Below are 144179 nucleotides of genomic sequence, written 5' to 3'. Positions count from 1 at the left end.
GAAAATAAAACATCACACTGAAGCACAGAAAAATAAGGAATATACCCATCGTTGAGGGCGCACATTTGATACTAAAGAAGCATCTGCTCTACTATAACCATAATTGACCTCAGTGAGGGAAACCCCATCATTCATTCCTCCCCCTCCCACACCCTTTAAAAAAAACCAAAACAACAAATATGTGGATGAATCCAGTTTTCCATAAAATAGTTGAATTAATCAAAATGACACTGAGCAGAAAGGGTTGTGGAAATCTTGGTATTATTGACTTCTTAAACACAGAGCTGTGAGCCCTCTATGTCAAACTGATACATGGATTCACAAAATTATTTGTTACAGTAAGAAAATTTCACAAATTCCTTTTACTGGTATAGTCTATAGGGCTAAGGCTATGGAATTTTTATCACAAGTCCTTAAATTGACACAAAGTGTTTGAGAAATAACAACAGTCATTGAGAATTCAGTCGTACACATAATTATGCAATATCATCCCCTTGAAATATGGCTTAAATGAAAATTACATTATTACTTGAATATAACTTTGCAAAATAGAGTAATTCAATTCCTATTTTTCATTTTCTTTTTTTTTTTTAGCTTGATTCTATACAAGGAGCACATTTGGCACATTCATAATTGCATTTAATTTCCATCATGAAAAATAGTTTAGAGTAGATACCAAAGCAGATTGGGTAAATACTGTTTTTACTCTGTTATACGGTATGCTAAGGAAACAGATACACATACATTTTATCAAAATAAAGTATATTAAAAAAAATAAACAATTCAACAAAACTATTGTTAACTTTTTAGTGGCAAGATAGAGGGTTTTCTTGGTAACAGTCAGTAAAAATTAAAAAATTGAAATCAGCAAAATCGGTTTTGTTATCACTTTAAACACAGACAATGCCACTTCCACATTTCTTTCCTTGATTGAGAAGCTGAAGCCGAGTTTACGGAGGAACTATGGCCAGAGATGTTGCAAATTAATTAACCCTTTGAGTGTTGTAATTTTTCCCACCTAAATTTTAGTGCAACATTTTACCAATTTTTATGAATTTTTCTTTATTTTGATAATTCTGGACAACAGGGACATAACTTTTTATTGGCTACAGTTTTTCACCAAAATTTTGGGAAAAAAATTATCTGAAACTGAACAAATTTGTCTGCTAATTTTTTATGAAGGTGACAAAAATTGCACTCAAAGGATTAATGGCGAATTGAAAAAATATGTTGGTGCTGACCTTTTCCTTCAAGAAAGCACAGCAGTAGGGTAAATACACAGATTGATACGGAGGGAAAGCTGGTGACATGATGATTTATTCAGTATTCTTAGTGAAATGAGCAAATTTGGTGATTATGATGAGGTTTCAAGTATTTTACATGTAAGACTACCCATATCACTACCAGAGTTTATGTATAAGTGGTTGGACAATGGTCCTGGAGAGACTTTGTCTGGACATGAAAATGTAATGATATGCCTTTTGTTAAATTGTTAATGAGCATTCTGTCTACACAATGACTGTTGATGACGGGGAATTCACGAGTAAATTCAATTAGTAAAGATGAAAATAATATACTTTCTACGGTATATGCACAGTGTATTACCTAATCCATGTTAACAATAGCACAACACTGTAGTTATGGACGAACAGAAAACCCGAGGTAACAAACAAGACCCAACAAACTTTACTTCTATCATTCTTCTGTTAGAGGCGATCATATCTCGTGTTTCTCTTCTTTTGCATTCTTATAATGAATTCCATCTCTATCTTTACTTCATATGACTCTGACTGGGCCACATTTCACACATAATGTATACAGCTGCAAAAACTTGGACAGTTCAAAATGAATTATTCCAAAGTGCATGATAAAATGTATGGCTGATCAGCAGGAAAACAATAGAGGAGATTTTAACAAAATAAAAGAATATTGTCAAGTTGTTTGTTTGTTGATGATGATCAGATTATCTTTTCAAGTTTGCTGGCAAGGTCTTCCCTCAATTGCCATCCATACTCTACCACTTCTTGCGATAGTGCCTGCAGTTTTGCCATGTCATCGCTGTATTCCGCCTTCTTTGTCTCCAGGTAGTCAAACCTGGAATCTGCCTCCGGCACATCTGTGAGAAGAAAGCAGAAGAGAGTTCCAATCCTTCCACCCCTGTCTGTCCTGTAAATGGACCTTACCATACAATTGAAAAAGCCTAGAGACTGTACCATGGAAAGGTAAAGAGCCACATTTTGATACGATGTGGCTGATACAATCCTACTATGAAGTTGAACAGGCAATAATTGGTGACTTGAAACTGGGTTTAAAAATTTGATTTTCACAAAAAGTGAATCACCGATAGGGAATTGCCTATTTTTATATGCAATTAAGGTAATATGCACCTCGAAAGTGAAAGACTTAAACTTTTGCTCAAACTTTCCTCAGTGAAACTTTCAACCATTCTCTTACCAAAGCAAGAATAAAAATCAGGGGTCACCGTGCAAACTTTGGTACTAGAGAGACAAATAACTTGTAATTTCTCGACATTTGAAATCCAAAATGGCCGCCATCCCTGTGTTAACTCTATGAGAAATAATAAAGTTTTCGAGTTTCGAAAAACTAAGACGGTGAAACCTTTTCTTTCGCCAAGAGCTTCAAAATGAGCCCCCACAAGTGGTAGGTCAGAAGAAAATTGATAAAATTTGAAGGCCTGAATTTCTGTCCCCGAGGTGCATTCTCTCACCTTAACCCTTTTCCTGCCAAGTCCATATTTCACCACCAGGTCAAGATGGTTAAAATTAATGAAACACAATGTATTCCATATGATGTATTTTAACATAATACTGTACATTTGAAGGCTGTTGAAAACATAATACTGTAAAGTTGATTTTTTTTGGACAAAAGATGCTATGACATACCAAGCCAAGTGGGTGAAAATACGTCATGTTTTGGCTCAATACTGCTTTTTACTGACTTGGCTGATGGGGAAGTGATACAGTTATTACTGTCTGGCAGGAAAAGGGTTAAACAAACACGGACTTATATCTTATATCTTCATATACAACTCATATATCCATATACAACATACGGGTACCCTGGCTTATATCTTATTTATACTCGAAATGTGACTAAAGAGACTGCTTTTTTATACACTCAATTTGAATCACATCTTTTCTTCTCCATATAAATCTCTTCAAACCTTGGCTACGGGGGGTAAAGCATTCTTGATTTGAAGGAATATTCTATTAAAACTGAAAGTATATCATAAAAAGCATTCATATGATATAAAAGTAGGCTGGTTAGTTCTGAGCCTATGAATGTGAATACACGTGTCAGTATGAAACTATTCTCAGATTCACAAATGTATATAATCACAAAAACACTGACTCCTGATGGTGACATTGCCACCTTTCAAGCATGATAAAATACCACCAAGATGAACAAGACTAAATCATTGTGAATGTGAGAATAGTTTCATGCTGACACATGTATTCACATTCATTCTCAATTAACAGGACAGGACAGCCTAGTCTAGATGTTAAATTTGACATGCATCTCACCTTCATCATAAAGCATATATTCATCCTCCTCTTCTTCTTCCTCGTTTTCCTCTCTCATTTCTTCTTCACTATCATCCTCATCCTCATCATCACTATCGCCCTCACCAATTTCACCCTCTTCGAATTCTTTGTGTACTTGATGCTGCATCTTTGCATCTGCCTTCAAGACATTCAGCACTCTGTCCCTCAGTCTGTCCTCAAAATCATCATCCTGAAAAAAAACAAAAACTTTTAATATACGATTCATCCACAGTTCTTGCCAGATTGACCCTTAAAGTCACCTGTAATCTAAATATGCCAATATATGGTCAAAGGGGCGTTCTTTGGTATTCAAAATGCCCATGTGAGGGCGCTGTTTTTAAAAAGCGGCCACCCGCTTAAAATCTGTATTTGGTTAGATTTTCTTTCCATGGTAACTGTGGCAAAATTGGAACAGGTGACAGTATACCTTTAAACCCTGATCCTCTCAGCTTATACCAACAAATGCAGTTCTCAAAGGATCATAAACAGTAGCAGTACATGCATTGCTTATATCTTGGTAGCATTGCTTGGTTTTGTTTTTCACCAATTTCAGATCCCTGGATAATCAACTGTAATGATCTGAGAGACATCAAAAGATCGCTCAACACTTCTCTGAGAATTTTGTATGTGAATGGACACACAGATGCACAGACACACGTACGGACACAACAAAATATTTAAGTCCCCCAGTCTGTGTCAGTGGGGACTAATTAGTATAGTACCATCGTGCAACAACATTACTAATTTAGAGCAGTACATCTGTCAGTATGGATGTCACTGATTTGGAAAGTTGATGGTTACAATATTGAAAGGGACATAAGCTGTAATTTGTGGCAAGTTTTTCAGTATTCTGCTTCTGTATATCAAGTACCATGCTGACCCTAATCTATTCGTCATGCTGAAATTTCGAGTATTCTTTTTGTCAACACAGCTTGTATGTGTGTAGTGATCATTGTTTATTGTTTACAAATGAATTCTAGTCCGGACTTGAATACAATTTTCAACAATTACTATGTAGATTATACTCATATAGGTTGTGTTGATATGCTAAATACTTGGCATTAAATTACAGTGTAGGGATTCAATGAAGAAAGTGTAGGGAAACCACAAAACAAAAGTTTTGAAAAAAATAGCCAAAAGATACAGCTTATGGAGCTTGAATTGCACTTACTTCAAAATGATTCAGGACGGGAATGGTGGATCTCAACACGCCTTCTTCCTGTCTGTGTTTCTCTAGTATCATTTTGGTTCTTGCTACTTGCTCATTAATAGACATCTTGACGGCAAATGTAAGTCTGTTTGAAGGCAGAAAGGCATGAGAATACTTGTGTGAGACAAAATATCCCAAACTTGTGTGAGAAATCTGATCCCAGGTCCTTGGTGTGTGAGATTCTTTTTCTCACATGACCACAAAATGCATTAAATTCACATTGGACACGTACAACATTATCCAAAATCGTGACAACTCTGTCGTCTGCCACTGTACTCTGACCTGCTTACTTTGTAGATCCGGTCCGTGTGTTTCTCGTCGTGCCATTGGATAACATTTTGCGCGTGGAACGAAACAGACTGCACATCATGGGGTTAAGACTATAAGGAAATACCCTCCCTTGCTGTTTATAACCTCTAAATATAATTCTAGGTGGTCCACACTGAACAATGTCACAAACAGATGTGCTAATAGGAGACTTCAGATGGTTTCTCACCTTGCACCAGGATACAGTGAACTAGGTGGTCTGGCAGAGTGTGGAATAAACCCTTCATGCACGGCGACTCTTCCATAGACAGGTAACACTTCTAAAAGACAAAATGTCATGACCACTCAAAACTACGGCCACTCTATGACCTGAAAACTTCCTCAACCAATCCTTTAGATATGACTTTGAGAGTTCGTAAGTTCAGTGGTGACGCGCACAGATTGTATAACATAGTTGATTTATTGATCACAGGCAAATTAAGTTCATATCAAACCTGTATATGATTTCATTTGGTGACCTATAATCTAAGGACAAGAGTTACAATTGCCTACAGAACAGAAGTTTCAAAATAAACATGTACTTTGGTCAATCTCAGAAGCCATTGTAGGTCAAGATCAGTACACCAAGGGTCAGATACTGTTTTGGGCTAATGTGCAGCATCTCAGAAGCAGTTATCTAATTGGTTGGCTCAATCTTACCATTATAATCGAATTATAAAAATAGACTCCTTAAGTTGCTGTGAATAGCAACAATCGACCAATCAGATTGAGATATAATCTTGCAGGCCAGCTGCACATCAGCAGACTGTTTTGGGCCACTCTACACGGCCTATCAACACTGTATATGTATTTTGCAATGCACCACATCAACTGAAGTTACAAGACAGACTCATTCATTTAGGAAAAATTGATGCTATTTGAGCAAAACGCAAAATGACAAGATTTCTTAAATCTTCAAGTTCTGAAAAATAATACATTTGCTTCAACTTTGGCTCGTTGTTATTCAATTTCCTAGGAAACAATAAGACTTTAGAAATGTCAACAATATCAATTTGAAAGTTAAAATGTTTCATGTTTCACTGTACCTGCAACATACTCAGTGTCATCATCGTTAGTTTCAAAGTAGGCTGTTTCTCCGTAGTAATTTTCCGTCCAGTTCGGATTGAGATATAACAGAAACGTCCACTCCTCTTCCGCCCTGTCGCAATCATGGTGGATGCGGGTGTGGTCAGCGCTTCTGACCAAATTGCAGGACACGTCATATGGGAACCAAGTGTCCTTACCTGAGAGAGGGAAGTGACAGCCACATAGAAATGTTGTCTGTCTGATAAATCTAGAAAGTGTTGCCCTTTGGCAAGGTAAGGGACCGTCTCAGATTGTCGCATAAGTTCAAAAAGCGAAATTCATTCGTTTACGGGGAAAGTGGATTTGACCTCCATTTAATTAATGAACTTCACTTTAGCACTTTTAATTTGTGATCACAAGTTGTCTTTACATTTGTGTAAAAGTAAACAAAATCTGCACACTCGTACCAACAAATTTTGCTGTAATTATTTCCAACTCTTTCGTGTAATGCTGACAGTGGTTAGTGCTCAACTTTGATCGATTACTTGATGATCTAATACGGTCAGGGGAAACATATTCTTCAGTAACTATGGCAGAATGGAACATTATACTCTCAGGCAGAGACATCAACATTTCACACTTGTGAACATTTGTTTAGGGGGAGGGGGTTTCAATCTAAACGAAGGAATTTCGTTTCTTGAACTTATGCAACAATCTGAGATGGTCCGTAACATATGAGGTTTTGCTTACAATGTTATCACTCTGGTTAGGTTACACGTTACTTTGGTATCACCAGGTACTGATGCATTTATCTCTGGCCAGTAGCACAAAGGATCAACATTTGGTCAGCGTACTATGGCTATTGAAGGGCAGGGACCGTGAGGCTGTGGTTAGGGGAGCGTTTAGGTTTAATTCCCTGCATCAAATACCTTGTATGTGTTCACGGAAACATTCAAGAAACATCCACATGTAACTGTATCAAAACATGTCTCAAGAGTGTCAACAATTTTAATTTCCTACTTCTTTTGCATTTTGCAACTTTTTATTATCAAAATGGTTTGCAAAATATGACCAAGGACAGACCATTTTTTCTTGTTCTTGAGAAATATTAATAACCAGGCTAACTTAAATAAATTTTATTTTTTCAGTGTTTTTCATAATACACAACACATGCTGTATAGATTTTTCATGTGTATTTTGGTGTATGAGCAAAATTGTTCTAAATTTCTCAAGCCACTTTTATGTCAAAATGAAATGCATGGCAAATTTTCGAGAGGCTCTCTAGTAATTTACAAGACATAAATTTACAATTTTCAGCGACTACCAAAATGTTGAAGAATCTATACAGCAGCTATATTATTATTAACCGTCTGCTTTCTTTCCCCTCTTTGAGCACAATGGTTTGACCCAAACCAATTGTTATCAATGGTGACTGTGGAACTGTTTACATGGAATTGGGGGATGACAATGTAATAAACTCACCTGTTATATGAGTCATCACCTGTTTAGTGATGTTCCAGAACCTGCTTTTGATGTAACTTTTCACTTCATAGCCAGCTATCCACTGCACGTTGTCAGAGACAGAGTCAAGACTATCATCGTAGTAATACTCCCCTTGAGGACAAAAGCACAGAAGCATTTGTATTAACTATCAATGATGACTATGTTTATCAATGAAAGTTATACATTTCAATTTTTCACCAAGGGTGAAAATTAAAGATCACAAACAAATACTCACAAAACTTACATTTGTTAAAGCCCCTTTAGCTGTAACTCTTTAAATTTGTTCAACTGAAAAAGGCTTTGATTTAAATTCTACCAATTTAAAGAATATAGTCTTTTACTTCCTTAAAAATTTGACAAATTTAAATTTTATCCATTATTGTGACAAGTAAATTTAAATTTTATCCATTATTTTGATTTCCCATCACTTTTAAAGAACTGGCAATATTACAAAGAAAACATAGCACATGGTGTCCCAGTGGAAAACATTCAGCACTATGCATTATATTGGACTACTCTGTTGTTTCTGTGAAGATTCCAATGCATATATGCATGGCATACAGTGTTTTTGCCTTATTTGTATGAGGGCGCCATTTTACGTTTTGGCACACGTTTATTATATATCTTGCTCTAAATTGCTCAGGCAGTCCCAGAGGGGAATTTATTATACTTGTATAAACATCCCTCAATGAGTACCAGTACATTCCCATGAACTTGTTTTAGTTTGGAAGTAAAATCATAAAAATAATGCAAAAAGATACAGCTAGTGGGCCTTTAATGTTCATTAAAAAAATTGTAAAACAGATTCGTTATCTATTTTACATGAACAGAAAATACTGTCCGTCGTACTTATATAGCCACTGATTTTTTTGACATAAGTTTTACAACTACAGTACGTCCAACTGTGACTGCCTAGCTGTAAGTCCAATTGCACTGACAACTCACCATACTTCAAAGTGTACTTCCTCAGATCATCCAGATCTTTTTTGTCAAATAAATCATCAAACACAACAACCCTCCAGCCTTCTGATGACTTGTACTCCTATAAAATAAGAATATATACAATATTTACGTACATAGTTGGACTGATTTGTCACAACAAAAATATCTTGTCAAAAATGATTAGCCTGTCTTGAGGAAAGGACAGTTCAAAATATTTTCTTCATACCAAAACAAATCAGTCTCTAACAGAGTTCAGTTATTGGATAAGTGAAAGACTTACAGGGACATAAGCTGTAACTTGTGGCAAGTTTTGCAGTATTCTGCTTCTGTATATCAACTACCGTGTCTGACCCTAATCCCTTTGTCATGCTGAAATTTCCAGTATTCTTTTTGTCAACAACAGCTTGTATGTGTGTAGTGATCATTGTTTATTGTTTACAAATGAATTCTTGTCCAGACTTGAATACAATTTTCAACAATAACAATGTTGATTATACTCATATAGGTTGTGTTGATATGCTAAATACTTGGTATTAAATTACAGATTAGGGATTCAATGCAGAAAGTGTAGGGAAACCACAAAACAAAAGTTCTGAAAACATAGCCAAAAGTACAGCTTATAGAGCTTTAAAGTTTTGCTCAAGATTTTTCTCCAGCAACCTTTCAACCATTTTCTTTCAAAATCAAGAGTAAAAATCGAGGGTAAGCATGCAAATTTTGGTACTAGAGAAACAAATTACCCAATATTACTGAAATTTAAAATTCAAAATGGCTGCCAGCACTGTGTTATCTCTATGGAGGAAAGTAAAATTCTAGATTTTCACAAAACTACGCTGGTAAAAACTGTATTTACTCCATATACTTCAAAATACGCCCCCGCAAGTGGTAGGCAAAATGGATATTGTAAAAGTTTGAGAGTTTGGATATCTGTCCCCGAGGCGCATTTCTACCTCAACTAATGAACTAGTAACATTACCTAGAACACACAAACAGATTTTATCATCAAGATTCTTCTGTCAGTACCTACCTGTATAAAGTGTTCCTTCACATTGATTTGCTTTTCTACCGGTTCTTCTTTGTGGTCGAATATTTTCTCCGTTGCTTCTCTGATCCTCTTCATCTCGGCCAGCCTCTGTGCTTTGCCAACATCAACTTTGGTCTTGTTTGTAGTGTACTGGAAGTGTAGAAACTTCTGTCCCTGGTTAAAGTTGATACTGGGTGGACGCAACAAATAATCTGGAAAGAGAGCAAGGAATACAAGAATTTAATCTCTTGGCCTTTGAAAGCCAAAAGCTGTAACTTTTGATGGTTTTTCTTTCACCACTTTTGTAATTTCAACCACAATTTCTTATTCTACCTGAAGGCATGTTTAAAAAACTGCTATTGTAGTAAACTACACAGATATAATGTAGGCTGGGATCCTAGTCTGGACCAGAATTCACTTGTCAACAATAACAGTACAGTCTGAGTCAACATATGTACAGGCTGAGTTGACAAATTTAACCGTTTGAATGTTGTATTTTTCCCATCAAAATTTTAGCACAACATTTTACCAATTTTTTTATGAATTTTTCTGACATTTTTTTGATAATTTTGAACCAAATGGATTCATATTTCATCAGCTACAGTTTTTTTATCAAAAGTTTGGCAAACAAATCTGAAAAAAAAACTGACTTAATCGGTATATTTTTACAGGCGACTAAAATTGACTTTTTTTGGCATTCGAAGGGTTAATACCATGCATCTCATCAGTCAATATGTTCAAAATCATCAAGGGTTACAGTTACTGGCCCTTTAAAGGTTTGGAGTCTATGATGCAGCAAGACCACAAGAAAACATACATGTACTGTACAATAGATAAAACAAACTGAAATGCTTTGGCATTTATCTTAAGAAATGCTTGACTTAAAACTTGCTTTCTCAATGGTTCTACTCATTAATAAAAAGGACACACAGCGTCCCGAAGACTCATTACGCCTAAGTGATCATGTGATGCTGGTACAAACAAATCCAATGTTTACAAACATGCATGGAAATACAAATATTTCTACGCGCATTTATGGCTGTTGTTTTGTTTGTACTATTGGTCCGTTCAAATTCCCAGTTTTAACCATAAAGGCTTATCATGCCTTGTCGGTAAAAGGGAATAAGTTCACACAATAATATATGACATACTGCACATTGTCATATATTGCAACAATGTATAGTCCCACACATGTATTCACTTGTATGTATTTCTCATGTTTTGTTAAAAAGACCGGTGGCCTTTTATACTGAATAAATTCTATATATTAATATAATATATGCTATCTGGTCAAATCAGTAAAATTCAGCTTGTTATCCTAGGTCTTGACAAGATAAGGCTTATCTGATAGTGAAACATGGACCTGACACCAGTGGGGGTAAGATTCCTGTACAAAGATATATGATACATGCATACTATCACATATAGTACATGATACAGCATAACAGAAGCATGGACACTGTCACTTGTCAAATGACAACTTACATCAATGGTGATATAGTGATGGTCTACTTAAAATGCATCTTAAATAAACACTATTATTTTACATTTTGCACATTGTTTCATTTTCTTCTAATAATCAATTTCTTCTCTGTAACTTCCCTATTCAGGTTACTGTTACACATTACGGGAAAGCTCCATTAACTTAGGAATACCCTACTTCCCTAGAGGATCAATTTCACAGACCTGCCTTTCCTACAATGGCACTACAATAGCACCAGCTGGATTAGATAAACATAACAATGGAACGTTCACACCTTGGGGGATTAAAAGTCTTCTGTTTGTCACCTGAGTTGGTCAGGCAAGGACTCGGGTTTCAGGTACCATTCAAGTTAATGAAATCTTCCCCTAATGAGCCTTTCCACAAAGTCCCTTGAAAAAGGTACACTTGACTTCAAGTCTTGAAACACAACTTGCGCAAACATTTGCACAATTTGGCTTTTTGTTTCTCTGTTTTTCTGGGATTGCCCAGACCAGAGATGTTCTACCACAATATAACTGTTCTTTAAAACAGACAAGTAATCTTCCCAGGTCCAAGCAGGCTGTGCCTCAATTGTAAGCAAGTTAAGGAGCGAAACTTACCAACAGAGCTTTCCCAGACAACAATGCGTCCATAGTTTGGCTTAACAACTGCAGTGATTTCTTCATCTTGGTCGAAAAACAGCGTTTCACCGTAGTAGTTTTTCTTCCAGATTTCATTCATGTAAATGAGGGCTGAGAACTCAGCTTCCTCCCTGCATGCATCGTGGTGAAGTTTCATCACATCACCTCTGAAAGGAATTGGACAAGCAGGGTCAAGATTAACCACAGATGTAGTTTACTTTACAACTTAACAATTCTGACTCTGTCTTCAAAGCACAATGTGGACAAGGTTATCAAGTATTCTGCATCGATAATTTCTGATGACATTTGCAAACTTACAATAGGAAATGCAAATTTCTGATTCTAAAAATTTTACAAATTCTTTTCTGATCTCTACCACTTTTGGGGGCCTCATTTTTTTCACAGTTTTAGTTTTTTGAAATTAGAAAATTTAATTTTTCCACAGGGATGGCAGCCATTTTGAATTTCAAATATCGGTAAATGTTGTTTTTTTCTCTAGTATTTAACTTTACATGGCGACCCCTGATTGTCATTCTTGATTTTGTGAGATAATGGTTGAAATTTTCAATTAGGAAAGTTTAAGTAAAACTTTAAGTTTTTCTCTTTCGAGGCCCATTCTACCTTAAGTCTAGCATCTGATATCTTCGAACTTTGTTACCTTCTGATTAAATTATCTGTAACTTGATAGAGGTGATATGTTTGTTCGCTGCCACTCATCTCCTGAACTAGCCGTTGTATTGCCTTGCCAGCAACACTGTTGGCGAATGCCTCCGTATCATGATAGGACTTCCAGGGTACGTTATTTGAGTTGCTTGCATCGTTCTCATTGTATGGATCCAGAGTTGTTCCATATCTTGTTTAATAAAAGAAAAGGACAGTTTACACATCTAATAAAATATTACATACATTCTAAACCACTTAAAAAAAATCAGAGGGCTGGCCAAATTACAATTTTCACATGTTAAAGTAGTATAAGAGTAATTGTCATTGAGAAAGATAGATAGATGGATAGATAGATACCAGTAGATAGATAGATAGATAGATAGATAGATAGATAGATAGATAGATAGATAGATGGATGGATGGATGGATGAATAGATAGATAGATAGATAGATAGATAGATTATTGTAGCCAGAACGTGCCCTTGCGACAATGTCCCCCAAAACAGAACCCATTGTCCTGCATTCTTGCATACTGCAGGCCACCTTGGGCACACTCATGAGTCAACTGTGTTGGATGTAGTTCAAAAGTAATATCTGTTACTGAAGATGACCTTTGCTTTGCATGATTGAATATTTTGAGGCTTAACGTACTTTCGGAGCTATGATTAAAATTAGGACGCTGCACTTCAATAACATAACTTGCTTGTAGTCAAACCCAGCTCTGATTGGCGGCAGATACGGTACACTTGCCTGAAATTCAAGCATAAAGCGATGCAGTCTCGATAACTTTACCTTTTTGTGTGAAATTAATTTGTTACAAAATAACATAAAATTTTATTGACAATGTCCTCCAAAAATAACCGATTGTGGGACGCGGTGTTCCCTGATTTAAAATTCCTGGCTGCAACACTGTAGATAGATTGATTGATGAACAATACTTCTCAACAACTTGAAATAATCAGGGTGGCCAATTTACAAATGCATACTTGCATTTTTTTGTAAAAATCATAGCCCCTGGAGAAACTCTCTCTAAGGTCTACGTGAAAATTGCTTGTTTTTGTATGGCTATTGACATATGTATAGATGGACATGCATGAATGCAAAAACTGTTTGGGTTGATCAATCTCAGACTGTCTGGTGTCTATGCTGTGGATTCATATTAAGTTTTGTTGCTTTTGAGCTTGAAATGACCTCAAACCAATAGACCCGTCTGTATATCATCAGTTCTGTTGCGCACTGCTTTTTAGTTTCAAGCTCAAAAGCCTTCTGAAGATTGTTTGGTCTCACATTCCTGGACGCTGGGAGTGTGGGATCGATGGTGTGGGAAAAATCGATCCCACACTCTCAGAAATCGTCCCACACTCTGCAGTAAATATTACAAAATGTTATCCAATAGCATGACGAATAACACACGGACAGGAACTACAAAGTAAGCGGGTCAGAGTACAGTGTCAGATGACAGAGTTGTCACGATTTTGGATAATGTTGAACATGTCCAATGTGAATTTAACGCATTTTGTGGTCATGTGAGGAAAAGAATCTCACACATTAAGAACCTGGGATCAGATTTCTCACACTCGTTGGGGATATTTTGTCTCACACTCGCCGGGGATATTTTGTCTCACACTCGCCTGCGGCTCATGTGAGACAAAATATCCCTAACTCGTGTGAGAAATCTGATGCCAGGTCCTTGGGGGTGTGAGATTCTATCAGTTCTTGTCTTGAGTCGCAAAACTAAGTATGACAGGTCCACAGCATTATATAGCTATCAGACAGTCTAAGATTCATCAACCCTAGCAGTTTTTGCAATCTCAACTTCTCACTCCGACTCTGGCTGTTTCCATCCCGTCAGCACAGGTCATCTCAACCCCTCCACCCTTAAGTCACCTGGACCGCATACCTATGGTACTAAGGTAGCTAGAGTCCTTACAGACACTTTTCAGATTTTAATTTTTTTCTCAGTTAATAGTCCCAAACCCCAATAAAGTACATATTTTCTGAAAGCCCTCATATTTGGAAATCTGACCATGCACAGTACACAGTTATTATTTGGATATAGTAACGTGACAAGCTTTTGCTAAAATCGGTTTTTCCTTCATTTAGTGAACGCAGCATTATTTACGGTTGAAGTTTATGCATTTGACAAGCCTTAGCAATACCCTTCAAATCTGTGTCTGTTGATCTTTTCTTCCAGTCTCCATTTAAATTATATGGCGTGACAATTGCAATTCCTTGAAAAGCACAGTCTAACATTTTTAATAGTGCGTAACAAAAAAACAAAGGCATATAAAAGAAATCCAAGACACGGATTTGAAGGTTATTGCCACTTGGCTTGTCAATGCACTAGTTCAACTGGAAATCTTGCAGCGTGTTCGCGAAAGGGAGAAAAAAACGATTTTTGAAAGGTTCAGGAATATTCTTGTCACATGATAAACGCCGAAGCATTTTTTTTGGTTTATCTATTGTACAGTACATGTGTTTTATTGTGGTCTTGGTGCATTATAGACGCCACTCCACTCCACTCCACTTTATTACATGCTGCAATGTGAATGCAAATCAGTGCATTGATTTGAATAGGAACATCAAGGGAGTTAGTGGGCTGGTGAATGACGTACTGAGCAGTTTCCATGGTTACCCGGTCAAGTGGAGCGCTTCAACATTTTTATCATCAAAGTAGGCGATTAACACCAGACGTAAAATATCCATACACGCACTGCTATTTTGACTTTCGTTAAAATCTGTTTGATATACTGTCGAAAATGGTAAAATTGTTTGAAAATGTCCTGCATGTAACTAAATGTCATATAGCATTAACTGTGAAGAGGCATGTAATAAAAATATTATTGCTTGAAGACACGGGTTTATGTGCCCTCGCAGCAGGAGACAATTTGCCCTCCTGGTGTCGGGCAAATTGTTGCCTGCTCTCCGGCACATAAACCCATGTATTCAGGCAATATTATATACCACTCCACCCCGTCATGGTCCCTCTGCCCAGGTCACCTCTGACATGTATGCGATTAGGTTGTGGTGCCTTCATAATTTGCATATCAGCCAAATCATTAACAGCTAAATCATCATTTCAAAGCAGAAACAATTCTCTCACAGAAATACCACCAATTCTCACGGGCATATGTTTGCATTATATATTCAGTAATTTAGTTTTGTCATATAACGTAAAAAGTGTGATGAGGTAGAAGTGACTTGGGTATCAGGTCGAGGTATAACCACAAGCGGTGTGAATTTAGGTAACTGGTCAACTGGACCCCACGTCAACTAGACCCCGGCTAACTGGACCCTGCACCCAAGTCAACAAGACCCTAAAATGTTTTGTTTTGTTTTTGCCAAAGCACCTTGGCCCTAATCAATGCCAATCTAAAAGTGTATTTTTGAGGTTATGATCCATTAGCAGTGCCATTCTGAGACGTGATGAACGCAAATCAAAATCAAACCCCTTCAAACTCTTGATTTACATCCCACAGGCGAACAGGCTGAATACATGTAAATATGAAAATTCAGTGAAAGTTGTGTAAGTAAACCTTCAAAGAAGGATAGATTGCACTTTGTACTCGAACTAGCGTGATAGTGGGTTCTGATTAAGCAAGCTAGCAGTGCAGTTACATACAATTGTGTTGTAGACTAATATACAGGGGATAATTAACTCTGGTGAATGTGGGTGCATGCATACACATAGTATAAGAAGAAATGGAATGACTCTCAACACAATTGCTAGTGGGTATTAATCACAAATGATTTATACAGATAAAATGTTCAGAAGGTAGAGTTGTTCTGGATATACGGTTTGGGTAGAGTAACCGTGTTCAGGGTGTAGGGTTGAGTTGACTTAGGGTCGAGTTGACTTAGGGTCGAGTTGACTTGGGGTCCAGTTGACTAGGGTCCAGTCAGTTTGGGGTCCAGTTGTCCAGAAACTGGGGTCGAAACGGACACGGGTTGAGGTGACGTGCTCCTCTTCAAATAAGGGGAGAACCATTTGATTTCGGGGGGGGGGGGTATGGAGGATTTTGAGGAAAAAAAAATTGTCACCAGGTGAGATAGAAGAAAGAAAAAAATTGATCTAGTCATGGCCCGAGAAAAAAAAATTGTCATAACAGACAGAAGTGAAAAAAAAAATTGTCACAATGCACCAGAAATTTAACAAAATTTGGAAACTTTGTTCTCATGTATTCTTTGCCAGCGTGCCACCATAGGCGGCGCAAATATTTTTACCACAAGCAATTCTTATGTTTTTTCCCAGCACTTATGATATAAGCATGCACTACAAAGGTCTACTTTACACCTCAGTACACTCAATGTTTTCCTTCCCTTTTCTGACCCAAGAAATCATATTTCAGGATTTCTCTTGCAATATCTCAATGGCATAGGCACTATCTAAAGGGGATTATTTGACTGGTGTCTCGCCATGTATTCCACACAAAATAAATGCAATGATCCTTTTATTCACCATATCGTAATATTGAACAACTTGGTAGAGCCGATGTGTGGAGTTGCCTTCACTTTCTTTATATGAACTGTTTTTCACAAATTGTATTGTCATTTTTGTTGTTGAATATTGTGACTCAAACACTGATCATGCAAAAAATGTAAAACATGTCAGTGTTCAATGTCATTTTCAAACAGTTTAACCGAGTGCAAAATAAACTGAAACTCCTCTCAGATTGCACAATTAAACACATCAATTTCTCAAAATTTCCAATATGAGAGGAGGAACCCCCTCTCGTGCACCCCCTTGGGGTATTCTAACACTTTCACTTAGTAAAAAAATTTAAAAATACCGCAATTTATACGGTTGTCGCTCAAATTTGATCAGAATTGGTACATACCAGTATGGGTACCAAAGATCAACAATAAATGTTTTTTCTATCTGTTCAGTGCAGGAAAATTCTACGCTGATATTATGACAATGATTTCTGCACAGTACAACCAGAAAAACAACAAGAAATATTTAAACCAGAAAAACAAGAATGACAAAAGTAATTAAGGTCTGAAACTTTAGGTACTGGAGGTCTACTTTAGCAACATGCATAGCAGAAAGGCAGCTAGCCCCCCTTAGTTTGATCATAGACGGTCTTCCTCCCCTCTACTGACGGTCTTCCTCCCCTCTACTGTCTATGGTTTGAGCAGGTCTGTTAATATGTAACAGTTCAATGACAATGACAGGAAATGACTCAAGTCAGTGGAGTAAGCCTGTTTCAAGCCTGTTTCAGAATTTCGCTTTTTCTTACCTCATTTGCACATTTTTGACACTGATGTGTTCATTTGAACAAATTCACATCTCAACCCCTACATCTACCTGTACACCAAATACTGAGACGGTAGCTTTGGCGGTATGGGAGCCTTTGTGTGTGACGGACATACATCCGCACATACCCACAAATATACAGACACTTAGACTCATCATATAAGCTCTTTTTGGTATTTATATATAAAACCAAATATGAGCTAAAAACACCTCAGATTGCACCAGACTGCACCATTGCACACATCAATATCTTAAATCGCCCCTTGGGGTATTCTAACAGTTTCACTTAGTAAAAAAATTAAAAAACACCTCTCAGATTGCACCAGACTGCACCATTGCACACATCAATATCTTAAAAATTTCCATGCAAGATAGGGGAAAGCCCCTGTGACACTCCCCCCCCCCCCTAAGCCTCTTGCGTGTTCTCCCCTGTACTTTCAAATTCTGCCCGGTCAGATATCCTAGTGAAAACCCTGTCATAATACCTATCCAAATTAAACAATACTTTATCATGGTTAGATACTGCGTGAGCTTTTATATCTTTATTTTATTGTGACTTTGAATTTCATTTTTTTGGGTTCACCTTTTTTGAACCATCATGAGATAACTGATGATAGTCTAGCAGGGTACATCAGGATTTGAAAGGTCTTTACTGTTGCTGTATTTTGTAAATTTTACAATTACATGTATTGGTATTTAACTTTTCTAAGTGGGGGATCAGTCAAAATTTCAGAGTTAGAGAGGGAGGTTACTCAAATTCATCATGGTTGGCGAGGGGGTCACTCGAAATTTCGGAGTTTCAGGCCGTAAATAATGACGACTCCCTTATATACAACGCATTACAAACTTGATGACCAATGGAAAAAAAATTTCGCTGCTACCCCATTTGGAAAAAAAAATTGATGGAGGTATGACAGTAGAAAAAAAAATATCTGTCACTCTGACAGGAAAAAAAAATTTGCTCCTATACCCACTTCCTCCATAACACCCACCCCCCAAATCAAATGGTTCTCCCCTAACGTCGGAAGCAACGTAGTGGACAGATAGGGACCGACAGATACATGCAGCAAGTCAAGCATGCAGCACACCGTCAACATGTATTTTCTGTGCTCACGACAAAGTGTTGGTGCAAATATCACTTACCTCCAGTAGCTCTTCAAAAACTGGTACATTGACAGAGCAAAAATGTTTTTGTAATTGACGTTGTTTTCGAACACGGCGACGGGTCTTCCGTCTACGTTGTACAGCCATTTTGGTTTCACTGAAAACCTTGATTCCCCGATCTCCTCTGCGACTCCGAATTTGTTTGGGTCTTCAAACGGCCATGATTTCGGATCGTCAAGGGCGACGACGCAACAAGAAATCACGACTAGAATGAATGTACAGCTGAATCCTTGCATTCTTACAATCCAAGGTACTGGACACGACACGGTCCCTTTGGTGGAGGGACTGTGGATACGAAAATCGTAGACAACCAACGGAACCTGTGCTTCTATGCCAATCGCGCAGGTCTGTGTAGACTCTCGCTCTCTAGGCTATGTCCTGACACGGTCACTTCATATTTACGACCGTGAGTTATGAGCCGCGCCTACTCAGAACCATAAACCGTGTCATAACACGAAAGGAATCAGACAGGCAGAGACAAATGCACAAACAGTGGACCGACTTCCGGGTTCGACTTTGTGTCACATGATTTCGTATTCACAGGATGAAGTTCCGGATATAAACAGGTCATGAAATCCGGGTTCAGTGGCACGTTCAGCCGTTTAGGCTTCATACTGACCTCTGGTTCTCTGGTCTCGGGCTAGACTAGGTTCAAGTCTGTGCATTGTGAATGTGTGAGTGGGGTGAACACAGGCAGGACTAGTAGGAGAGTTTGTACCCGAAATCCAAAATCTGGCAGAAACAAACTCACTACTGCGCAGACTCATACGCTAACGCGGTCGATCGCTTGGGAAACCACAGGGGACTCGGGCTCCTTGTTTGTCTGTTTGTTTATGCTTGTTTGTTTATTTGTAATGTATGATTATTTCCATGTACAATAAAGAGTTGTATTTGTGTTCATATTTGTCAATAAAGAACTTTTTTTGTTTGCTTGAAAAAAGACAGTATGTTAATAAAACCATATATAAACTGATAGAAAAAGATAAAGTTGTAACAGAACAACAACACATTTTCAAGACATAAAAATCATATTATGAAGCACTGTATACTAGTAAACGAGGTCGTGAGAACATAACCGACAGTGTGTTTCTGACAGAACATGAAGATATCCCTAAACTTAATGTAGAGCAGAGTCAAAAATTAGAGGGTGCATTGACAATTGAAGAATGTACAAAAGCATTGAAAGGTTACGTATGTCAAATAATAAAAGTCCAGGTTCAGACGGCTTTCCACCAGAGTTTTATAAGATGTTCTGGGTGACAATTGGAAAATTCGTCACGAGGTCATTAAATCAAGCTCTCCATTCAGGTGAATTCTCAATAACACAAAAACAAGGTATAATTACATGTTTGCCAAAACAAAATAAAGACAGGCAACTTTTAAAGAACTGGCGACCAATAACTCTATTGAACACAGATTATAAGATTGCATCAACAGTGTTAGCCAATAGAATGAAAAGTGTGTTATTCGATATATATTATCCATGAAAATCAAAAGGGGTTTTTGAAAGGGCGATTTATTGGGGAAAATACCAGACTCGTCTACGATGTTTTATGCACGGCCAAAGAAAAGAATTTGCCAGGTTTGATGTTGTTGATCGACTTCGAAAAAGCTTTCGATTCAATAGAATGGGACTATATGTTAAAAGTACTGAAATATTCTGTAAATGGGTAGAAATTTGTCATAGAAATATAAACAGTTGTGTAATAAATAATGGGAACTTTTCACAATTTTTCGATCTTCATAGAGGAGTTCGACAGGGTGACCCATTGTCGCCTTACTTGTTCATTACAGCAGTCGTCGTAGTCATAAATACAATATACCACAATCAGAAAGGTTGAAGTTCATAAGTATTATTGATGCTATTCCTAAGCAATTGAAAGCAAAAATAAAAAATAAAACACATAATCGATTAATAAACCAGCGTTTTTCAGAAAAAATATGTAGGAAAGTATATTTAAGTCTTTTTCAAAGTACGGTTATGAACAAAGTTAAAACACAAGTCAGTACGACCAAGTGGATAGAAAGATTTCATGTCGGTGACCTAAAAAAATTCTTTCCATTGACCTTCAAAATTACAGACGATACTGCCCTGCAAAGCTTTCAGTACAAAGTTCTTACACGTACAATAGCTACCAATAAATTTTTAAAAATAAGAAATGTAATAACAAGTGACAAATGTACTTTTTGTAATAAATGTGTGGAAGACATAGTCCATCTTTTTTTGAGTGCAAATATATTCTTCAATTTTGGAGTGATGTAGAATCGCTTTTGCTGAAAAATTGTAATATTCCAATAACACTGATTCCAGAGAATGTTATCTTGGGAATTAAAACGAAAGATGATACATTCATTGTTAATTTTTTAGTAATTTTAGGTAAGAAATACATATATGATTGCAGAAGATTGCACAGAATACCAAAGATTCGACAATTTACAATATGGGTACAAGAAAGAATAACAGTAGAAAAACATAAATATAAATTAAGTTTTTTTGATAAAGATGACTCGGATTCAAAATGGTCAAAATTAAGTCTATTTTGCAAATAGAATATTTTGAGATTTAAAACCGAAGCACTGTCCTGCTTTTTTGCTTTTTCTTTGTTTGGTTTTTCTTTCAGTATTGTTTTGTCTTCTTTTTCTGAAGTCAATAAAGAACGGGGTTTGTTTTTTGGTTTTGCTTGTTTTTTATTTGTTTACAAATATCAATAAATGATCCTTTAAAACGTTTCCAATACAATTCTACATATAGGCCTAAAGCATATAGGCCCTACCCGTCTTTTCCTTGAGGAGTAAGCACTCATGTGTGTCCACCACTCTCACTGAATACTCCCCCTTTGTTCACTCCTGATGTGCAGCGTCTCGGGAGCTGTGAACCACTTGGGTGGCTGAATCTTACCGTTATAATTGAATAATGTAAATCAGATATAACCTTTCGAGCACGCTGCACATCAGCAGTCTGTGTGGGAATCCGGGGTGGGAATATACAAGTTGGTTAGGGGTGGACCATTTGATATGGGAGGGCTTGGAAGATTTTGGAGGAAAAAATTCCGAGGGGGTTGCCTTGAAAAAATCAAGGCAAGGATGCCCAGGCAAGTACAAACAGTCGAATGGTATCTCCGTCGTGATGGGACGAATTATATAATCACACAGTCGTTCTCACGAAATAGGACTGGGTTGAATTATGTTTCCAGAAAGACATTCTACCGAGGGGCTAGTTTGTAGATTGAGGAAATGCCACGCCCCTACGATAATGTTAAATCCGGGGTTAAATCCCACTATTTCGACAATACGAGGGACAGGACGATAAACGATCTGTCTTTCTCCTAAGATACACACCACGGTATTTACATTTGAGAAGCTGTCTCTTGTTCTGTTGCATCTGTCGAGCTTGTCAGGGATCACCTGACTTACATAAGTGCTCACTCCTTATGGCAAAGCATTGGTGGTATACTTTACTTCATATTTGGCATTGTATTGTATTAGTCTTGAAATAAGTGTATCACTTATCGACTAAACTTGAAAACAAACAAACAAACAAAAACGACAAATTAGCAAACAAACTGCACTTCTTTAGTGACAAATTTTAACACAAATACTTCTATTTATTGGTTGTTTATTGTAACAAATAAAAGAAACGAGCATAATAAAACAAGCAAACAAGAAGCCAGTTCTCCCTGTGGATGTATTCAACATGTAACGACAGTCAGGAGTTCACATTTGAACATGGGCTACAAAACTTAAATAACACTTATTTTTGAAACAAGTGAACACACCCAGCGCAAACTTATCTCAAGAGCCATAACAGCAACAAAGACAAGAACAAAACACCCAAAATTAGTTACATGACCCAATACATCCCGTCATCAACACGAGCAACATCAAGAGGGCAGTGCAATCAAACTGGGAACATATCTTGAACAATAGTGTTCCCTCCACCCACTTTCCACAGTGGCCGCAACAATTGCCGAAACTATAATCGGAAGAAGACATTGATTGAAAACAAAATGGATGCAACAAAATACATAAGGAGAGACGAACAAACTGGAAACACTATTACCGCGGGTACAAACGAAGATAGACCACATATCAAAATACAGTAAACGGCTTCTTACGTTTCGTTCTATGTAAAAAAGCCTAAACAATATTAACTAAACCGGAAATTGATTTATTAGAATAACCTGGGTAATAATATTACACCAGAGACCCTAAAAAGTGTCTATGGTAACATTAAATCCAGCGACTGATGAAGAGACCTCACATTCAGCGTCTCAAAGTGACGTGCTCGCTGCAGTAAATGGATTTAACATATACTGAACGAATTTTTACACTACAGACTGTGAGCCGTCTCGCCATGGTAAGGGACTGGTCACTTTCTTCGGCCTGGGGGGGGGGGCGGTGGATTATTTTTGCCGACGTCAAAAAGTGGCTGACCCCCTCTATTCCAAATTTTGAAAACAGGGTGACCCCCCTATTCCAAATTTCTAAAACAGGGTGACCCCCCCCCCCCCGGGCGCGACAAAGGTAAAACAAAAGATGGACATAAATCATATATATATATATATATATATATATATATATATATATATATATATATATATATATATATTATATTTTACATTTTACATATATTTATATTTTAAATAGTCATTCTATGTTTTAGTGAAATTGTTGACATGTCAGTTGTAAGATAGGAATTTCAAAGTGTCAATCTTAAAGTTTAAATACAGTACATTTTGAATGAGCTGTATTTTGAATGAGCTGTGAATGTATTGCACACTTTCTCTGCTTAACCAGATGTCCTGAACTGTTGTACAGAAATGGATGTCAATCATTAATATCAAAGAGGAAAAAGCAGTGAATCAAAAACTTTGATGGGTGTTAAGACTTGCCAACCATCCAATTAAATCTACTGAGGAGCCATAGAGAGCTTTTTTAGCCAAATCTGATGTGTACAGTGTCTGAGAGGACCTTTTCTTGTGTAACATTGAAACCATAAAAGCACAGCTAATAATGACAAAAACTGCCTTTTTTAACTGTTATTTTATTCATAAAAAAGCATCTTTCTACAGAAAACCTATGAAACAAAGGAAAATAATTGCATCAATGAGAAGGAAAGATATCTTGTCATTTTTCTATCTCTAAAATAAGTCACTGTATCAAATATATATTGTGAAATATTTGTGCATGTTGCTTTCTCATACTGAATTCTCACAGAGAGAACAGAAAAGTATCAGGAATTTGTCATCCTTTCATATGAAATGCAGATTTCATAATGGTACACCTTCACTAGCAAACATCAAGATATCTCTGAAAGTATGGCGCCCGAAGGGCGCGCCAAAAATATGAAACATCCTGATATCTCTGATATATATGCCTTGTATATTAAAGTCATGCACCTGAAGGGCATGCTGAAAGATGTATGATATATTTAAGTAATGAGCTTGAAGAGCACGCTGAAAAATATTGAACATACAGATATCTCTGATGTATGTATGCTTGATATGTTAAAGTTGGGCGTGCTGAAAAATATGACTGATTATTAAGGTTACGCGCCCGAAGGGCGCGCCGAAAAATACAACTGAATGATGAATTTTGTGGCTGACACTAGCATTTTAGGCAATGATGAGCCTGTGTCAAAATTCAAAAACACACTGACCCCCCTATTGGGCATTTCAAAAACATGGTGACCCCCCCTATCACCAAAGTCAAAAACAGGGTGACCCCCCCCCCATGAATCCACCGGCCCCCCAGGCTGAAGAAACTGACCAGTCCCTAAATCTCAAGTTGACGAGGCAAAAAAAAAAAAAAAATAAAAAATACCAAATCATTTAAACACAACAGAAAGGCTTCGCTCAAGAATCCACACTGACACAAAATTGTCGGTGTAAGGGGTGGTCTTCTTCTGAATATTTGCATATCTTCATTAGAACGAGGATGTGCAGCCGGGTTTGTAATATGTCGTAATACAACCCCAGACAAGCTTTACCTGTGCTCTGAGACACGTGACACAAAAGTTCAAGTCCGTATATATTTCTTATGTTTCAATGGGATATCCCTTATATTATTTTCAAGGGCCCCTCTACTGTTCTTACGGGAAAATTTGACGACTGAGTCACATGCTATCATTCCATCCCATGGACTTTGGACGTTCAGATTGCTTTTGATTTTCTTTATTCCTCACCAATGGAAAACAATCCCTTCTGACAACCTTGTCATGCACAATTATGTTAATACATCTTATAAGAAACATTAGGCAATTGGTATCCCGAATTGCACTAAATTTAGCGCCAAGTGATATCACAATTACCAATAACATTAACGTGATTGGTTGAAAGTTCGATGACGCAAACAAGCCACGAGCCCGGAAATCCAATAGAATGGCAGACATGGAATAATCGTCTACGTCACAGTCAGGATCTCATGATGCGCTCACTCCGCTGTTGGCTCTGTAGAGGAGAAAGCGTTTTCTGACGTCTGCAAATACTGCCAGCGAATTCGAGCTTTGAAAAACAATAAAACAAAGGATGACTTCGGTATGTGTAACATTTATGACAAATTATTGAATGGATACAGGCGAAGCTGCCGTACCGATGCGAAACGTTCACACCGCTCGCCCTGAAGCCCTGATGTCAAACCAGAAATAATCTGCTTTGACCATGAAAACAAATGATTCAGTGTAACCCCTTCGGCATTTAAAGCTCCTTGAGACATCGTGATCACGTGGCCGAAAGAAAGATTTCTGATTCATCGGACGCATGGTCGGATTTAGAATCATAGACAGCAGAAGCGACTCTCGGCTTCCGTGAATTCTAAACCAAGTACTTCACAAAAAGTCAAGAACTTGATTTTATTCGGGTATAAATTTGATTATTTTACACTCCGTAGGTTAAGAATCTTGCATTGTTGGATTCATCAGTAAATATGTTGGACACGTTGTTTTTCTTAACGTTTCAGGATCAGAAAGTCACGGTCACACACGACGGAAAGGAAAGAGAACATCAATACAAAGAGGCTCTGTGAAGATGGCGAAGTAAGACCAGAGTCTGAAGCTGGTGATCAGAGAGAAATGACCAAAACAGAAAACCACTCTGGTTCAAGGTTAAACTTTCTATTTCCATTTTCTATTCTCTATCATCGACGAATCTTAAGGAAGAGCGTTCATACTTTTTAATTTTATGTTAGAAGGGATCCGACACAATATATTTCGGCATGGAATGTACTCATACCCCTCGTTTAGATTGTTTATGATTGGAGAATAACGTTTATTTATTTACTTTTTTATTTTGGGCTGATTAAAAACAAATTGAATCATCAGGGTAAGGCGCTTTGGTCGGCGTGTTGGAAGGTTCGTCCGCCGTCTGTTCAGAAGACGGCGAAGATCAGGTGAAAATAATGGAAATGCTGAAGAGGTGACGGTAAGCTACTTTCCATTACGGATACCAAACATTAACAGAGACTTTTTTGAAAGACATGTTATTGACAGTCCCATTGAAGTTCTGTACAGCGATGTATTAAATTCATGTCAGGATTTCACATTAGCACACTGCAATTTCACATTTTTAACCACACATGCTTTAAATCTGACCGCGCTAAAGAATATACTGAGATTGTAATTGAAGCTTAACTTAACTGAAACGAAGATTACCTTTGTATAACTTTATCGGAAAAGTTACGCTTAAAACAAAGCTGCGATTTTGTAAGTTAAAATCTGTGGTAGAGATACTGCCCACTGTCGTCAATGTCGTCAATGTCATCAACATAACTTGATTGTGGCAATGGAAAATCCAACACCGACAGTGGTTTGTTTCTCCTATAGTGTTTCATGAACTTCAAATTGATTTGAATTGATTCTTTGAGAACAGCCCAAATCACACATGCGATCAACATGAAGACTGATGTCTGTATTTTGTGTTGAGATTTATTAATGAAAATGATATTGTTTAGGCGACGGAAGATGCCGAAATCACCACAAGTGCCGACAAAGACAAAGTTGACGCAGAGGGCGCACTCAGCACCTATGTCAATGGAGACATCAGTGAAGTAAGTTGTGTCCAGCATGACTATCAAAGTTTTTACAGGGGTAAAACATGCCCTCAAAGACACTATCATCTTAAACATATAGTTTCTGGGAAACAACGTACACAAACGCACGTTGTAAACAGATTGTTAGAACTAGAAGGACTTAGACAGCCTACTATGGCACGTCAACAATAATAAAATAGGTCAATGACGGCGAAAAGTAAGCATTGCCGACCATGTCGTCGAAATTATATGCATTCGTCGTGAAACTGCCACAGTATTTCTGCACTCTCCTACTTGCCTGTAATTTGACTATGAAATGTCAGGATTTCTGTTGCTATCTTTTCTCACCATGGACATAAAGTTGAACAGATCGAGCGACTAAATTTATCAACGTCATAAAAATGCCTACGAAAACTATCAACACTGAAATAATGTTGAAAAATTAGAATTTAGGAAAGAACTTTCAAGAGAGTTGCATTTTGAATGTAGAGTTGCCATCTTATAAAACCATTTCGTTTCAACGGCTTCTGCGTGAACGTATACAATCTTCCATATGAATGAGGACAACGGTATAAAACAGCGAGAGATTAAGAAGCGGAAGTTCTAAATGTTTTTTTTTTCAGTTTTCACAAGACAGTAGAAAAGTCAAGAGTGATGAACAAGCACTCGGTGCCGAAGGTCTTTCCCTCCGTGGCGTCGTAAGCAAACCCATCGATGAAGAGTGCGAAGTAAGTATGATATAGATGGGTTAAAACTCCGCTACACAGAGCGGAGACAGCAATGATTTGTGGCGAAAATTATCACACATTGTACTTAAGCTATTGATACATAGATGAATAGGTCTCGTAGACTGGGTGCAAAATGAAGGGACGATATTAAGATGTTAGTGTTATCGATATTCGAAATCATACGGATAATTTTTTTTTTTTTTTTTATTCAGTCCATCATCCAACAGGCGTTAGCCCAATTACAGGATGAGGTAATAACCCACTAACTCCCCAATGGAGCACTGAGGAGTAAAGTGCCTTGCTCAGGGCACAACACCGTGCTGGAGTCTCGAACTCACCATCCTCCGACAGTGAGTCCGTTACTCTGGACCTACCGGGTCTTGAACCGGGTCTCAATTCGACGTTTCTGCCTATAAGTATTTAAAGCACAAATTAATGGCACATCTTTCATTTCATGAACTCGACGTCGACACTGATACATTTCGACGGTTAGTTATCTTTGAAATCCTTTTGAAGTCCAAATCATTTCAAGTTGTTTGCTACAACGTTATTTCATTCAGATTTTCAGTATATCTCAGTTCACGACCGGAGTGACTGAATTAATCGCAGATGTGTATTTATTTTTCTCTCCCTGCGAAAAGAAGACCGTTGCTGGAGAACTTGCCAAGCTCTTGATCACTGGAGTTAGGTCTAATGCTAAAGAAGACTTTGGTGAAGTAAGTTAGCGTGATCTAATTCATAGGAATCATAGCTGTTCGCTTATGTCTTACACTCAAGAATGACAACAAAGATATTTGGTTTGAAATTAAAGTATAATGCGACTCGAATACTCAAACTTTCCTTAAGGAATATTTCCACCATTGTCTTTTAAATCAAGAATATTAACTGGGGTCATCTTGCAAATTTTGGTACTTGATAAACAAATTACCCGAGATTTACCGATATTTGATTTTCAAAATGCTGCCATGCCTATGTTACCTCTATGGGAAAAAATAAGATTTTCAATTTTCGATAATCTACGACGGTGCAAAGTTTTCTTACACCAAGAGCTTTAAAATAAGCCCCCCCCCCCCCCACAAGTAGCGAATCAGAAACGAATTGTAAAAGTTCTACTTTAAATTAATCGATTATAATTCGGTCTTTTTCCCAGAGTATACATAGGTCTACACGTCTTGGAAAATTTAAATTCAATGACAGCTGTAGGGACATTTCCTTTGTGATTTTCCGTAAAGTCAAAGCACAACTGTAGGCCTCATTTACGCCGAAAATACAACTAATTCTTTTTACGAATTATGGTCACTTATTGTTCCATCACTTTCAGGATATATCAGCCATAAAATCAACATAATTTTGTTTTCAAAATATTTGTTGACTTCTTTGGTCGGAAACTAAGTATGCATTACTATATTAATGTCTTTGTTTACATTTTATTATTATTTGATAGAATTCTGTTGATACTGAGGATCCTGCAGAGCCACAGACATGGGATCTCGTAAGGCTTGTTGCTGACTTGAGACTTCTCAACGGGTTTCTCGACAACAACACAATGGACAGCGTGCTACTCGCTCTGATGAAAAAGCTACAGGTTTGTCAACTATTTTTTTTTTGCAAGAGAACGTCAGAATCAAATACTTTTGTGGTCTTGGGTAATTTGATGGTTTCTATTTGAAAAGAGGATGGTGACATTTCTGTGACAACTTAGGGAGTTTACGGACTTTTAGGATGACGATAATCAGGAAAAGGAAAGGCATAGTAAAAAGTAGCAGAGTAGCAACAAAGCTCCGCCTGTGCGTGTTTGTTGTCTTGGGGTTGGTTCTAGATCTGGGACACACAAATTTGCACCAATTTGGTTGATGTATTTTCTGGTTCACATGATATTTAACAACCAACCAATGGTGTTCTGTATAGAAAAATATCTGATTGCTCTCGATACTCACAAAAAATCAGTCACAAAATTACACCAGATAATACCAATTGACTGGTATTTATTGTTGCTTATTGCCTTAATAGAATAATTTTTGCAGGAAAAATTATAAGATTTTTTCAACAGTGCAGTAAACATGTAAGCAAACAAAATTTCAACTTCCGCTTTCCTACAATACACACGGTAATTGTGAGCGTACTTATGGACTTCGAAGGATCGAAAAAGCATCATACTTACGTTGCTCAACCCTTCCTTCCACATATTCCGATCATATTCCGAAAAAGTTGAGTAACGGTTAACCGATTCGATAAATCACGTATGTGCAATGAATTCTTTCTTTTTTCTGTATTTGTTGCAGTGTAGTGCCAAACTCGACCAGTGAATTAAACTCTCGAAGAAAGACTGAATTTCGACGTGAAGATAAAGGAAAATGTAAAAATATATAAAAATAATGAAAGCCTATAAACACTTGAAAAGGATGAAAACCTAAAAATCAGTGTAATAGATGAACATGTTTTAATTGCTGTGTGTAAATAAAGGAGCTGGACTCTTCTGTCGAATTTATTAGAATGATTATCATTTTAGTTTATTTGTGGGGCGATCTTGCAAATATGACAGAATTTTCAATAATATTTGGATGTATTCCATGGCGAGAAGTTTTTATTATAGTCTCCTGTTGGAATATACAATGAGCGTAGCTAAGGGACAATTTAGCTATTTATTTGCAATGTCGTCATTCAGTGAAATCTAGGACGTATCGACCATCATAGTCACAATGAAAGTATTATTTCCTTGGAAGGTATTGACGTAACGATAACATTGTTAGTTTTTACAGCCTTTCTCATTGGACCAAAAGATTCATCAAATATATGTCCACTGCTCTGTTGTCCATATAATACATACACCAGAAATGAATATATTTTGACCGGTCTGTTTTGATACTCGGTTTTGACGTAGTCGCAATAATATACGTATTCCAATAAATATCACCAGATGTCGACGAATACAAACAATTTCACACATGAATTCCAGTGATACACAATTGTTTCAATATGAGAAGCTGCTGAACTGTTTAATAACGCTGAGTCCATATCTCAGTTTGTTGAAAATGTCTGCTCAAGCCTCGGGTGTAGGGGCGTAGTTTGGGGTTTGGGTGCCTTTACGCTGCACTAATCCATGTATACCATTCAAACTTAACAATCAATAATATGTAATTGAAGCTATTATACTGTGAGGGCGACGATATCGAAGAATGCATATTAGAGGTGCATATGAAGTAGTGTACTTCAGTTCATAGACCTTGGGCATATTGATAAAAACCTGGCTAAGATTAGTTTGAAATTAACTTGATCAAATTCGGTGTTAGACGAATGCTACATCACCATCTTGTTGGGGTCAAAGCACACGAAATATTTGAGATATTATGCTGAATTTGCCAGCCTCATGTATTATGGCAGTCGAAAATGACAGTATACCGATGAGTAAGACAGAAGAAATCCATCATCACTGTTTGATCAAGCGAAAAACAAGCTTACTGAAAGCGCACGGAAAGAGTCACTGTACAGTCGTATCTACTTGTGCTTTCTACTTGAAAACAATTCAGTTTATTTCGTCATTATAGGGGATTGTCTTCACTTGTGACAGGCTATTCAGTTCATATCAATAACATTTGCCTCGAGAATATGTATTTTGAATAGCAACTTGAACGACTATTAAGTGACGACATAATAATCGACTCTGTCGATGCGATTGGTTGAAAGTTTGATGACGTTGCAAGCACGATGGCGATGAAATCCAATGGAAGAACAGATGCAACAATTCTCCACGTCACAATCAAACCTCTCCAATATTCACTCTGTTGTTGTTCGGCGAAGAGACAAGAACATTTTCTCATTGTCTTTGTGTACTGATATTAATCTACAAATTTTAAGGAATCTACATTCGCAATGACATCGGTAAGTGCTATTTAAATGGTTCCGTAGTCCTAACCAGTATATCGGTGGACACGGGTGCAATTGATACGTTCAATAAGATCAGTGTGAAATGGTCACAGCGTCTAAAGGGCCATTATTTGAGGTGACGCGAAATAGTACTTGAAAGCTGACGGTTAAATATCGACTTAATTTATACAGGGGACACATTCAAAGCTAGAATATGTAATTCTATATTTATTCGGCGTAAACTCTGTAGATGTAAAAACATAGGTATCGAAATGCCAAATTTGCATCCTGTTTATGACGTCATGACTATTGGCGTGAAACAGAACTTGCGGTTCGTCGAAAGTTTGGCGAGCAATCATCATACAAACAATGATTCACGCATGCGCACAGAATGCGCCGCGTCACAAACAAAAAGAATCAGGAATTGCATATAAATACCGTAAAAGAAAGAGGGCTTATTTTGACTCGTTCCGGATTCTCACAACTTTTGTCGAGCGAAATGGTTTAAGTTTACTTTCAGACTTATTGCGACAAACTCATTTTGGCTTTGGTACTTTACAGTGTGCTGATTCGGGTTGTTCAATGTACCTTGAGATGCGTATCACGAAACCTTCTCAGCCATTTGCAACTAGTATTTCGGTTTTAGCAGTGACAACCTTATACATTTTGTTTTTATGCATGTTTCAGGAACAGGAAATAAAATCAAACATGAACGAAACGAAAGAGAGTATGGAAGGAAAAATCAGTAGTGATAGGGACGAACAGGCGATAGCCGAAGTCGGAGAGCGGGATGAAGTTATGGCGACAGAACAGGCCAGGTCAAGGTATGCATCTAGATTAACCCTTTCATCACCATGGTTTGACCCAAATCCATTGTTGTCAATGGAAAGTGTGGACCTAATAACAGGAAATTGGGGATGAACAGGTTAAAGTTGTCATTTGTAGCATATCAGCGGTATAGTAGACGACGATGAAAATAAACGTTATACAATGTCTCATGTTAGAAACGTTTCACACTAATTATGTTTAATGTATTTACTTCTTCTTCGTCCAAAACAACCCAAGCGGCAGGTTGAGAAGTTTTGGTCGTCGCGTCGGAAGGTTCTTCCGCCGTCTGTTCAGAAGACGGCAGAGACCAAGGAACAAGGAGGAAACTGCTGAAAAGATAACAGTAAGCAACTTTCGCAATATTCTATCTATTTGCCTTTGGTTTTAATTCCATTATAATTATATTTATGGCCTCTAACAATTCCACGGAGAATATAGGGGAGGACAGACAAATGATTGGGGTGGCATTGATTCTCCTTTTAGCGTTGAATTACTTCAACAACATGAATACACGCACACAGGGTTTTACTTGAGAATGTCCTTCACGTATATCGAAATATGCGAAAGAAGAAAAATCAGAAGACAGCTGCATGATGCCATGTCACCGTATTGCGAAATATTTACCCTAACATAATTTTGAAAATTACATTTACAATGTACATTAGCCGGTAAACCATATTCGCGGCAAATATGTAGACAGTGTTTTGGAAAAAAATCTATCAGTATAGCCTTCACTCGGATTCCTATGGAAAGCACGAGTGTAATTACTGAAAGGAAATTTACCGAAAAGTCAGTGAATTTTCAATTTATCACCTGAAAATTTGCACTATATAAAGATAACGCTGGTAACGCGTATGATAATTATTGAACAAAGTATGGAGATTTTCGCTGGAATGTTTGGAAATTTTTCAATTGTGTCGTTTGTTACTAACAGAAATCAAAGTACTTTGATTTGTCCTTAAACATATATTAATGAAAGAACGTCACAAAATTGTCTAAGAACAAACAGTTTGTGGCATTTTTTAGGTGGAAGGCGATGAAAACACTACCAGTACTGGTACTGAGGAAAACAAAGTTGACGGAGAGGGCGCTGCCAATACGGTTGGCGTTGAAATAGACACCAGAGAACCGAGCGAAGTAAGTATTTTTTAGAATGGCTCTTATTTTATTCATTCTATTCCTTGGATTAGTAAGGTGTAACTTACATTTTTTCTGGGAAATATTGCATTGCTTCTATGTAAAAGTTTGGCGTATGCACGTCAGTAAAGCAGACTGTAAGAGACAGTGTGAATGTGATGTACTCAGCTTTGGCGGAAAAGTCGAATTTGTTTTTAATAACACAATAGATCGTAGACGCAAAATAAATAACAGACTCAACCTCGATATCTGTAATGAAATATTATCTGATGTACTATGTTGACAAAATTACATGACATGAGTTAAACAAAACACATCTGAACGCTCAGTCTTCCTAATTTTGTTCCTTTTTAAATTCAAAAGGGTTTCAGTAATATATTTAGTTCATGTATGAAATTGATACCATTTCATGATGATGATACCAAATTAATCCCATTTTAATTAACATGTCATAAAAGATCTATACACTGATTGCATTCAGGAAACTAAGATAAGCATATTGTCGTCATGGACTGATATTGAAGAGCAGAGTCAAGACAGGACGTTTTCAAATGTTTCAGGATTATAAGTTGAAAGTTTTGTTTTCAGGTTCCAGAAAGTGTGGAAAACGTCACTGAGGAGGAGGTACTTGGTGCCGAAGGTGGTGCCGAAAGTCGGTCAGAGGTGAGCGAAGTAAGTCTGACACAGTGTGATATAGAGACCATTGTTTCTCACCAAGTAGTCTTAAACTACGAACACGGTGGAGGACATATTAAAAAATAGATCCATTCAAAGGAAGACAAAATCATTTTTTCAAATATTAACGTTTGATGTACTTAGAGAAATATTTGCCTGCGTAGATATTTCATCTCACGTGATCATATATGCATTATTTACACATAACACAGAACATTATAACTGATATAATTTTGTCCGTAATCGTACACCCAGTCACGAAAAATATGCCGTGGTGATCTTAAATACGCGTAAGGATATTTATATATTTTCGCCTTTCTGAACGCTTGACAACATTCGTTCGTTTAGCAAAATGAAGGAAAAACAGGAATAATAACACGTCGCTAGTTCATTTCGTTGTGTTTGCGATGACGTAAAAGTCATTGATTATTGTTTTCGTAGCATTCGTTTAAACACAAAATAACCAATTCCACTATCCACTATTCCACTATCTCGATCGGACCACTTACGTGTTATATATTTCTCCACCTTCTTACAGAAAAAGAAGATCTCTGCGGAAGATCTTGTCAATCTCTTGGTCAGAGTAAACGATACCGATGACTTCAGTGAAGTAAGTGTGAAATAATTAAGGAAGGGGAGGAGGGAGACATCCATCTTGGGGTGTCTTCGGGGGAATTATTCTCGCTAGGCAATTAACAAAACAACAACAATTGTGTCTCTAGAAACATTTTCTGACTTGACGGATTGTTAAACATGTTTTTGTGACCCACCGATCCAATTTTGTTCAACAGGATGGTGTTGATACCGAGAAGCCGGCAGATCCACAGACATGGGATCTCGTCAGGCTTGTCGCTGACTTGAGACTAATGAACGGTCTGCTTGATACTGAGACCATGGACAGAGTTGTGCTGGCACTGATGCAAAAGCTGCAGGTTCGTAAATACACTACATTCAAGTCTTTATAGGCGATAGACCTTCAGAATCACTGGAATCAGTGGCTTTGTCCTCCCTAACTATTGCATTAATATAGTCATTGAATAATATTTCTGGGCTGAAATTACTTGTGTGAATTGTTGGAGTCTTAGAAATGAACACAAAGTTGCTAAGTACGTGATTGTGAACAGACAAAGATTCACCTCCAGATCTATTCCACAACCACGTCAAATTTTCTTGTGACTACCAGCAAACGCGTTCGGCAAAAAATTGTGATAACATATTGCTGGTTATAGCCCCCTCCGAAAAAGTAGAAAACTGTACATTTATTATAGGATTTCAGAGTGCCTTCAAATTGTCTTTCACTGCATCGAGACGACGGTTCTTTTCTTGTGATCATCGGCCACGCATATTAAATGCATGTCAACTTGCGGCGGCCAAAACTTTCATGTCCTGTTTCCCACTAAAGAACCTCTGATTCTTACAACCCTGAATGTACATTGGCGTACAGTATTTTGCCTCAGAATCGAGTTATAGTACATTTCTCGTTTTATTCAACGATATACCCACAAGATTCCAATGACAGTTCCTCCCCCCGCCCCCTCCGGACGGAGGCTACACTCTACTTTTCACATTCGAACCAAAACATCCAGGGAAAGAAATGTTTTTGATTTAAGTTTCTTTGAGAGATTGGACAACCATTGGCAGTAGTACGTCACACATTGTAATTCTGTTTTTATACTGTATTTGTTTCAGCTTGGTGCCAGCCTGAGGCTCAGCCAATGAATGAAACTCCTCATGAGTGAAAGGAGGAGTTTTTAAGAGAAGAAAATGAACTATAAAAAATAAAAAAAATGATGAACGCATAACACGGTTCCTCTCAGGACAGAAAAAAAATCAATAAAAATTTGTCAGACGATAACTCCAAAGCATCTATGGAATTGTTCGCTACTAGATTGAGAATAGACTTGGTTCAAGTCTGTGATTTGTGAATGTTTGAGTGGGGTGAACGCGATGATTTGTGTTCAATTTTCATGTGAAACGCGTGAGTGGGTATGAACGCTACACAGGGGAGTTTCTCCCGGAATCAATCCGGCAGAAACTAACTCATTACTGCGCAGACTCAAAGGTTACAAGGAAAACCTGGCCTGGGCCTAGGCTGCTAAATTCCAAATAGGATTGCACGCAAGAGAAACTATTACACATGTGTTTTTTTTTTAGAAATTCACCGACTTGAACCAAGTCAATATTGAGAAGAGTAATTGTCATTTCTATACCCCCTCAAAAAATCAATAAAATAGTGATTGTACGAAAAAAGAAAATGTAGTGAGTCTTTTCGGTGATTAACAAACTAATTAGTTTCGCTTAAAGCCCCTACGATGATGATTTTGTCAATAGAGCATTTCACATGTGTATAGGAAAGGGTGTAAAGGAGTTCGATCTGATCATGGGCGCTACCTGAATAGATTACATGTAATGCAACCGAAGGTCTCAGTACTAGTGGGCGAGCAAAATGATTTGCTAGATGATATTTTCTGCTGATGACGTAAATTTCAGGTTCTATTGACGAGGTCTTCTTGACCATGTGGAATGCGGCGAAGATATTTTTATGTTGTTGTGACGACAATATTGGTTCTGATCAATACAAATGCCATTGTACGGTGTGATCGTGTCAGTCTCTGTAGAACGTTATTACATGTAATATTAACAGTGTCACCTGAGCTCGACTGGTCACTGCATATAGGTATAAAACAGTGTGTTCGGAGGCTTAAATGGTAGACAAGTCCCCCCCCCAATATATATATATATATATATATATATATATATATATATATATATATATAATATATATATATATATATATATATATATATATATATTTCTGGTCACCGCGCACGTTTTTTTTTTTTTTTTGGGGGGGGGGGGTTGGGTACACACTCATCATTACAGCTATCCTTGATATCTCTGTTTGCATGTCCAAATACGCTTAAAAGGAAAACGAAAGTATTATACAGCCAGTGATAAAAGACAATAACTGTTGCATCAATAGTGCCGAACCAGAATTGTTAGGAATTAAAAAAGATTGGATAAAAAAAGAGAAAACCGCGTCGCTGCATCACTTTTGCTGAATGTCAAGAACCAGAAACATTTTTTGCCCCCCCCCCCCTCTCTGTCTCTCTCTCTCTCTCTCTCTCTCTCTCTCTCTCTCTCTCTCTCTCTCTCTCTCTCTCTCTCTCTCTCTCATGAATACCGATTTCGAAGGGGGCTGCTTTAGACGTGCTCCAAGTCTGTGGGAATGTAAATGTAAAAACAGCAGACTCGAATAAGTGGTAAGCGGCTGCGTAGATCGTGGGCTGAACACGATACGTCTCGGCCAACCAGTAACTCTTGCCGAGAAAAGCCAAGCGACTGCGTCATGTCTGAGCCAAGGCAGTCCCTAAGAAATCGTATTAGGCTAGTTGTCCATGAGATGTTTGTGGTTCATAGAATTTCGATTACGTGCAAAGCTTTTGCAATTCCACAAGGCTATTGCAAGCCCCATATAAATATGACACATAACAATGAATTGTGTTACCCTGCTCGATTTCAAGGTAAATAGCGAATGGGCCTAAAGTACGCGTATCTTTCCGTAAAAAACAAAAACAAAAACAAGACTTTTATATAGTCTCGTAGCCTAAATCGGACTGCCAGTGGGCAGTATTGTGATATTTTTGTTCATCCAACGCTCAGGAAACCAACAGACAAATTGTTTTTTTGAAAGATTATATTGTGTCTGAAGAATATTCTGGAACTGTGCTGACGGGAATTTGTAATATTTCAATCTTAGTCATCTTCCTGATTTTGTTTGTTTGTCTTTTGGAGGCTGAAATACTTTTTTTATTTGAATCCCCAGGGCCAAGACCTTCCATCTGCACAGAAGATACTCTTCTCTCCGTTGATATGTAGTATTGTTTCGCACGACGTGATCGTTTCTCCCTCAGGGTTATAGTTATAAAATGAGAGAACAGGTGCCGCACTACGGTACAGCATCAAACACCGGGCATCAAAACATATGACGCAAATGATATTACAACGCATGACTTAGCAACTTTGCAGAGTATATAAATACCGAACAACCACACACGCGAGCCGTAGAACACGGAAGTGAGACGACGCGTGGATTTTGAAACCACACACGCCGGCCATTTCTTTTGATTTTTACTCAGAAATACGACATGAAGGTCACTGTCACAACGTTAACCGGTGAAATTTTCCCACTGGAAGTGAGTGCAGATTTGGAGCTGGAAAATTTCAAGGCCCTGTGTGAATATGAGTGTGGCTTTCCATGCAGCGAGATGATGGTACTGCACAATGGTATTCCTCTCATGGACGACAAAAAGACACTTGAAGGGTACAAGATCGGAGAGAATGACGTCTTGCTTATTCAGAGAATGAGGAATCCAGCCCAGATGTCCCAACCTATGTCCGGTAATGAGAAACTTTGTTGCAGCCGAAAGTGCGGGTTCTTTTCGGAATGTGTTGTGTGGGAAATGAACTCAAATCATTCACGTGACACAAGTTACATGGCTGTGCCCTCTCTACCAAGTACACGTTTCATACACGTTGAATGATACTATCGTTACATGATGCTAGTTTCTAGCTCCATGATACGATGGAGTCACTCCAAGATCAACGCTATGTAAATGTGTGGTGTCGATTGGGGCAAAATTGCCGTTTCTGTGAAAGATTGCCAACACAACAACGCACTCTCCCTGTGTCAGTGAACGCATTTGTTTATGACAAATGGGTGACACACATGCTCACAGTGACACAAGCCACGTTTCTCATGCCAAGGAGGTAAAATTACCTCCATGCTCGTGCACAGTCAGAATTAATATTATCTTTCCTTGACATTCTTGCGTTCACGTGCACAAATCAATGTTCATACATGTATGTACATGTATTGATATGTGGCATGATTACAATGTCGATGGTTTTCTGATAAACGCAATACTATCAACAAAAGCACATGTCTAAATATACCAGTACATGTTGAGTATAGAATACAGAGATCCTGGCCTCTCTGCTATGTCATGACCCCGTACGCACCTTTCCAATGGCAGAGTCACCTTTTGCTTTGATTCCATTGTACACGCTTACATGTAACTCTTGTAATGAACTAATGATACATATTTCGGACTTGAACAACAATTTGCTGAGGACTGATTTTGATGTAGAGGCAATTTGACTGATTATACAGCCCCAGTGTACAACTTAGCGTACTGCCAGGCTTTCTTGAGAGAAGGCCGAGGATTTGCATCAACAATTATACACATGATACAAAAAGATGAAAGAGTCGTCATTGTACATACAGCACAATGAGAGATTCATCAAATGTGTTTAGAGATCCTTAATAAAGTGATCAATACATAAACTTTTAAACATAGCTTGTAGTCAAAAACATTTTGACTGATTGTTTTGGCCTGGCCAATAGCTTTTACACAAAAGAATTGAATTTGCAGTTTATTTAGTAGATTTTTGATCGGATTTGAACTCACAATGTACATGTGTACGCTTCCTTTCCAACTCCCATCATTTGATTTACATGTAATAATACACTGACCATGTACCTGGTGTTATGGATTCCATGTACCCTTGCATTTCAAATATCACCAGGGCTAATATCTAACACCAAATACATGTAGCCGACTCATAACACATGCAATATATATATACAATTCAAAAACAATCACAGAATGGTTATGCAATCAGACCAATTGACCCTCAACTCAGCCATGTCCAGTGTTACTGCAGTGACCAAAATTGGGCAAACCACTGTTGACAGTCTACATCTGACAGACCACAGAGGGACTGTCTACATGTACATGTAGGTTCGGTGTGCAGCTGGCTATAGTTCTGACACAGTTGAGGATGTACATGGAGAGAGACCATGATGTTAATAATATTCTAAATATTTCCAAGTCAGTTTCCTTGAGGAGGACCATAAATTGAAATACATGTTTAAACTCTTCATTTCAAGTATACCTTGCCACAAGTCTGACTGTGTGCATATAAATATGAAAACAGAGTAAATTGAAGCAATATACACTGGCACACTGTTGCATAGATTGTGGGGTGAACATGATTGCCGACAAACTTGTGAACTTTGCAGGGTTTGTAAATCGTTCACAATGATGTCAAGCCTTGTAGATATTCATGAAGGGGCAGGCAGAGGAGTTTGTGATTGCCATTGAATGAAGTGCTGTATTTCTTTATTCACTGTGTGTGGAAATTTTATATACATTCAATGCTAAGGCCAGCCAGGTAGAGGAAAGCCAAAGTGCTTGTGACATGGCCCAGTCTAAGTGTACCAGTAAGTAGGTGAAATAAGGATTATTACATCTATGTACTGACTTTGTTATTGCTCAAAATAATCCATTTCATTCAATTTCAGACCTACCACAGATTGACTTTTCAAACATACAAGTCCCCGGAACGTCATCACAGGCAAGGGGATCGCCAAGATCCCTTGAGGAAGACCCAGCAGCCCTCCGTGCTGCACTTCTAGCAAACCCTCACCACAGGGCACTTCTGAAGGAAAGAAATCCACCGCTATCAGAAGCGCTAGAAAGTGGAGACCTGGGTAAGTATTACTCACACGACAGTTGCAGAAAGTTTTCCTGAATCTCAGAAAGCTCTGGTGCCATATTGAATTAATGTAGCTTGAGAATTCTGGTTAAAATAGTACATGTACAGTACTCATATTATCTTTAGGACATGGTAGGCAAGGGATTAAAATGTAGAACCTGTGTATTGAAATGTTTTACTGTTTAGTTCACCTGGAAGGTGGTTCACATTTCTCTAAAATTCAATTTATGCAACAATGCATTTCAAACATTTCAAGATTAAATAGTCGTGTTTAGAGAATGCTGTACAGAAATGTTAATTTATAGGCTGTACTGATAGAATAAGTCGATGTTTGCTCTTTCCTTCAGAAAAATTTACAAATGTGATGCGATCACAACAGAGAGAGAAAGCCGAGAGAGAAAGAGAAAGGATACGACTGATGAACGCGGATCCCTTTGATGCGGAAGCACAGCAACACATAGCAGAAGACATAAGGTGAATATTCCGCAGCATTACATACTGGCAATGAAAAACTAATTAATCAGAATTAAACCCACAATACATGTACAATACGGTTAAGGTAGTATGAGCCTCTCAGGTGAAGGACTTATCTTTTGTTCAAACTTTTCTCGATGAAACTGTCCACCATAAAAAAGTCATGGGTCACCGTGCAAATTTTGGTACTAGAGAAACAAATTACCTAACATTTACCGATGTATGGAATTAATAATGGCCGCCATCCCCGTGTTAACTCTAAGGGAACAAATAAAATTTTGGTTTTCAAAAAACTAAGACAGTCAAAATTTTTCTTACACCAAGAGCTTTAAAATGAGCATCCACAAGTGGTAGATCAGAAAAGAATTGTAAAAGTTTTGAAGTCCAAATGTCGGTCCTCGAGACGCATTCTGCCTGAATATTTTCCATATTTCTAGATTTCAAGAAGTCGGTACTCAAAGCCACCCTTCCATTCCATTCCCCATGATGTACTTTTTTTTTGCTGTTACTGTGCATAAGGGATTATTTTCAGTTTCACTTGAATATTCAAATTTTCCATTGGTTATGTGAATGTGAGTGATGTATCTACACGTGTATGGAAACAACAGGTGCTGAGGATATATTTCCTTCCAAAATATTTCCTTCCAGATATGCATGTAGTGACACACAAGTGTACTGCTCGTCAAAGAAGGTAACAGCGGTACGACAGTCTTTACATGCAAGAGAAATCTGTGGAGTTTAAGGGACCAGCAGGAACGAGTGTTCCACCTGTTTGGTATAATAAACTCCATACAGAAATTATGAAAACCAAACTATGATACAAAACTATAGCTATTTGACGACTGTTTATAACTACATGTATGGCTCCAATAGCTTCAACTGTAGGGGCTTTCTGTTATATTTGTGTTCTGTGTAATATCAGCAGTTTTTTTACCAGGTCCTGTAAAGTATGACAAAAATGTTTGGTATTTAAGCTATCCTTATATGTAGTTTGTATTTTTACAGGGATGTTTATAACTTTTGTAAAGTGAACTTAAGTTTGCATTTGAATCAATTTGCCACAACTAACAATGCTATTTTCATTTTTGAAAGATGGATATTTCATTATGTGGATGAATAATTCATATATTTTCATCTTATCAAACAGACTGAAAAATGTGGAAGCTAATATGGAGTCTGCCATGGAATGGAATCCAGAGAGTTTTGGTCAAGTTGTGATGTTGTACATAGATTGTAAAGTAAATGGCCATGACGTCAAAGCATTTGTTGATTCAGGTAAAGATAGAATCTTTTTCATTTTTACTGAAGTTTGTCAAAGTTGTACATCATCTCCACATAAAATCTGTTCAACATTTGTTGATCTCTAAGAAAAAATTAAATGGTTGTTGTGGTTCAAGAGAAAAATATCTATTTTGTAGTCATTTCTCATCAGTATACTGTGGTCTCAATTTATGTGATGTCACTAGTGTCAACCTCTTAGTTTCAGTGCTATCATACTCCGGATCAAGCCAAATCTCAAGTGACTGTACATAAATACTATGTAATTTCTAAGCAGAAGTGTAAGTGTAACGCTCAGTAAAGGAATTTTATTGGTAGCATAAGTAGGCTTTGCTAAGGTACTTGAAAGACCAGTGCATTGTAGGGCCGTGTTATGTTTACACTACAGACACAGGTGTCACAGGAATTACACTTTTACATCACAGTCAAGTTGTGACAGCAGTATCTCTAACAGATTCTTTTGTTGAGGACCTACTTTACACTTACATCAGCGTAGTGTACTTACATCCATTAAAACTCCTTACACACAAAGGAAACCTCACAAAATTCCTTGTCATCCTCATGCATGTAGTGACTGTCAGGATGCAAAGATCATCTGACTGTCACATGGCAAAAGCTGACTGCTCCCTTAGACAAGGCATTCATAGCAGTATGGCAGCCTTTACATGCGAGATTAATCAATGAAGTATCAGGGCCCGCAGGTATGAAGTAAGAGCCTGCACGGTAGTATAAACTTCATACAATTGTCATCATGACAGATGAACACCTTAAAATCAGCATACTGTACATATTTGCTCAACTGGCAGTCGATGGCGTCTGTATGTATGTGTGTGTGTATGTATGTATGTATGTATGTATGTATGTATGTATGTACGTACAGTATGTCCGTCAACATCAAAAACATGCAAACCGCTGCACGTTTCAGCTTGGTATTTGGTGTGTGGATGCATCCTGGGCTATAGATGGGATTTTGTTCAAATGAAGTCTGCATTGCCAAAATTATGCAAATGAGCTTACAAAATGTGAAAATGGTTAAGAATTAATAACTCAAGAACCGCTTTTTTGATTGCTTTGAAAATTTGTGTGCAAGTACCTTAGGTGAACCTTATACAGTTTTATGAATATTGTGAAGATATCCTTAATTTTGTATTTTTGCTGAATTTTTTTGTGATTTTTCTCATTTTCAGTAAAAATTCTTCTTCTCTGAAACCGCCAGCCCAATCGCTCTCAAATTTTGGTTGACTCTTTGCAAGGGTGTTACTCTTCTAATTTGTTGAAATTATGACAAAATTGGGAAAATTACTATTTTGTAGCAATTTTGTCATTTTTGGTCAAAAAATCCTAACAGTATTTCCTTTATAAAACCCCTGGTTATCAGAAAGTTCAACTTTTTTTGACAGTTCATAGTGAAATGCTTACCATCTTGGAGGATTAAAACAACTTTCCTGAATCCCAACTTTGACATATTCTGAACCGTCATTTATTGTGCCCTGTATGGTATCTAAAAGAAATTGCTCATAATAGTTTGTCATGATAGGGTGGTCAAATAAATAGAGATAGAGAAAGTTCTAATTTCCATTTATGGTTGACTTGGTAAGGATAAAATAAAATTACTTTTTGAGGAAAAAAAATAGAGTGGTCAATTAAAAGAGTGGTCAAAGTGATAGGGTTTTTATGGTAAAGCTGGGCTGTAAGATCCTCATGTGCTATTTATAGCAATTATGCAATCTGTGTAAACAGTGCAATGAAAGTGTTACATGATGCTTTTGATGACCTTGAACTTCTCAAGTTTCAAACATTTGGTCTCTTCAATGTGCTTTCTCTGAGTACCTACAGTCGCAACTTATTCAATAGAACTTACTTGCAATGTTAATTTGAAAGTTAAAATGTGCTTGGTTAATAGGATGAAAATACTGATAAAATAACTAGCTTAAGATTCTTTATAACCTGACAGATATGTTGTTTTTTTATGACGAAAATCTTGATTTAAGCAAGTCTTGTTTACTTTAATTAGAATGTAATTAACTCTCGTTTATTAGCTACTATAGACTAATATAGTCTATAGAAGCTATTGGGATGGGTATCTGTCCGGCGTGCACTGTCAGTATGTATGTATGTATTTATGTATGTATGTATGTATGTATTATGTATGTCCGTTTGTGAGGCGTCCGTCCAGTGAAATATATAGAGAGCCGCAGTACTTACTGATTTGATATTTGTTGTGTGGATAAAATATATGATTTTGAGAAACTCTTTTTATTAATTTTTTGATATTGTTGAAAATATGCAAATTAGCGCCAAAAAAGGCGTTTTTGGTAAAAAATCTTTTTCTTCATAAGTTCATACCCACTGGTCAGACAGCTTTGTTATTTGGTTTACAGGTCCCTAAGGATAACCCAACTTAGATATGTTAAAATTGTGATGAAATATGCAAATCTGTATTTTTACGGAATTTTTTTTTCCATCCTGAAATGAGCTATCAAAGATATCCACCTTCTTCATCAATACAGGTGTCACAAAAAGTTATTCTCTACATAACACAGCAGAGCTCTGTCAACTGTTGAGTCGCTTGTTTTTTCAAAACCGCTGGTCAGACAGCTTTAATATTTGGTTTACAGGTCCCTAGGATGACCTTAGTGAGATAATTTCATACAGTCAGGAAATACTTAATTTTGTATCCATGTCTATAGTAGCTTCAGGGACTTTGGCCCTATGTTTACCAGATCCCTTGTACATTTTTTTCCCACTCCCACCTTTGTTTTAATCAAGCCTTCTCTGTTTTTTTGTTGTTGACATTTGCTTGTATATTTAGGATCTGCTTCTCCCATTGCTATAGAAGTTGATATGCATGTTCCTAAAGATGACCTCCAGTACATGTACCTAAGTTGGAGACCTTATTTGCTTTTGTCATTCTTGTATTTCCGGGTTTAAATATTTCTCAAATGGACCAATTCAAACCGAATGTGAGCACATAGTGTCCTTGACGGTATTTTTGCTATTATTACAGTTCTGTTTTTTTTTTCTGACTTTTAAGTTTGCCTGTTTCTTGTTTTGCCCGTTGTTGACATGTAATCATGCATATGCATTTCTCTTTCAATCATTGAAATGCAGACTCTGTCTGTGTTGCCATTTGAATAAGGTCTGATAGAAAATACCACAATTTTATATCCCATTCATTGATCAACATACTGCATGCATTCATTACATATATCTTCAAGCCTACAAAAGAAGTACCTGCATTTTCGTGTCTGCCTGCATACATGTATGTACATGTATATGGATTTTCTTGCATTATTTATTTAGATACAAAGATAGACACATGCAGATATGTTCACAGATACATATACATGTACCTCGTGGTAAAGACACACACACACATTTACAGTCAGTGTGACATACAACCGTGCAGTCATATGATGTAAACTATATACAGACAATCAGACATACAGCCAGTCACCTGTATCTTTCTGTCATTTCCACATGATTTACAATTTCCTTCTCGTACTTCTAGGTGCCCAGATGACAATAATGAGTGCAGCATGTGCTGAGCGGTGCAATATAATGAGACTTGTAGACAGACGATGGGCTGGTATTGCCAAGGGTGTTGGTACTCAGAAGATAATTGGTAGAGTTCACATGGGTGAGTGAGAATAATCCACATTGTGTTTCCTTTCTCTAAGCCTCATAGTGCCATTATATATGTATACAATGTGCTGAATACAAGTATGTTCAGAAACAATACTAGTATATAACTCATATGGGCGGCTGTATTCGGATTATTTCACAAAAGCAGGACATTGAAGGTGACTGGCTTACACAGTGGTTCATACTTTACATGATGGTTCCTTGTGAACTAACATTGTGAATGGAAAAATTTAATCCTGTACCCTTTGCCTCCAATTTGTTGTGAAAATTCATCTGTTCGGTTGTGAACATTTCTGTAATTGGGTGAATTCAGTGTTTTTGCTAAGGGCAGTAAGCAGGTAAATGTTACGGGGGTTCCCCAGTCATTTTATTGGGTTCCCCTTGGTATATCAATGCAATCAGATTAGGGGACTGCAGAAACGTTACTGGGGTTCCCAAACCATTTAGGCCAAAGTAATTAAATTCTTTGTTTTGCATCCACTCTAAATGGGAAAAGGTACGTGTCTAAGCGGCTGAAAAACACACACGAGAAAATTAACACAATGCAATTTGAATGCAGCAAATAAAAAATTGTAACAAAATTTTAGTTCAGAAAAGCTAAGCGGTCATGTCTTAAAATTTCCTATTCAAATACATTGTGCGTGTTTTTCATGAAAACCTTAAAACCTATGCGGTGGGGACGCAAAACAAAGAATTTAATTACTTTGGCCTTACCAATATTCCCCAACCTTGCTAATAGCAAAAAACACTGGAATTAACAATGACGTTTCATGTAGATGGAGGAAACACCAGTTGTATCATCCATGATCCATAGTGACATCCTGCTTTTAAATAGCTGAATAGAAATTTACCTGGTACATGTACATTATATCATCAAAATCAAGACAGTTGCATCTTACTTTACATTGTTCATATCTACCCAAATGCTAAAAACCTTCAATTTTTTTCCTGCGTGTCATAGGTCAAATACAAATAGGTCCAGACTATCTACAGTCGTCATTTTCCATTTTAGAAGACCAGCCTATGGACATGTTACTTGGTTTAGATATGCTAAAAAGACACCAGGTAGGTGTGAAATGTAACTGCCCACTTTCACCATACAGCGTATGATGAAAGTAACACGTATTGCAGTTGTACACAGGTTAGTTACAGTAACCTGGACTGCACTTTTTTTATTTTATTTTTATTTTATTAATCTCGAACCAACAGGTGCCCCAATAACAGGTTCGTTTGAAAATAAAAATATAATACAAAACGAAAATATATAACAGTTACAACGTAAACAAAAGACAGGAGAATTCACATAAGAAATAACCAAAAAACAGCAACACAGCGAAAGACACACAGAAAAACATCCAGATAAAAGTAATCATTCAGAAAAAAGGATCTTACATAATCCATGACGAAAATTACTTAAGTTATTAAAAATATCTAAATTTTGCTTGTTACAGATAGAATTAAAATATGTCTGAGATCGTGATAAAAATGAGTGTTTCAAGATATTCGTACGTGCTGACACTGGTCTAAAAAGAACAGCACGACGCAATGTAAAAGCAGGAACGTTAAAATGAATCTGTGCAAGGACATCTGGAACGCTATAAACTGAGTGAAGGATTTTATAAAGAAAAAGAGTGTCTAAAAATTTTCGCCTGTTCTCCAATGTGGGAGGCGAAATTCATAACATAGGTTACTATACAGAGCCCTTGAGTAAGCCATCGATTTTCGGAAACAAAGATACTTGATAAATTTTATTTGGACTCTTTCTAATTTCCTTATTAAATATAATTGATGAGGGGACCAGATGGGTGAGCAGTATTCAACGTGGCTTCTGACGTAGGAGACATACAATGTTTTTAAAACTTTGATGCTATTAAAATATTTACAAGAACGCTTGATAAATCCAAGCATTTTAAAAGCCTTTGAAACAACATGGTTAATGTGCATACTCCAGTTAAGTTTACTTGTTAAAAATACACCAAGGTCTTTTACAAAGTTGGTGCGAGTCAAGATAGTTTGCTTAGCACATCTGTAAGGAAATATTTTGACGTTTTTTTTCAAAGTGAATGAAATACATGAACATTTTTTAACATTTAATGACAACTTCCATTTGCTCGTCCACTTCACAACCTGGTTGATATCTTGTTGTAGTTTGATGCAATCGGACATATCAGTAATGGCCATAAATAACTTGGAATCGTCAGCATACAAAGATAAATTGCATGGTTCATGCATTCAGACGTGTCATTGATATAAAGTACAAAGAGGAGCGGACCCAAAATAGACCCTTGGGGTACACCTGATGTGACATGTCCCCATGATGACAGTTCCCCGTCAAAGCTACCCTTTGTAAACGACATTGAAGATATGTGGAAAGCCAGGTTAACAAATTACCACCTATACCATATGACTGAAGTTTATGAATTAATAAAGTGTGGTCGACCGAGTCAAAAGCTTTGAAAAATCCAAGTAAATAGAGTCAACTTGCCCTCCTTTGTCCATCACTGTGCTGATATAATTAATATAAGATATCAGATTTGTCGTGGTCGAACGGCCGCTGACAAACCCATGTTGGCTTTCACATATGACAGATTTAACATGATTAACAAGATTATTGTACACTACTTTCTCAAAAATCTTACTGAATAAGGGCAAAAGTGAGATTGGTCTGTAATTTCCAACCTCAGTTCGGTCCCCAGCTTTAAAATAGGGACAACGTTTGCACGCTTGAAAATAGCTGGAAAAACACCTTGTTGCAAAGACCTATTAAATATAATTGTAAGAGGAACAGACAGCTCTTCAGCGCAGTTCTTTAAAATAATTCCTGAAATGCCATCAGGACCACACGCTTTCGTCGGCTCGATCTCTTTCAATGCAGCTAGTAATTGATCAGCTGATATGTCGAAAGTGTTAAGAACATTGCAAGAGTACTGATTACATTCTGGTAAATCTGTCACATTATCTTTAGTAAAAATGGATTGAAAATAATGGTTAAAAAGTTCAGAAATATCTTTTGAATTTTCAGCCAAAGTCCCCTTATAATTAACAGTAGAGGGTGATGACCTAGTATTATGCTTACTATTAACGAAAGACCGTTTACTATTTGTGCTGATTGAATTTAGCAGTTCGAGTAAGTGGTCTTCGTAAATAGAATTACGTAGTAATTTAAAATCAGCACGCTTACGCGAGAAACGAGAATAGTCTGCAGGATTCAATGAAGCCCGGTATTTTTGCGAGCTTGCTCTTTTTCCTTGAGTAAACAAATCAAGTCCTGCGTATACCACGTTGGGAATTTTCTTTTCTTGATTCGTACCTTAGGAACACTGTTCATTTATAGCTGCAAACAAGATGTCGTAGAAAAGTTCAGTGCATTCATCAATGGTATCAGCAGAGTCGAGAATACTCCAGGGTGTTAAATTGAGCTGAGTTTTTAGATGTTGAAAATCAGCCCTTTTGAAGTTGTATACAAAGCGCTCATGTGTTTTCACACCTCCAATGCTCCGATGTGATAATGAGCATTCCAGTGCACTGTGATCGGATAGCACAGCTGGGTCGGTTGGGCTAACTGATACTCCTGCATCATTGCTACATACCAAGTCTAGAATGTGTGAGTTACATGTGTTATGGGGGTTGAATTGAAGAAGCCCATGCTCAGAAATAATTTCGATGAAACGATCAGACTTGCCAGTGTTCCAGGTGCTTGGTTCCAATGCATTGTCAGCTGTACGATTCCATGCAATGTCAGATAAATTAAAATCTCCGAGAATCAAATAACATCATCGGTGTTGGCATTATTTACAACGCGGTCTAAAGATTCGTCCAGTTCCAGCATGATTGCTTCTGGTGAATCTGGTGGGATATACACAGTCGCCAAAAAGATTTTAAACTTATCCACAGCAATCTGTACCCACACAATCTCCATGTTTGTTTCAAGGTCTGTTCTACGTATTGCGTTTAAATCGTCCCTCGTTGCAATCAATACACCACCACCCTTTCTTTTACTCTTCCCTGTCGTGTCTTGCCTATCTCTGCGAAATAATCTGTAATTACCTGTGAGAATTTCAGAGTCAAATATCGTCGGATTGAGCCAAGTTTCGGTCAGAGTTATTATATTCCATGTGTTATCACTAAAGTGCAGGTTCAGGTCATTGAGTTTAGAGCAGATGCTACGCGCATTCTGATGGTAAATTTAAGGCCACAATGACGATTAGAAAATTGTTCATTTGGTGGGGGACTATCAGGGGACATCAACGGTTCTGTCTGAGTTGTAGCTAGTTGTTCATGACGGAAGAAGGAGTCAGATAGATTGGGTAATGAGCATTTTGAACATGTCCACGTTTCAGTCGGAGAGTTCCAAGACGAATATATTCACTATCAGGCATTCGTTGGCATTTTGTGTGAAGCCACAAGTTGCACTCTGAACAGAGGAGCCCGTATTGGTTATTTCTCACAGGCCGGGAGCAATATCCGCAAGGATATCTAGTTGGCCCTGGATTAACGTGTATATCACCACTGAGAAGCAGAAATAATACGTACACACGTTTGACTGCAGAAACCTCTACGTACGCCATTGTTGATTTGCGTGTCGTGTCCCTGTTGTTTGCTGGGGTTTTCATCAAAAACAGTCTCCAGAGTGCCTCATTGCTGCATTTCGACCAGAAAGGTGAAATAGTTGATTGACTTTGGCGTCCCATTTCAGTGCTATCGTTGAGTAAATCCGTTTTGGGGTTTAAAGCGGAGATAAGGACAAAACAGAGGAGAGCGATGACAACACCACGCTCCACCGTTGACGCCATGACGTCGAAGGGGAATCTTATTTGGCTGACCTGCACAGTCTAGGGAAGTCCAATTCAAAGATGTCTGAGATAGACTGTGAAATAATGAAAAGATCAATGCATCCTGGGAGCAACTGATCTATGTGGTAATTAGAATGTTTTGAGACAAATTCATGCAAATATAGCTTCAAGTTTATTTTGCAGTCAAATTTATTCTCAGTAATGAGTGGAATCTGTGACTTAAAGGTATACTGTCACCTGTTCCAATTTTGCTACAGTTACCATGGAAAGAGAAAATCTAATCAATCACCGATTTTAAGCGGGTGGCCGCTTTTTAAAAACAGCACCCTCACATTGGCATTTTGAATACCAAGGAACACCTCTTTGACCATATATGGGCATATTTAGATTACAGGTGACAGTATACCTTTAAGGTAGTACGCTACCATTCTATATAGGAGAGCGCCCTCTTTTGTCCAGAAGATGTACATGTTCCTTTTAGACTACCTAACCTGGTGAGCGTGAATAACAGGTCAAAATGACAAAAAATCATGCTAGTGACCTTATAATATTTCTTTCAGAAGTTTTTATGAATCAAAAGAACCGAAATTATGTTTTTGCACTGAAAAATCGACAGTTATTTTTATTTTGAAAGATCAGTAGAGAATAATTAACGATTGTAGCTCTGACATAATATCAGTAAGCTAGAGGGTCAAATCTCAGGTCTAACAAAATTCACCTTTTTTCGTCACTTTTTGCTGTTTAGTAAGAAAATTTGTGTGGTGACCCAACTTTTTTTGCTTCTAAATCAAAGAACACTGTCTGTTTGATAGATATTGCTGTACTTTTTAACATTTTGAAAATTATTTTGTGCATTTATATGAAGTTTATATTTTTAAAAAAGTCTAATTTTACAGTTAAAAGATAAATTTAGGGTCTAATATTTAATTTTTAAGACAAGACATCACAAATTTTAGTTGATTGTCCTAATTCAGCTGTCCTGGCGATGCAAAAATGTGGTATGCACACTGGGATCTGTTAATTGTTTGCAATAAATAAAGATTCTGCTGGTAAGTGCAAATTTCGCAAAATGGGAGATTTAGTGGTTTTCTGTCAATTTTGGCATGTGTTTTTTCAAAAAATTTGCATGGGTACCCCATATTTTTTTCATATCTTTGCAATGTACACATAAAGATTATTTCAGAAAAGTCAACTTAAAGAATGTCCCAACATTTTTTGGAATGGTATTTGTTACGTGCAGAGAAACGAACAAAAGGGTGAACTCAGCAGTTAACGTTTAAACAAAATTTATTACAAAAATAAAACTAATTGCTAAGTTAGGGATAGAGTACAAGCTTTAAAAGTGTACAGACTACTTATCTCAGCTGGGACGGCAAAGCTCCAGTCTCAGAGTTGTAAAAGTCAGTTGGATGAATGAACAGTCCTTGCAGGCTTGAAGCTGCACAAAGTCCACAGTATAAATCCAGCGTTGGCAGTGAAGGTCTTGAAAAGTCTAGAGAATGACTACTGCTGGAGTTTAGTAACACACAAGAGACACGATCCCAAAAGTCTGACTGGAAGCTGTGCACGTCCCTTTTATAAAGGCATGTAAGAACAATCTAGAACTTTTATTGACATGCTAATTACTGTTCTAAAATTATCTCCCTTACACAACTAATCAACTTTCCAGAACATTCCAACATGACTAATTGATTCAAGGTTGTGAGGTCATCAAGGGCAGTGACCTTGAGAATGTTCTAGACTAATGACTCAGGTCATGATGAGTGTGGGGGAAATGACCTACATAACATAGTGGTCATGTATGATACAATTGATCCAAGACACATCTGTCTTAGTTCACACTAATTGCTGAGGAAGGACGTCAAAAGCCAGTCTGCGATTAATCTTGGTTACCCAGACAGCTCTGTGAGGCTCTCTTCCGACTGCCCCCACACAGTCACTCAGGGAAAATCCCATTCAAAAATCTTAGAGCAAGATGGCACGGCGCAAACAAGAGCGATGCATCCTTGGAACAACTGAACTATGATGTAATTATTATGTTTTGAGACAAAGTCATGGAAAATATAACTTCAGTTCAACATGTTCAAAGTTATGTAGAAGTGGCTTTCACAAGTCCCGCCTTAGTAATGAGTGTGAACAATGACCTTTATATCCTGGGTCAATCATATTGTACTTGTCCATAGACTGGTCAAAGACATAAATAAAAGTCACAGTTCACACCCATTACTAAAGAGGGTCTTCGGAAGCCACTTCCACATAACCTTGCAGCTATAGATTAGTTGCTCCCAGGATGCATCGCTCTTGTCTGTGTCATGCCATCTTGCTCTGAGGGATTTCCACAGACTGTGTAGGGGCAGCTGAATAGCGAAAAAACATAAGATTTAAGTCTAAATATATGTTGGCTGTGGTGGCATCTGCCTAAAATCAATGGTTGAAATAAAGAAATGTCCCTCTCCCATTTCAACTTGCAGTGTTCAATAGACCTGAAGAGGAACATGCTGACCATAGGCACCACAGGAACAGAAACGACATTTCTCAGTGAGGGTGATTTGCCACCATGTGCCAGGCTCAATAGGGCGCCCTCTGTCACTGAAGATGAAGATAAACAACTAGCGGAAGCAATGCAGAGGTCTGCAGAGGAAGCTAGTGCAGGTGAATATTATATTCTGTGTGTATGCATATATTGACTGGTCATGTTTTGGTAACAGCATAGGCTTGTTGCCCAATGGTCTTAGAGTCACCGCCAAAACAGTGTGTTTCATGAGGCTGTATGCAGAAGGAAACAGACCATTTTAAGTGACTTTCAAGCATGGGGAAAGCAAACATATAATTGCACCCAAATATGGCCTATCATACAAGTTCTGTAAGACACTTAGAGGTTTATTACCCAATATCGCCTGTTCCTGTGTCGTATCAGCATGAGTGTCATTTGTGCTGCGTCAGACACGAGACGAAGTCGAGTGTCTGACGCAGCACAAATGACACGACTGCTGATACGACACAAGGAACATGCGATATGGGTAATAACCGATTTATCATATACCCATGCCCATAATTTTAGGGAATTTTTACTAACAGAACGAAAAACCTTTAATTTTGAGGCTTTACTTTATTACGCCTTGCGAATAAATATCAGAATGTTTATGTGAACAGGCTTCATTCATAAAGTATACGACGAAGATGTCAACATCATGCGCGACATCGCTGCAAGTTGTCCATATCTCAATGAAACCCAAAAGAAAGACACCGGGATACAAAAATCGTCATACAGAAGGAACATTTTAAGGTGCAATATGTTATTACAACTGTAACCGATCAAAAACTGCTCAGCTTTAAATCTATCCTGATTTCGATCGTCGTACGGCACGGAGCTCGCGCAGAGAGGGGACGCCATTTTGTTAGTTTACCTTTAGAGTTGCCATGTCAACAGTCGTCGTGCGCGCGACATCGCTGTCACGCCACGCGCTCACTATCTGTTCGGAGGAGACCGTGCACAGTGCTGGCGCCGTGCGAAAGGCAGAATGTTTGCTGGAACTTGACCAAAAAATACCATGGGAAAACATTTCAAGACTCAACGTGATATTTCCGTATTTTGCAACCAGAAATACCCGTGTTCCTCGAAGCCCTTCAAGCTTCTACGTCGGCGACATCGCTTCGCAGACGGGGAGAGGCAGCCATTTTGTTGTTTACGTTGTTTACCAACAAACAGTTAATGTAGTTCGGGAAAACTCTAAAACTGATGACATTCATTGTGCATATCTCGACGTTTACCGTGAAATATCACGGCTGATATTATACGTTGAACGTCACTAGGATGTAGCAATATGGGCATGGGTATATGATAATTAATAAAATCTCTCTCTGAAATGTAAGTTTGTCTGCTATCACTGGTCTTGGTCGTACACAAAAACTCAAGAATGTTCCAGAATGTGCATATGGATAGATGTAGACTTTCAAAGTTACTCAGTCAACATTTCTTCCTGACTGATCAACAGTAAAGGTTTTAAACCTGTTAAACTATATCTGGCTCTCATCATTGATCATTACCAAAACAATGCATACTAACGGACCATGAATGAAGGAGTCAAGACTCAGAATTTGTATAAGTTGTGTAACAACATTTCATAAAACACAAACTGGCTTCATTTCAAGATTGATGTATTTTGTCCATTTTCACAAGTCACGTAATGAGTATAAAAAAGCTAAATGTTAGGATTCTGAATGGACAAACACAATCTCTGTACAAAGAATCTTAGCAGTGTTTCCTCTTTTTAACCTGTTCACCCCAGTTCTCTGTGAACAGGTCCACAATCACCATTGATAACAATTGGTTTGGGCCAGACCATGGTGCTGAAAGGGTTAAACAGTGGCAGTTCAAGCTCCTTAAAATGAAACCTGTCCGATTATCATGTAGTTTTTTTTGCAAACATTTATTGATATCTCTATATTCATGTCACAGGTCCGAGTAGTGTGCCAGACATTCCAGAAGAAAAAGTCAATCAAATTGTGCAAATGGGATTTCCCCGGGAGCTGGCAATTAAGGAATTACGGAAGTCTAACGGCGATGTCAACCAGGCCGCAGCAGCGATTCTAGCAAAATCATTACAGGGACCATAATCAAGTATTTTGCCAAGAGTTTGAAGTATTCCAGTTACCATTGTTGACCTGATTCAAATGCACTGAATTTGAACTTTTAAAGATTTAAACTTTTACAGATTTATCTGAACCAAAACCTTCAAAAAGGAAAAATTTTGAAGTTTCACCACTTCTATGAAAGTCTATGTCCAAACTGAGGTTTAATATGTAACTTGTTAGTTGATACAAATTTTTAGCTACTATAGACTATAGTCTATAGAAGCTATTGGGATGGGTATCCGTCCGGCGTCCGTCGTCAGTCTGTATGTATGTATGTATGTATGTATGTATGTATGTATGTATGTATGTCCGTTTGTGAGGCGTCCGTCCACTCAAATATCTTGAGAACCGCAGTACTTACTGATTTGATATTTGTTGTGTAGATGAAAAATACGATTTTGAGAAACTATTTTTTTTAATTTTTTGATATTGTTGAAAATAGGCAAATTAATGCCAAAAAAGGTGTTTTTGGTAAAAAATCTTCTTCTTCATAACCGCTGGTCAGACAGCTTTGTTATTTGGTATACAGGTCCCTAGGGGTAACCCAACTTAGATTTGTTCAAATTGTGATGAAATATGCAAATCTGTATTTTTAAGGAATTTTTTTGTCATTTTGGTCAAAATTTGACTTACATTGTATGTAATTCTTGTACTGTATAAACCCTATCAATTCACCCAGAAAAAATAATTAATATGATTTTAAATAATTGAATTAATTAGGAAGTCATCAAAGCCAAAATAATTTTAGTGTAGAATTATCAGAAAGTTCAACTTTTTTTGACAGTTCATAGTGAAATGCTTACCATCTTGGAGGATTAAAACATGTAAAGGCAACTTTCCTGAATCCCAACTTTGACATACATTGTATTCTGAACCGTCATTTATTGTGCCCTGTATGTTATCTAAAAGAAATTGCTCAAAATAGTCAATAGAGATAGAGATAGAGATAGAGATAGAGAAAGTTCTAATTTCCATTTATGGTTGACTTGGTTAGCATAAAATAAAATTACTTTTTGAGGAAAAAAATAGAGTGGTCAATTAAAAGAGTGGTCAAAGTGATAGGGTTTTTATGGTAAAGCTGGGCTGTATAAAGATTCCTCATGTGCTATTTATAGCAATTATGCAATCTGTGTAAACAGTGCAATGAAAGTGTAACATGATTCCTTATAATGCTTTTGATGACCTTGAACTTCTTAAGTTTCAAACCTTTGTCTCTTCAGTGTGCTTTCTCTGAGTATGTACAGTCTCAACTTATTAAACAGAACTCACAATGTTAATCAAAGATATCCACCTTCTTCATCAATACATGTGTCACAAAAGGTTATTCTCTACATAACTCAACAGAGCTCTGTCAACTGTTGAGTTGCTTGTTCTTTCAAAACCGCTGGTCAGACAGCTTTAATATTTAGTTTACTTGTCCGTAGGATGACCTCAGTGAGATAATTTCATACAGTCAGGAAATACTTAATTTTGTATCCATGTCTATAGTAGCTTCAGGGACTTTGGCCCTATGTTTTTTGTCTGTTACTCAAATCCTCTGTGATGGAACTACTGCCAGTATTTTTACAAAACTTGAACACCGAGGGCATCACACTTTTAGTTTTTAGGATTTTACTTCCCAGTAGCAACGTGCACATGTATGTACCTGCAGAGTGGCACCACCCGATGATGTCTGGGCCACGCACCTCTCACAGTAGAAATAAGTGCTTGCCTGGGGGTGCTATTAATGGTGACTAAATATTACCCCCTAAGATAATGGTCAGTTATACTACAGCCTAGCTGGGCCCACTACTCTACAGTCTTGCCTGTACAGCAGTTCACAGGTATTGTGATCATATTCTGTGTACTCCACTGGTTTTTCAAAACTTTATTTTGACCTTGACCTTTGCAGGGTAATAGTATGGAGTCAAAGTCTTCAATCAAGACTGATGAAGAATTCTATTATTTATAAATATCATTTTCCAGTTACTGAAAGGAGACGTACTTGCTATACATGTATATCTTTCTTCTGTTAAACTTCCTGGATCAATATCAATTATATTTTTACTATGCTATTGTACAATTTACCTGTCATGAAAATAAAATTCACCATCGTTTCTATATTGACAAAGTGGACATACTTCAACGGATCAGACTCCATCAGTACATGCAGTATGGTCAGTTTATTTTTGTCAATTTTGCAGTCATTGATAAGCCAATGAAAAACCAGTATTCTCAAACCAATCCAGTCTGATTCTACCGGAAACTTACCAGAACTACTCCTATGTGTATGGTACAGCGGGCTTTAGTCCTGAAAGGTATTAATGTCATCAGCTGACTGCCTGGTACTGTGCTCATGATCTAATGTTCTTTGATAATTCATTTTTCATAGCCATATTAATGTTGTGTTGTACATGTATTATAGTTTTAACCTCTGAGCCAGTAGTGTACGCCACTGTCACACACACGTCTTTCTTTGCAACAAGACAATTTTTGATTCTGCGTGTACTCATACAGGGCTGATTCTGAGGAAAGGTCGAAAGCATTGAAAAACAAAAGGCTTACAGATGTATTATATGAGAGGGCTTTACATGGATCAGTGTCGCTGTAGACTTCCCATAGGAAATGAGATCAGAGTAAATAATGTAAAGTACAGAGTGATATATCACCAAATTTATCAGTGCTAGGGACATAGTTAAATTTAAGATATATTACATTTTAAGCTCAGGAAAGTGTTCACTCCTAAAGACAAAAGCAGCATCGATAACAGTGTAACTAAAGCTGGGGCAACTCAGGTAGTTGGTGTCTTTTGGCATTGCATTGTGTTCTGAGGAATCAACCTTGAAGCTGATTTTAGCAGAATTTAGAAGTGTTTCCAAGTATGTTTGCATTCAATGATTTTGTTTGGCTTCCTTCATTTTTTTAAAAATTTTCTTGTATACCATGACGTTATGAATTTTGGTGAGTGCGAAGTCTTATTCACTTTTGTAGACCAATGATCACTTAGTATTGTCATAATCAACATCTCACAAACTTTCAGATTTGGTGCCATCACTGACGAGACTCAGTGACACAGCATCTTCTTTGAGTCCATTATCAAATCCCTTCCAGAAATGTACCGATATAGTTGGCAAAACAGATGTAGTTTCCATCGACTTGTGACTCTTCGGAGTGATTTCAGAACAGAGTTTCCGAAAAGTAATTTACAACTCATAGAAACATATTTGTAAACCTTTCACTGTGGCATTAATATGGTCATATAATGAATACATTCACTTTGCTTTTGATTCACAGCTTCCAGCTCTTCAGATCATATATTTTTTATTTATCATTTAAAACATTAGAAACACTGAGATAAGTCTCTGTACTGTCTTTGTACTGTTGAACTGTTGGCATACTCAAATAACATGTATTCACGTATTCACGTGTAAAATCCTTTGACTTTGTTATTTTACTTCGTATATCTCAGATAATAGCTTCTTTCTATTACATGTGGTAGTGCCAATACGTATCTGAAATGTCCTGCTGTACGTAACTGATCTATACTTAGAAAATGTTCTGGAAAAAAACCCCCCAGGATAACGTTTAATTGTCTTTATTTGGAAATGATTTTGACGCCCCCCCCCAAAAAAAAATACCAGGTGCCATCATTGAGAGAGTTACATCCCAAATAGCTATGAATTTTATGCTTTATTTTAATGATTTTATTTGTAACCAAAGTTGTTTGTGTAAATGATTGTGCTAACTGAAGGACTTGTATAGAAGTATCGCTGCTCGCTGATTTGGACCATATCTATGCGTTTTAACAGGTTAAATACACCGGTACCACACTCATGACATGGCGCCCCACGGAAAAGTAAAAAAAACGGTATTTCCTGCACGCACACTTGGTGATCATAAAGGAAACAAGCATGATGCAATTTACTTGAATGCACAACACACTATGGCCTCTATTTTGTTTTTGTACTCTTTATTATCTGTGTCATGTGATTAGTTTTTGAAAATGGCAGGGAATCAAAAATAATGTTAAAACGTTTGAATTACCGCCACTTTCGACACTTATGACAGTGTTATACATATTTTTCAGCCTCTAATGAGTTAGAAAACTCTTGGAAAACAGGATATTTTGAGATCGGTTTATTACATATTCCCAGCTATTGGGGTTCTAAGGTACTTCATGGTGGAAGCTTCCTCTTCGTTCCACATGTCCAAAACCGCCAACAGTCAAATATCACTTCTTACAGATTTGAATGAAACTTGACCTATTCAACCCTGATTCCGTATAGACAAATCTACAATCACCATTGATAACATTGTATTTTTGTCATTTGCACACCTTTTTACCATATAAGCTCTTTTGGCCTATATTTTGTAGGAAATGTAGGCTTGACCTAGGTATTGTTGTCAAAGATGTAGACTCGTGATATTTCATTGAACAAAATATGGTTTATAAACTGCGTTGTATTTTGAACTCAGTGCCCAAATCGGGTAGGCGTAACCCGCCCACAGAAAGTGTACTGTTATCGATATCGTTGCTCTTCTCACCGACAGGCGTAAGTCTACATTCTACCTTTGAGTTTCCTAAACAGCTTTACCGGGATGTCGAAAACATACTTTAAAATTCTTGCGAAAAATAGTTGTTGCTACTGCAAGTTTGATCATAGTTTTATTGTCTCTGCATTTTCACCCACAACATCTTACAAAAACATGAAAAATGAAACACTTATAGGAAGATTTTATCACTTTGTGCTGCAATATGGAGTGAGAGACCTGCAAAATATGTATCAGACGAAATAGGTAAGAGCTACTGAAAAGACGTTAAGTTGAAGTGAGAACTGACAATTTAGCATTTTTTCGCCGTTGAAAACTTGAGAAATATATTTAAAAAGCTCTCACCATAATAGGGAATTCATCGTGATTTTAGTTTCAATAATGTGTAGTTTCGGTATTTCTTGACAATATTTGAACTCGTACCGTATCGGCACTCTGTAGCAGTATGTGCGCGTGTCCGAGTCAGTAAAGCTGTCTCGCTGACGTCATAGATTTAAACTTCGCAGAAAATGGTCTGTTTTAAGTGGCCGGGGGCTCAACTGAAACGAACGGATTACATTGGTCGCGCTGTCGTTCGAAAGAGTAGTAATGCAATAATTCTGCAAGTACAATCTGGAAAGTAGCTGATTTATTCAAAATATCCTTGATACGTCTCAGCTAGAATCTTTCTGATCGGAGAATTAAGTTGCACACATATAATTACTTCCTCTACATGTACCGTTGCTTTTAGTTGTCGTTTAAAAACTCGACCTGCAACTTTTTAATGAATGAAAGACAATGTGCAAGATGGTGTTATGAAACAGGATACGGGCAAGCATTTCTTATTCAGATTTTTAGGAATATATAACTTGTTGGCTTCATTAATATACTATACACATTATATACATGTCTTCTTAGCTTGCCCCGTACTATTTGAGCAAGACAGCTGAAAAGAATAAACAACTTGAACAGTAACTGCCTTGCACCGTAGATCGTAAAATAAGCTTATTTTTTAATTTTTAAATTTCAAGAATACAGTTCTCGCATTAAAAAGATCCGTATTGAAAAACATAATTTGTATGTCCGGTATTACAACATCCACCATTCAAGAGTCAGTATAGACGTTGTAAATGTCTATGTAAGATGGCAATGTTCAGTGCCAGGATGTTCTGCAACAACCTTTCAGAAAGATGTCGATGATCTCCATAACAGTCAGTATACTTCCACCAAGCCATAAACCAAGGGAGCCACCTATGTCACCTGAATAAGGGGGAAAAAATGCGCAAGGGATATTTAATGAGATATACATGTGTCTGTCCTAAATCAAAGTAGGGTGGCTAAGGTATGAGTTCTTAGAGATCATCTATCTGCAGGTAAGGGTGGTTAAACACGGCAAAAAAGGAAATTGGAAACGAATTTATTTTTTACCGAGGAACAATCCGTGACAGGTTGCGTCCATCCCCGTTGATGCTGTGATAAAAAAATGTTCTAAAACATGTTTCTTCACATTTTAAATTTGTAGTTTCGATTATTTTAATCGTAAAAATCCGCTACCATTTAGTCCGTTTATCTTGAATAATACAAAAGAGAGATGCAAGATATCCCACTTTTCGTAGAATTTAAGACAACGGCATCGAGGTTTAAATTCAATAAGTCAAGTCGTCATTTTGGCGGGAACAATTTCGTCCAGGTAATGTAACATCTGAATTTTTTTGATTTTGGTTGCATCCCCATTCCGTTTTATTCAAGATAAACGATTAAAGGCTTGCGAATTATTACGAATAAAATAATCGAAATTACAAATTAAAAATATCAAGACACGTGTTTTAGAATATGGTTTATCAAGTATCACAGAATCAGAAGAGGTGGACGCAACTTGTCACGGTTTGAAACATACCATCAGTGTCAGTATCCGATTGACGTATGACAATAAAGCCTTACATCTATCGCATATATAACTAAAATTTCAGATACTTACAAAGTAGAGCGAATAAACCGTACGCCTTCTCTTGTGTGATTTCAGTCACTGATAGTTCTTGAAAGTATATATCAACCTTTGCCATGTTGGACCTGTCATGACACAATATTTCAACATCAAACATAACTTACACGCTGTACATACGTTATTTATTCAGGATGATATCATTTTGATGATTAACATGAAGGCGCGTTAAGGATTCACATATTTTACGGATCGTCGCATGGTAACTTGAAATACCTTGGTACAGTTGCACGATTTCGATTCAACGATAACACCAATTTTTAAAGTCATAATTTTTATGCGACAACAGAACACTGTTTTTACCTTAACAAGTAATCCGGCAATGAGGATTTTTCATATTTTAGTATTTTAAATAAGCAAATCGCACAGGTACACTTATATCGAACAAATTACCAGTCTTTTAGATAAGTAACTGACACTGTAAGAACACTCAATAAATTCACTTTGACCTAATTGTGTTGTGATTTTGAATACATCTTAAAATAGAGTACACGTTGCGTTTCCTGTTCACGTTATAATCCCATCGAACTCGCTTTTCAAAATATCGAATGAACAAATACAGTTATCCCTAAGGTAGAATGCTCCACAAGAACATTTTCGGACTCTCAATTTTTTAAAATCTTTCATATATCATACACCACGTATTATTTTATCGAAATTCGTATACAAAACGTAATTTCCAGCATAGAGCTAATATAGGTATGGCGGCCATTTTAAATTAATTATTTGTACATTTCAGGTAATTTGTTTCTCCGGTACCAAAAGTTGCTCAACGAAGAAAATGGTTCGAAGTTCGCCGAGAATATATTGTTTGGGCAAATGTTAAAGTCTTTTACTTTTGTGGTGAATATGACCTTAAGGGATTTTTTATTGTGAGTTGTTAGTTCTATTTGCGATTATTCGACATTCAACGTCTTGGAAACAAGCGATTTCGAGGGCGAGGGACATTCAACGATTAGAGACAAAAGGGTCCGAAACACTCGAACTCACGTGAAAACTTCAGTGGGGTATCCAGTAACATTGCCCAAGTATGTTGCATAGGCGTCCGATGGAAACTTGGCATGAGAAAGGCTTGGTCTATAAATCACTTGAGTGCACGGAACAGGGCAATCACAAGTTAAATTCGTAAAGGCAACTGAAAGAGACGACGCAAGTTCAAGTGTAACACTTAAGGCAGGGTGTGGATCAAGTAGCAAACTTGCGTTTAACTGAAACATGAGTGTCTGCGAGACCTAGTTTTATATGAATCAAACCGACTCATATCTTATGTCCTCTGCAGGTAAATTCAATAATGCCACACATTTCCTCATTGTATTTAGTGTGTTGTGTTTTGCTCAGATCATCCCGTCCGCTCGTGGCAGTGTCATACTGTAAGAGATATTTGAAACATTCCTGATCACACATCAGCTGTCCTCGAACCTACTGCAGGCCTTAATCTAATTACACATGTAAATTGCAGAGATTTAGATGATATGAATTTTGCGTTGCAAAATGCTATCGATAATCCATCTTACATAAACTGCAAAGAAATTTGTAAAAATGTTTCACTACGAATAACAATATTGACGAAAATATATAGATTACGTCATTTGAATCGGCACCCTGGTCGGTTACCCTGACACATGATACTCCTAATTAGCACAGCCTCTCAATGACGTTCCTGAAAAGCGCTTTTAAACTTACACTCTGCGTCCTGGCCACAAGTGAAATATTGTTCAAAGTCGCATACCGTTGCATTCCCTGTTGAAGATAAATATATTCATTAAATGAAATTCAAAGATAGACATTGTAATGTGAAAACGGTAAATTGAAGACATGATGAAATGGAGAAACAGATCTCAAAGACAGAATATGTCCGGAAAAATCCCTAACAACATGAGATTCATGATTGGTGTTGTTTTATGAATGACTGCGCAGCTACTTACACTTACGGGTTGTAGCGAAGATTTATTCATTTCTACAATGGATTTCACACGAGATGGAAAACTCCATAAGGTAAACAGATACCTTTTGAACTATGAACTCAAATTGGTACTGATAGGGTCCACCAAGTAAGTCGATCAAGTCTGCCTTGCTAGCATGGTACCACTAAATATCCAACGAAGCCGTAAAACAAATATTCAAATTACACTCATAGTTTTAATATTGTCTTTGTGAAGCGAAACGTGTGTTTATTTATATTTAAATTAATTCATATCGAAATTCTCTTCAAATTTGTGCCATTGTTAATTTACTGAAATCAGGCATATCATTCGTGCTACCTAAATGGCTAAACGAGCTTTCTCAATTTTTGGATTGTTGAATCTAATAAGTTCTGCCATACGTAAATGTGGAGTTTGTATTGCAGGTACAACTTGTCTCTGTAATAAAGCGTTTGTCCAGCTTATGTGCGATGCATAGGTGGAGTTTCACCAAGCTACTTATATGTGTCTTTAGGTATTGTATCTGATCAGGTTGTCTCATTGCATACTTGGGAAGCATGTCTTGAAGCGATCTTCAAATTATGTGAAGACGTACCAAGGCGTTACATTTGTTATGCAATTAGCTACCACATCAAGTTTGCTCAACTTTCTCAACTGTTGTAAACTTGAATCAAACTTGTAGCCAACATCCTTCAAATAGCACTTTTGATTGGCCTTCATAAGTGTCAGCAAATATTCCAACGGGACATATTCATCCTGCCTCCCTTATACCTACCAACTGACCCACCATCTTACATGTATACTACTGTACCTGACATATAGAAAGCCCTGCATCCGCATTTTTCAACCATGTAGTCTGTCAGACACTCCAGTTGACAAGCAGTTACTGAATATCGGCTGTAATACTTAAGTGACTTCTCTGCACATATACCGTGTGGGGGCGGTAGATTTATTACCTAAAGGGGAAAGTGATGAGTATTGCATAGAATAATCAAAATTATTACTTTGGATCCACAAAGAAAACTATTGGGCCCTGATTGGTTGTTTATCAGTAGAAGGTATCGAACAAGAAAAATGAGTGCGGTACTTACCTTTGTCACTTCAATGCCGACCCGGACATCTTCACCTGGGGCTACTGAGAAGCCTAAGTCACTGACAATCGGCACATCTCCCTGTTCATACAGCATCAGCTGAAATCCGGCTCCGACTTGAGGACCGATGTTGTAGTCCCACTGATTTACATCCAAATAAAAGCTCAACCCGTGTGAAGTGCCTGTTCATAAATAAAAATGAAAAACTATATCACCACCATCGTCGTTGTCACAATGTTACGTTACAGCAATGGTAATAGTTTTGGTAGAATAGTAATTATAAAAACCATTGTCATCACTGTCAATACGAGGTAATTCATATAAATCTTAAATTGGGCTTTACCTTTGCTTGTGACATTCCGTATACCATATTTGTCTTCCCCTGTGTTGAATGCATAGCAGGCGCCGAAGTCTGTGAGAATTGATTGTACAGCATCTAGCTCCATTGGTCTCCATTGCCAGGTTGCTCTAAAGTAACGACACAATATTAGTCGTCTTGAAATATAAGACATGTAATACGCAACTTGTAAAGGGCCAGATCATTTTTTCACTATCATTGTTTTGTATGTCGATTGTAAGTTCATGTGCGCTTCCACAAAATACTTCAAACACCAACTTTTCAGCTTGTAAACACAGCGTCTGTACGTGTACATTGCATTGTTTTCAGTCATAGTTGAGTCTCAGTCAGGCGAAGAATCGATTTCTCAGCAATAACAATGCAGTTTATGAAGGTATGGACTGAGTATGAACGAGCTCAACACTGTGAACTTCGACACATTTCGGGGGAGTAGAATAAAAAACTTTGTGTTGACTTTAAAAACAAATTCAGTGAAAAAACACATCGCAAGTCAAGTCGATATAAATGTGAATGTTATGCAACATGATCTTTTGGATAATTGATTCGTTACGTTAACTTGTAAGGGAAGTAAATGCTTCTGCACCGAGACTTCAGTCAGAGTCTATACTAAGAGGCATAGACAATTGATGTGAAAATGGTTTGTTGTGTGCAGCCTTATCTAATGACAAGTGAGATGTCGTACAGTAATAGTCCATGACCGTCTTCGAGACGACTTGCCTGTAAAACATGGAGATAGGTTGTTGGGCGGCGTCTCTATAGAACTGCTCCGATGCCGTCATTTCTATGTCGTAATTGGTAAAGTTTGGATTCTGAGTACCATACATCTCATACAGAAGGCCGGTTAAGTTGGCTGCGTTCGTATACATCATTCTGTGGCAAAAAACGATACAGATGTAACCCTTATCTTTATATGTTGTTGTATTTTAATGGAATTAGCTGAACGATAATATACAAAATTAGAGAATTTGGCATTGAAATACATTTACTTAAAGAGATTTTAAGAGTTAACTATAATTAAAATATTGATTAATATGCAAAGCGATTGATATTAATGTAAGATTGTGTGCACAACCCTGTATAGACTGACTGATTGACTGTAAAGATCTGTCGTTTGAGGGCGCTCTCTACGCTGCCTCCTAGAGAGCGTCCACGAGTGACTGATTCATCAGTCTACAACCTGTATTACTCGTTCAACGGGATGTTCGGTTTCGTAGAAAATCGTGAGAATGTTGAAACGTGTAGCAAAATGGACGCAAACATGAAGAAGATAGAAGACAAAATGTCACCAGGTTAATTTGCATAATTCTTACGCGTCCACGAAATAATTTATTCTAGCCGTAACACACTGTTCTCTTACTAGTATAGTCGACCTGCTAACTGATGAAAGTAACCGTATGGTCTTTAGTATTGATATTATAAACCATAATACTAAAAATTGATTGTTTTGATTAAATTTTCCACTGCATTGACAAATATAAAAGTAATTTCTGTAGAGAAAGTTGTCGGGCACATGGATATTATATGGTGATGTTTTCGACTCTTGATATGTATGATGTCGTTATGTTTTATCGATAACAATATAAACCCTGTAAAATTATGCTGATACTTTGAAGTTTCTTGTTTCAGATAATGTGACGTCTGCGCAAAATGAAGGATGTTTGTCAGTGCCATGTCCGTAAATTGATGATTTGGTCATTCTGGCAGTAAAAGCATGTTGTTTGCATTGTGTAAACTAGCTGTAATGATGTCACTGGATTAAACTTGCACATTAATTATTCGATGAAGACTGGTACAGATATTGATCAGAGGAGAAAACAGTATGCAGGATGTTGTCGAAAATTTATTCCAAACGTCATGTCATTAAATTGATAATTATTGACACATACATACGTGCCATGATGTTATGAACTAGCTAAAAAAGCTTATGATACGTACTAGTTTGATCTCGTGTGATCTCGTGCTTCTAAACCATTCTTTCTTGGTAATAAGATAGAAGCATCCGGTCAACGGCATTGTTTTTATGTCAAAAGATAACCGTAGGATAAAACTTTAATTTACTTTCTAGTGACGTCATGAGATTATAAATTTTGTAATGATTTTCGATTTTCGTTTATTTCGTCCGACATGAACAACCGATGTGCCTTGAACGGTGGCGCAATTTTCCTCGTTGTCGTTTAAAATTCACGTCACACTAGACTATAGTTTTGTTCGTTAGGTTTTGGTTTTTTAAATTGTGCATTGAGAACTTTGCTAGAATTACGGCCAAACAACTAACCAACTCACGCCCCGCACCGTGCAAGTATCTCTTTTATCAAGCTGTCCTCTGCTTCAAAACAACAGTGTGACATTAACATGTCACGTGCATATGCAGCTGGAAGGCTAAAGCCCATAAGATTACATTGAAATGTGCACAAGTGTACCATAAATACATAATAATATAATTCCTTGGTGGAAGAAAGGCCAATAGTCTATATTTTAAAACAAGCCAAATTACAGGTAGTCAAACGTTTAACATAGAATTAAATGCTCGCCCGTTGACTCAAAATGAAAGTTCACATAAATTTTCTGCTTGATTATCAAACATTATCTCTTCTATCCACGAACTCGGTTTGTCGGATACAAACTGTTTTGGATAAACCCCCGTCAAAAAAACCTTGCAGGAGTCCGACATCGGTCTTTGGCGTCGCCCCTCAATGAAGTATCGGATAGATCAGCAAGTGAGTATAATATGGGATAATGATTGTATGCTCCATGTTGACTTCATCAGCAGATGACGTCACAGGTTAGGCAACTAGCAGGTCAATAATTTGTTACGGAACTACAGTAGTTCTCAAGAGCAGTTCAAAACTGTAATGATTGTTAGTAAATCGATATCTGGCGTATTTTGTGTTTCGCTGTCTTGTAATGTTAATTAATTGATTTGTAATTTTGATTTCAGTGCATTGGTTTCTAGATGTGTGTGTGAATATTGATGTATTTACAGAGACACCGAGACAAACAAATAGTGTATCATGGCGCAAATACAGCGATCTGATTGGTCGAGACTCGAAAAGAACCGTGGTATATTCGCGATATACCACGGTTGGCATACGCACAAGCTCTCAGCTTGAGCAAAAATCCGTTGTTGACGTTCAACGCCAGCAGTTCAATATATTATTGTGATATAATAGCAATAAATAATACCCATGCAGCGATGGCATACCTCTCGATTTTGACCAGCTCACTTCATATATGTACTCGCTACCACTCGTGCATATATGTTGCGAACTGGTCAAAATCTCGTGCTATACCGTCGCTGGGTGTGCTTCTGTGGGGTTAGTTGTTCCTGACGTGATGAGCAGAGAAGCAGCGATTGTCCTCTTATTTGGGTATCTCTGCCGATTATAAATCCACTGGCTTTTTTATAATACGTAACCACTTTAACTTTATCATTTCACATATAGTGTGTATGAATCAGTAAACATACATACGAAAACATGTTGAAGTTACAAATAGCAACGACCGGAAACGTCAGTTCTTCGACATAATTCAGCTTGACATTGACATTCAGTGGGTAGTCGACGAAATATGACACTCTGTCCCATATTTGATATGAGAGAAGGCCAAGTCCAGCCAGTAACACCAATAGCCACACAATCCTACGGGAAGACAATAAAAGCATGAAATTCAGCTGACATTTTCATTGTGTTCTCCGTAACGGTTATGGTAATGAACTCACTATCAGAGCGTAGTGGGTTCGAGACCCGGTTAAGGTACTATGCGCCTCGAAAGTGAAAGACTTAAACTTTTGCTCAAACTTTCCTTGAGGAATCTTTCATTTATTCTCTTTCAAAATCATGAATAAAAATCGGGGGTCACCGTGCAAATTTTGGTACTAGAGAAACAAATGACCCAAGATTTACCGATATTAGAAATTAAAATGACCGCCATCCCTGTGTTTACTCTATGGGGGAAAAACAAAAAAATTCGAATTTCGAAAAACTAAGCCAATTAAAAGTTTTCTTACACCAAGAGCTTGAAAATGAACCCCAACAAGTGGTATATCAGAAGAGAATCGTAAAAGTTTGAGAGTCCGAATGTCTGTCCCCGAGGTGCGGGTAGGTCCAGAGTAATGGACTCACTGTCGGAGGACGGTAAGTTTGAGACTCTAGCACGGTGTTGTGCCCCTGAGCAAGGCACTCTGCTTCTCAGTTCTGTGGAAACAGGTATGTCAATGCGATGCATACATGCGAACGTCATTGGGGTGAGTGGGTTATGTGTACCTCATCCTGTAATGGGGCTACCACCAGTTGGATGATAGACTTATGGAGTGATAAAAAATAAATAAAATTAGGGTTATAAATGATAATATTGAAAACCTAATAAGCAAACAGTAATTCAATACTATGGAGGGAGGATGGCTCTTAAATAAACACATTTTTTGAGGGAGTACGTAATGTGTTTGCAGAGTTTGGCTGCGAGTTTTGAGGTATGAAATCTAGACTAACGAATATAATTACTGAAAGGTGAAGACGTAATCTTTAATTTAGGATGACCTGAAGGTTAAAGTGCTACGTGGCTGACGTAATCAGCGTTTTGTGACTGACGTAATCGACTTTCTGTGTAGACTGTGGAAACATGTATGTCAATGCCATGCAAACATGCAGAAGTCATCAGATATCATTCAATCGCTGATGCTTCTGTTGCGATCATACTTTTTCAGTCAACCAGCTCACTGGCATGTCGGTATAACTGACAGAAAAATGAAAATTGTGGATGTCTGATTTGGTATCTGGCGCTAAGCCGCATAACCACAATTTATAATAGGAACGTGATTTTATATTCATGTTGGAACGGAAAGAAACACAAGCTGTTTGAGCTTTCTCCGCTAAACATGTATAGGCTAATGGAAGACTCTTCTCTTACGCAAACCAATCAACACTTTGTCATGCTAATACCGTAAGCGAATGGAGATGTTTACACTCAGCAAAGTTACAACGATAATAAGTTCATGACATGCAGAATACATGTGTAAAATGTTTGTTAAAACCGTGTAATTCTGATTTTCTCTGTTGTCTGCTTTATGGGCTGACAAGTAGCCTCACTTGTCTCACTCTCAAGTATGTGTGGTGACAAGCGAAGACCAAGTGAAATACTTATTAACATACCATTCGACATGGCGGGGCGAATGTATATTCTTTACAACCCAAACTTTCAGTGCATGATAATTTTATCCCTCTCGTACTTTACGGAGATAATTGTTGCTAATTGTTATGACGACCGGCAAAAAGATTGTGGTGGATAGTGTAAGATTGATGTTCTGGAAACGGTAATAATAATGTTTGCCGTTGCTATTCTTATTGACAGTGCAAGGTGATATTCTCTATAAAATCTGGTAATGAGTACTGTTCAATAACAATGTCCTCGAAAACAATGACGAATTTTACGGCCTGGAGGATACAAATGTCACGAGTTTGTTAATACCATGTAATTTCTTTCTGTTGTTTGCTTCATGAACTGACTGTGTACCTATTAATAGATCACCTTATGCTGATGACAAGCGATGGCCGACTGAAATGTTTTAACAGACCATTAAACGTAGCAGGGTGAATTTACACTGTCTTAACTTTGCAACCCAAATACTGTGTAATAATTTCATCCCTTTCGTACGCCATAATGGAAGACCGGTCACGACATGCGACATGCGAGTTTTTTAAACTAAGATCTGCGGTTAGGGTTAGTGTTAGGGTTAGTGTTAGGGTTAGGGTTAGGCCGCGTTCAAAAAAAATGTTGAGGGGGCGGGGGAGCTGGAGGAGTCGCGATTGAAATAATATTTTTTTTCAGATCCCCCCCTCAATACACTCAAAAATTTTCAAGTCCTCCCAACAAATTACCATATAGCCGCATATTTATTAGGAATGCACGCAGAGTAAAAACAAACATGTAATGTGTCGTTCTGCACGCAGATGTTCAACACTACCTCTTATCAGCAGGTTGTAGAGCCATATACCTAGGGCAAGTTCTTAAATTATTTCATTTTTAAATGCATCCGTGGACTTTCGGATTTCTCAGTCTAAGCCGACTTGAGTTTATCCAACTCTGGCAAGTTCAATGGCACCAGTTGAAAAGCGCACAAAATGACAATCATGACAGAGTATGAAAATTGTTTTCCGAGCTACGTTCAACCAAATTTTTAAAAAATAAGCACAGTGACCTTCCCAATTTTTTTTTTCAAAAGCACAAGACACATATAACTTAGATGCCACTTATAAATGTTTTACAAAATGACAACACTGGACGGTTATAATATTCCATGAAAATGTTTTAATCTCAGAAATATTGGGTGTAATAATGGCAAATTTGATAACAAATAAATGATTCCATTTAGTCACACATTTTTCCATTTGAATTAGAGTCTTTACTGTTCAAAGTTTTACTTTTGTGTTATTGGTACAATGAGATGTGAAAATTTCATTCACTGCATGAACTTGAATTGAATGGTTTTACATATTGAATTTAAGTGATTTTAGAAAAAACTGACTTTTCATCGTACATTTGTATAAGATCAAGTATGGTGACCCCATCTTTTTTTGCTAATATTTGATTGTTCTCATATGCCAGAATTCAAAAATCCATGGTAACTGTTAGTCCCCCAGTCTTCTATGTGTTGGTCTCTGGCTGGATCTTGTGTACAAGTAGCTGATGTATGTTTCACTGTCAATTGAGTGTATGACCGAAACTCTTCTTAAACTACATCAGAGTCAGCGCTACATGTATCACTGTCACTGCCAGTATTTAGTAGCAGGGCAGTAATTGTATTAACTTTTTATTTTGACAATATTTTTGTTCAGTTTATACAATTGCGTTCTTGTTGCAAACACAGCCTACGTGTACTGTGCATTTGTATCATTCAATTATCACCAATATTTAGACAAACGGGCTTTGTTGACAAACTGAATATTGTGTTTTTCAGCATGCTGTAGACAGACACCAAGAAACTGTGTTTGATACATTGCATAGAAATATTGAAAAATTATCAACAGTTGCAGCTCCTGCCCCATTACAAGGCCAACTTGTTTTACGAAAATTTAATGGCATTCATACATTTTTAGATTTTTTCGAGATTAAAGACATAAAATGTGACAAAACGGTTCTAGATTTTTGTTTAATTATTACTAACATTAGAACCATTGAACGACATCAAAATGTTTGGAGTCAAAATATTTTCAGGTCCCCCATAGGCAGAGTAAAACTTTCAAGTCCCCCCTCGACTATCCCAAAATTTTTCGAATTCCCCATGAATTCCTCCAGCCCCCCTAACCATTTTTTGAACGCGGCCTTAGGGTTAGGGGTAGGGTTGGGGGTTAGGGTTAGGGTAGGGTTAGGGTTAGGGTTAGGTCGCAGATCACAGTTTAAAGACGCAGGTAACCCTAACCCTAACACTAACCCTAACCGCAGATCGCAGTTTGCCGTTAATTTCATGACGACCGATAAAAATTCTTCAGGGAGGTGATTGTTTGGAAATGGCGATAGCGTCGGCAATCGCTGTTTTTATGGGCATGGGTAATATAATATTCACTGTTCGGGAATTGTAAAGTGTGTAAGAATTAACCATAGGTATTATTGTCACAGACAAGAGCCCTAAAGACGGATAGGGGAACTAGTAGTGTAAACACCATGGCGTTGAAAAATACAGCTAAATTTCCAGTTTACCGCAGCGTACTCCAAATTTCAAAATACTTGCCCTGTGAGTCGATGTGGGGAGATTTCTTTCAATACTGGCATGATCTTTTGAAATTACATTTAACATCGTTTCCATATTTTGACAATTGCTAAGTGCTTTCTCATCAATGTCCATGTCGCTAATGAATAAAAATGGTACCCACGTAAATCGTTGCACGTGAAAAATTCAGACGCTGGAATACTTTACAAAATTACTTTACGAGTCGCATGTTGTAAACGCGGAGTTCACAGCCAGATGGATACAGTGCTATGAAATTTACATTTTACACTGACCTCGACATCTAGACTACAGCTTTTCTTGACTTTCATAATCATAACAGCGCGAACATTATTTAAACGTTTATAAGAAGAGAAGAATAAAGTCAAGGCCATTTCAGAATCAAAATACACACATCAGAGCATTTTCGACCGTCAATATTTGTTCTCAGAATATATCAAGCGTGATGGATAATTAACACATTTCCGCACAACCATGTGGTTATGGCCTCCCGGCTTGTAAATCATTTGGAATAGTAAGCATCCTGATATTTGAATATGAAAGAGCACTCTGGACGTCGACTTTGTTCCTGACATTAGTGACAAAGGTTTTGAGTTTCAATGCTCCTTGGAGATACACACTTGAGCCGTGTCGCAATGAAAGAACGGAAAAAATACATGTTACACAATGAATGAAACTCGGGATTGTAGGGCTGAGTTGTTGTGAAGACAAATATACTTGCCTTCTGAGTGGAACCACCGATTTGCCGGCTAAAAACTTCATACCCGAGATACCGCAGTCATCTGCGAAACCAGAAAGTAGAATTCCCATGCATCCTGGCCTTTTACCAGGAGCGCCGTAGTCCATTTTCGCAGGTTCTCTGGTTAATGTAAGGTTCGACCCAATGTCGGATAGTTCTGTCCCGTTTAAGTTCTTCTCCATGGTCGTATCCCTTCTTTCTCTCGTCGGTCCTACAGAGTTTCCAGATGTCCACATGCTACTTACGCTGGTCCGTAACGGAGGAAAGCTTTCAGAGTTGAGAATGGCGTTTCAACATTATTGTTCTTCCTGCACTGATTTGATCCGAAATTCCGCTACCAAGGTAGAGTCCAACACCTACACAGATGGTCGTCACACAAAGAGAAGTACAGTACCGTATGTTCAATGACGTAATTCTTTAAGTCAGACACGAAGACCCTTAAACCAAAACTCCCACCTTATTGCAACGCGAATACGATACCCATATGCGTAGTTTAATCCAAATTTTGAAATTGTTGATTGTCTCATGGAATTCAATAAAAAAGATACGATTTCCTTCTTTAATCTGGAATTTCACTATTTGTTACCGTTCTGTCTATTTTCGGAATTAATAACTCAAACTTTAGAGATTTTTAACGCTAACAGTAAGCGGTAGAAAGAAATTTGTTGAAATTCATGGGCTCGTAATGTCCTTTAAGATGCTTTTGTAATCTTTCAGTAATCTACAGAGCAGTACTTTTTCACTTTATGGCGGGATTTCTCGATTTTTGTACTCGCAGTAGGAACAGCTACCGTGTGCAAACTCATACACACATAAACATAAAAAACATTGATTTTGGTTGGTTACTGATAAATGAAATTATTAAGAGTTATCATGTATATAAATTCTTCAACTTCATTCTGAAGAGAACAACATCTAGAGACCTATATCGGCAACTGTTATCGGCAAGTCGAGCTCTTTCTGTGAAGAGAAGGTCTCGCGACTCACAGTGTCACTGTGTGCTTAAAGCAGTTACCAGCAGACGACATGAATTTCTATACTTGACAAAAACATCACACTATCTCAACGGTTAAACTAAAACTTGGTGGTTGTCGTTGGCGACTAAAATCCAGCTGACCGAAGGCTAATGCCGAAGCCATTAACGATTGCCGTACCAGGGTGTTCTTTAAATACAAAATTGATGATATTGCGTTACTGAATGTACAGTTCATTTGTCTATTCTTTAGAAGCTATTCTGCTTCTGTTTAAAGGCTTTGCTGCGCATTCACAACAATTCATCTGAAGTGATACAGCTACCTGCAAAACGTATTCCCTCCTCTTTTGGTTACGTCACAATGTAAGGAACTCAAAGGAGATAAAAAACTGAAATGTTCAACCTCCAGGTAAACATACCCGCAACAATATGCATGTTAATTATATGTTGTCACAAATCTCTTTATTACCTGTCCAACAATCTTTTCGCACACATATCATTGTATGTAAATTGTTCCATTACGTGTTATTCTACGTAGCTACGTGAATGTCTTTTAGTAAATCATAGTCAGTCCAGCCATGCAAACACCATGATAAAATCGATCTTACCAGACCTGTGAAAAAATTTAAGTACAAAGCTAGAAAATAATCCGCTTGCTATGATTTCAACATTAACGGTTTCATATTCTGACAAGGTATGAATTAATATTTCTGGAAAGGTGATTGAAAATTACTTATTCATACAAAAAATCACGTTAGGATCTATGTAATATTATTTTGTGAAGATTTACAGCTGTTGATGAAACGAATTTGGAAAATAACATAATTTCTAATGATCTATAAAAATTCAGAATTTTTATTCCTGTGGAATGATGTCAAAAGGACAATGTCGACATATTGCGTCATTGGTATATTGTAATGCTGTAGAAGCAGCTAAAGGCGATAAACGGTGTAAAGAAGTTGTTCATAAATTTTACTCCATGCAATGAAACAGAAATGCTTTTGACGTGTAAAGTTTTGGATCAGATAATAGATAAGCGGATAAGGAACGCATCAGATTTCGAAGAAAATCATTGCTAAGTACTGGATTAAACGGCAGAGGAAGATCATGTCGAAATATGCTTATGTGCAAAAGCATTCTCTTCGCCAAATCCATTTGCGTAAACAGGGTAGGAACACAGTGTGAATACTGGGAAGGGCTAGCTGTCACCTGACTTAAGTGCAAGTTACAGTGACAACACAGCTCGAAGACAGGTATAGGGAGATAAATTCCCAGTAATAAACTATAGTGTTTGTGAATAAAGGCCGGGTGAAGTTAATCGTTTAAACAAGTTGAGGATATCAAACACTGTGTCAAGAGGCTGGCCGATGGTATTATAATTGCCACAATAATCCACAAAATCCTTTAAGGCGGAAATAAACGATTTCCTTTACAGTCGGTGTATGCCATAGCCACCTATGTCATCTGGATGAGAGGATGAAATCTAATTAGATTGTCATCTTCACATCCCTTCGTTACCATAACATTTCGAACGCATATTTGACTTTCTGACATGTAATATATTTTACAATTTGAATCCGTGACTGCAAACGATCCTGCATACTCGGATTGATTTATTTAGACAATTGATTTTCAACACGTCTAGACATTAAAGTGTCATTCATCACCAACTGAATTTTCCTTTGTGAACAACTTTGTTTTTACGTGTTCTCTCTCTCTCTCTCTCTCTCTCTCTCTCTCTCTCTCTCTGTACGTTTTTTGTGATATGTACATATGTGTGTGCGTGTGTGAGTGCTTGCGCGCATGTATTTTTATGTATTTTTATGTATGTATGTATGTATGTATGTATGTATGTATGTATGTATGTATGTATGTATGTATGTATGTATGTATGTATGTATGTTTTTTATTCTAATCGCGCTTGATTTTTCCTGTGTTTTTATAGTATGATTTATTGAAATGTGCAAATATAGCATTTAGTTTATTCCAACCATATCTGATACGATACCATAAAGCGTTTTTTTTTTCATATTTGTTAGGATGCAAGGTAGGGAATTTTGAACCCATATTATTATTTGAGATTTCTCCATATCTCTATGCTCTTACTTTATATTCGTCGTCTTGTTTGTTGCCGCTCAAATCCTTTGGCGACTTCGAAGCAATTTAAATGTTTGTATTTGATACATTCAGAGTGTGTAGGTTTTGCTGGTGTCAAGAATATTTACATTATTTTCATAGCTCATCAACGTACGTATTTTGGGCAAGACAGCTGAAAGCAATGATAAGAACAGCCTTATACTATAGATTATTACGGATTGTATAAAATACGAAATAGAATTATAAAGTATATACTTCTGGAACTAAATCGTTCCTCATTTGAAAATCTATACTGCCGGTGATACAATATCCGCGATTGAACATTCAGTACGGATACTTTAAATGTCCACGTGTGAGTTGGAAATGTTCAGTGCCAGGATGTTCTGCAACAACCTTTCAGAAAGATGTCGATAATTTCCATAACAGTCAGTATACTTCCACCAAGCCATAGACCAAGGGAGCCACCTATGTCACCTGAATAAGGGGAAAAAAGAAATGCATATTAGATTATTAATCAAAGAGGGTAGTAGCTATCAAGGTAATACTTCTTAACGATAGGAATACACGTACGCGGGCTTCTTCCTGCTAAAAATGGCCAATAATAATGACGAAACCAGGATTTTTAAAATAGGCATGATATTTTCCCAGAAATCTATCAAAAATTTCAAAATCTAATTAGTATATGACAATATGTAGTTATTCTTAAACCTTAAATCTGTTACAAACTCAATACTTACAAAGCAAAGCGAATACACCGTAGGCCTTCTCTTGTGTGATTTCAGTCACTGATAGTTCTTGGAAGTACACATCAACCTTTGCCATGTTCGCCCTGTTGTAACACAATATGTCAACATCACACATAAATTATAAGCTGTACATACGATGTTTACACAGGAATATTAATTTTCGATGATTAACATGAAGGCACATAAAGGAGTCACGTATTTTACGAAACAGCTCCTTATAAACTTGGGCTACCCTGATGTAGTGGAAAGATCGCAATGCAACATAAAATGCCAATTCTTCAAGTCTAAATGTTTGTGACAACGCACCATCGTTTTGTTTCCTGTCGAGCTCACACCTCGACAACTACGGACTTTGCACTTTTGAATAAGTATTGTATATAGTGATCTTGCTAGTACATCTCCATATGATGAATTACTTGTAGTTGAACTGACAGTGTAAACCATTAAATAAAATCATCTTAAGGAATCTTAAATTCGCTCTGTAAAATTGTTACAATACTGTTATGATAACTTATTTTATGAGTTTATTTTAGCTCTGTGAGAAAATAAAATCTCCACTGCGTCTTTACATTGTGAAATTAATCTTTCTCATGGAGTTGACACGGAGATGGCTTGGCGGCCACTGTAAATTTCAAATATCAGTAAATTCGGTTAAAAAATGGTTGAAATTTCTTTTAAAGTTTTAAGTTGTTGATTGTTAGTTGCATTTGCGATTAATATCCGGCAAGTAACTTCAACAGAAAGAGCTTTAGCCGATCTTCGTGTTCGTGACCGCGGGCGTAAGGGGCAACCAGAAGTCAGGGACAAAATTGTGAGATGACTACTCACGTGAACACCTCTCTGGGATAGCCATAAGCGCTTTCCAAATATGTTGCATAGGCGTCCGATGGATACTTGGCATGAGAAAGGCTTGGTTTATAAATCACTTGAGTACAAGGAACGGGGCAATCACAAGTTTTATTCGTGAACGAAACTGAAAGAAAACCGCATAAAATTAGTATAACACTCAAGCCAATTGCGCTGACAGGGGTAGGCTTTAGTAGCAAGTTTATGTCTCATTGAAATTTTAGTGTCTTCCAGGCTGAAATTTTGAGTTGATCAAAATGACTCTGTTCTTTCTCCGTCCTTGTTGTACTACTGTCTATTAAGTTCAGTTGTGTTTTGCCGATATGACTATCTCATTTAAATCGGCACCTGTCTCCAAGTTGCCGTGACTCAATACTCATAATTAACATCAACTCCAGTGGATTTCCATATATAAGCGGTTTTAAACTTACACTCGGCATACTGCAAACAGTTGTAATATTGTTTGACGTCGCATACGTTTGCATTTCCTGTTGTTAAATTGAAAGAAAATTCAAATGATTAAATAAAAATGAACGCCCAACTTTGCCATATGAACTGAAAATAAACAGATCGCCAGGATAAAAGGTAAGTGCCAACATACCATCTATAACAGCAATTGTCTTGTATATGACCGCGCGTATATTATACGTACCCGTTGCCAATTTTGTCACTACGGCGGATGTCTGACAATCTTGAAAAACTCCCGAAATTACACAAGTAGCTTCGTGTGTACAATATGAACGATGAACTTAAATTGGTACTGCAACACGTTAAAGCAGTGTGCGATCCATCTAGCACGTTTGTCTTTTCCAAAGAGCTAGCCATGAAATAGTGTTTAAAACTATGCCAACCGTGATTTTGTTCTTGGCACACCCTAAACTGAAGCGAAGTGAATTTAGTTCATACTGCAAGCCGATCAAATTTGCGCTGTTTTAAATGTGACTAAACGAGCTAGCTTATTCTTGAAATCAAATTGTAGGATTTATAACCAGGAAAACATATTATATGCTATATTTTATTGCTGTAAATGTATAGGTCGGTCATTAAATAATATAGAGTAACCGGTCTATTATGTGTGCTGCTATAACCAAGCTTATTGTTTATATTACAGATGCAATGAGTTTGTCTTGTACTGCATCGGCCTGGCTTATTGCAATACAGTACGGCTTTTACACAGCTATTGACACGTGGCTATACTTCTAGCTTTAGGTAATATAACATATGTGTACAATGTTGAAATAAAACTATCAGACATTATGTTTTTGTAATTAAGACGCGGGGATTACTGTCGTTGTTCGCTAATTTGCATATCAGCTTATAAAAATACTGGTTTTATTTTTCAACATGCAACATAGAAGACGGCAATACATATGTAAATAATGGCAGAGACTTTTTTTAGCCAAGGCGTTACTTTATTGTGCCATCAGCTACAACATGAAGTTTGCTCAACTTGACCACAAAGTGTAACCGTTAAAATTGTTGTCTCTCTCTTTCAGAGAGCTTTTCTGATTGATCAATTATTTAGTGAGAACAAATATTTAAGACGAGCATTTCTCGACCTATATCCATGCTGTCTGCTCACTGACATACCATCTTACTTGAACCCTACTGTACTGTACCTGGCATAAAGAACGCCTTGCATCCGCAATGTTCGACCACATGGTCTGTCTTACACTCCATTTGACACGCATTTACTGAATATCGGTTGTAATACTTCAGAGACTTCTCTCCACAGATACCATGTGGGGGCGGTAGATTTACGACCTAAGGGAAAACAAAAAGCAATCAACAGATAATTGCATAAAATTATCAACACGCCATTTTGGACATATCAACTCAAATATAGGTCACCAAAGGGTTGTTTAAAGGTATACAGTCACCTGTAATCTAAATATGCCCATATATGGTCAAAGGGGCGTTCCTTGGTGTTCAAAATGCCCATGTGAGGGCGCTGTTTTTAAAAAGCGGCCACCCTCTTAAAATTTGTGATTGGTTAGATTTTCTTTTTCCATGGTAACTGTGGCAAAATTGGAACAGGTGACAGTATACCTTTAACAGCAAAAGGTAGTGCACAAACAAGGAAACAATCGGCGTACATGTACTTACCTTTGTCACTTCAATGCCGACCCGGACATCTTCCCCTGGGGCTACTGCAAAGCCTAAGTCGCTGATTAAAGGAACGTCTCCTTGTTCATATAGCATCAGCTGAAAACCGGCCCCGACTCGAGGACCGACATTGTAGTCCCACTGATTTACATCCAAATTCACACTTAACCCGTGGGAAGTGCCTAGCCAAAAATGGCAGATGAGAAAATGATGAATGTCATTGCCGTCGTCACCATAATCATGAGGTATTACCTATTGGGTAGTGTTATTAAAGATGCAATGACTAAGAATAACTTCCTTTTCATCAATGTTTTACATAATTATTGTCTTCACCGTAAATATGACTTCAGATAGAATGCGCCTAGGGGACATATATTCGGACGCTCAAACTTTATCAATACTTCTCTGATCTACTACAGTTAAACTTGAGGGGGAGCTGGCTCATTTTAAAGTTCCCTGAATAAGAAAACTTTTTACCGTCCTAGCTTTTTGAATATCAAAAATTTACTTTTCCCCGAGAAATCTCAAGTAATTTGTCCTTTCTAGTACCAAATCTTGTAAGGCGACCTCTGATTTTTATTTTTGATTAGTAAGAGAATAGTTGAACGCTTTGAGCAAGAGTTTAATTCTTTCTCATTCGATGTGCATACTACCTCAATTGACACGATTTTTGAACAAAATTTTACCTTTACTTCTGACCTTTCGAACACCATACTTGTCATTCCCTGTATTGAAGGCATAGCAGGCGCCGAAGTCTGTAAGAATTGATTGAACAGCATCTAACTCCATTGGCCTCCATTGCCATGTGGCTCTAAAGTAACGACAGAATACGAGTCGATATTTAGAGATTATTACCCAATATCGCCTGTTCCTATGTCGTATCAGCATGAGTGTCATTTGTGCTGCGTCAGACACGAGACGAAGTCGAGTGTATGACGCAGCACAAATCGCACGAATGCTGATACGACAAAAGGAACAGGCGATATTGGGTAATAACCGATTTATCATATACCCATGCCCATTACTTTACTAATAGTATGAAAAACATTAAATTTTGAGGCTTTACTTTATTACGCCTCGCGCATAAATATCAGAATATTTATGTGAACAGGCTTCATTCATAAAGTATATGACGAAGACAACATGACGCGCGACATCCCCTGCAAGTCCTTTATATCTCAATAAACCCCAAGAAGAAAGACACCGGATTCAAAAACAGTAATACATGAGGAACCTTTTATAAAATGGAATATGCTATTACAATTGTAACCGATCAAAAACTGTCCTCAGCTTTAAATCTATCATGATTTCGATCGCGCTCGATCGTCGTACGGCACGGAGCTCGCGCGGAGAGGGCCACCATTTTGTTCTCAAACAGAAGCATTTTGAGGAATATGCTTACCGTTTAATAACACTCACACTGTAAAAGATGCACAATTTTATTATTTATATTTGATTTTCAGTGCAGACGCACAAGCCGAGTAGAAAAGCTGTATATTTCAACATGCTTTGTGCAGAACAAGAGCCTTATTTGACATCAACCAGTAACCAGTTGACCTTACATATTGCTAATATATTGATTCCCAAAGTTCAATCTTGGAAAAAATTAGGGGGGGGGGGAACTCTTAATGAAACTTTGTGTAAGAAATTAAGTATGCAAATAGGTCTTTTACGTAGATTGCGATCATATATCCCCTATGAGTATCGTATGGTATGCTATACATTTTGCTCTGTTCCAGAGCGCTCTTGACTATTTGCTGCATGCATAGTATAGGGTAATGCAACAGAAAATAAGAACATTGATATCAGAAGATTTATTTTCATCTCTTAATATTATGTCAAGAAGGGATCGTCTCAGATTGTCGCATAAGTTCAAGAAAAAAATTTCTTCGCTTAGAGCAAAACCCCCTCTCCGTAAACGAAAGTTCGAAAGTGAGAAATGTTGATGTCTACCTGAGAGTACAATGTTGCATTTTGCTATAGCTACTGGAGAATATGTATCCCCGACCACATTGCATCGTCAAGTAATATAATCAACCATAGCTAGCTTGACACGATTGAGTTGGAAAGCGTTACAGCAAAATTTGTTGTTACGAGTGTGCAGTTTTTGTTTATTTTTACGCACAATGTAAAGAGAACTCGTGATATCACAACATTAAAGTGCGAAAATGAAGTTCTCTGATTGAGTGGAGGTAAAACCCCCTCTCCTCGTAAACGAATGAATTTTGCTTTTTGAACAAATGCGACAATCTGAGACGGTCCCTAAGACAGCGTATTTTTTACTTTACGGCAATTTTAATGTTTAAATATATGAATGGAATTTGTCCGCAATATTTATTCAGCTTTTGTTGAATGCACATACATTACTTACGTGTAGAACATGGAGCTAGGTTGTTGAGCAGCGTCTCTGTAGAATTGCTCTGACGTTGTGATTTCTATGTCGTAATTGTCAAAGTTTGGATTGAAAGTACCATACATCTCATAAAGAATGCCGGTTAAATTGACTTCGTTTGTGTACGTCAATCTATGGTAAGAAAATGAACAACAAGTTGACATGATCCGTCGCATTACCTTTTAACTATTGTTTTTTGACCGTTTTTGCTGAATACCACTTTTCACGAACTATTTTTGCATCGAATTTATGATTATCTATAGTTGAAATACGCATCTTTGATGCTGATACTCTTTATCTAGTCCATTTGCAGGATATATACTTCAAAATAAATTTTTATTTCTAAATCTTCACCATTTTATACACACGACAGTAAGTATGAAAAGTAAGTACATAAATAAATAAATACACATAAAAACAGAGCATAGAAGAATATAAATCGAGATATAAATGGTGGGGACGAGGGAGGTAGTTCTAACAGAACTAATTTAGTCTTTAGCCCAAATGTCAAGCTAAACATGAGGATTGAGAGCCCTTGTCAATAGTAAAAAATTAAATACAAACAGACATTTACAAAAAGAAATATAAATATTCACAGTAAAAAGTACTTAAAGTCTCATACAAAAAAAGAAACATACAAAAAAAAAATCTAAAAGGTGGGTACATAAAACATTCATTTTTCATTCATGATATAGTTTTTCAAAGCCTTCTTAAACCTCATTCTTGATTTAATCGATTTAATTGAAGTAGGAATGTCATTCCAATGTTTTACTAATGCAAAGAAAAAATCATTTTGAGTACTACTCAAATTAACTTTCGGAAATAAAAAATCATTACGTAAAACCGATCTAGTAGGGTATACGTAGGAATGTGACACAAAGGACGCATAATGATATATTGTGTGAGCGTAGTGGTTATTTCTCAAATCGAAGATAACGGTACATGTGTGATATTTACAAAGTTTACGAATATCGAGGATACCTAGCTGTTTAAATAATGGTGCAGAATGTGAGCGAGGGTCAGAGAAAGAAATCAAACGAACAAGTTTCTTTTGAAGTTTGAAAATTTGGTTGATGTAGGTTATATGTGTGTTGCCCCATATTTCAATGCAGTAATTTATATGCGGAAGAATTAGGGAATTATACAACATCAGAATGGTTGATTTGGGTAGAAAATGACGCAGATAAGATAAAATACCTACTTCGGGATAATCTTATGACTACATTTTTTACGTGAGATTTCTCTAAGGGAAAACCATCAATAGACTGATTCCCATTCAGGGAGATTTACTTTTGCGGTGTTTTAAAGATCACATAGTTAGTTTTTTCAGTGTTGATTGTAAGCTTGTTTGCTTTACACCATCCTGACACCTTGTCCAAGTCTGTGTTTAAACTGCTAAGATCGACATTGTTGGTTCTCGTTGACCTAAACAGGTTTGTATCGTCAGCATAAGGCCTGAATTTAAAAGTATCAAAATGCTGTAAACAAATGATATTTCTACAACTCGTAATATAGTATAACCGAGTGCTAGACATGGAATACTAAAGGGGGTGCTATTAATTAATGTGACGCCAAGGAAATCAAGATGAAGCATTGACGATGCGATGTTTGCATAATTCGAAAACTTTATATGCGGTATTTATTTCTAATATACATCATTTGCCAGCACTTTCAAACTTATTGAAAAAGTATAAGCAGCGTTCAGTGACTGGCATACTACTTTCCTTTGTGTAAATTTGAAGGACTTGTATTGCATAGAGGCGGGACGTTGGCATTTCATTTAAAGGGGCAATTTTCAATCCCAGATTCTGGCATTAGTGGTTGTTGAAATTGACTGTTTATGTGATTTAATCCTTTGTTCTTCTTTGAAAGTTGTGCACAGTTCGTCAATTTGCTCAGAGATAAAGATGATAAAAAACCTGCCCCTTTAACGGAAGATTTTATAAAAAGTTATCTAAGTTAGAGCATGCCAGAAGTATGAGAAGGGGCACAATGACATAGCTGAATGAATTATCAAACGTATTAGTTTTTACTTGGGAGATTAGACAGTCCTTTTACGTAAAACTTGAGCATAATATATGTTTTCAGGCATCATACTCATGACGTCATGTCACTAGTAAGGTACCAGAGATATGACGTAAGAACTGCGCGTCATAATGTTATGAATAAATAAAAGACGTTCTCGATGCATAACAAGTTAGGTCTAGCGATTATAAATATGGACCCGTCGTGGAGCAGAAAGAAACATAAAGACATGTTATAATGAAATCAGTGTCAGGTACACAAGTGTTGACTTCATCGATTTAATGTGCCGATGGTATCCTGCACTTCAGTCAGTTATCAGGTATATCTTCATTATATAAAGGTTTCATTCTAGAGCTGTGCTCAAATCTATCTATCAAAAAGCGTTGCTCTTTTCATGTTTTCTATTTTTTTAAGTATTTGCTTCAATGTTTTAACTTCCGGTGTTTTTGCTTGATGATGTGCGTACGTAGTTTTGTATTGTACATCTACAGCAACGCTGAGGCAGATTCTTCTTGATATTTATCAATATATCTTAATTATTATTATTGTTGTCATTATGATGATGATGATGATGATGATGATGATGATGGTGATTGCTGTTTTTGTTGTTGTTGTTATTGTTTTGTTGTGGTGGTTATTGTTTCTATGCCATGCTGAGGTATATGCAAAATAAATATTATCTCGTGGGGATTGTAATTCCCGGTGTGATGGGCAGACGAATGGAAATTTCCTCTTTCTGGCTCATCCCTGCCAAATATGAATCCAACCATTTTAAGGTAGAACGCACCTCGGGGACAGACATTGGGACTCTCAAACTTTTACAATTCTCTTCTGATATACCACATGTGGGGGTTCATTTTAAAGCTCTTGGTGAAAGAAAACTTTTCACCGGCTTAGTTTTTCAAAAATCGAAAGTTCTATTTTTCTCCATTGAGGTAAAGCAGGATTGGCGGCCATTTTGAATTTCAAATATTGGTAAATCGATATCTTGGGGAATTTGTTTCTCTAGTACAAAATTTGCCCGGTGACCCCCTATTTTTATTCTTGATTTTGAAAGAGAATGACTGAAAGATTCCTTGAGGAAAGTTAGAGCAAAAGTTTAAGTCTTTCACTTTCGAGGTGCATATTACCTTAATGTGTAACAACATGTTGGCTCTGAATGACGGTAAGACAGAGGTTATTAGATTTTCTTCAAAGTTTTAATAGCAATTGGGGACGACCACGAACTTGTAAGATACAGGTTGGTGAAATCAGCATCAATTCCTCTCCTGTAACCTTGGTGTAATTCTAGATGCATCAGCATCCATGTCAGCCCATGTTAACAATATTTGTAAATCCGCTGCATTTGCTCTATGGAAAATTGGTAAAATACGCAAACTTCTAGATAGTAATTCCACTGAAAAATTAGTTCATGCATTCATAACATCCAGGCTTGATTATTGTAACAGTTTACTTTTTGGCTTACCAAATTATCAACTCAAGAAATTACAATTGGTTCAAAATTCTGCTGCACGTTTGGTCACACTGACAAAGAAAGCAGATCATATTCAACCTGTTCTGTATAGTTTACACTGGCTTCCGGTTCATAAGCGTATTGAGTTTAAACTTTTATGTTTAACTTACAAAGTTTTACATGACATTGCTCCTCTGTATTTGAAAGAACTTTTAAATATCCGTGTTCCTGGTCGCACCCTTCGGTCGACTGCTGAGGGTGCACTAAGTTTGCATCAGCCTTATTTATAATTTCAATTGAATTATTAGCAATAGGTGTAAGAAAGTCAACTGACATTACAGGCTTATCTCTTCCAAATAACTATGAGAAAAAGATTTCTGGTTTCGCCGATGATACTACTCTACTGCTAGGAAATCTACGATCCATCCAGAATAGTATAAGTTTAATAAATGCATTCACACAAATTTCCGGCTTAGACATAAATTTGAATAAAACAGAACTGCTATTTCTTGGCTCTTCCAAACGGCTCTGGAAATTCTCAGGTGACCTACCACCTCTCCTCAAAGAAACCAAAACCCCAATTAAATTTTTAGGAATTTATATAGGAAGAAATAAAAGTGAATGTGATAAATTAAATTTTTGGAATAATTTACGAAACCTTAAGGATAAACTTGATATATGGAAATCAAGAAATTTGACCATAAGAGGGCGAGTCACCTTAACAAAATGTTTTGGTATTTCCAAGTTTATTCATATTATGAAATCCATTTCAGTCCCTAAGTGTATGGTTCAAGAACTGAGTGCAATCCTTTTTAACTTTTTATGGAACAAAAAGAGACACCACATTCGAAATAGTACATTAATTGGAGAACTTGATATGGGAGGCCAGAAAATGATAGATGCAACCTTGATGAACAAAGCCCTTAAGTTGTCACACCTACAGCAATTACTACAAAGTAAATCCTCATGGACCCTCATACCGGCCTTTTATTTCAAAAAGGCTGGAGGTTTAGAATTTCTTTTAAAATGTAATTTTGATGTAAACAAACTCCATGTACAACTTCCACCCTTTTACTGCAATATGCTTCAATATTTCAATGAATTCCGTTCAAGTCCAGAAATCCTGAAGAAGTTGCGTCAGAAATAATTTGGAACAATCGAAATATATTGAGTAATAGAAAATCCTTGTATAATGAAAAGTGGCTCCAAAAACACGTGAAATATGTAGGTGATTTCTTTAACGAAAAAGGAGAACTACTTTCTTGGCAAAACTTTAAAGAAAAATATGATGTTGGGCAAGATTTTTTATTGTACTATAGAATTCTATCTGCAATACCTTCGAAGTGGAAAAATTTATTGAAAAGCGAAGGAAACGTAAAGACAATAGAGGAAAACTCACATAGACATGTACAACATATGCTTCAAGGAAAACAGACGACGCGACAATTTTATAATTTTTTCAGAGATCAAGTTGCCCAACCCCCGAGATCACATATATATTTTTCAAATCAAGATTATGCACACAACATTGATATGAAACCCTATTGGAATTTAATTTATAAAACGACAGTAGAAGAGAAGCTAAGAACATTCCAGTTTAAAATACTTCACAGAATCTTGGCAACAAACGTTTTCCTAAAACAACTCCGTGTAAAAACGGATTCATCATGTCAACACTGCGGAGTAGAGGAAACCTTGGAGCATATGTTCTGGGAGTGTAAAGAGGTAAAGACTTTTTGGCTTGATTTTCAAAAGTATTTGAAAGATAAAAATATCGAAGTGAAAAATTATTCATGCAAACATATCATCTTGGGCTTTTTACCAAAAGGAAACAACATAGTTTTAAATCATATAGTGTTGATAGCAAAATACCACATTTATACAGTAAGATTCTCCAATTTGAAGCCATCCATTCATGTCTTCCAGGAGTGTATTAAAAAGACAATGTTATCCGAAAAAATTATCGCTACAAGACTTCACCGTATAGAATCATTTGAACTAAAATGGAAACATTTTCTGACAGATTGAAGTTCACCAAGTGTATAAATGCTTCTTTATTTCTTTCTTTTTCCACCGATTACCTTCAACTTTTGTTGACTTTAGTTATTGTGCCTCGCTGTTGTCTCCCTTCTGTGTGCTTTTTTGTTTTCTATGTTAATGTAGATTTTCAATCATTTTGTAATGAAACAATATTGTAAAGGAAGGCTGTGTTTGGCCATTTAATTTGGTAATAAAATCTACATTAAAAAAAAAAAAAAAAAAAAAAAAAAAGTTTGCATCAGCCAATCGGTAAAACCACTTTTTATGGCTATAGATCATTAGCTATTTCAGCTCCACGGTTGTAGAATAAGCTTCCATCTGAGTTCCGCTGTTTTAACGACTATGATGTTTTTGAATCTCATGTTAAAACTAACCTTTTTAAAGATTGTTTTTACTAGTATTTTAATCTGTAACTTTAGCTTGGTATGTTCTGCGCCTTGAGGTGTTGTTTTTACATGGAAGGCGTTTTTTAAAGAAATAAATATTATTATTATTATTATTATTATTATTATTAATAGGCTGCAATCATTTACACTTTTACAATGGTGTAATATGGTTTATAACTTCACCGTACAATAGTGTGCATGAAATCAGTAAAACATACATACGTAAACATGTTGAAGTTGCAAATTGCAATGGCTGGAAACGTCAGTTCCTCGACATAATTCAGCTTGACATTGACATTCAGTGGGTAGTCGACGAAATAGGACACTCTGTCCCATATTTGATATGAGAGAAGGCCAAGTCCAGCCAGTAACACCAATAGCCACACAATCCTATGGGAAGAATACGAACACACGAAGGTTAGCTAATATTTTGGTGTTATGCTTCGTGGACCGGGTAAAGTCGATTATCATGGTACTGAAAACTTAAGAAACATACCACAGCTTAGGTATACTTAAGGCAGTTCACAACTGAAAGTTCATAAAAGTTCAAAAATTGAGTTTTTTGTGAAGTCACGAATAATCAATAATTACAAGTTGACAACCCAATCTGATACGTCGTTCACTTTTTGACCTTTAGAACTGATAGCTCATGGTCACGAAGGAACTCACAACCAATGGAGTGGCTTCAAATAACGGTATACTTTGAGGGGGTATGGCATGTTCTGTGTTTGCGGACGTCAGTTACGGATATCAAGAGGGTGTTCCTGAAAGTGAGTGTTTTATTCTGTTTTCACTTAAATTTACGGACTCGTGAGTGTAGTATATTAAAGGTGAGGATATTATTTCAGACGTAGTTTGTTCCAAAGATCAAAGTGCATGGTTCATTGTCAACGTGATCGTCTGCTGAAAAAAACTGGTATGTCATTACGTTACGAACATACAGAAGGCAATACAGCTCATTCAGTTATAACGTCCATGCTTCATTGGCCATCATACATACTCTGCAGCCAAGACACTAGCATTGCTGTATAACTAAAAGAAAAATGTTTAAGCATGTCTAATTTGTTATCTATCGTTAACCCGAATAATCACACTTTGTAAAGGAACCAAATTCACGTCTGCACGGAAACGACTGATACAAAACACAAACAGTGTTTGGATTTTCTTCTCTCACACGTACAATGGGAGAACCCTTCCTTATGCAAACGACAGACAATGAAGCGGAAAACCCTGTATGCGAACCAATCCCAATATTGTTATGCTAATGGAGTTTGCGAATGGCGAACGGCTAGCAAACAATAATAAGGAATTGAAAGATGGCTTGAAGGTTACACATGTCAAATGATGGTTACTTAATACTGATACCATGGATGTAAAAGTTTATTTTTTACATCCATGACGATACTGAGCAATTTTCTTCTTTAAAGTCTGCTTTATGGACTGACTAGGCACCTCACTAAGTTTCACGTGACGGTAGTGACAAACGAAGATAGAGTGAAATACTTCAGAAGACCATGCGACGAGGCGGAGTTACCCAAACTATGTGTGGCAATTTTGTCCCTCTCATTGGCCAGAGGGATACTAATTGCCGCCAATTATATGGCGATCAACAAATTCTCAAGAAGGGTTTGTGAAATCGATTGTTTGGAAACGGCGATAGCGTCTGCTCTTGCTGTTCTTTGGAAAGGGGTAATATTCTCCTTAAAAGAATAGTAAAATGTGTGTAAAAATAGGGCTACTGAGGTGTCCTTGAAAGGGCCTCTAAAATTCACCATCTGTTGCGCCATACTCCAACTTTTGAAAAAACGAGTCTCGTTTTCAAACGTGGGGAGATTTCTTTCAAGAACAGAAGGCTCTTTTCAATCAAAACGGCACTTGATCACGATGTACTGTAACATTTAATGTATTTTCCATATTTTGTCAATTATGTACGTTTTTCTTTGAAATATATTTCTTGTACTAATTAGAGACACTGCAGCTTTGTATATGCTGGCATAATTCAAGCTACTGTGTTGTTTCAGTGGCCTCGTTACTTAACGATTTCATTTTGCGAGTCAAATGTTTACAATTACATGAACAAACTGCCTTGAAAGCATTGCATACAACAAACCTTCATTAAATACCCTAATCCTAAAAGCTCAGACATTATTTATTATGAGAAGGACAATATAATGTCAAGGCCATTTCCAAATTATGCAAAATATGCCACTGCAATTAAAACAATCCAAATAGCGCGAGTTTAAGATAAGGTAATTTTTCGTTGCCGATACTATTGAAGAGTAAATGCAGTAAATTAATATATCTGTGCTTGCTCGTGATAAACTAATTAATTCAATTAATAAATAAATAAATTAATTCAATTGATTTTGCATTTCCGAAAGCCGTCATTTCGGCCAAGAATTTTCACAGTATACAAATCCTTACAATGACCACTATTTGGAATCATTTGGAACAGTAAGCACCCTGAAATTTAAATATCAAAGAGCACTCTGGACGTTGACTTTGTTCCTCACAAAGGTTTGATTCCTGCCTCCTTGGAGGTACACATTCAAGTTGTGTCGTAATAAGAGAACGGTGAATATCCATGTCACACAATGAAGGATGCTTAGAATTAAACCTCAGCTGTTATGTAGACAGTGTACTCGCCTTCTCAGTGGAACTACCGATTTACCGACTAAATACTTCATACCAGAGATACCGCAGTCGTCAGCGAAACCGGCACACAGAATTTCCTTGTATCCAGGCCTTTTAGCCACAGATCTATGGTCCATTTTGATAGGTTCTCTCGTTAATGTAAGGCTTGATCCTACGTCGAAGAGTTCTGTCCCGTTCATTTTCTTCTCCATGGTCGTTTGCTGGTACAAGTTTGTTGTTTGCACCAAGGTCCCTCTATGAGTTGTCCGATGCCCGAGTTTTCTAGGTCAGGACGGTCAGTAGGAACGGAGCAAGTCTCAGTGTTGACAAACGAGATTTCACGTTGTCGTTTCTTTTTGTCACTGATTTGATCCGAAGTTCAAGCACCACGATACAGTTCAAGCCCACACTGTTTGACGGTCATAGAAAAGAATTAGAGTTCTCTGACGTAATTCGTTTACTTAGGTATGCAGCCCTTTATGACTGCTTTCAGCCGTCGTCTCTTACGATCACGGCTAGCCGTGGGCGTATCTATAACAATAAAATTCAAAAGTAATGAATGTCCCGTGAATTTCTGGGCAAAAATGCACGGCAACATCTCGAATCTCGAAGTTCATCACAGTCTGTTTGGGAAGTTTGTTGGGAGATTTGCAACGCTAATATCGGAGAAAGAGTGAAATTCCTTCGAGCATTGCTCTGAATAAATAAAAGCGTCCGTAATATTGTAAAATTACGATCGCAATTTTTCACGCAGCTTCAGCGCCGTGCATTCTTGCTTAATCACCCTCTTTCTCTAATTTTCTATTCGCAGCTTGTCACTAAGTAACATCTGCTCTCTGAATCCTTGAAGCATTTTTGCTTTACAGAATAAAAACAATTTGTTGCCATAGTCGCTGTATGAAATTATTATCATATATACAAATTTAACATCGTCTTTATTATGAATAGAATGAAGACGATGTAAAGTTACAGTAATCTCTCTCTCTCTCTCTCTCTCTCTCTCTCTCCTCTCTCTCTCTCTCTCTCTCTCTCTCTCTCTCTCTCTCTCTGAGAAAAGTCTCGCGACTCACCATGCAAGACAAGCTGCAAGCAGGTGACATAAACTTGCATTTGTACAAAAGGCTTGAGAACCTACCCACGGTTATATGTAAACTGGGTGGGTATGGTCGTTGACAACTGGAATCCAGACCTCAAGCTGCATGCTGCTAATCCAACAAGCCTCCGCGGTACAAAGGTACTCTTTACATACCAAAACTTGGTAAAGCTGGTATTACGTTGTCAAATATATTTCACTGTTTCTACTTTGTTTTCAGAATCTACACTCATGTGACCCCCATTGTGCGTCCTAAAGAGTACTTCTATCATGATAGATTCTGCTGCCTGCAAACTAGCGAAACCTACATGCGGATGAAAGCTGTGGTGCTCGTATCGACTGCCTAATATCACAACGCCGATGAAAGTTGTTCTTGTTGTACTAACCATGTTATTTAATCTATGTTGTATGATCATGATAATTTAGCGTTACGAAAAATAAATTAGAGTTTTTTACACTTAAAGTTTTAGACTTATCATTCTTTTTCTCTGTTGCTTGAGACTAAACTATATACGGCACGATCGATCAGTTCAAAGTTCATAGTTTTGTAGTTGTTTTATTTTAAGCAACCAGAGGAAAATTGACGAGTATAGAGGAATAATTTTAGGTGTGTTTTTATATCTTCGACGGTATAGTGAAGACTCTTAATGAGTCTATATTATATATTATTGCCTGAATACATGGGTTTAGGTGTCCGAGAGCAGGTGACAATTTGTCCGACGCCAGGAGGGCACATAAACTCACGTATTCAGACAATAGTATTTTATTACATGCCTCTTCACAGTTAATGCTATATGACATTTAGTTACATGCAGGGCATTTTCAAACAATTTTACCATTATCGACCAGCATCAAACAGTTTTTAACGAAAGTCGAAATAGCAGTGCGCGCATGGATATTTTACATCTAGCGTTAAGTGTCTACTTTGACGTCGAAAACGTCGAAAGGCTTCACTGGACCGGGTAACCATGGAAACCGGTCAGTACATCGTTCACCGGCCCGCTAACATCCCGGATGTTCCTATTCAAATCAATGCACTGATTTGCATTCACCTCGAGGCATGTGATAACATCGTTTGAGACCTCTGTGAATCTATCTTCTCTTCTTTACGTTCCGTGATTTTGTTTGATGTCTCACATGTATTTGTAAATGACAAGAAAAAACTATTACCCTTTTTAGTATCAAATGAATAGTGATTTCAAAAGCACTAAGTATTTAGGATTTTCATTTTTTGCCGTTATGTCGGATCAAGTCCCAGGACGAGGCGACCTCGGCATGTGGGCACAGCCTCGGGTTAGTGATCCCTCAACGATGACAGTCTCTGGTAACTACTCATGGTACATCGTTGAGGCGAGGCTGTTGAGAAGTCAAAACTGTTCACTCTAAACCTTGGGTGCACCTCTATGCCTAGATCGCCCTGTATTGAGGTCCGGACTCGATGAAACGTAAAATCATGATTAATAATCCATTGTTACCAAAATAAGCAATTGATCTTTTCCTGGCCATTTACGAATCCCTGAGGTTTTGTTTGCTAGTAACTCCCTGTGACTTATTCAACATTTGATGACATGAAGAACAACGAACAAAAACGTACGTATCATGACGCTTGACAAGAGTAAGCAATTTTTCAAGTTTTATTAATTAAATGCGTCTAGAATATATGACTTTTGGTGTGAATAATATATATATATATATATATATATATATATATATATATATATATATATATATATATATATATATATGTATATACACTGAGTTCTTAGTTCATGATATACAGTTTCAGCAAACTTAGCAGAAAAGAATGATCATAACTGCCTTGCTAGCTGGCAGTGAATTCCATTATGGAATTTGTTCCGAAAGAAGTATGCAATATTGTCATGACAATGAACTCAAACAACAACAGTACTGCTAAACATCTAAATACCCGCAACATAGCTTGTGTAAAGTTCAAAAATAGAATTGATAAAACATACACTGCTCGAGACATGTTTTGTATTTAAATAATTCATACAGTGGTAATAAAATATCCACCATTCAAGAGTCAGTACAGATGGATTAAATATTCATATAGATGGCAACGTTCAGTGCCAGGATGTTCTGCAACAACCTTTCAGAAAGATGTCAATGATCTCCATAACAGTCAGTATACTTCCACCAAGCCATAAACCAAGGGAGCCACCTATGTCACCTGGATAAGTGGAAAAGGAAAGATGTATATCTGTTTTAATCAAACAAGTGTACTTATTAAGTTATTACTTCTTAATGATAAAAAGGCTAGAATTTCTTCCTGCTGGAAATGAGTAAATGAGTATTTATATATGGCGAAACAGGGATATTTAAAATGAGAATGACTTTTTCTTCAGAAAGCTACCAAAGTTTTCAGAATCTGACTAATATATGACAGTATGTAGTTACTCTTACATGTTAAACCCTATATCTGTTGCAAACTATTATTTTGATACTTACAAAGTAAAGCGAAGGCATTGTAAGCTTTCTCTTGTGTGATTTCAGTCACTGATAGTTCTTGGAAGTAGATATCAACCTTGGCCAAGTTCGACCTGTGGCAACACAACATGTCAAAATCATAAATTACAGCTGTAGATTATATTATACAATGCAACGCTAATACCAATACTGCAACTCGTTCTATTTTTCCAATCGTGCTGAACTAATAAGTCGACAAAATAAACTAAAGTATAAGACGACTTCATTAAAATCACCCATGCCTCACTAATTAGTGACTTTGTGTATAAATGTTGAATTAGACTACAATGTATTTTCTGTGATAATCTTGTAAAAAGTAAACATCAAGACATCAAATGAACAAATACATGTTCAGTAACATAGAATGCTTATATGGAACAGATACTGTCAGAATCTATCATTTGATTTTTTAATTATAAAGCTAAAACGATTAATTATTCACCGCATTTTCTTTAGTGAAATTCGAAACTTAAAAATAGGAATGATTCTAACTGTAAATTCAAATATAGGTATAATCAAGGTTATTGTTCCTCAGGTAGCCAAACGTGCTCAGTGAAAGAAAATGATTTAAACATTTTTTATAAAAATTTGAACTAAAGGTCAAGTATTTCGCTTTTGATCCGCATACAACCTTAATGTTTCAAACTATATGGTTTCTATGTTTTTAATTGTAGTCAAATTCAAATTTACAGGTAACTTAAATAGTAACAGACTATTTAGGCAAATTGCCAGTTAATGCTTTTTGGCATAAGGGGCAACAAGCGATTATTGACAAAATCATGAGACAATTGACAAAATCATGAGACAACTACTTACGAGAAGACGTCCTTTGGGAATCCATAAGTGTTTTCTAAATACGTTGCATAGGCGTCCGATGGATACTTGGCATGAGAAAGGCTTGGTTTATACATCACTTGAGTACAAGGAACGGGGCAATCACAAGTTTGATTCATGTACCCTATGAAGACATTATATAAGTTAGTATTACACTAAAGGCAATAGCATTGACAGGGAAAATATTAAATTGACCATATTAATATTTGAATGTGTGTAAGACTCGGTTTTAAACGGAATGAAATGACACTTTGTTTGTGTCACCTTCATCTCTTTATTAAAGGGACATTAGCTGTAACTTTTGACTAATTTTTCACTACTCTGTTTCAATGTATCAACTACAGAATTTTACTTAATCCGATCATTATGACCAATGCCCGGTGTCCTGCTTGCCAACACAACCTGTGTATATGAAACTACCATTGTTATTGTTGATAATGTATTCTAGTCTTGACCTAAATACAAATTTAAACAATAACAATGCAGATTATACTCATATAGGGTATATTTATGAGCTAAATATTAGTATAGGAATTTCTCCATGGTTCAGGGATTCGAACCAGAAACTGCAGATGATATACACAGAACAAAAAAAATAAAAAAATGACCAAAGTTACAGCTAATGGATCTTTAAACATTCCTTGTTATGCTTAGTCTGTTGTTTTGCCTGGAAAATCTCCTCCGTTGGGTATAACATCCTTATGCTGTATGTTAAATGCTGATACTGAGATGACATAAAATCTTGTTTGCACCAGAATGGTGTTTTAACTGTTATGCACGTAACAAATATTTGCAACCGACAACCAATCCTATATTATTGCGAAGCAATTAACAAAAGATGTCATTATGAATAAAAAACGTTGCTGAACATGTCGACTAGACTGTTTTTTTTTTGAAATTGTACGTATCGTTCAATTAATGTATTGCCATGACTCACAATACCAATTAGTCCTGTAATGTTTTTTTAACTTACACAATGTTGTCTGTACACAAAAGGAAAATTGCTGCAAGTCGCATACTGTTGCATTCCCTGTAAAAATTAAAAGATAAATCAATTTTATGAAAGATCATTCAACCCTCGACATGGCTAACTGAACTATGAAAACAGATCCCGAAGACCGTGCACAAAATAGGATGGTGGTCAGTGCCAATATGCGATCATCATCAGTCGTTGTATTGTGAATGCAGCTAACACGCACGAGTTATATCTTTTGTTAAACCAATTGATATTTTAAAAGTTACAGTAAAACTCTTGGAGTTAAACACAACATAAACGATGAAGTTTAATTTGTACTACGACGGTCAAAAATTATACAATAATGGGGTGTATGTAGCCAATTGGTTTGGTCGACCCATCTAACATGAAAAGTCACATTATTAACGATCATGCTTTAATGTTAAACGTTATTCAAGTGTCCGTGCCTTATTTGTGCTGTCAATATTATGAAGCGAAATCTATTTTATGTGTATTCAGCTAATTCTGCAAATCTTTCAAATGGGTGTAGTAGTTAACGTACGACAGCTAAATCGTTCACACAATCGACTTATAAGTTCTATATCTAGACGGACTGACTCCATTCTAGTTTACTACAAACAGTCTCTGAGATGTGAATCTGATCGACTTGTCAGCCTAACATTGTGCTCAGTGTATCGCAGATGAAAGGCGTATTTTTCATATAGTAGTTGCCAATCTTGTATGAGGGAGTTACAGACAGCTACATTCATGTGCTAATACTTTTTTGTCCAGTCGTTTTGTTATCATACCAGGCTTTCGCTTAGCAGCTGCGACATAAGTTTGTTCAACTTGCATCATATATTTTTCCTCTTAAATCGAATTTCGTGACCTACCCCTTTCAAACAGCATTTCTGACTGACTTTCATTGGTAACAGCAAATACTCAATGCAGGCAGATGGGCATTTCTCGACCTACCCTATCACCTGCCTTCCGATCTGCCAGTCTACTTGGATACTACTATACCTGGCATATAGTACATCCTACATCCACAACGTTCCACCACGTAATCTGTCTTGCACTCCAGCTGACAAGCATTTACTGAGTATCGGTCGTAATACTGAAGTGACTTCTCTGCACAGACACCGTGTGGGGGCGGTAGATTTGTCACCTGAATTGAAAAGACGGTCGACATAAACTTGCATAGAACTATAGAACACACACTGGGGATACATCAACTAAAATATGTGGCACTGGAGGATTGTTTATCAACAGAAGGAAAACAACGAAAAAGAGTTCCTCTTTTACGAAAACCAAGCGAAAATCAGGTTTTTCCTTGGAAATATTCCAAACTAAAAATTGGGAAAACAAAAATCAAGAAACTTATAAGAAAAAAACGGATTGGAAAGAAAGTAATTTTGAAGTGATATATTTTCAGGAAAAAAGTGTAAAAAAAGGAAACCATGAATTTAGTTCCAATTATTTTCATGAAAAAATCTGATTTTAAGGGATGGTCATTTTGGTTTGGCTTTTTAATCAGCAAAACCTGGATTTGTCAATATTGCTATTCAAAATATTGATTTTTGAAACACTTTTCTTTATATCAGGATAATGCGAATGACATTTGCCAGTTTGTTAAGGTTTCAGCTGTACTGGATATCTTGCCAAATGGCGAGATTCTAGCACTGTGCTAGAATCTCGCCAATTTGGCGAGATTACGGCACTGCTTGAAATCCCTGCATTGGCAGTGCCAGAATCTCGCCAAATTGGCGAGATGTTCAGTGCATCTTTAACCTGCCAATTGGCAGGGATTTAAAGCTGTGCAAGACTCTTGCCAAACTGGTGAGATATTCAGCGCAGCCTCCTGTTAGCCTGCCAATCCACAGGGGGTCTGGTACTGCTTGAAATACCTGTGTGGTAGGATTTCAAGCAGTATCCGACTTTCTGCAACACAAGGGACAAGGAAGTTATGGATTCAGGTCCTTCGGAAAATTAAAACACCATGCCAAATATCTTTTTCGCACTTCTTAATGATAACATTGAAAACTTCAATTAGTCCATATGGCTAAATGCTTACTGGTAATGATCCAAAATACTATGATGTTCAAAAGAAACTCTTCAAAATTGTTTGATGTCAATGGAAAGTAAATAAAAAATAAGAAGTCATTTCAAATACAATCAACCATTAGTCTGCAAAAAAATTGGAATAGCTAATATTACTACACAAAAAAATTTAAAAAATGCTTTGAATATAAATATCCTTGCCGTAAATATGGATTATGAGCATCTCTTTACTCAGAAAAATTACAAGTCGTTAAATGCTCACTAACTTAAACAATGATCAAGCAACAGATGTAGTCAACATGATCACACAAGCCTATTTTGCAACAATCAAAGAGAACATAGTGAGGGACAGGGAGGAAGGGGTATGGCTCTGTTGGCAGTGTTGCTGCCAGGAATTTTAAATCAAGAGACACTCTGACCTACCATTTACTTTTAGGGAACAAGAAGAATGAGTGGCGTACTGACCTTTGTCACTTCAATGCCGACCCGGACATCTTCACCTGGGGCTACTGAAAAGCCTAAGTCGCTGACCATCGGTACATCTCCCTGTTCATATAGCATCAGCTGAAAACCGGCCCCGACTCGAGGACCGATGTTGTAGTCCCACTGATTTACATCCAAATACACACTTAACCCATGTGAAGTGCCTAAGTATCAAAATTATTGGAAATGAAAGAATGCTGATGGTCATTGCCATCCCCGCGCGTCGTTGTCGCAGTCATCAGGTAGGCAGCCATGGCGTAGTTTTAGTAGTGGATTTAAGGTGGCATTGCACATGGCACAGCGTATTTTGTTCTTGCAAAGATTATTATAATTTTCATTAATTTATTCACGCAAGATCAAAATATTGAAAGGTTTCACCTGTCATTATAGCAGGCAGTGGTAAGTTGGGTGAGATAGAAGTGTTAACTCATACAAATGTTGCAAATGTATGCAAATCACCCGATTTCTGGCTCCTTTTTTCTCAAGAGTTCAACATTTCAAAACTTTTCACTGGCCTGGTCAAATTTTGTGAAAGTTTCACATTATGTACTTAAATACAATATAACAAAGCGGCAATTTTGTTTTGCAATAAAGTTCTTACATTTTGAATGCGAGTCATTTAGAATATGCTAATCATGAACTTTTTCGAATGTCAGTCTTTAAACCCTTGCCATTCTAAAATGAAGAAAGATAAAGCAAAACGAAAACGAAACTATCTCTTTTTCTGCATAAATTTAATTTCAAATGGGGTATTACATTTCAAAAAGTAGTATCACGTTTATCATTTATACCAAAACAGAGATTTTCTACCCCAAATATGCACCACTTCCATCCTCCGATTATACCATTGATACCATATTTAACTTTAGACTCTTATCTCCGCTTTTAGAAAATATACAGAATGAGATGGTTTTCACGTCATCATTGATAATATTGCTTTTAAACAAGTGTGTTACTTATGTGCCACCCTACCTCAATGATAAAATTATTTCCTTACTTATCATTATCATTACCATATATCGCTGCCATCAACGTCAACATCAAGATTAAGTAATTCACACAAATTTTGAATCATACTTTACCTTTATTTCTGACCTTTCGAATGCCATACTTGTCATTCCCTGTGTTGAATGCATAGCAGGCGCCGAAGTCCGTGAGAATTGATTGAACAGCATCTATCTCCATTGGCCTCCATTGCCATGTGGCTCTTAAGTGACAAGGCAATACAAGTATATATGGAATGTCATGTAACTAGCAAGTAACAACTAAATAGCCATAGCTGTTGCCTTTTATGATGTTTTACTGTTTGTTTTGCATGTTTATTGCAGGTCCTTGCTTTACCCCTAAAGCATTTTAAATGAGTGAAAAATCCTCAAAAGATGTCAGACATATTCAGTCAGATATAAGCTTATTACCATGAATAAATTACAAATTATTTCGGTGTGTAGTCCAATCTGAATGCAAGGAGAAGCACGGCATAGTATCACTCACCAAAGCATTAAGCTGATACAAAAACCTGTGGCGAAAATGTTTCTAATTCCATGTGGAAAGGAATGCGTTGCCCATGACCGGAGTTGCAATAACTCACCTGTAAAACATCGCGCTGGGCTGTTGGGCAGCGTCTCTATAGAACTGCTCTGATGCTGTTAATTCGATGTCGTAGTTGGTAAAGTTTGGATTGTAAGTACTATACATCTCATAGAAAAGGCCAGTCAAGTTGAGTTCGTTTGTATATTGCAACCTAAGGTAAAAGCACAAAACAAGACACAACAAAACACAAAAGGTTAATCCTCTGAATCAATGGGACAGGCTGAACGAAAATATGATTGCAAATTTGTGTCTAGAATTGTTAATTACAGCTGAAAAAATTAATAATGCATGGCGAGTAACATCAATTCAAGATAGCGTGAAGCAGGTTGTACTAATCTCTAAACGAAATATTCGGTTTGGTAGTGTGTTGCAATGGTGTTGAAAAATGTAGCACAGAAGAAGTCAGGATGAACGAGACAGAAGACAAAATCTTACCGGATTGGATAATTGCAAAATGATAATCGAACGGCAAAGTGATGAAAGCAGCCATAATGTGAATACAAATCTTGGCTTGCTTTGAATCCTTTTGCAAAAGACAAATACGAAATTATTTTTCTCGGAAAAAGTTTAACCTTATCATTAATATGCATAGCGGTGTTTTGGACTCATAATTAGGAGCAGTTTCCTGACATCATTATTTCTAAAGATAATAATATAACTTTAGTGAAAGTACATGAACTGTTGAAGCTTCTGTGTGTCATACAATATGTCAGTCTTTCAACGCCCACCATTAAAGAGTGAGAATACATGACACAAAAGGAATTTGCAGTTTTTCCCTACATATACTTGAGTTTTAAATGATCTCTATAATTAATAAAAGTAGTATCAAGTTTTTTATCTAAATTAATTAAACCAAGATTGAGGTTTTTTACCCATAATGTGCACCCCTTCATCATTCGAGTAAACGTGCTACTACACATAAGTATAGATTCTAGACTATGCTGATGGAATATGTAAAGTATTAGGGGGTTTCTTTGTCATCTTTGACAAAAACTATTGCTTTGAAAAGGGTAATTAATTGAGTGCAACGCCACCTTAAATCCCTAAGTGATCCTATGAACCTTTCACGCCTCACCCTTAGAAACGCAATCGGCTTGTATTTATCCTATTGCCTGAGCTGTTCATGTCATTTGAATGAAATGATGGCTAACTCAGCAGTCGAATTGAATAGATCACATATCACACTAATGGTCACAAAATGACACATTTTACCCGCGTGTTTAAAACAATGTAAACACGACGACAACAAAGCGGGACTTTCAAAATCGATGTAAATATGGGCAAATGAGCAACAATGTCCAATTTCCTCCCTGTCGGATGTTGCCAGCAAAGACAAAAACTACCTTAAGTAATCCCTTTTGAAAACGAAATTCCTTCAGTGATCATTCCGTACTGTGCTTTGACTACGGGATGGCCTCATTAATTGACGACAATGTCGCGGCTAATCTTCAACAGGTAAGATTATTGTGCAGTGCTATGAACGTCATTCGAAAAGAGAAGTACCCATGTACAAAAAACACAGCAGACATGTTAGCCTGAGGATATTGAACAAAGTAGAGCTCAGACAAGACAGTGTCAGGCTTTGGAAGGCTTGTAACGTAATGCAAACATATCACGTGTGATTGCTGTCGAATTTCTAACACATCCTCTCTCTCGGAGCCGTACTGAATTGTGCATGTGCGTATTTGTCAGATCACAATCTCAAACTTTTGCTGAGATGAGAATTCGACTTTTTACCCACAAATCTTTTCAACATCATACAATTTGATCCCTTAGCACAAGACAAGCTATTCAAGGTAGCGGAACTTTGTTGTGTCCTGCAAATTTCTTTGATTAAGATTTATTTCCATAAGCTTCTCCCTCGGTTTCGAAATTATTCGAAGGGATTTATGCTTAGTGTATTGTTCACGTTGCTAGAATTACACCAGAAATCTCACAAATTAAGTATCACCACTACCAAAATATGATTTTCAAAAAGAAATTGCAGTGAAAAATTAAAATTTCACGCAAATTAGCGGTCCCTAGGCTGTCAGATAACGTTAAAATATGGACAGGTGCATCAGAAAAGTATCAGAATATAAAACGTCCTTAAGATATCCACTAATCCCGGAACAATCGCAAACATGTTGCTATGTACCATTTAACTAGCGGGACTATGTGTTTTATTCGACATCGCTCTTTTGACGGCGTTTTTTTATGAAGTCAACATCAGCTACTATAGGTAAGCGGACGAGTAGGAGGCGGTTTACGGAATTTAACGGTACAGTTTGACAGTAAAACTCCGAGGCCGCAGGGCCGAGGAGTTTTATGGCAAACTGTACCGTTAAATTCCGTAAACCGCCGACTACGAGTTCGCTTACCGTGTTATACCACGAATTTGCCGAGTTTTAGAGCCTTGTTTGCACGCCGAAAGTTTTTATTTGTAATTTTAGTGCAGTGCACATTGAAACTTTGGCAGGAAAACATTGACGCGTTTTGACACCTTGTTGAACGAAAGTATAAAAAAACAACCCATGATTGGATAAAACAAAGCTGACATGTGTTGCTATTGTAGTGCGATGACGTGGTTGAGCACCTGGTTTTATTTGAATTGTATGAATTTGCTTGATTGGTTGGTTGGTTGAATGAAGTGAAAAGGTGTTTGCAGATCGACGTTAGAGTCACGCTTTGCTCATTTGGGTCGAAAACTTTGAGCAGCATACATGCAATTGCCGAGTCGCTCTACGTAGTTCGATATGGCGGATGAAGTACAAATGAAAGCTGTATCCGGTGCACTTCAACTACCAAAGCCAAAGATGGAAAAGAAAAGTCCCCTGTCACGCCAGTGCTAACGGCCACAATCGGAAGACCAAGCTACACAGCCACGTCAGAGAAAGGCGCAACAGAAACTGCAAGTACAAAAAAAACAATATGTCTAGATCCACAATGACTGTGGTACTGCGTGTGTTTCCTATAGCTAGATTTAACTTTACCAAAGGCGACTGAAATCTCCACATTCAGTGTTTGACAACTGACTTTGAAGTCTTAAATTTCAGATTCGAATGATCATGATAACAATGACCCTAACACAGAAGTGATATTTGCAATCAATACGTCATTTCACGGTGAACTGTAATTGATTTTGAGATGTACAGTCACGCAAAATTAATTCAGTCCGGTGATTCTTTTAAAGTGTCTTTACTCTGTACTTGATGGTGAAATAAATTCCTCTGGTTAATGTCTCGCATTTGTTTTTTTTACTCGTCGCCACGTGATTTCTTTTGTTTAAAAAGTGTCCATTTACAAGTTCTTTTGTTTAAAAGTGTCCGATTTACTAGTAAATCGGACAGTTTTTAACAAAAGAACTGTCCGATTTACTAGTAAATCGGACACTTTTAAACAAAAGAACTTGTAAATCGGACACTTTTTAAACAAAAGAAAGCCAGGTGGTAAAAATAAAATATTCGGTTATGGAAATTAGAAAGCATGGTTAGAACAATGGGCACGAGGCGGAGAGTGGTATAACACCAGTCAATGCGTGCTAGAGAATACTGTTGCACTCGCTGTTGACGTCATCTACTTTGATAATCCACTAATGCTGTCAGCAGATTAGTCAATTAGCAGATCAATAGCTTAACTACAGTTATAATTCTGTTTTTGGCCTTGTAGTTTTCACGGCTTTGTTATGACTGTCTGTGCTGCTTTGATTTCAAGAAGTGCGCTGTCTTGCATGTCATTATTTACAGCATTGCTAAAACACATTTCTCTCAATTTTCTTTCGATCTGACCGATAAAATTATGACTATTATAAGTAAGGTGCAAGGTTTACATCGAATAAATACTGTCTCGTATGGGTAGTATTTCCTGGCGTAGTGCATACAAAGACAATTTTTCTCTTAAATGGTCATTTCTGCCGATTATAAATCTTGGCGTTTCCACGGGACAAAATCGTTTTCACTTTTACAATGGCACAGTATACCGGCAGAGAATGACCTTACATGAGTACTCATGAAATCAATAAACATACATACGAATACATGTTGAAGTTGCAAATAGCAATGGCTGGAAACGTCACTTCTTCGACATAATTCAACTGGACATTGACATTCAGAGGGTAGATGGCGAAATAGGACACTCTGTCCAATATTTGATATGACAGAAGGCCAATTCCAGTCAGTAACACCAATAGCCACACAATCCTGCAGAAAGATTACGGAAAGATATAAAAGTTAGGAAATATTTTCGTTGTTATCCGCAATAATTGGTTATCATACTTGAATATTGCAAACCAAAATAAATATAACATTAATTTTTGTCTACTCGAGTGTGAAAATATAACTTCTGTCAGGTCGGGAATGTTTACAACATGAGCAGACAGGCACTTCTCGATCCTTTTAAATGACATCCAGCGAACAGAAACTCACTACCACTTGGGGCGGTTATGTAGCGACACTTTAAAAAGTGTACAGAAAGTGACTATTTAGGTTGGCTAACGATACCATGGGATTATACCTGAAAATGAGTTGTTTTTTGACTGTGTGAGTGAAGACATTAACTCAACCTCACATGCAGGATGACCCTGAGGTTATGAAACTGATATGGCAATGCAATATTAACATGTCAGAAGCCATTATATCTCACTCAAACATGACGTGCATGCTTCGTTGGCCATCATTCATACTCAGTCAACCTTCTCACTTGCATTGAAGCGTAACTTGAACAACATTATTTAAGGATGCCGAATTTGGTCTTTAATCCGAATTATCACAATAATCACAAAGGAAAATGATTTTACATTCATCTAGATACTAAAACTATAGGTACAAAACATGAAAGATGACTGAGCTTTCTCCGCTAACACGCACTATGGGAGAACCTCATCATAACAAACACGATGTTATGCAAACACAGTTCGCGAATGCCACTTTTACAATCGACAAACCGTGGTGCAAAATTGCAAGGCTCGGAGTACATTCATGCCAATGTTGGTTTAAACCAAGTAATTTTCTCCTACGTTATCTGCTTTCTGGACTGACTGGGCACCGCACCGTGTCTCAAGTTATGGTGTTGACAAGCAGAATACCTAATGACATGCCTTGACATACCATTCGACCTGGCGGGGTGAATGTCCACGACCGATACGCGAGCCAAGCTGAGAGTGGAAATTTTGCACTGCCCGTACGTTATAGAGATACAAATTGGTCTCTTCTATGACTGTCGGTAAAATATGAGGGTACTGTGAAATTGTGTTGAAACGATGATAATGTTGTTCTAATGGACAATGGAAATATTGTTCCTATAAGAATTCGTACACTACATGTACATAAAGTAGCTGTCCTCGCTGATCAGTGACCTGAAGATGGACTGGGAAACCGCAGTGACTACTGTTAAAGGACAGTATCTGTGAAATCTCCGCTATGGTTTGCCATCTTATGCGCCTTACTCCAATTTGAAATACAGGCCACATGTCTTCATGTGGAGAGGTATCTTTCATCCAAAAATGGAATGAAATTCTGCAGGGAAATTGCTCCCTACTTGATAGTACAAGTTGTAGTATAGCATTTAACATATCTACGCGATGGCCTTAATTTTGCTATGAAATATTTTCGTGTACTGAACAGAAATACTTAGCATTGTATGCACTAGCATTAGTTATAGCAACATATTTGTGCGTGAAAATTCGGTGCCTGGCTTACTTTTACTTTGAGAGTTAAACGTTGTAAAGGCGGAAATTACAGTCAATTACAAGACACACTGCCCTGAAGTTTTAAACTGACAGCGACTTTGAATGCAAAAATACCATCGGCTTTCACGACCTAGTAGATCGAATATTGTTCAATATTTGTTATATGTAAAATTCAAGGTCATTTAAGAATTGAAAAACATACATCAGGGCCATTTACACTGTTAAAAACTGTCAGTTTACAACAGGTAAATGTTTGTTGTGCAATATCACACAAGAGTGGACGAAGTAATACCCCGGGGCACATGATCTACTAAAAATTTCAATCGATATTGCATTTCCGAAGTCCACATTTCGTTAAGAATCTTAGCAGTATAACGGATGTTTAAGACAGTTTCTCACAACCAGTGGTTGTGACCTCCGCTTCTGACGCATTGGATAGACAGGGTATGCGTGAAATTTGAATATGAAAGAGCTTTCGTGACGTTCGTTTTTGTTCGTAACAAAAGCGTTTGAGTTCCTATCTCCTTGGAGTTAAACAGTCTAGCTGTTTCGCTGTGAAAGAGCGGGGAAAATATATGTCACACTCAAAGAATGGCACTCACGGTCGCGTTTGCGTTGGTATGAAGGAAGACAGCATACTTGCCTTCTGAGTGGGACCACCGATTTGCCGGCCAAAAACTTCATACCCGAGATACCGCAGTCGTCAGCAAAACCAGAAAGCAGAATCCCCATGCATCCTGGCCTTTTACCAGCAGCACCATGGTCCATTCTGCCAGGTTCCCTTGTTAATCTCAGGTTTGACCCAAAGTCGGTTAGTTCTGTGCCATTCTTCTCTCCAGTCGTATCCTTGAATAGGCCATTCGGTTGTACAGTGTTGTTCGATGACCACATACTTGATCTTAACCTTGCCTAAGAGGCGACTCTCAGTGTTGGCAATCGCGGTTTAACATTTATTTCTTCACAAATTTCACCAAAAGTCCAGCCACCACGGTTCAGTCTAAATCCCACACTGATTGTCGTCACACGACGAGAAGACAGGTCTATGACGTCATTCCTTTTCGTAGCTCTATATATGTAGCCTCTCAAACAAAACTTTCTTAGGCTGCCATCTGCGAACAATACCGCCACAGACTGTAGCTGTGCGCGCATTATGCACATTGTCCAACCTCTTTGTTATGGTATGAAGTCCTATGAAAGAACACCTACTGATTTCATATTTAATGATGACATTCGCAATTTTACTCCTTTCTCTCTGTTGTCAGCGTTTGTATGTCAATTGTTGAGATGCTTTCAAACGTCAACGTCACCACAAGAGTGAAATTTGTTCAACCATTGCTGGAAATAAATACAGAGGTCGTAACGTATTGTCAAGAATTGTGAACGCAATGTTTAGGCAGCTACAGGGGGGGGGGGCGGTCTCAAATTTTGTATTCACAGTATGTCATTTACGGACGAATATGATTATTAAACTCGTCATCTATTTGAAGAGACTCGAGGCGGTCGTCGGAACTGCGCTCAAAGGTCGCTAGGGACCCCTACGACAGATGTAAACACCGTATCCAAGGTACGTTGGTGATTGATGAAAGTTAAAACATGTTTGTCATAATGTTCATCGTAAAATTTTAATGCTGCAGCTATGTTGATGTGATGAATCTATGTAGAGCATGAAATACATCGTTTGTAAACGGGAACGTTGCACATGCGCAGTTCCGACGACCGCTTGCTTTATATCGGCATTCTGAGTAAAACGTAGAACAAAGTGTTCGAGGCATATCATCAATCACTGAGGAGAAAAAGTCTCGCGACTCACCCTGTCAAAGTGTTGAAACGAGAACCCGAACTTTACAGAACTTGACAACAGAAATTTAAAGGGGAAGTTCACCAAGGCTGATTTTTACATATGTGCTAGCTTTTGGGTCATTTATTCCAGAAAAGCTGTTCTCGCCACTTAAAAATACGGATATGCCCCTGCCATATCACGTAATGAAAGCGCCAGGCTAGGCGCTTTTTTCCCATGATTCAAAATACAGTGAGTTGATGAAGCCCTAAAATGCAACTTCCGCCATAATTTCTATCCGTTTTTTCTAAAAAATTTATAAGTGGCGAAAACGGCTTTTCCGGAATAAGTGACCTAAAAAGCTAGCACATGTGTAAAGATCAGCCTTGGTTGACTTCCCCTTGAATGTCTTGGGTTTGAACGTGTGCCTTATTGTGATTCATGGTCTTCCACAACCGGGGTCCGAACCAAATTACTGTCAAGCCCAAACCGTTAACGTCTCTGCTGCATCATAATAATACTTTCTAGTACAGGTCATCGTCTACCATCGGGGGGGGGGGGGGGGGGATTACAGTGAATTTCAAAAAAGCTTGGAATTACATCCTGCAAGGTTGATTAGAAAAACGTTTCCGGCGATATAAAATAAAAACAACTGCATCCATTGCAAACGTTCTCCTCTGAAAGATTTTGCAACAATTTAACCAAATACGACGTCCACTTTTCTCACTCACAGAACACGTTGAGTGTGGGAAACACCAATCGTTGTACCGACCCGTACACACTGTACCGAGGAAAAAAAACTATAGTTAGCGTTCTGTGCAGTTTCGTCGACCGGAAATGTGATAAAGGCAATATGAGTATATTAAAGCAGTCAGTGTATGGCTGAGTTTTTCAATGGGAGCGCGGCACTACTGACGATGTTGAGTGTGGTACAGTGAACGTCGTATTGGGTTAAATTGTTGCAAACTTCGTCGAAGTAGAACGTTTGTAATGAATGCAGATGGCGTCATTTTCTATCACCGGGAACTTTTTTCTTATCACCAAAGCACTTTGTAATTCCAAGCTATTTTGAAATTTACTGTAAGAGTGAGAGGTCATCGGTATACAGAAACAGAGTAGAGGCTCTCTGTTTTCAAAGTTAATAAGGTTTTATTTCTTATGTGAAGAAGTTACAAGTCGTCAGAGACAGGTAGCACATACTACCTCTTCCTCCCAAATGCTCCTGTAATATTAGGCCAAAAAAAGAAATATTTCTGGTCAAACCTTTCTTTAGAAAATGGTGCGGCGACGCGAATTTTTTCAATTTTTTATTGTTTCCCTCCAGGGAGGGAGGAGGGTCAGTTTTATAGTTTTATCAATATAATCACATATATACTGTTCATGCAGTCACTGATCATGCGCCCGGAATTTTCTTACACCACCAGTGTCCAGTGACCCTTAAACTTGATTTATAGCTACTGTAGCTGTATAGTAGTACGAAGGTTGCCGCGGCCGCCGGCCATAAAACAGGAAAAAAAGGGTGACGCCCTTTTTCAAGTGACGCGCGCGCTGACCAGAAACATTTCTTTCTTTTGTTTGGCCTTATCGAAATATTGAGTTTATGTATACAATATCAAAATGCATGCCATATGAATTATAACATAAATAAAACAATACATCTAATCGTAAACATCAATACAGCTCCTGATCTTCAACTTACATCATATCATATTTTCATGTTCCTTCATTGAGTGTAGGCAACAAATAAAGTCCAAAAATTCCACTCATGCCGGTGAAATCCAAGCTGTTTGTCTGTATAGTATCTATTTGCTATGTATAATTTTATAACTGATACCCTGTCGCTTCAATTAATAATATCAGTGCCTAAGCGCGTTAATCTTTGTGTGAGATAAATTGCCTTCGAAACTCTCCCCGTCTTTAAAGCAATGCGTCCCGCATTGCAATGCATAATCCACGAACCTATTAAAAGTGTAAGGAAAGCGAAAAAACCTACTTTTACGACAATGTATAAAGTATTGGGAAAAAAAATGAAAAATCACATTCCGAAATGAATTCCTTGTTTAGATACAGTTTAGAATGGCATATACTTAAATGGCCGTCCGCGCAAGCTCAGAAGAAAATAAGTACACTTTTTTGGTGTCGTTTTCTTTATTTTGTCATTATTACATTTCGTATTACAGTAATTTTGATTGCTGTCTGCAAAATTACATATTTATTTCCATTTTAACCCCTCTGCGCATATTCGGCACTATAAGAGGCAGAGTAGTTAGTCTGAGCTGCAGAGATTATATAACTGCTCAAATGTCCCCAGCCTTGTCATCGTGTGGTTTCCTTTTTTGGGGTGTAAACATAATAGAATCCCATTACATTTGTTTCTCTGTTTTCTACTGTTGAACTAATGAGTACATTAATTGTGGAAGATCATCTCAAATCTGTTTCGTGACCTTAGATATGAGAAACGAACGGGTTACCTTCAGTATGCATCCATTTTATGTACAAACAACGCCAAAATCAAGAATATCTGATTTTCAGCTTCGTTCAGCCATCGTTCCTCTTCCTGGTTACGGCATTAAGTGGTGCCCAAACAGGGTCAAGCGCTGAAATATTCTACCTTCAGGTAAACATATCCTGAGCAATAAGTACTTTATTTCTCTGTCATCATCATCTAGACTTCTAAACTCCGTAAAAAAACCTTGACGCACACACATCACTGTATGTAGGCTAAATTATTGTACATATATAAGTATTTCTTCTGGTAAATAATTATCAAGCTATTTATAATTATGTAAAAGCTATAAAAAAGTTTATTCTACTAGAATCGAAGGGGAAAAGTTAAATACAAAACCGCTGCATACTGAGCTACTTCCGAATAAATAGTTACATATTCTGGTAAGATTGTCTTTTCTCGGAAACGTATTGATTAAGAAATCATTGAATTACAAATAATTTCTCATAATCTACGTGACAGCATTTTACATAAAAATTACATTTTGTCGATATAATATATCTAGAAGATGGTATAATAAATATCGCTAATACATGAGTAGGATAAAATGCAAATGGGCCAGACTCATATTAAGACAAACCATGTCAAAACATTCAGTCAGTTGTATCTATAACAACCATCGGAGGATTAAACTTGAATAGCGAAGGGACAAATTGCGCCGCCAAATCTGTTTGGGGTTTCTGCCATCGAGTGGTAAATTTGACCGACACGCTTCCTTTATCATAACTCTCCACAGTCTAATCATATGGGCAACGACTTCATGTATGGACTCTGACTGGCACCCTAATTTTCCAATGACCGTCCCGATTTATAAATGCCGAAGCTCGTATCACTGTTCCAGCCTGTGCGCACTAGCCCTGTCACTGAAAATGCATTGTAGGGACAATCTTGACATTTATGACGTCATCATGCGACACTCTCAGGTCAGTATATGCTGTACAATGGTAAAAATTCGAATCAGAAAGTAGTTTAGCAGATATCGACTTATTGATTTCGAACAAAAATAAACAGGGTTAAAAGACGGTGAACGGACTTGTCCAAATATGTTTGTCTGTCCAAACAAGGTTATCAAGTTATTCCATTTACAGTGGCAGGCTGAACCGAAGACAAATCCCTGTGAAACTGCTCCACAAGAGACACGTCTTGCATGCTGCCTTTTTCAAAATTTCAAACCTGATTTCGTTATTAATTAGACTGATGAAGTGAATAAAAATGCTTGAATTTCAAGCAAAGGATCTGTACATTGTAAATGATGCCATTGTTTTTATTGTAATAGCGTGTCTTCACATTATATAATGTCGACTTTAGTCAGTAAACGCCATTGGAACTAACTTTGGAGAAGTGGATCTTCATATTATTCAAATTAAGTGTTAGATGCCCTACAGGTGAATGTTGCAATGTTACAAATTAATCATAACAACAAGTGTATATCTTAAAAAGAAAAGCAGATTAGCTTATATTTGCAGATTAAACCGACATAACTTCACAATCCAATTATCCCGAATCAGTTCCAATCGTGTTCACCATAACTTCTATAAATAGCCAGTTGCTTTTGCTGTAGGTTATTACAGATCAAGGAATACGAAAAGAATATGAAAAATGCCTTAGCGGAGTTTATCATTCAAGTAAGAACATCAAACGGGTGTCCGGGCCAGGTTATGACATGGTTAATGCCACGCAGAGCCACAACATCCTTTGAAGCAGATATCAAGGATCTCTATCACAGTCAGTATACTTCCGCCAAGCCATAAACCAAGGGAGCCACCTATGTCACCTGAATGAGAGGATTAAAAAAACACATTAGACTGTTTATATAGTTTATCACCGTTGAGTTTCTGATTGTTAAATGCTCTGCTGTATCCATATGAATTATTTCACTCCAAGCCTTACTTCAGACAATAGGAATGGTGTACCTGGAATGTTGATCTTTGAGCCCTGTTTCGAATTAATTTTGTCGTTGGCTGCTTTTTAAGAATGAATGGCAATTCGAAAGGGCGCCAATTAATTCCTGAGTTTGTTGTTAAAACAGTTACGAACCTTAAATCCTGTAGGTTGTAGTGCATATATATGACACGTACATGCATCAATATGCGAAATCAAAGATTGAGCACAAACTGGTCTGTTTAAGGAATCGACAATCAAGAAATCAGTCGAATAAAAAGCGTAATTAGAGAATGGGACAATAGCACTGCAAATATCAACAGATCACATATTAAGAAAATATCACCTACATAGTAACCCAAAGATGTTGTAAGCTACTTCTTCTTGAACTTCATGGATAGCCAATTCTTGGAAGAATATGTGGAGCTTTACGAGATTGCTCCTATTTGTGTAACATAATAATCCAGAAGTATTAATCATACAATGTTCAAAAGAACAAGCACTGGCTAATTTCGAACATGACATGAAGTGACACTTGCAAAAATCATCATCATAATGTAAGTTTGAGACTCTTCCATATATATATATATATATATATATATATATATATATATATATATATATATATATATATTATATATATATATATATATATATATATATATATATATGGTACGGCAGTAGGTGTATTCTATATATATATATATATATATATATATATATTATATATATATATATATTTTTTTATATATAATATTTTTTTTTTCGTGCTCCGTGCCAAAGTAAAGCAGTAAATAATACCACAGTTTACTTCAAGTACAAGTAATGGAATAGGATCCATGAAACCTTAGTGAGAAGGTATAGGGTATTTGGGGCCAGCTGGAAGAATCTTTTTGTCTCATTGCCCCTATATCACTCTAGAATCTACGTTGTGTTATTTTTGCTGCTAACATAGAATATTCGTTGAATGTGTGACGAATCCTGTCTGCAGAATAGACATGATAGATCGTAAATGCTTGCGACAAGTATACACAAGGAGATGTAGAGTTAGAAGGATTGAACATCATTCACAAATCTCAAACGATCTGTATTGCAGGGCTGTTCATGCCATCATTTTACAAGTGGGATAGCCACAAACTGATAAAGTCAAATCGTCGTACACAAAACACAGAAGCTTTGTAATTATGGCACTGTGTATTGTGTAGGGCGATTTGACGTCATCAGTTTGTGGCTGTACCACTTGTAAAATGATGCCTTGTTCAGACTGGTCGCATGACGTTTTGAATCTCTCTCTTTGCATAAAAAGAGACGGAGACACAAAGTAATGCTAACGACAAGTACTTACTCAAAATATTCGGGGGGCACTCCAAAGTACTCTGCCTGGAAATTTGCGAAGGCCTGGTATGTGTACTTGGCATGAGACAAGTTTGGTTTGTAGATGACTTGAGTACAAGGTAGAGGACATTCGCATCGTGACTCCTCGTTCATAAGCTCAGCTGCGAAAAATAATGCATTCATCGGGAGATTAAGGCAACGCTGAGCAGAAAGTGTAACATTCATATTTAAAAACCATTACAATGACGTAGTTCTTAAAAGTTTTTCATCTAAGTTATTAGAGCAATAAGAGACTCAACCAAATGGGCTGAATCGTTTTCTGTACCAATTATTTTAGCTATTTTTGTTTTATATTAGCAATCATGTTGTTCCCCTGACTGTAACTTGTTAAATCGTCAGTCGTTAGATCTCCATTCTCTCTGTAATGGTAAATATAAGAATTCATACTTTTATGTCACAGTGTATGGTACTTTGACTAAATTAAACTGTGTGTTTCAGATGACAGGCGTCCGAAAGTGAGGGAAGGTAGGTCGGAAGAAATGACTTTGACTAGCTCAGAACGCTTGCTTAACATGCTTTATTATTCACGGAAGAATACGGTGTTGGAATTCGCACTCTTACTGAGTTATTGTTTGAACCACGTGATTGTACGCTGTCTATTTCTTTTTCTTTTCCTCGGCAGGTCAATGTGTTCGTATTTCAACTGTCATTTTGTCTCGGGCCAGTACGTGTTTCACTTTACCTCTCTCTGCAGGCCTGGTTGAGGAAGCCTTCATCACATTATTTTGACAGATGAGCTCGGGGACGTGTTTAATAATTGAAAGTGGGCGCTGCTGTGTGAGAGGGCGCTGCTGTATGAGACTTTTGATTAGCTTTTGATTTGCATGTCTCGGCTATTAGATTTTTACCTGGTCTAGCTTTTGTGCCCTCTAGTGTGGACGCAGATGGCAGTTGTTATCTACTAGATTTCTACAAACGCTATGGAAAGCACGAAATACAAGCAACATTCTATATCACAGCAATCGAGGCCACAGCACTACAACTGTCCTTTAGCAGAGGGGTAAACACTGATACTCATGATTCAGGTAATTGACTTAATTAGAAGGACGAAAACATTTTCCAAATCGCAGGCCAATGATGTCAACACTGATTCTGAAACATAATTAAAAATGTTTATGAGAAAACATAAGCTAATAAAATTAATATACTCACCTAATGCAACTTGTCCACATACATACATCACTCGAAAATCACACACGGTTGCATTTCCTAGGTACGAAACATAATTTTATTGAGTATGGTCAATCCTTCTCCGTACTGAAAGTTAGATATCGAACGAGTTTCATACGTAATTGGTTGGTTGCAGTTTAACATGGAACACATTTTATCTACCAATTTAGAGAGCTCTGATACTTCAAATTTAAAAGTGTCAAGTATAAATTTTAACCCAGTGATTACTGGTACTATGTTTGTGAATGTATTGTCTACCTCGCAACGGGCGCTGATGCGAAATTCAAGGGCGAAATTTCATTATCGAAGCTGACTTTACATATCAATAATATATACCTGGCATGTAAAACATTCTGCATCCACAATAATCCACCATGTAATCCGTCTTACACTCCATCCGACAGGCATTCCTCGAGTATTCATCGTAGTACTTCAAATGCTTCTTCCCACAGCTGCCGTGAGGGGGCGGGAGATTCTGTATCTGGGACAGTAGGGCAAGTTTTCAAAGACGATGTTACGGTATACCTCGGATGGTCCCTTAAACAGGCTGGTAAGTATGGGCTTTTATGATTCACACTATGCCTGTATTGCCATTCCCCTAGTACTGATATGAGGTATATGTTAAAGCCCCAATAGCTGCGAATTTTATACATTAAGTTGTTGTAAATGTTCTAACTGAAGGACGTGTATATAAAAGTATCACTCCTCGCTTATTTGGACTATGCCTACAAGTTTTAACACTCATAAAATGGCGCCCTCACGGAAAAGTACAAATGGCAATATTTCCTGCTCATACTTATCGTGATCATACCAGAAACAAGCATGATGCCATTTATTTAAATGCACAACACACGATGGCTAACATTTTGAAATTTTTACTATCTCTGTCATATGATTGGTTTTTGAAATTGGCGGGAAATCTAATATGATGTTAAGACGTTTGAATTACATGTCACTGACGACACTTATGACAGTGTAATACACTTTTTCAGGCTTTAATGGGTTTCATTCTGAGAAAACTCTTGGAAAATTGGGGATATTATGAGATCAGTTTAATACACATTCACAGCCATTGGGGCTTTAACATGTTAAAATATGAATCATATCACCAGAACTACCTATAGAGCTAGGAGCATGTGCTGTTGGTATGTTCATATATATAAAACAACTGAGCGAACAGAACTTGCGACATTCCAAAACATCATGTATAATTTGCCATCTTCTTGGATACTCCATGTGAAGTTGAAACTGCGTATTGCACACGATTTTGCTATTTGCTCTTTCTCGCTAATATCACCATACTTCGACCAAATTAAAGCAAATCGTGTAAAAAGACCATCCTTTGTAGTCGCTAAAAATCAATCCTAATCTATGCCGCATCTTATACCTCTTTGGTAATTGGAGCCGATTTTGAATGTTACTGCAGTGTACGACCTTTTGGTATTTTCGTACATGACCTCCACAGTTTTACCATTACAAATTGCCGAGTTTGACGTATATGATGTGAAGGACCAGATCAATATTTCGCAGTTCTCTTGTGATATAGCAAACCCATTTGTCAGGTTAAGGCAAGGATAACGCTGCAAAATATTTACCAACTGCAAATTAGGCGGTATCAATATATATACCTAATGGGTGACGACAAAGAAATCTATTCGATATACTCTATACCAGTGTGAGGCCATCACACATTAGTAAATGGTGAAAAAAGTTCTCTTTCTTATCATACAGAGATTGACAGACTTACGCTGGTGACGTCCACGCCTACAAGAACTTCCTCACCAACTGACACTGCAAAGCCAAGGTCAGCAACCAGTGGAATGTCACCCTGTTGGTACAGCATTACCTGAAAGCCTAGTCCCTGTCTTGGACCGATATTGTAGTCAAACTCAACGGCGTTTAAATATACAGAAAAGCCAAATGATCTACCTGATTAATAAAGAAAATGTTTTCCGTTAAATGTTTACCCTAAATGTATAGAGGGTAAAGCATAAACATCTATACTTTATCATCAACACCAGCAACACCACCACCATAATCAATAATATTAACAACAACAACAACAACAACAACAACAACAACAACAACAACAAACAAAAAACAAAACGTATCATTATCATTGTCAACATTGTTACCACCATAATAAACACCACCACCGCCGTCATCATAATCGTCATTACTATCATCATCATTATCGTCGTCGTCGTCGTCGTCGTCGTCTATGTCATCAACATCATCATCAACAGCAACGAAAGCAACAACAGCATCGTATCATCATGAGAGCCTTCCCTTTTAAGTTTATCATGAAATTCCTATAAACGACGTTATGCCCGAACATTTGTGGCTTCAACGTACAGAAAAGCGCAACTCGGACCAACCTGTGTTTTTGACTTTATGTGTGTCGTTGCCATCTCCAGCATTGAAGGTGTAGCAAACGCCAAAGTCAGTGAGAATTGGTGTGAAGTCATCCTTTGACAGGAAGTTTCCCTGCCATGTCGGTCTGTTTACAGAGAGAAAAGTTTTAAATTCAGTCAAATAACAAAATTCAGCTGAGAACACTTATAGGTACTGCTTTTTCATCACATTGCCCTGTTACCACAGGAGGCCATTTATGCTAATTAATGCATTTGACTTATTTCCCTGGGCAACAGAAGGCGATAATGTATGGGCATGTTGGGCATAAAAATTGAAACAATAAAGTGGAAAACGATGTCCGTCCTTTCAAACGTAGGCGTGGACAACTTGCCATTGGTATGTTAGTGCAAATTGTATTCTTGTATACCTCCAAAACGTAGTCTAACGATGGTCGAGAGAGTTCTTCTAAATGGTAAATGCAAAATTAAAAATGCAAAATGCAAAATGCAAAATGCCAAATTAAAAATGCAAAATGCAAAATTCAATACTGCAATACTTTTGCATTTGCATCTTGAATTTGATTTTGCATTTGGAAGAACTATCGGCCATCGTACTGAAACAGGACGCTTTACACTACAACCAATATAAGTGATACCCTAATTTAGATCAGTCATTGAAACACTTTGGCTTACGCGTAGAACGTATACTCAAAAAGGTGAGCTGTGTCTCTGTAGAATTGTTCCGAAGCTGTCACATCAATATCATACTTGTCAAAGTCTGGATTGTATGTCGTATACATTTCTTCCAAAAGATCACTTATTCCGTTATGGATGGTGGCTGAACGACTAAAAAAATAAATAGCAATTAAAAGATTTATCCCACGCAAAAATCTGTACACTCTAATACATGTATGCATTCATAACCAACCAGCGCAAATCGAACACAATTATTACAACAATGCAGTTATGCAACTGATGAAGTTTCTAGTAGCAACGGAGGATGGTTTTGGTGCCGAACTTTTTAACTTGTTTCCTTAACCTTTTGCTTTCAGATCAGATCGTTTGGCTCGAATCGTCTCCTGAAATTTCGCAAATATTGCATCCCGGCATATGGAAAATTTGTACCCGTTCTCCGATAAATACCTATCGATGCCCCGTTGATAAGTTGTCAAATTAACATTTAAAGTGAGTTATAGCTGTAAGAAGAATATGGCAAGTTCAAGTATAATCAAACCGCATAATAAGACGATAATTACCGGGGTTCAGCGTAAGGATCAACCACCTGATTGTAATTGCCGGATTGCCGGGACAAGTATACATGCCCCTTGAAGGGTAACTGCCAAGTCAAAGGTGTGGTTTCCAAGGCCAAAGTATTGACGGAGCACGGAAAAAGTTTGCATCGGCCTCACAGATAACACTGACGGGCTTTACTAACCACATGCAATCGTTCCGTAACGATAAATAGAGAAATAGAGCAGAATTGTCAAAGTTTTTAAAAAGCAAGGAGCAAATCTTTGACATTTTGTCATCAATTATTGACAAAGCACCGAGTTACTCTAACATAAGCAAGCGATGCAATCTTTGTAACAAGTTTTTGGTTCTGACATTTTGAATCCAACTCAGGGCGTTTGTTTAAGACCGTATAGATTTGTTATTATAATATGCAGCTTTTCTGATTCACAAAGAATGCATCGCTTATAAAACACCTATTGCTTGGTCTTTATTCGGGCTACAGCGCCCGTCTATTACCCCGCTATACCCCTCTGCCTACGGCCTAGGGGAATAGCAATGTGTTTCTGGTAACACATGACCCCTTGAGGTAATAGACGGGCGCTGTAGCCCTCATGACAAGGCAATAGGTGTTTTATACACACACACACACACTCACACACACACATATATATATATATATATATATATATATATATATATATATATATAAACACATACATATATACAGTGAGATAGATAGATAGATATCTCAAAGTTAACATATCCTCTTTAAAATTACAATGGTTGACGCTAAAAGCAGAGCGTTATCAATAAAGCCGCTACAAGGAAGAATTAACATACATCAACTAAATCACCAACAATGTAAAGAAAAGAAAAAACCCAGTAGCGCATCGTCATTAGGTTCTGCCCCTACCCTTTCAGAAAGAAAACCCGAACAAACGTCGACAAAATCTTCCTGAGATCAAGAGAGAGAAAAACACTCCCCTAACGAGAAAAAGGTTTATAAAATACGCTATGGAAGAAATTTTAAAACCCGTTACAGGCACATGTCCTGCGTTATTAAATCACACAGTAGGAAAAATATCTAAAACCAAGCAGATATGTACTATGAGTACGATGAGATACATACCTATGCAAGTTGAAGTTACAAATGGCTACGGCAGGAAACGTCAGCTCGTCCACGTATTTCATTCTGACGTTGACATTGACAGGGAAGCTAGCGAAATAAGCTATTCTGTCAAGGATCTGGAATGTAACCAATCCCAACCCCGCTGACAACACAAGTAGCCATAGGACTCTAAAAAATATTATTCACAGGGAAGGTTAAATAACTCAAGTTGGTTCATGAGCGGATTATTTAGTTACTTGCAATTATTTAATAGATGTTGGAAAGTGTCCAACTTAAGCAGTATTCGTCGAGGGGACCAATATGCACTGATATAGATTTGTGTTTTATAAATTCATAATGTCTTATATTTTTTACATTGAAATTAAGCTGGTGAACGCCACCTGGCAAAAGTTCTTGCATACAGTACATGAAGTATAGGCTCTTCCATGTACTGAGGTCAAGTTGAACTTTTGAAGCAAAATCTAATCTTAGATATACTTCGAGGCATTGTAAATGGTAAATGGGTTTAATATGAGAACTTATTAACACAGAAAATATGAGTAACAGCAACATTCTCTAATTTTGGTGATCTTACACCTCGCAATGTTACTAAAATATGCCAACATTTAGCCACATTAGCTGTAACTTTTTGCAATCTTAAGACGGTTTGAAATCAGAAGGCAACTTTTGTAAAACACTGACCGAAGTGTGACCACATAAGTGTTTCAAATATTAGTAACGAACCTACGACTTAGTAAAACTAAACGATTCACGACTTGCAAGTCATCTGTGGCCGGTGAGGGTAAGTATACAAAAAGTGCAAACATCAAGCAAAATCCACTGCCAAAGGAAAGGAATACTGGCGTTTTCAAAGACGTCATGTTTCAATGTCGCAAATCCAAAATATCTCTGAGAAGATAATTTTTGGTGACAGAAAATGCTAAAAAAAGAATGGTGCTGTAAAGTTTTTATTTGTTTTGTTAATGTGGTCTTGAAAGCGAAGTGTCTAAAGGAAGTGTCGTCATTCCAAAGTAAGTCTGGCCATTAACTTTACATGATAAATATAATAAACAGCATAGAAATATTATATTTGTTGATATCCACTAAGAGTATTGAATGGCGAAATCATGGGTATTAAAGAATGAAGGGAAAAGTTTTTCTTCATGTTTTAACGTAAATTCAACAGATGTAGATCATCAATCAGTACACACTGTTGTATTATCTCAAACCAGCGGCAAATGCTTTTAACGTGTGACGATATTTGATCCCGCTCTGTCACAAAATATTCCTACGTCACTATCGTTTTAATAGCCCGGCGAACAAAGAAGTAATCAATATCAATTAGTTAATACTATCGAGATAGCTGAAAGCTTCTTCCGTTTTTTTTTCTGCAACAATATTATTGGCCGTCTTATATTTGGAACCGGGATTACATCGTAGAGGAAATAAACATATTGAATATTGCATAACGCATTTATCGTTTTGCCGGCATTTGATTTAAAACAAATTTGAATCTCAATAATCAGTTCAAGCCCTATTAGCTGTAATATTTTACATTACACTTTAACAAATATATCACCCTATCTTCGAAGAGATATCTCATTATTTAGTTATCTTGTTGTCATCAAAACTGTTACTATTTCAATCCCCTATTGATTTGGTTGATTGAATTCACACGTGAATTTACTCGTGTATTTGTGATGATCATATTTGAGTTGCGACTCGAAGAAATTAGTTCTTGAAATCTAGGTTGTGCTTTCGTCGCAAATGTTCGAAGCGTTTCTCGTCACACTTCGGTATGCATTTTTACTTTAGCTGCATTTGATTTCAAGTTATACTATGGTAACAAAATGCAAAAAGATACAGCTATTGGAGCGTTAATTCTTTCTTCTGAGGAAAACGTCACTCTGGTTCCCATGTTGGCTTTTTCCAGATCAGATAACCGGTTGACCACTTTTCATTTTTGCTTATCAGAGAACGAAATTCTAAGAGTTCTTCTGTAAATATATTTTTACAAAAAATATAATCTTTAAGTACAGAGTATAGTATAGAACAACTGCACGTTCAATGTTGCATAAAATTCTGCATCAGAGAAAAAATTTGGCGAGAAGGAATTTCATTCTCTGACATTCCAGGTTATTTTTATACAGTCACAAGAAAGGTGGAGCTCGTGGGAAAATTTCTTACGATAAAACTATGGGCCGTATTACTGAATGTATTTGAAATAATACGAGATAAAGGTCTTGAACAACGTAAGTAGATGTGCACTTGCCTTCTTAGCAGAACGACTGACTTTCCAGCAACGATTTGAACTCCAGCAATGCTAATGTCATCAGCAACTCTAGATAGAAGAAATTTAAGACGCTGCTTCTCTTTCTTAACATCTTTAGTATTTTTGCCAAGACCCTCTTTTTCTCCAGCAGTCTCGAGGTCAAGACTTTGTTCCAGTGACGCTACGTTCTCCGACGAGATATTTTCTCCACCGACATTAATTACATGTACATTGATCTTGTTCTTCTTTGCCCACATCTTTGACTATGAACCGCTTTTTGCAGTGATGAGGCCAAATCATGATCTGGATCTCAAATGATTCGTCAAACTAGCGTTGGTGATAAACGCTTGCACGAATCGATTGATTTCATCTTCTGTAAATAAATTAGAGTGCTTCTTGCCCTTTGTGTTTACATAAGGTTGTAATGACGTGACGATGGTTGGCGTCTTTGTTACTCATCCCCACCAGGCAATGTCGATTCGTTAGTCTGCAACTTACGTTGGAAATTTCCATGTTGCGTATTTTGGCAACTGGAGTTTATATAGACATCCTTTGGACGCACATATGCTGCCTGGTTACTTTTGAAAGACGACCTGACTAATCAAATTTAGGAGAATGTTCGTTTGCAATTCAGTTTCATTATTTTCAAATTCAACTAAGTTTGTCAAATGCGAGTTTGCAATTTTTACTTCAATTAGTACTTAACTAACTTTGTTAATAAGAGGGAGACAGAACAGTTCATCTTATATTTCATTGAATGTTGTCTATCGATCACTTCTCTTTATATACTCTCCACCGTGCTTCACAAAAAGACAACATGGCGAGCACTTTGTCATGACCGATGGTAGTCGTATCAGCAACTTTACAATATGTGCATTTATTTGGCAAAACTGAGCCGGTACATGAATGACAGTAGGTTAGATTTACTACACTCAACATTTTTACGTAAAGTTCAGTAAAATTCAATAGGTACAACCGAATAACAAAACCTGTAGAATTGTTTTAGGCTAAAAGGAAATCAATTATGGCGTATACCAATTATGGCCTATTCAATTATGGCGCAAATTGCGAACTCCAGTGATCATTGTATACTTTTCGGTGTGAACGTTCATAAATCAGTGAAACTTTATGACAATTTCGCCAGTTTGCTCTGAAAGATGCCTCTAATGTACCTTGAATCATAATGGAAATAGTGTACTCTATTAGTCGGTTGACGATGATATGTACCCCCCAAGGGATATGCGACATCGTTCCCAAGGCTTGTGAGTTTGTAACTATTTGCAGAAGAAACTTTTAAGGTGGCAAAAGTTCAACATAAACAGGAGGGGCTTATGTGAGACTAACGACATGTTTATGCCAACAGAATTAGGTATTGCGGACACATTTCTCACCGTAAGATGGGGTGTGTTTACACATTACGAGACCATATCAAGTAACTCAAAACAGACTCGTCCAAACCCTATTTAAAGCAATTGTGAATAACAAAAATTTACATTTTACACGATTGGAACTTATTTAATATAATTAGATGGTGAAGTAATGTCGATTTAATCTACAAATGTGATCTCATCTACTTTTCTTTTTTACATTACACAATTGTTGTTAAGAGTAATTTGCGATATTGGAACATCCAGCTATACGGCACCTAACATTTTTGAGAAATTTGCAAGATATGAAAATTTAATTATCACAAATTAGTTCAAATCGTGTTATTCTGGTCACACAAATGCATATCTCGATGATTGACACCCAGTACTGTCCGCATTGAATGTGTCACTGCATTATGGTTAAACTGTCCCCAACTGTCCTTTGATAGTGTCCATTTCGATTTATTTACTCGCAAGTGCACATTATCATTGTTTATGTTTAATGGCATTATCTTCAATCGATCAATTGACTTTCGCTGTGTGTGCAATTACGATCAATACGATTAGATACCTATTATGAATCTCAAGAGCTTATTTTGTTAATTATCTACACATAAATAGTGAAAGTCAAGGTTAACCGAGATCAAATACAAACTAAACAATCTTTATTTTGATACTTTTACGAGGCAAAAGGGGCCTCTTGCAGAGTAAACTATCTGTTGAATTTTGATATAATGAAAGTTTCGGTTGTCAATATTGCAAGATCCCGACTGCTGAAATTCTTTTTGACCAAAACACTGTTCACTTAGGCCAAAAAAAAGTTGTTTCTCATCCTGGGTATCTTGCAAAAATGATGCGGTGACGCGGGTTTTTCTTTTGCTGCTACTTTTTTTTTATTCAACCATCAATAACAACGCGCTTACAACATGAGAACATAGGAATGCATGCAGAGATAAATGCACAGCAAATTTTTAGCATATCAACAGTGCTGGTTTTTGACTATCAGTGCAGAATGCAGTTTTGATAGCTTTCAATGACACAGTGTACAGTTCTGAATGGAATATTACAACACTGTGTGATATTCAATGTTCTGTCTAGTTCAGTTTTGTATATCATAAAATATTTGTGTTGTTTTGGTATGATCTGAACGGTTTAATTTGTTCTTTTAGTGAAAACTTTTCTTTTTCGTTTAAGATATCGTGGATTTTATCCATAACAAGTATCACAAGTTGGATAAACATCAACGGCTGCTAGTTAAGTTTACATACGCAGCCGTGTGTGGCGCACTATCGTCGCGTATTTTTGCGTTAGTTTTTTTTCATTTTTTTTCGTTCCCTCTTGAGATGCAAAAAAAAAGGTTGGCGCGGCGGGTCTACATTGACGCGCGCGGGGATGAGAAACAAACTATTTTTTTTTTGGCCTTATGGGAATTTCACATCGTAATGTCAGATGTTAACCCTTGGAGAGCAGTAATGTTCTCCCGCCAAAAGTTTAGTGCAAAATTTTACCAATTTTTATGAATTTTTCTATAATTTTTCGATAATTTGAGACCAAATGGACATCACATTTCATTGGCTACAGTTTGTTTCTCAAAATTTTGACAGAAATCTTAGAAGAATTGACAGGGGTTTATTTCATCTGGGGGACAAAAATAGACTTTGGCGCTCAAAGGGTTAATCATGTCATGTCAAACATGTCTCGGTGGAGTCTTTAATATGAAGCAGCATCAACGCACTTATTCAGAGGTTAATACATTACTGAGTAAAAATCGGTTACAAAGGAAGCTTCCTTTGATCTGCAGGACACAGTAACACATGTACAATGTTAAACAGTTTAGTTCTATTAGTTATCAATTTTCATGAGGGAAATCATTTATCAAAGGGCTGCATGTTTACATAAAAATGGAAAATTGAAAAATAAATTACTTTGGTCGGTAAATGGAAAAGGAATATATTTTTCTTACTAAGTAAATGGTATCATTGGCGATTGATGTAAATATCCCAAAGGCCAAAAAATTATCTTTGTCACTATACTTCCTGTTCACAACTTGAACGTCTGTACAATAGTTTCTGGGTAGGGTTTAATTTGGGGTCAAACTTTTCGACAGCGTCACCTTATGGTCTATTAAACAAGAAACGATAATTTCTTTAAAGTCAGAACACTACAACCAAGCCGTAAGCTAATAGAACCATCATATTCATATAAGGAGGAGAGGAAAGTTGTGTAGCTAAGAATAAAACTGAAAGAAGTTATCGCTGATGACAACGTGCTAACGCACTGGAAAATCGATACTTGGCCTTAAAATTTCAACTGAAAAGCAACTTCACTTAAAACTATGCCAAGTACAAAAAATATAAAAGTTCAAACCTAAAGGCAGTACTTTCGTCCAGAGATGCTTGTTTAAAGAGGCGTGATGTCCAACGAAATGAACCGCTTTCCTGTTGTAAGGGTGACAAACGACTGAAAAGTTATGAATGGCTTGTTTAAAAATGCTAAAAGAATCGAGGGCTTGAAAATTTTCAGCGTATCATCAGTTCAGAGATCCTCATTAGAAAGTGGAGATGCCCCTCTGTTCCTGTTGATGGATATTGTGTGGTGTGAACTCATAGTAGAATTGTTCCGAGGCCGTTATTTCGAGGTTGTGTTTTGTAAAACTCGGATTGCACCATGCTTACATATCTTCAGAGAGTCCATCGAAGTCGGCTTGTTTGAGAACCGAACGCAGGTAATCGTTACAATGACGGCTGTATTGTTATGAACACTACAGTAGTTTGTTGGTTTCTGCGTGAAATTAAACACACGAACTATTGCATTGCCAACTTGCAAATACTTAAACACTTACAAGTGTACCGATCAATTGTAAATCAACAACAATTGCGAGGGTATAATAGGTTAAGATTTTAATGCAGTATCAGTTGACGATGTTACTACACTAATAAAGCGGTCGTCCTCAAAATCATGTGACCTTGACGTGTTGCCATCAAAGTTCGTTCAAGATTCTATCTATCTGCTCGCACCATTCTTTACTCAACTTTTCAACGCATCACTTTCGTCTGGCATCGTTCCAAGTCACTTCAAATCAGCTATTATTCGGCCACTGTTGAAAAAATCACATCTTGACCAGAATATCTTGAAGAACTACAGACCAGTGTCCAACTTACCACTTTTTCTACTTATTAGTTTATTAAACTAAGAGGACAAAGTTACGCTGTTTTTCAGGGATTTGTTTTGATATGATAAGTCGTTGGTGTTGTTAGACCTCTTAAAACATGCTTAAATTCTCGTAAAATGTGCACAACCCCAATTTTGCTTCCAGTTAGAAAAGATTAAACATTCAGAGAAACCTTTTACGATGAGTACCGAAAAATCAAGGTAAGTGAACAATTCTCACTATGTATGAATGAACGTACATTGTTACAATAATGTTAGATCTCGTGCTTGGTTTTGTAATAAAATCTTATCCTGAATTGGCTGGGCCTTTCACACAGAAAAGGATATCAGTTTCCCCTATATTGTGGCAATGTTTATTTGTAGCAGAAAAGCAAACCGGAATAAGAAAAATCAATCCTATCTAGCGGTCATAAAGGAAATAAATCATTTTGGACTTAGAAAAGTGCTAATTTTTGACACTTTTGCAGGTATGTACCATCGTCATTTATTAGACTAGACGACTTTATGTTGGTACTCTATGTTTTCTTCGTAACTCAACAAGTCACCTTTTTAAAACAATAAACATTATGAGCCGTATTACGTGTCATTTGTGTTGAAAACTGTACATGAGAGTTAAAGAGATCGGGCCGTAATATCGAGAACAGTCAATTTCACTTCTTTCAAGACCGATGATAAGCGACACGAGATCAAGAAGGAAGAAACAAATGAAGGTTAAAAAAATACCTTTCGTCGCTCTTGGTCGATATACATTACCATTAATACAAATGAACTACACTTATGTACACCCACACTACAGAATAGGCGAATTGTGTCAATCTACATTTAATTTCTTTATGCCATGCAATCGTTTACAATCGATGTCCATTAACGGATATCGCTGACTGCACAAAGAGCTGTCTTTTCTTTAAAGTGACCATGGTCCGGCTATAATGACCTTGTAGTCATTAAATGTTGCAAGTTTCATTGTTCACATTGTTTTAACACAAAGCCGACTTCCAATTCATGGACTGTTTGTTCGTTATGTATTTATCAAAGCTAAACGGTCATATCTGTACGGGTCAAAAGCTATGACGCGCACTTTATCTTCTGTCAGTGTTTGCGTAAATAGAACACTGGGCAAAATGCTTGATATACAACAATATATACACACATATTGATTATGTACATGTGTCAAATACGCTAAGTATACACGTACGTATACTAATAAAATGCAAAACTACAGTGTACACTTAGAGTGCAGATATCTGCATTAATATATTCATATAGTCTGCATAGATATACACTACGCATATCAACGTAGATATAAGTTGCCTAATATTGTGTTTCATATACGTCAATATACGTAAATACACAGAACGCATTTTGTCCTGTGAAAATGCTGACAACCGTTGTACTCTTCCGTTGATATACGTCCTCGTTAATAAAGATAACTTAAATATATATTTTTGTGTTTTAGGTTTTCTCTGTTATATACACTAGCACAACTATACTTAACTTAAAATATGCACAGGTGAAAAGTCGAAATTGAAGTTAAATTACAAAAAAAGGAAATTTGCACAGTATTGGCAATTTGACAAACACACACTTTAAGCTTGTTTACACCAAACAAGTTTTGAATGACAGGTATCTTACAATATTCGTACGGAATGTTATACTGTTCACAAAACACAATTTTGATGTGGTTTTGGATTCAATTCGTGAAATTCCGAGAGTAAAGAGATACTTGCCCTCTTAGAAGGACGACTGTCGTTCCGACGACTACCCCTATACCAGAGATCCTGATATCGTCAGAAACAAAGGACAAAATGGTTCTTCCAGGCTTTATCTCGTCCTTTATGGCTTTTGAATTTTTTTCGAACTCGTATGCCACTGTTCAAACACAGAGTTATGGATGGGTGTAGGCAAATCGTCATTTTCCTTCGAGTCGCCCTCCTCACTTGCATTAATTACATGTATCTTGGTCGTTTGTACCCATATCTTGAATCGTGTTCAAGACTCTGATGTTCATAGTAAATGCTAAAATAGCATTATTCTTCAATACAGTATTTGAAGAGATAAACTACTGTTGGAAGCCCTTCACTAAATTTGCTGGCATTGACACTGGTCGTTGCAATATTATTCACAGAGAAGATTACTCCTGCTGGACGTCATATGGTGACCTGTCAGTTTTTTCCCGAACCATGCCTCCGGCGTGCTTTTTCAAAGACATTCACAGACTGCCACATGCGTAGTCCTTAAATGAACCACCCACGAGCAAGCGATATCACATAACGCTGTCGTTTTGAGTTGCCATGCGAATGCATAAATATATCAAATTGGTTAAAACTAAGTGGTATACCCATCACAGACAGACACACATTTATGTTTATGATAACAGTACATGGAAAGTTATGCACGAAATGTGTAAATTCAGTTTTTCTCCACTAAAGCTATAATTTCAACAACGATTCCGTGCGATGTGGGCTTCAACATACGGTCATTCTATATTCGGCAACTTCTGTAACATTGAATGTTACAGTGCAGTAGTCGGTGTGTAAGAGAATGACCACAATCAAAGACATAGATGCTGAAAAATTTAATAATATTTGCGATCAGATTGAGATAAAACTGAAAAGGTTTTACGAAATCGATTGGTCCTTTCTGATTATTGATATAATAGCTTACTTTAGTTAATTATCACGATGGCGTTCCGTTGTACAAAAGGCCACCGAACAGTCGACAATGCAAAAAATACATGCATAACATACATTCTAAATTGTCTAAATACACGCAATTACCTTAATAGCAGAGACATCAATTTGCATAAAGTCTAATCTAATTTTCACGTGGTTAACAATCTTTTAACACTTATCCACTAAATCTATTGACATTTTCTGTTGACTTCTATTGTATATCAGTAAGATACAATCGCACAAAACATTATCTTCATCGTTTTACGTAATGTAACCGTAATTGCTATAGGAGACATTATTTTACCGTTCTGTCAATATTGTCATAAAGTGACAGTTTGGCAGTTTTAAAATTCCTGCAATTGGTTCTTTTGCTTCTTAAATGATGGAGAGTACAAATAACCTGCCAGGCAAATCCTTGTATTTGCTGCAACGTTATATACTGCACAAGACCAATATTTATTGCTTCCAGGTCTAAGACAAGCTCATTCGAAATTGTTTTCTGTTATACTGGTGTTGTGTCAAGTCCTGAAGATGCTTGTCAAGAAAGTGGCCTGGCCACCACTCATAATTTAAGAGGCAGCATTATGTTTGACGACATGTATATTGAAATTTTGGTTCTAAAGATTAATGGATTTTAAGATAGCATTTTTCCGAAGCGAATTGTTCTCATGAGCATAACAAAAAACACTCACATACGTGCGCATACTTACACAAACCTACGATGAACGTGTTCTTGAATTAATGTTTCTGTTTCATCAATTTGTGTTTGAGCATCGGCATTGAAATTAAATCATTTGATTATAATAAGAAAACGGCACAGTTTGCTAACTCGCAGCTCTCTCACAAGTACCCGTTCCATAGTTGCTACAAACCTTCTGTTATTTGATGAGCACGGCCATACGATTGAGTCAAAACATCTATGCAACTTTAGCATGTACAGCTCATTAAACACAGTAGCTTTAACTTCAAGTGTACTGATCATCAACGTCCTGGTTTTTGTCACAATTCAACTCCATCTGTCAATATGTGCAATCCGACATACGTTTCACTTTTCACTGTTAAGTGATACATTTCAATTGATCTGATTTAGAAATATACTATAATACGGTTGTTAATTCAACTTATATTAGGAGTGAGCCACAAACAAAGTGTACCAAGTAATGGTGATTATTAAATGGGGTTGGAAAGAACAATACTGATTACAGAAAGCTAGGATGACATTAAATTTGATAAAATTATGCACGTGACATAAGGTTTTGTCATACTTTGCACAGTTGTTGTTCAATAAGAAACATCGCAACTATCTAATGCTTTTTTTACATCCACACAAAATACATTAAAGGATACATTGTCTACATGACATGTATTGATAAGAATGTGAAAGTGAATTGTTACAGTTTAAGAAGACGGATAACTTAAAACCTCATTAACGTCACCTATTGATCTCGGTTAATTGTCACTACATTCAAGCAAATAGATCTATATCGTAAATTTGATAACTTTGGACATCTTTTTAAAGTTCAATTAAGTTTTTGACACTCCCTACATAATCACTTGTTTATTACACCTGACAACAAGATCTATCTATCCTTTCTTTCATATGGGTAATATAAAGACTGATTTGCCCTGTAGTTATATCTCCCTGTCTTCAATGAAGTGGTTCAGGTACCAGACGACAGTATTCTTGCCCTTCTGGTTGTATTGGTAGCCTACACTGAATCAAGTGCGGCTGCATAACTTTTTCCGTGAAAACAAAAACAACCCTAGTATCCATCATGTCATTGCGTTGAACAGCTCAAGTTGAAATCTTTGGAGTATTGATGTTTTCTGCCAGGTTGACTATCATTCTGGTTACTGTACACAACTATCTCATGGAATACGGAAGTGCTAGGGAAAACGATAACGTCGAGAAATGTCGATGTAAATGGTTTAAATACTGCCAAAGTTACTGATGATTGCGAACAGTGCTGACACAAACATACGACACATGTGGCGCTTTTTATCATTATTATCAATCAAGTATCCATAATTATAAAAGGAGTTTGCTAAAGTGATCCATACAAGTAGACACTCTTTATAAAAGGCTTATATGACTTCAGCTTGTAGCGGTGTCACAGTGGCAGCGTTGTGTAAATAATTAGGTCCTGGGAGCAATAACCCTGTCAGTTAACAGCAAATGACACTATAAAGTCGTCAAGCATCGTTAATATGCGTCTTTCACCAGGGAAATGTTGAAGTCTTAAATGCCAAAACCAGTATTTATATCAGTAGGTCACAGTCGGTGCTGTTAATAAACATTGGAGATGATGACATTCTTAGCGCCATGCTGAACTGCAACATCCTTTGAAGCAGATATCAAGGATCTCTATGACAGTCAGAATACTTCCACCAAGCCATAAACCAAGGGAGCCACCTATGTCACCTGGATAAGTGAAATTATGTAGATTAATAAACTATGTATTTGATCGCAGAATGCTGATAACATATTGTAGCTTGTAATAGATGTAACAACTTTGATCTACTTTTTTACGAGAGTTAACAAGGTTGAACGAACGCCAATATATTGACAACAGCTAGATTATTCTTGCCCACGCCATGAACATGTATTACTCTTCGATACAACTAAATAAATCAAAATAAAGTACTCAAAATCATTGCTGGTGCTAAAACAATGTGGAGTTGTAACATGTAAAATAATGTGGAGTTGTGACATGTGTGTATTGCACAAAGGATACGCAAATGTACCGACAAGGCAAAAATAGATCAAGACCCTGTGTCAGACGTATTCCGCTTTTGATATTATACGATAAACTTGTCCAATTTACATATTTTGATATACCTACATTCACGTGCCTGTGAACCTATAGGAGAAAGCGCCCTCAGATCCGTGCATTTTTTTTTAAGTATCACGCCCCGGCCGGTGCCCAAATATGGGCAATCGCGTGCATTTCTGAACTATCTCGATTCTGGTTACTACGCGCGTTGTTATCCGCAAACGTTCCATTCGTACACAAAGCCAGCGCGAGATTTGGAAAACGTCTGCTCGCTCAGATCGTAGTTGCGCGTGGCGACAGTGGAGCTGCGCCGGTGACATCGGCTTTTATTTCTAAATTCTATTGAAATCCTGTGTATACTAAGGTGCGTGCCTGTTCAGTATAAATTACACTGAAGAAGAAATGACATCACGCTTTTATCCTTCTTACACCTCGATTTCAGCCTTGATCTCTGTTGGTCACGTACAGTACGGATGTTGCTTTGCGCGTTCTGGAATTCTGCAGGTAAACAAATGACGTCATTATGTATGTCAATCCGCGACGGGAAGCGGCCATCGTATTTATGAAAAACTGACACAAATGGCGATGAATTTTTGATATCGCACGCATTTTTATCTCCTAAACAATGTTGAATATTATGTAAACTACATATTTATCATTCCATAAGGTATATGATAAAACCTTTATGGCCCTGATACGGCTTTTGCGGCCCTTGGTCGTACGGCGTACGGGCCCTCGCACGCTCGGCCCTTTCGCCGTACGACCTCGGGCCGCAAAAGCCGTATCAGGGCCGTAAAGATTATTTTGAAGTGTTATAAATAAAGTTTGCCCAACTCGCATGGCCTATAATGACGGAATTAGAATTCTTGTATAAATATTTAACATCGAATGAGTATCAAAAGCAATTTAGATATATGTCGTGCATGCACATTTAAGGCGTGTCATTTTCTTTGTGAAATTAATCTGTGTTATTCTGTCTGTTTTGCATTGTCCATTTATCATATCCAAATTCACTTTTTGTTGAACTGATCATCAACTCATCATCATTAACATGCACTTGTTGTCGGATAAAAGTTTCATGGCGAAACAATAACTACCACACTAGCAACAACAATAACATCTGAAGAAGAAGAGGACGAATAGACGCAGAGCTTTTGAATTAATCTGGTGTTAATTTCAAAGGGACAAGAAGATGACAAGTAATACGTCTTTCCAATATAGAAATCGCAGATAGTGTCAAAAATTTAATGGCAAATACAACCAATTGACGTTTAATTCTAAGTTAAATATCACTTACACAGTAGCCCAAATATATTGTAAGCCTTTACTTCCTGAACTTCATGTACAGCCAATTCTTGGAAGAATATGTTGACCCTCGCAATATTTTTGCTGGTGAAATATTCATAAAATGTTAATATCGTGCGCAATTACGAAAGAAATAAAAAGTTTAAGTCTCAATGTTTATAGTTAAAGCAACCGAAATGAAGTTCTGAGATCTTCTACCTAGCAAACGAGGCATGCAGTCATTGACTTTCGTTTAACACGATTGGAACTAATTTGGGATAACTTGATGGTGAAGTAATGTCTATTTGATCTGCAAATGTAAGCTCATCTGCTTTTTTTAAGTTACACACTTGTTTTTATGAGTTCTTTGTAATACCGCAACATTCACTTATAGTGCACCTAACATTTTTGAGAAATTTGAAAAATATGAAACTCGAATTATCCCAAATTAGTTCCAATCGTGTTGTTTATGACTCATGATTGAATTTCAATTCACCTATTTGTCAATTTTGTTTTGACTAATTTCCCACAATTGTTTGGGAGCACTGTAATGTGAGCTTAAAGGCTTTGATAATCACCAAGGAGATTTTTAACCCTTAGAAATAGGCTGTTATGATATAATTGGCAATAATGATTAAGCCACCGTTACTTGTTTGCACTTTACAAGGTACTGCACACTTTGTAATCTTCTCTCAGCAACTTGACCCTGTGTGTGAATTTTCATGTCTCGCCACTCATTACTAATGGTATGTGAAATATCGAATATTCCCTTGTAGATAGCTACAGCTATATGCCATATGCTATGTATATTTAACGGGCGAGAACATCTTATCAACGGATTTATAGATGCTTATCCACGTCTTCCAACCAGGCCGAGGTCTGGAGGCTCGAAAAGTTTAAGAGAACCAAACCAACATATATAACATGATAATTCACGTGATATTTCGAGTGATTAGAATATTGGCTTTATACCACCTTCTGAAATTAATATCATGTTGAATTGTACATTGTTTTGGCACATCATTTTCGATATTCTAAAGTGATAATATAGTTATAGCATTATTCATGACAAAGACATTTTAAGAAAGGTTTCAGTATAATTCATAATGCTAATATTGGCTTGGGCAAGGGATCTCTCGGCGACATCGCTAGAGTAAGGATTAAGCACACACGTATATAAATACGTCAAGATAAATAAATGGAATTTCTTTCCTTATCAAAATAGTAAATGTTCGATTTTCGGAAATGAACCATAGGATATTCAATACTGTGGCTTTCCTGGAAGTTAAGTGTTTCACTAAAGAAGCCAGCAATGACCGAAACTACTTACTCAAAGTGTCCGATAGGTGACTGAAAATATTCTTCTAGGTAGGAGTTATAAATATCTGACGTAAACTTTGCACTTGACATGATTGGTTTATAGATCAGCTGGGAGCAAGGAACTGGGCATTCACATGTATTGTTCATGTTTGCTACCATAGCTGAAAAGGTAACGTTTTGTCACTTAGATGACTTAAAAGAAAATTACCATGGCGATTTGAAGCAAATTGCAATCGCATCTTAATCAATTAGAACTAAAAATCGGCTGCATTTTCTGTGATGGGCGATGCAACTTTGTGTTACATGGTGCAAAACTTGTCAAACTGCACTGCGAACTTATATTGTCCAATATTTGAAATTATAGAAAATTAGAAATAGAAAGTGCTTGCATATACATATTCATATTTATAAAGGACGTACGATGGACGACGTCAAAATTTAATCTAAAAATCGTACATTGCAGATGTAGACATTCATAAAAATTTGGCGGCTTAGAAGGTGTCAGCTTACAAGGCAGGCTAATTATTTGACCTCTTTGACTCATCATGAAAGATCAAACCAGGGAATCAGTCTCGGTAAAAATCAAAATGCAGACAAATATAATCTCTCATGTCTACATTCGATAGAAGAATCAAAGGAATATGCAAGGTTGGTCGAACTACACAGTTGATAGTGATGACCATAAGCCTACTCACCTAACGCTGCTCGGCTACAGTAATAAGACGTTTCGAGGTCACATATCGGTATATTTCCTGTTGACATATGGACAACTTATTTTAAGTGACGTTTTTCGAAATTAGTTTCATAAAACCAGTTTATGAACGAGACAACATGTAATGTGTACTCCTATGGATGAGGATATTGATTTTGCAACGTTGAAGTGACCTTGATCGTCAATGGGAGAAATGATGTAAATGTAGTACCTGGCATGTAAAACATTTTGCATCCACAAGTTTTCACAATAAAATCTGTGGAACACTCCATTCGGCAAGCATTTCTTGAGTATTTTTCATAGTACTTCAAAGACTTCTCTCCGCAAGTACCGTGTGGGGGCGTGAGATTCGTTATCTGCAAAGTTTTGAATTACAACATATTCGTAAGCTAATATTACTACTCGTTTGTGACAAATTTAAATCATTTTACCAAATGGATACACATATATCGTTTATGTATTGTGAGATAAGGTACCTCGATTTTATCAATCTGTTTATTATTTGCATGAAAGTGTTACATTATCATGACAAAAGCACCCTTAACATTTTCATATAAACTCGTGTAGCATGTCAATATTCATGAAGTAATTAAGCAATAAAGCACACCCAGCCATGGTATACCACGAGATTTTGATCAGTTCGCGACGTATATGCAAGAGCGATAGCGAGTGCAGATATAAAGTGAACTGGTCAAAATCGAGTGGTATACCGTCGCTGGGTATGATTTATGGCTATTATACCATAACAGTATATTGAAATTATGGCGCGCAACGTCATAAACGGATTTGTGCTCAAGCTGAGAGCTCGCGCGTATGCCAGCCGTGGTATTTCACCGATATACCACGGTTCTTTTCGCGTCTCGACCAATCAGATCGCTGTATTTGCACCATCGATATACTGGTATGATATGATATAATATATTATATTGCTCTATCACTCTTCGAATCCAGTATTTACATTTAATCAAAAATACTTACATTGGTCACATCAATACCGATACGCACTTCTTGACCAACGGATACAGCAAAGCCAAAGTCACTAACCAGAGGAACCTCCCCTTGTGGATACAACATCACCTGAAAACCAACTGACAGCTCTGGACCAATATTGTACTCTTCCTGATGTGCATTTAAGAGAACACTAAATCCGAATGATTTTCCTATTTATCAAAGGAAATACTTGTCTCATGATCAAACCAGAATGACATTAAACTAGTGAGGCATGCATCGAACTATTATTGAATGAAAAAAACGTGTGTCGACTTCGAATGGTCACAGAGCACAGAATAAATTGGAGGCACACAGAAGTGGTTGTGCCTCTGAGGCGTGATTTCAAGGGCACGAAGATGTTTCCTGAATACGTTTAGTGTAAAGGCTCATATAGCAATGTGTGTATCTGAAACCTTGCCTTGTACCAGGCAATTCATAAATTCTTTAAAACATCATGGTGGTTGTTGCTTTGTTGGCGAAAGGCGTTTATTAATTAACGATATCATTGCGTACAATTAAACATACCCAGCCTGTTAACTTCACAGACATGAATAATGCACGCTCCTGGACATGTAAGAAACCAAATGAATTTAGAAAAAAGGTAATTTGAATGATTACGTTACCTGAGTCTTTGACTCTACGTATCTCGTCACCGTCGTCTCCAGTATTGAAGGCATAGCAGACACCGAAATCTGTCAGAATTGGTTTGAGAACGCCAGATCGATGAGTGACCCTTGCCACATCGGACTTAGTGAACAAAATTTAAGGAAAACACCCATCAAATTAAATATTATAGTCTTAGAATAAAACATATAAGTACGCTTGTACAGTTTGTTGTGGATTTTATCTCCTTACAGTATTTTTCAATCAGGCATACTTTTTAATCCTAGCATACCTAAGAAGTGTAATGCCGCCAATAGTTCCACGGACATTTTCGGGTCAATAAATAACAAAACAATATATGAATATATATGGCAACTGCTATCTTGCTCCAAGCAGCAAACATCAAACATCCACATCGAACAAAACAAAGTACAAAAAGAAGCCATGACCCTGTCCTTAACTATGAACAACATATCGTGCCACCGAAAAATACTGCCGATGATTATTTTATGCACTTGGTCTATATAAAGCGAAATAAACAGAAAATTTAACCTCCGATCAAACGTATCCATCTATCGACTGTGTACAGAATTAACAAAATTATCACAAAATCATGAACAAAATGTGTGAGAGAGTGAATTTCTTCTGTTGTACGAAAGTTCAAGCATTTGTACTTCATTGTTCACCCTTTTGAACTTTCATTCAGTAACGGTTTTAGAATATTCGATTTGTTAGGTATAAGGCACCGATTGAATATATCCGAAACGTATGTTGGTGATTGCATCATGATATTAAAAGTATACAATAGATAGCCTCTTTTAATCTCTAAGTTCGTTTGATAGAAAGTAAAATTAACCTAATTGAAGCCGCATTATCATTTTGATGTGATTTAGCAGCTTTTGGCGCAAAAATTTTCAGACTATCTTTTGCCTTCTTTGTTATGTGTGGTATATTTGAAGAGTATGTCCACTTGCTTTCATTTTTGAGTATGTTTTGTCTTTTTTAATTTCATGCGAATCATATATGTGTGTTCGTTTTCTTAGAGTAATTATTGTATATTAAGTTCCTCCAGCAATCACGAATGTGTGTGTTTTACGAAGAAACTGAATGTTTTATAGTTGCTGGGGGTGCGATAACAATTGCTATACATTTTCGTGTTTGTGTTGCTTTATTTACCAACCTAAAAAATCCTAAAATTTTCTTTAAGATGAATATAAATTTGGTTGGTTGCTAAGGTCGTAGTCGTTGATACAATGCATATTTAATTTATTTCGCTAATTTGCTGATCTAATTAATTATCGCCATCACCTGTTTTATAACAAATTCTTAAAGTTTGTAGATTGCCAAGGGTTACGGCCATGGTTGCTAGACATTGTGACTCATTCTGGCTTGTATTATATCTCCGACAGAGTGTTATTACATATTTGTTGCTATAACACATGTGGTTTACATAATTGGTCAGTAAAACGTTGTATCAGTTGTTAAATAAGGGGATGGTAAGCCTTTGCTAGTCGGTGCAGACTCGAGCCGGCTACCGGCTGTTGGAAAATCAGTCTCACCCATACAATGGCACTTGTACACAGGCTACGACAGTACTTTCGGACTGTAAGCTATTTGAATAAGCATGCTGGTACTTACTAGTAGAGCATTGTGTAGATCTCATGCGCAGATTCTCTGTAGAATTGTTCCGAGGCTGTTGTTGAGACGTTGTACTGTTTGAAATCCACATTGCCAGTTGTGTACAACAAGTCGTAAAGTCCAGTGAGATTGGCTTTAGCGATGACCGAACGCCTAATGAATACAATGCCATTGAACACAACGAGGCTATAAAGTTTCTGACAATTGTGTATTTGATTTGCTTCATTACCAACCTGCAAAGTATCAACGCTCTACGACAATAATTGTCGTTAACTTTAAATTCTCACTAAACGTTTACAGTGGCCACAAATATGTTCACCTGGAATAAGCCAATACAAAATAGATGCAGTCAACAAAATTGTAGCTAATAAAACAATTTAGAAAAAGTGTTAAAGCAATCATAGTTTCGTTCTTTGTGGGTATAAATGAAGGCTATATTTCTAATGCCTTCTGTTATGTTAATTCTGAGAATTACATACCTATGCAAGTTGAAGTTACAAATAGCAATCGCAGGAAATGTCAGCTCGTCGACGTATTTCATCCTTACATTAACATTTACAGGGAAAGCGGCAAAGTAAGATATTCTATCCCAGATCTGGAATGACACCAATCCCAGTCCGCTTACCAAGACTAACAGCCATAGCGTCCTATGGGTAGTTGGTAAAATACATGTAAATAAGTTATCAGTTAAAAGTTCGAAGAACCCTGAATAATTTTCCGTTACAATCTTCATTGTACTTTATGAAGGGGACTTTAATCTGTAAATGAGGGGTTTGTGAATGAATTTCTGAAGTATCAATAGTGTTTGCTAAAATAAACATCGTCGTCTGACATATATGGGTTTCTGTATTAATATGTCAGTAACAGCTTAACATTTCCATTGTTATTTTCACTGGTGTACACTTTTTTGCTGAGGAGTGTAATTCCTTTTCTCAGAGGCAAGAAAGCACTCCATCTTTCTCTAACCATACCATCTTAAAGGATTCATTATTTACTGTGCAATGTGGTCAAAATGACACGTGACAAGCCATGTTGTGTCGATAAGTTAACTTTAAATAAAACGTACGAGCAATAATGTGGTGTCACGATAATTAGAGGTTATTACCCAATATCGCCTGTTCCTGTGTCGTATCAGCATGCATATGAGTGTCATTTGTGCTGCGTCAGTCGAGTGTCTGACGAAGCACAAATGACACGAACGCTGATACGACACAAGGAACAGGCGATATTGGGTAATAACCTATTTATCATATACCCATGCCCATAATGTTACTAATAGAACGAAAAACCTTAAATTTTGAGGCTTTACTTTATTACCCCTTGCGCATAAATATCAGAATGTTTATGTGAACAGGCTTCATTCATAAAGTATACGACGAAGCTGTCAATATCACGCGCGACATCACTGCAAGTCGTCCATATCTCAATGAAACCCAAGTAAAAGACATGCGGATACAAAAATCGTCATACAGAAGGGACTTTATGCAATATGCTATTACAATTGTAACCGATCAACTGTGCTCAGCTTTAAATCTATCCTGATTTCGATCGTCGTACGGCACGGAGCTCGCGCAGAGAGGGGCGCCATTTTGTTATTTTACCCTGAGAGTTGCCATGTCAACAGTCGCCGCGCACGCGACATGCCGACGCCGTGCGAACGGCAGAATGTTTGCTAGAACTTGACCAAAAAATACCGTGAGAAAACATTTCAAGACTCAACATGTTATTTCCGTATTTTGCAACCAGAAATACCCGCGTTCTTCGAAGCCCTTCAAGTTTTTACGTTGGCGACATCGCTTCGCAGACGGGGAGCGGCAGCCATTTTGTTGTTTACGTTTTTTACGTTGTTAATTTCAGAATTATCATAGATGCTGCCGAAAAATATGCAAGACAGTGGGCTGCAGTTGAGGAAGTTGATGTGGAATGCCTCTCTGACTGGCTGAGCAAAGTCAGAGATAATTTAAAATCACGTATTTCACATTTCCGTTCTCACAGTAAGGATGTAAATACTTCCTAAGTATTAGATGACCCGTCTGTCAAAGCATGCCTCGATGCTTTACACAACGAATATGTTGTAGTTCTTGCAGACAAAGCTTCAAACAACATTATCTTTGTCCGTAAGAATTATAATATCCAGTGTATAATAGATGAATTAAACCTTCATTCAGATAAGAGTAATACAACCTACACTCTTTCCTCCCTCACTGATGAAGACATTGTTTTCAAATCATTCATCTGTGCTCAATAAATTTGGCATTCCTTTGAAAGAGAAGGACAAAAAACTGCCTATGTTGTATTGGATACCTAAACTGCACAAGAACCCTTACAAAGAACGTTTTATTACAGGATCAAGCAATTGCACTACCAATCATCTGTCACAATTATTGACTATAATTTTAACAACCATCAAAAATGGTCTTTTTCGATATTGTGACAAAGTGTATGAAACAAGTGGGTTGAATCAAATGTGGATACTAAAAAATTCGAAGGAATTGTCGCTTGATTTACGAGTCAAGAAAAACAAGTTCATCTCAATTCGAACATTTGGCTTTTCCGCATTATACACCACAGTTGCCCACGATAAACGTAAAACAAGGCTGTCATCTCTTGTTAAACAAGCTTTCCTGCATAAAAATGGCGGTAGAAAGTACCAATACATTACCATCAAACATAGGTCAGGTTATTTCCGTAACAACATGGATGCCCAGCACAAATACACAGATGAAGAAATTATTAAAATGCTTAATTACTTAATCGACAAAATATTTGTTAAGTTTGGCGGTATGACATTTCAACAATCTATCGGCATACCAATGAGTACAAATTGTACACCCCTTCTTGCAGACTTATTTCTGTATTCATATGAAGCAGAGTTCCTACAATCTCTCTACAAAGCAGGGTCTGAAAAACTTGCAAGGCGTTTTAACAACATTCACAGATATATTGATGATCTGATTAGTCTAGACAATCCAGACATATCAACTTACTTACATCATATTTACCCTGATGAGTTGGAAATCAAAGAAACAACAGAGGGTAGGAACTCTGCTTCATATCTTGATCTGTTCCTACAAGTGGGTACTCATGTGCTACACATTAAACTGAATGACAAAAGGGATTATTTCGAACTTGAAATCATAAATTATCCCCACTTGTCAAGTAATATTCCATCTGCACCTGCTTATGGTGTGTATGTGTCTCAACTTCTCAGGTATTGTAGGGCTTGTGATTCCTACGCTGATTTTCAACTGAGACACAACTCATTGACATCAAAATTACTGAGACAAGGATACACAACAAAATGACTCGTTAGGACTTTCAAAAAGTTCTACGGTCGCTATGACGACATTGTGGCCAAATTTGACACATCGGTCACTCAAATGATCAACAAAAGCATTAATTCCCGGCTTTGACTAATTACAGTTATTTATATCCTGTATCTTTTCATACAATATTTAGACAATTTTGGGACCAATCCTGACGGGTGTAGCATGCTAGCAGGGTACGCTTACCCATTCTGGACACCTGGTACCACCACTAACTATCAGTGGTGCAGGATGGTCCGACTTAAATTTGCAAATCACAATTGTCCCATTGACCTGGCAATGTATTACCTTGAATGGAAATGATTATTGGACCAGTTTAATGTCATATTACCAACAAACTGCTAATGTAGTTCGGGAAAACTCTAAAACTGATGACGTTCATCGTGCATATCTAGACGTTTACCGTGAAATATCACGGCTGATATTTTACAGTGAACGTCACTAGGATGTAGCAATATGGGCATGGGTATATGATAACTCTAGATTAAGTAAACTCTTTGTTGAGCATTCTCATGATACGAAACATATCGACACTGTTGATGAAATCTCTCTTCATATAGGTGACAAACTGGCGAGCGCAGACAGGACACTCACTTACCAAACTGAAATTACGGAGAAACTTACCCAAAATCTATGGCATGCGCAGCAAATTTAACTCTTTTGCCAGTCGTCAAAAAGTTTTAAACAGTTACTTCCTTCCTAAATTCCACTGCCTTAAGAATTAATCTCAACAAACATACTACTCAAAAAAGTGCTTGCAGGACTCACGTAGTTGATCTTGCATGAAAAAGAAAGTATCAAACCGATTTCAGCGCCTTCTGTGTTCGTATAAATCGAAATTATTAGCCATCAACAGCTTGAAAGTGTCTTACCAAAGGCGTGTTCACCCAAGGAGGCTCAATTTCCCACTTTCCTTATTGCGCTACTATGAAAGTCATATACAGCACCTAACAATATGAGTAAATACTAGTACAATTACACTTTCCATAGATACAGACCACCATATGTTTACTTATATTGAATAATTCGACATCAATACAGGAAAATTCTCATACAGGCATCAATTTACTCTCAGAATTTCGGAAAGTGATAAAAACAATAAAAAATCTCTAGCTTACTCTATTACTTATAGTCGATACAAAAAGTAGAAAATATTCATTAAAGATCCATTAGTGGTAACTTTGGTCATTTTTTTATTTTGTTTGTTCTGTGTATCATCTGCAGTTTCTGGTTTGAATCCCTAAACCATGGAGAAATTCCAAATATTTAGCTCATAAATATACCCTATATGAGTATAATCTGCATTGTTATTGTTTAAATTTTGTATTCAGGTCCAGACTAGAATACATTTATCAACAATAACAATGGTCATTTCACATACACAGGCTGTGTCGGCAAGCAGGACACCGGGCATTGGTCATGATCATCGGATTATAGTAAAATTCTGTAGTGGATACATTGAAACAGGGTAGTGAAAAATTAGTCTAACTTTACAGCTAATGTCCCTTTCATATGTAAGAGAATAGCTAGAGGGATTTCGGCAAAAGTGAAGCACGTGTAGGGACCGTCGAAGAACATTGTTGTACATCAAGTGAATTAGCAAAGTCAACGGAAAGACATAGGAATGTTGGCAAATGGTAAAGGTCTGGACTCAGGAGCGCAGCTAATCAACGTTTCTGTGAATCTTAAACGCAAGGAATGAAGTTGAGTAAATTTTCCGTTAAACGGTTTGTGCTAGTCATACTAGTAGTCTGCACAGTTTGCTGTGAAGAATTTTGCTCTTTCAATACAGTGTATCGGGAGTGAAAATTTGTCCCACACGGCTGTGGTTTTACTTTTGAAAATTGCAAACTCTCGAAGAACTAGTGTTTTCTCATCTCATGACACTTGCTAAATTTTCGCTCTGTAATTGTTGAGGTTGTGATCGACATTTAAGAACCAATAACACGATTGGAACTAATTTGGGATAATTGGATTTTCATATCTTACAAATTTCTCGAAAGACTTAGATG

At 37.2% G+C, this 144179-nt stretch overlaps 6 protein-coding genes and 1 non-coding gene across 10 annotated transcripts; 2 read left to right on the top strand and 5 right to left on the bottom strand.

The window, feature by feature from the left end:
* Positions 1 to 246: 246 nt before the first annotated feature.
* LOC139136740 (uncharacterized) lies at positions 247 to 19571 on the bottom strand. Its single transcript, XM_070704555.1, has 11 exons — positions 18744 to 19571; positions 12339 to 12533; positions 11660 to 11847; positions 9581 to 9789; positions 8557 to 8653; positions 7591 to 7722; positions 6129 to 6326; positions 5273 to 5363; positions 4738 to 4861; positions 3546 to 3756; positions 247 to 2116 (listed from the first exon to the last, which is right to left on the bottom strand). The coding sequence occupies exons 1-11, from the start codon at positions 18998 to 19000 to the stop codon at positions 1959 to 1961; spliced, it is 1860 nt and encodes a 619-aa protein (XP_070560656.1). The 5' UTR covers positions 19001 to 19571; the 3' UTR covers positions 247 to 1958.
* Positions 19572 to 38066: 18495 nt separating this feature from the next.
* LOC139136739 (protein DDI1 homolog 2-like) lies at positions 38067 to 55560 on the top strand. The gene is made up of 8 exons (XM_070704554.1): positions 38067 to 38422; positions 40389 to 40577; positions 40930 to 41056; positions 42204 to 42331; positions 45846 to 45974; positions 46941 to 47044; positions 53244 to 53424; positions 55232 to 55560. The coding sequence occupies exons 1-8, from the start codon at positions 38170 to 38172 to the stop codon at positions 55387 to 55389; spliced, it is 1269 nt and encodes a 422-aa protein (XP_070560655.1). The 5' UTR covers positions 38067 to 38169; the 3' UTR covers positions 55390 to 55560.
* Positions 42937 to 43079, top strand: LOC139137850 (small nucleolar RNA U109). The gene has a single exon (XR_011553461.1). It is a non-coding gene; the product is annotated as a small nucleolar RNA U109 (small nucleolar RNA).
* Positions 55561 to 60928: 5368 nt separating the features above from the next.
* On the bottom strand, positions 60929 to 74157 carry LOC139136737 (acid-sensing ion channel 1C-like). The gene is made up of 10 exons (XM_070704550.1): positions 73731 to 74157; positions 68760 to 68927; positions 66007 to 66159; positions 65275 to 65399; positions 64932 to 65113; positions 64652 to 64796; positions 63602 to 63658; positions 62909 to 63053; positions 61895 to 61986; positions 60929 to 61176 (listed from the first exon to the last, which is right to left on the bottom strand). Exons 1-10 carry the CDS (start codon positions 73982 to 73984, stop codon positions 61070 to 61072), a joined length of 1428 nt encoding a protein of 475 aa, XP_070560651.1. The 5' UTR covers positions 73985 to 74157; the 3' UTR covers positions 60929 to 61069.
* Positions 74158 to 76655: 2498 nt separating this feature from the next.
* On the bottom strand, positions 76656 to 107669 carry LOC139136738 (acid-sensing ion channel 1C-like). Of its 3 annotated transcripts, none has more exons than XM_070704551.1 (10): positions 107258 to 107661; positions 89035 to 89202; positions 82888 to 83040; positions 81203 to 81327; positions 80517 to 80698; positions 80030 to 80174; positions 78842 to 78898; positions 78393 to 78537; positions 77556 to 77647; positions 76656 to 77292 (listed from the first exon to the last, which is right to left on the bottom strand). In XM_070704551.1, the coding sequence occupies exons 1-10, from the start codon at positions 107503 to 107505 to the stop codon at positions 77186 to 77188; spliced, it is 1422 nt and encodes a 473-aa protein (XP_070560652.1). In that variant the 5' UTR covers positions 107506 to 107661; the 3' UTR covers positions 76656 to 77185. The 3 variants fall into 3 exon arrangements, with proteins under 3 accessions (XP_070560652.1, XP_070560654.1, XP_070560653.1); XM_070704553.1 differs by lacking the exon at positions 107258 to 107661 and adding an exon at positions 91459 to 91892; XM_070704552.1 differs by lacking the exons at positions 76656 to 77292; positions 77556 to 77647; positions 78393 to 78537; ... (4 more) ...; positions 82888 to 83040; positions 89035 to 89202 and adding exons at positions 94250 to 94730; positions 95009 to 95100; positions 95843 to 95984; ... (4 more) ...; positions 100948 to 101100; positions 104960 to 105127 and having other exon boundaries at positions 107258 to 107669.
* A 4112-nt stretch (positions 107670 to 111781) lies between these two features.
* On the bottom strand, positions 111782 to 120572 carry LOC139136736 (acid-sensing ion channel 1-like). Of its 2 annotated transcripts, XM_070704547.1 has the most exons (9): positions 120060 to 120572; positions 118391 to 118543; positions 117722 to 117843; positions 117091 to 117272; positions 115680 to 115824; positions 115326 to 115382; positions 114124 to 114274; positions 113129 to 113220; positions 111782 to 112671 (listed from the first exon to the last, which is right to left on the bottom strand). In XM_070704547.1, exons 1-9 carry the CDS (start codon positions 120119 to 120121, stop codon positions 112565 to 112567), a joined length of 1071 nt encoding a protein of 356 aa, XP_070560648.1. In that variant the 5' UTR covers positions 120122 to 120572; the 3' UTR covers positions 111782 to 112564. The 2 variants fall into 2 exon arrangements, with proteins under 2 accessions (XP_070560648.1, XP_070560649.1); XM_070704548.1 differs by lacking the exon at positions 118391 to 118543.
* A 7196-nt stretch (positions 120573 to 127768) lies between these two features.
* On the bottom strand, positions 127769 to 139484 carry LOC139136113 (acid-sensing ion channel 2-like). Its single transcript, XM_070703887.1, has 9 exons — positions 139321 to 139484; positions 138842 to 138994; positions 137224 to 137347; positions 136589 to 136770; positions 135822 to 135966; positions 135594 to 135650; positions 134909 to 135059; positions 133592 to 133683; positions 127769 to 131942 (listed from the first exon to the last, which is right to left on the bottom strand). Exons 4-9 carry the CDS (start codon positions 136682 to 136684, stop codon positions 131836 to 131838), a joined length of 648 nt encoding a protein of 215 aa, XP_070559988.1. The 5' UTR covers positions 136685 to 136770; positions 137224 to 137347; positions 138842 to 138994; positions 139321 to 139484; the 3' UTR covers positions 127769 to 131835.
* Positions 139485 to 144179: the final 4695 nt, after the last annotated feature.

Source organism: Ptychodera flava, chromosome 7 (genome assembly GCF_041260155.1).
Source record: "Ptychodera flava strain L36383 chromosome 7, AS_Pfla_20210202, whole genome shotgun sequence".
In the NCBI taxonomy this organism is placed as follows: domain Eukaryota; kingdom Metazoa; phylum Hemichordata; class Enteropneusta; family Ptychoderidae; genus Ptychodera; species Ptychodera flava.
The sequence above is the reverse complement of the archived record's forward strand: the minus strand, read 5'-3'. Positions and strand labels throughout refer to the sequence as shown.

Excerpts from the sequence above, each read along its gene's own strand:
- LOC139136737 (XM_070704550.1), bottom strand. The coding sequence starts at position 73,984 with ATGTGGACATCTGGAAACTCTGTAGGACCGACGAGAGAAAGAAGGGAT. Across the intron at positions 66,160-68,759 it reads TGTAACTTCAACATGTTTTC|AATGATGTATACGAACGCAG; the intron begins GTATGTATGTTT and ends TTTTTGCCACAG. Across the intron at positions 63,054-63,601 it reads TTGTGGCCAGGACGCAGAGT|TTGCCTTTACGAATTTAACT; the intron begins GTAAGTTTAAAA and ends CGTCTCTTTCAG.
- LOC139136739 (XM_070704554.1), top strand. The coding sequence starts at position 38,170 with ATGAAGGTCACTGTCACAACGTTAACCGGTGAAATTTTCCCACTGGAA. Across the intron at positions 38,423-40,388 it reads GATGTCCCAACCTATGTCCG|ACCTACCACAGATTGACTTT; the intron begins GTAATGAGAAAC and ends ATTCAATTTCAG. Across the intron at positions 41,057-42,203 it reads CACATAGCAGAAGACATAAG|ACTGAAAAATGTGGAAGCTA; the intron begins GTGAATATTCCG and ends CTTATCAAACAG.
- LOC139136113 (XM_070703887.1), bottom strand. The coding sequence starts at position 136,684 with ATGTTGTATCCACAAGGGGAGGTTCCTCTGGTTAGTGACTTTGGCTTT. Across the intron at positions 135,060-135,593 it reads CTGTAGCCGAGCAGCGTTAG|CTATGGTAGCAAACATGAAC; the intron begins GTGAGTAGGCTT and ends TTACCTTTTCAG. Across the intron at positions 131,943-133,591 it reads CAATATATTTGGGCTACTGT|GTGACATAGGTGGCTCCCTT; the intron begins GTAAGTGATATT and ends TCACTTATCCAG.
- LOC139136740 (XM_070704555.1), bottom strand. The coding sequence starts at position 19,000 with ATGCAAGGATTCAGCTGTACATTCATTCTAGTCGTGATTTCTTGTTGC. Across the intron at positions 11,848-12,338 it reads ACAGATAATTTAATCAGAAG|AGGTGATGTGATGAAACTTC; the intron begins GTAACAAAGTTC and ends AATTCCTTTCAG. Across the intron at positions 2,117-3,545 it reads ATATATGCTTTATGATGAAG|ATGTGCCGGAGGCAGATTCC; the intron begins GTGAGATGCATG and ends TTCTTCTCACAG.
- LOC139136736 (XM_070704547.1), bottom strand. The coding sequence starts at position 120,121 with ATGAAATACGTGGACGAGCTGACGTTTCCTGCCGTAGCCATTTGTAAC. Across the intron at positions 115,825-117,090 it reads TAGGCGTGGACGTCACCAGC|ATACAGAATCTCCCGCCCCC; the intron begins GTAAGTCTGTCA and ends CTACTGTCCCAG. Across the intron at positions 112,672-113,128 it reads CAACATCTTTGGGTTACTAT|GTGACATAGGTGGCTCCCTT; the intron begins GTAGGTGATATT and ends CCTCTCATTCAG.
- LOC139136738 (XM_070704551.1), bottom strand. The coding sequence starts at position 107,505 with ATGTGGTCATCGAACAACACTGTACAACCGAATGGCCTATTCAAGGAT. Across the intron at positions 80,699-81,202 it reads TCGAAAGGTCAGAAGTAAAG|GCACTTCCCACGGGTTAAGT; the intron begins GTAAAATTTTGT and ends ATTTTTGGCTAG. Across the intron at positions 78,899-80,029 it reads CAAGGCGTTCTTTATGCCAG|GAAATGCAAACGTATGCGAC; the intron begins GTACAGTACAGT and ends ATTTAACAACAG.